Below are 144,179 nucleotides of genomic sequence, written 5' to 3'. Positions count from 1 at the left end.
ACGCACCTAAAACGGCAATGAATTGCAGGTGAAGAAGACTGCGTATACAGACGCAGAACCCTCAAAGACTCAGAAGCCTGACATTCGTGAGCAGCTTACTTTGAACATGCCCGTCATTGTGGATGATCGACATGTTCATGCTTTGTTTAATGCTGGCGCTGATTATTCTATTTTGAGCAGCTAGTTTGCCGCAGTTCTCAAGCGGGTTCTGACTCCGTGGGTTGGCACACATTCGCACTGCGGGTGGTCATCTGATTACTCCTCTGGGCATGGGCACGGACAGAGTTCAAATTCAAAAGTCAACACTTGTGGTAACCTTCCTTGTTCTGAAAAGCTGTTCGAGTGACCTGATTCTAGACGTAGTTTTTCTGCGTGAATATGCCGCAATTATTGACCCTACGATTTTAAGGTCTCGTTTTCTACCGAGAAAGCAGTGTCCCTCAGCAGTGCAAAACAACCACACAATCTGCTTCGAGTTTATGCGGACAGTGTCACGCTGCCACCCCGAACCAGCACCTTTGTTACTGTCAATGCAATGCCCTTCACAATGGCCACGCAATAGCCAAAATCAACGCCTGGTTACTTTTTACGCAAAGAGTCTGTGTAGGCTCCAGTCTGATCCATCTTCACCGTGGTCAGTCCAAGGTACTTGTGACCAATTTTTCACACGAGTATCGGCACCTCCTTTTTCGTGACACTTCCGTAGCTTTCGCCGAACGCATCTCTGATATTTCCCAGTGCTTGTCCACAGAAATTGTGCCACCGTCCACATCCCTCGATAATCTCGATGTAAGCTCAGAGCTATCGATCAGCCAGCGTGACCAGCTGTTTTCATTGTTACTCTAATTGAGAGAGTGTTTTGCATCGTCGTCAATAGTGAATCAAATTCCTATCGCCAAGCACCAGGTCGTGACGTTCGCTGATGTGCGCCTAATCCGCCAGCACCCCTACCGCGTTTCTTCGACCGACCGCGAAGATATTAAGTCGCAAGTTAAGGAAATGCTCAAAGATGATGTTAACCAGCCTTCCAATAGCCCGTGGGCCTCCTCGGTTTTTCTAGTTATAATGAAAGATGGCACATTACGTTGTAGCGTCGATTACCGCGAACTGAATGCTGTAACCAGAAGGATGTCTACCCTTTGCCGCTGATTTACGACTTTCTCCACCGCCTTCGGCGTGCAAAGTATTTCACGTCTATCGATCTAAAAACTGGCTACTGACAGATTGAGGTAGATGAGCGAGATCGTTAGAAGACGGCCTTAGTTACACCCGAAGGCCTTTGCGGATTTAAAGTTCTACCTTTCGGACTGTGTTCCGCGCCGGCCACATTTCAGCGGGTGATGGACACTGTCCTCACCGGCCTTAAATGACAGTGTTGCCTACCCAAGCAGCAAGCATCAATGGACCGCCACTGGTCCACTATTGGGTTATAGCGGTCCCAATAATGGTCAATACTGGCGTCTTATTGGGGCGCAGAAAGATCCAAGATATAAGCTGATCAATTTGATTGGCTTCCCTATCAATAGTATTATTGGCATACTACCTTGTTTACTTGCATTCAAGCGGCACTTACTGGCTACCCAATATCTTCCACCCAAGCTGGTTTGTATATCACGGCCATCCCGCCAAGCTCGCTGGCAATCCAGTACCTTGTATACATACATGCTTATTCACTGAATATTCACTACTGGTATCCAGCCAGATTTATAGGCTACCCAATATTTCCAATCCAATCTTGCCTACTGGCACTGCATTATTGGCATTATTGGCAGGCAACTTTCTTTTTTGGTTTGCTCAGGTTGAAATAAGCTGCTCAATGAGGCCGGCCATATTAACTTGGTTACATTGGTTGCGACATCTGGCAGTGTACGGCTTCTTATGTGGATGTGTTGTAGACGCTGGAAACAAAACAAAATAATATTTGCCATTACCCATTCATTAAACGGTAGTCAGTGCTTGCCCCCTTCTACTTGTAGTGCCTTTGTGATCAAACACCTGTAGAAGAAAGACGTCGTTATAACTGCATGCTTCAAATCAATACTTTTCCTTTGAATAGTTTTCGTTAGGATAGAATGCCGCAAGAACTAAAGTGAAACTACAAAGGAAAAAAGGCACCAAAAATGTCAGTCGCACTCCGACCACGGCTGCTAAAATTAGTGTACACTGCATCATTACTGCAACCAGAACGTTTTAAAAGACATCAAAGCTGCATTTAAAACAACGTCCGGCACATATGTTTTGCGGTTTGTATACAGATACGCTCAAATTGAAAAAAGAAAAAAGAAATCCGGAGCTTAGCATACACGTTTGTTGTGGGAACAATTTTGCCGTGTGATAAAGTAATAACTACGGTAGCTAACTCTAAATAAGAATCCCCTTTTCAGAAATTTCTTCATACAGTTCTTCGCGCGGACAGTAAAAGGTTTTGCACGTAGAAGACAAAGTAACATGTTTCAGTCAAGTTCCTTTTTTCTGCGTGATATAACATTCCATAATTGTGGATAAGTGCACGTTCCGCAAATAATCAAATTTAGCGGCAAAAATGTGCGTCGGCAGATCTTCATTCGGGACGCTTTTAGTTTTCTACAACTCATTGTAAAACTGCCCTCGTTGGCTATTTTATCACACTTCTACTACTGGGGATTAGCGCAAGAGAAAGATCAAGCACTTTAATAAGCTATGCGTCGTTATGTTATGTACACAGTCTGCAAAACCTCTTGACCGGACTGACTGTCTGACTAAGCTTTCCTAGTCTGCACTCAATATGGCTATTCATCAGCGCAAGTAAAAAATTGTACTACACATTTCTGGAATACAAACCAAGCAATTACTTGCGAAACCAACATCTTAAAAAAATATCGATACATGTATATAGCGAAGAGGAATGACGACAATGGAAAACCTTGTCGCACTGAGCGTTGTACCGGTATCCTCTAAGTGCATTATTCACGGTTAGTCTTGTGCAGCCCATCTTGTACGCCATACTTACGCCCTCCACCAGAACCTATCTGATGTACATGTATTCTAGTATCGTAAAAGCACAGATTTGGCTGCACGGGTTAAGGCAGTTCTACAGCGACTGATTGCGCCCCCTGGTTTACACAGAGTCATAGTCCTGACGGCAACACTACTAGTTTATCCACGTTTCATAGCATCTTCGTCCGCATGCCCTTAATAAAAGACCATCTACACTATCACTGATTTTTACCGGATCATCATCGCATGTGACGCCCCGGAGCACCACCTCACTTACAGTTTCCGTGGCCCTTGAAGGACATAAAAGCAGCTTCCCAGCAGCGACGAGACATTTAACAGCAGGGGTTACGGCAATGCCGTGCTTGGAATTGTCGTGTCTGGGGAAAAGGGGATCCTGGTGGTTGAGCCGAGGCTGAGGTTTTGGGCCTTTAAGACCCCTCGGCGGAGGCAAGACACCACTTTGGCCCACGCTTCCCATAGACGGCACATCCGAGATGATTCACCCGGGGGAAATCGACAGTGGCCTTTTTCTGTCCTCCTTTCCATCTTTTACTTTCCTATCTTCTTTCTTATAACTTTCCTGTCTCCTCCTCTCTTGGATTTTTTCTTTCGCAGGCGGTGAGGGTTAACCTTGTGGGGCTAACCCCCCTGCGTTACGCCATATTCGGTTATAGTCAGGGTGTACGGCTGGCGTTGGAAGGACTGCATTGCGAGTTCCTGTCACGTCCCCCTGTTGGGCTCCATGGTGGGCGATCCCCACCCGGGCCGAACAAGACAATTACTTTAATAGCTACTAACTCATCGAAAACTGATCGCCCTGACAAACAGAGGAGCACCAAAGTGACTGCACATTTGCTTAGAAAACCAAAAACCAACTGTGCAGAATTTCACGTAATTCCCTCCGAAGTTGAATAAAAACCAGCCTGAACCGTCTCACCGTTACTAGTGTCCATATACTTAAAATTGCCCTAGGCTCAAAGTATAAACAGAGCAAAATAGTAAATGGTGACCTGCTTCTCGAGCTCAGCCGTGCAGAGCAACAAGAGAAACTCGCCAACATCAAATCTCACCATAACTGGACATAGATCTTTCAGCACCATTTGAGGTAATATCAGACTATGACTTCCTGCGTCTCACTGAAACATAAATGCTAGAAGGCCTCACTGACCAAAATGTAGTTAACGTCCACAGAATTAAAGGACAACAGAGAAATCGCTACAAAGCATCTAATATTGACTTACATTGCCAGTACACTGCCAGAGACAATACAAGTGGGATACCTAAAATCGAAGTCCTTCCACACATACCAAATCCCTAAAGATGCTTCAACTGCCAGAAATATGGTCGTGGGTTCCAGAGCTACTGAGGACACAAAACTTGTGCAAAATATGCTTCTAAGGAACACACTGCTGAAAACTATGATGTTCCCGTGCCCCACTGCGGCAACTGTGAAGGAGAACATTCATCATATTATAGATCTTGTCCAACCTGGAAGAAAGAAAAAAAAATTATCACAATCAAGACAAAAGAAAACATATCGTACACTGAGACAAGAAACGGCTGGCAAAAAGCAATAAATTTGCCTTCACCGCAAAAACACAATACGCGGATATGGCGCGCAGGGGCGAAGCGCCAGACCACAATTGGAACCTACCAAGGAGCCTTCGGTCTCCGTAGCAGGGCCATTCAAGCCACCCCAGGCAGGGGCAGCCAAGGCTGCAATGCCAGCTCCAAAAGAAGGTTTACCAACCTCTGAGTCGGCAACTCACGAGGTTTCCCCTTCCAGAGGGAGGCCTGTAGCTCGTTCGTCCGTGGCATCACCGCAGACTTCCAACGCCTCCAATGAGGCGATGGACGTCACTCCCAACACAACTGCGTTGCAGGGGCGGCGAAATTCGTTAGAAAAAAGAAGCGAAAAAACAAGGATAACTCCACCCGAAACTAAACTTCAAATCCCCAATACACCGCAATATGGCTTAAATGTGCGATGTCAGTGAACGTTAAAGAACCCCAGGTGGTCGAAATTTCCGGAGTCCGCCACTACGGCGTCTCTCATAGCCTGAGTCGCTTTGGGATGTTAAACCCCACAAACAAACCAAACCAAATATTACCATTGAATTGTAGACCTTTACTTAAATTATACAGACATTACAGATATACTTAAATCAATTGCACCGACAGCGTTATGCCTCCAGGAAACTAACATTGGTGCACAGAAGCAAATATCATTAAGATAAAATCTTCGGAAGAGACCGAGAACAGGCTAACAGACTCTGAGGAGACGTCGCAATCATAACAGAAAGTGAGGTCCATGAAGCAAGTTCCTGATGAACGAAGTTTGAAGCAGTGGTCATTAACATAATCAGCCATAAAACAATTACAATATGTATTGTATACCTATCACCACACCAAACCCAAGTAGCACGCCTTCAATGGACCGCCATCATCCCAATATTGGGGGAAACCGGCCCAATATATTGGGATCAAGAATGATGTTTTATTGGGGCGCTACCCGTGCCAAGATTTAATCCAATCTAGCAGACTGGCTTTCCAGCAATGGCCACCAATGGCAGACTACGTTATTTATTGGCATGCAGCCTCACTCAACGGCTACCCAATATCTTCCACCCAAGCATACCCACTGCCTTCTATGTAACATACAACCAGCCACTATCACTGGCTATCCAATACTTACAACCAAACTTACTCACTGGCTTTAAATAACTGCTATCCAGCTACGCTCATCGGCTGCCCAACATTGCCCACCCAAGCTTGTCCACTGGCTTTGCATAAATGGCATCCAGCCAATCCCATTATTGTTTAATGTTGCTTTTTGAGACTATTTTTTTATTTGATGGGTGTTACAGCAAAGAGGCAGCTAAGGCCGTCATGCGCCAAACACAGGGTTGTTTGTTTTTGTACAGGTATTTTACATGCAGCTAATAATATATATACAACATCCTGAAAGTATACATGCATTACCACAAAAAAGCCAGAATTGTTCGTTTCATGGATATTTATTAGGTGCGCATGTGGTACATAGTGAAAGAAAAGCTATAAGCAGAATTCTTTCAGACTTCCAGGACCTCACCTCTGGTTAGGTTCATTGACAAGGTGTCGGCAGATCCCAGGTTCTAGGAAGACTCCAAGGCAGCTTCAGGTGTCTGCCAAGCCAGGATCTCTAGCATGCGCCTTTTGCTCACGGTTATAAGGATAGCAGCTTTCAGCAGCCCTTCCCACTCCAGCAGCTTGGATGTCACCATCTTCCTTTCGTACACACATCTGCAAGCGAAAACAAAAATAAGAGACAATACTATGGAGAATTGTTTTTTTTAGTACAGCTTGGGAAAACTTTTCATGAGCGGTAAAATTTGCCACAGCTAGAAAATTAATTTGTCCAAGTCAGTGTGCTGAAATTAGAATTTATGGAGAATGCATATTTTCTGTTTGGTTCAATAGAGTTCAAGCATAGGCTTTTCTTACTCTTACATAAACAGCGGATAAGCACATTCTGTTATTCCTAATTATCAGATATCAATGACTGACAAGATGATTAATTTCCAGTTAGTACGCCGCACTGTATAAAAACGGATATCTTACCGCCCCTCCAACACAGCCTTGCATGCAGCGTCAACAGAAGCAGCCTAAGAGGAAATTGGCACGCGAAGGTCCGTCCTAGTGATCCCGAGTCTTTACTCCTGCAGGGAATTGTAGCAACATGGGAGGCAAATAAAGCAACACAGGCTCCCAAAAACGTACTCCGTTACGAGCATATATTTTGAAATAAAGGGTCAGTGGTACATACATTGAGCTGCAGGCTGTTCCGCGAGACGGGACGAGGCATGTCGTGGTTCTATTGTTTATTTTCCGAATGCGAGCGGAGCTGCAGCAGACAACGCGCGATGCGCGCACCTGCGCTGCGAGAGCGGAGGGGAAGGTCGAAGAGAGAGAGCGCGCCGGCGCCAGTCGTGCTAGCGCGCCAGGGCTATCCGCATGGTTTCTAGAAACCGCAAGTTGGAATACCGCCGGGGTTCAATAGACGCTGCTCAGGCGTAGGAAAGAAGAATGCGTACGCTGCCATGGTGAAGGGTGGCGCCGCTGCGTCGCAAATAGCCGCCTGTCTAACTTTCCTAGAAAGAACGTACCGTCTTTGCCAAAAGTAACCAGGCTGCCCGATTTGCTCCTTCGCCCTGTGGTTAAGCGTTTTAAAGGACATGTCAAATTATTATTTACCTGTGCGGCAAGAAAGCCAATCACTCTTATTTCTAAATACCATTTTTTGTCTTTTGAAATACTGGCTCCAAACACAGTTGAATGGGAAACCTAGCAGCTAGGTTACTTTGGCTGCTAAACTGATACTAAACTATTAGAGCGAACGAACGTAATTTCTAGACTGAAATAGCCTCGGTCTGGTTGCAATGTGTTTTGATAATATTGCAACAAAGCATAGATAATCTTTCCAAAATACTGCATACGAACAAGAATTTAAACCCGTGATGTTAAGCCGACATTGAAAAAATATTCGAAGGCAGGCCATGAGAGTTAAACACGCGCTTATACAGCTTTCGGACAAAAATAATTTCCTTGACGAGCAGCATGACCAGGCAACAATAATTTTTGTGAGAAATGTTTCGGTGATGAGCACGCATTCTTGTTTTTTTTGTTTCTGTAAAACAAAAAAAAATTCACACACACTTATTTCCAGTCTCCAATTGTGGGGATTCTATGCTTCAAGCTTCTTCAATATTTTCTCTTTTAACTGTTTACAGGAAATGTAAGTGCGAACTGGTTAACAGCTGCCATAGCAAGTACACAACATGTAGTAAAAAGTTGGCTGCGTGCAATGCTATTGAATTGATATACACTTTATTCCAGAACATATGAGAAAGCTAGATTTTTTTCTCTGCAAGGCGAGGATAGAGAATGTATAGAAAATAATGGTTTTATTTTTTTATGTGGGGGATCTACCTTTTGACTATAAGCTATGCTGCATCAACAGCCTAAAGGGTTTGTTCATCATTCATCTCTAGCTCAAGCACTCAAAGCAGAGCATGCCAGCTTATAAGAATCAAGTGCAAGTTTATGGCTGATGTATATATTACAACACAAAATATACTGCAGCTAGCCCGTATTCTGTGCTTACAAGGTCATCTACGGCGGAATACAGTCGGTGCTGGCGCCTCGTTGTGGAGTCAGCCAGCGTACATGACGAAACGGGGCAGCATTTTCCTTCACTAGCACAATCTCTTCGATCTGTGTATTACAGCATTTGATCTTTTCTTTCATCACGCAAATAAAATAGTGCATAAATAAAGCATTTATGTGCATATTTCCAGTCATGGACGAAAGGGTTTAGGATGTGGATGTAAAACCTCATCGCTACGAATTAAGCTGGCCTGGCAGGCGGTATATGTGGTTTTGAGGGTGCTATGTCTTACTGACCTACTGCAGATTGCAGAAGTGTATATGTTTAAATACTGCGCCGCATTGTGATTCTATACATAGGCAGCGACCATTGTCAGCCTAAAAAAAGTATTCGTCTGTTTTGTTGCGATTTTATCGAGGAGAGCGAGGAAGTAATCTTAACATTTTGAAATATCAGTGGCCTCACGCATCACGCTGAAGACGTATAGAAGCAATGGTAAGGCCTGTAAATGCGGCGCGTTTTACCTCCGTTCTAAACTCCTTCACAGTTGAGAACCGCGAAAACAGTCGGGCATTTCTAAGCAGTTCATAGACGGCAGAAGCCACGCGTCCGACTCGACGGCAACATTGCACGAAGCATGCCCTGCTTGCATGCGTAGTGCCACCCAATCATTCATTGCGGGGCTTTCTAAATGTTTTGGCTAACGAATCTCTGCCTTTATCTCAGGCATGGGCTTGTCAAGAAAATGAAGCCTTACGCCGGCAGGGGTTATGCCACTGCAGCAATAGGGGAGGACCCTATACCAAGTATGCCCTTACGCCTAAGCCATATTTCTTGAATAAAAGTTCTCTACTACTGTTACTATATCTTTGACAATGTATAAAACATACTTGAAAGCCATCGCGAAGGACACGAAAGTATTGTTCGGGACGTTAAAAATATATCAGAATATACAGGTTGAGAATGGATCTTAATATCTGCAAGTTAATTCTGGCCAACACATGTCATGTTATGTTCAATATTTTTCCAGCCTTCAAAAATCAGTGGACAATATCAACCACTGTAGCCCAGTCATATTCATTGTTGTAAAGTCCTCGAAACTGGCGGGACCACGTCGACCACTGTATGCCAAAATGTATTCAATGTAGATAAGCCAGCTACACTAACAGGATCATATCAATCAATGCATACAATGATGCGTGCAATGTTGACGAGCCGCCGTAGCTGCCCTTAAAATATTGACCACCATACCCCATGATGGACACAATTTTGGAAACCGTCTCAACTAGTAGTAAAATATTGACCACCGTATGGCAGTAAATATTTCGGGTTGACAGGCCATCAATGATGGCAAGAGAATAGTGATTAACCTATGTAAAGATATATGGTATTTTGGCAAGCCATTACACTTCATCAGGCACAGCGACCACTGTAATTGCAGATATACACTGCTGGGAAGCCCAGACGACTGGCGGGAGGATATTGACCAATGTATGCCAAAATAAATTCGATGCTGACAAGCAATCAATACTGGCATTCAATATTCACCAATGTATGCCATGATAGGTGCAATCCCGGCCAGTCGCCACAGCTCTTCGGCAATATTGCCCACTAGAACCAACAAGTATACATTGTTTGGAACCCACTTAGACCAGTGGAATAACAATAACCAATTTATGCCAAAATAGAATAAATGTCAACAAGCCAGCTATACTGGCAGGACAGTATTCACCATTGTATTTCATCGTCGTCGACCATTTTATCTGCAAATATGCACAATGCTGGAAAGCCATCATGGTTGGCAGGGGGAAATTGACCAATGTATGCCAAGATATATTCGATGTTAACAAGCCGCTAATACTGGCTGGACAATATTTACCAATGCATGCCATGATATGTTCAATGTAGGCCAGTGGCCACCACTCATTGGACAATATCGGCCACTGGAACTAAAGATGCATACAATGTTGGCAAGCCACTAAGTCTGGCAGGTTGATATTGAGCAATGAATGCCAAGCTATATTCAAAGTCAACAAGCCATATACCATCAGCTACAGCAGCAGCAGCAGCAGCAGCAGCCTGATTATACCCACTGCAGGGCGAAGGCCTCTCCCATATTTCTCCACTTAACCCGGTTCTGTGCTAGCTGCATCCACTTGACCCCTGCGAACTTAATCTCATTCGCCCACCTAACTTTCTGCCGCCCCCTGCTACGCTTTCCTTCCCTTGGAACCCAGTTTGTTACCCTCAGCGACCATCGGTTATCCTCTCTTCGCACTACATGTCCTGCCCATGTTCATTTCTTCTTGATTTCCACTAGAATGTTGGTAACTTGAGTTATTTCTCTGACCGACTCTGCACACTTTCTATCTCTTAATGTTACCCCTACCATTTTTCGTTCCATAGACCTCTGGGTTGTCCTCAACTTAAGTAGAACTCTCTTGGTTAGCCTCCACGTTTCAGCCCCATAGGTGAGTACAGGCAAGATGCAACTGTTGTATACTTTCAACTTGAGCGATACCAGTAAGCTGCTAGTCATAATCTGCGAGTGCTTGCCAAATGCGCACCATCCCAATGTTATTCTTCTTGTTATTTCTTTTTCATGGTCCGGATCTGCGGTTACTACTTGTCCTAAGTAGACATATTAGCCTACTACTTCCAGTATTTCACTACCTAATGTAAACTGCTGTTCCTTCCCGAGGCTGTTGAACATTACCTTAGTCCTCTGCATATTCATTTTCAAGCCTACCTTTCTACTTTTTCTGTCTATGTCATCAATCTTTATTTGCAGTTCATCCCCCGAGTTGCTTAGCAAGGCAATGTGATCAGCAAATCGCAGATTACTGAGGTATTCTCCACCTACCCTTATCCCTAACTGCTCCCAATCCAAGTCTCTGAATATTTCCTCTAAACAAGCTGTGAATAGTACTGGGGAGATTGTGTCTCCTTGCCTAACACCTTTCTCTATGGGAATTTTGTTACTTTGTTTATGCAGAACTATGGTTGCTGTGCAGCCACTATATATACCTTCCAGCACTTTCACGTACGGCTCATCTACCCCCTGATTTCGCAATGCCTGCATCACCGCCGAGGTTTCATTTGAGTCAAATGCTATTTCGTAATCAGTGAATGCTATGTATAAGGGCTGGTTATATGCCGAGCATATTTCTATCACCTGATTGATGGTATGGATATGATCGATAGTAGAGTACCGTTTCCGATACCCTGCTTGATCCTTTGCTTGATTGCTGTCTAAGGTTGTCCTGATTCTATTAGCGATTACCTTAGTAAATACCTTATATGTAACAGACAGTAAGCCGATTGGTCTGTAATTTTTAAGGTCCTTAGAGTCCCCTTTCTTGTGAATGAGGATAATGTTTGCATTCTTCCATGATTCCGGTACCGTCGATGACATCAGGCACTGTGTATACAGGGTGGCCAGTTTCTCTAGCACGATATCCTCCCCCCCCCCGTCCTTTAGTAAATCTGTAGTTATCTGATCCTCTCCAGCTGATTTCCCCCTTTTCATAGTTTCGAATGCTTCTTGACCTCGTCCTTCATCACTGGTGGAACGCCTGACTGTTTTCCCTACCGCCAATCTCATTATGGTCCTGACTACTCTGGCTACTGTAGAGATCTGTATAGAACTCCTTGGCTACTTTGACTATCTTGTCCATATTAGTGATTACGTTGCCCGCCTTGTCCCTTATCGCTTGCATCTGGTTTTTGCCTATGCCCAATTTCTTCTTTACCGCTTTAAGGCTTCCCCCGTTTTTTACTGCATGCTCAATTTTCTTCATGTTATACTTCCTTATATCGGCCACCTTACGCTTATTGATTAGCTTTGATATCTCGGCCAATTCGATCTGGTCTGTTGGATTGGAAGCTTTCATGCTCTGGCGTTTCTTAATCAAATCTTTCGTTTCTTAATCAAAGCCATATATACTGGCAAGAAAATATTTAACAATGTATGCCGTGATTCGCGAATTATGGACAAGACATTGTCGATGGCTGGGTATTATTGGCCATCATATATCATTGTGTATACAATGTTGGCAAGCAATTCTATACCCAAGGTCATTATTGCCCATTGATAGCCCATGAATGCCAATCATGGAGGGAACATGTAAATCACTCGTCCAAGAGTGGTCGATGTTATCGCTGGCTGTGCCATTATTGGCAGGGCATTGGCAACCCCGTGCCACTGGTGGACCAGACGTCACCAATCAATTTCAAATATCGGGCCGGTCGCACGTGCTACATGGGAACCTTTACAGTCAGTGACTTAGAAAAACTTACTGAACTACCGGAGCCATACGGGGTTGCTGGGCACTTTAACGGGCACTCCTCCATTTGGGGAAATGAACGGATTGATACAACCCAGGCAGCACAAGACAGTGGTCCACTATTGTGAAAGTATTGGTAAACCGGGGCCAATATAGAGGCCCAACTTTGCCATTGTCTGTCAAGCCAGTCCACAACGCATCCAACGATGGACCAAGGTTCACCTGTTCACCCAATGCTGGCGCTACCGTTCTAGAACGTTGGCATGTTGGACCAGTTTATCCGACACTTTCCCGACATTGGTGCAATCGTCTTTAGGAAATGGTTACATTGGACTAATTTGCTTTACGTTCACCCAATATCGGATGTGCCACCTCTAAGAATTGGCTACATTGGGCCCCTTTGTACTGCGTGCTACTATTATGGGCCGTGCCGGTTTTAAAAACTGTCTATATTGAACCACTTTTTCTGGTCAAATTGCAATATCTGCCAAACCGTTCTAAAAAAACAGCCGACAATGGACTACGTTGTCCCTCGATATCTCGATATTGTTTTCACCATGCTTAGGTCTGGCTATACGTAATTTCAAAATAATATCTAGTGTTATTATTCAAATCAAAACAGGGATACTTTAATACATGCGTACTAGAACCAATTCAAAGAAATTTCCCAGAAAGGATTTTATTTGTGATTTGTTGACTTATAGCCTTTTTATTCCCCCATGTGCCGCAGGCCACAGCACACGGTGGTGCATATATATTAACGGAATGTTCGGAGCTGTTTTTAGAGAAACAGATGGCTGATCTCCGCTATTTTCACTGGAAAGTAGTAGCATGGAGAGGTTATATATAATTAAATATGAAGTCATGGATCCATATTTCTATATTTTATTGCGCATATGCTGGAAGCCATCTCATGGAATTTCTGGAAAAAGCCGTTAAGTCAAATTGCATTTAAACGCATTCATAGAATGGCTGTAGAAGCTAAAATTCGCTTTTGCCCGTCCACTCATCTTCTGTACAACTGCTATTCCCATGCACGCTAATATATAGACACTTGAGGCCCCGAGAACGGCGCGTAATTTGTCTTTACACCAAATTGCGAAGGAAGAGAATGTTAAAAAAACATGGAATTATTAAGGTCTGTTTTGAATAGGGGCGGCCAGTGAGGTGTTTTTGAATATAGAAGCCTATTCCCCCGGACTTCATGAAATATAACACCTGACGCGCCTAGTGGTCCATATGCATCTGTATTGCTTACCATGAATAAAAGAATTGACTTTTGCAACATCGTACTGTTCAAGCAATACATATCAACATTGGGTGGGGCATTTGGCGCTCTATTTTGCCCAAGTTACACAGTCAGTCACTTTGCAGTCATTTATGAAACACGCATATAAGCCACGAGACTGGCAATGTTAGTCTCCCCATGCACGCGATAAAATTCCATGTGTCGCGCCATGTTACAACAGATATTCCCGTGTTCTTTGACGAGATATTTCTTCCTTACCTGCCGATGATGATGTAGTAATTTTTTCTTTTCTGCGTAATTAATTGCACTCTTGCGGAATGTTTATCGATTGGCACTGGCATAGGCTTTTGCATCTTTGTAGTGTGTTCTGGCTAGTGAACGTGGTATTTATTGAACAAATGCATCACGAGAAGTTAATAGTTGTATTTGGGATCATTTTTGTTCGTCTTTGTTGTTTCTTGCAGGAAGCTGTAATACATTTGGATTCATTATCTGGTAGAGTGGGCCACCCTATGTGGGTGTAAATTAGTGACGCAATGATGGACAACATAGTAATAAGATACGGCCAACCTGGCAATCTTCTTGCTCAAAAAAGAAAAATCTATGGTTTCTTGGATCTGCGAGAAAAAGAATGGATTGACGATAAGTGTTGGTTGGATGTGTGACATCATAGTTTAGCAAAAAGCCCACATCCGTGTGCATTACTGTTTTGGTTTGTGGGGTTTAACGTCCCAAAGCGACTCAGGCTATGAGAGACGCCGTAGTAGAGGACTCCGGAAATTTCGACCACCTGGGGTTCTTTAACGTGCACTGACATCGCACAGCACACGGACGCCACTCCGTTTCGCCTCCATCGAAACGCAGCCGCCGAGGTCGGGTTCGAACCCGGGTACTCCGACACAGCAGTCGAGCGTCTTACCACTGCACCACCCCGGCGGGGCTGCATTACTGTTTTAATAAGTGTTTTAGATCCGTAGTTTTTTGTGAGCAGCGTTTTTATTCCACCATGAACCAACAGGCCATGCCACACTGCCGCACATTTAACAGTATTTCGAGCTATTTTGGAGAAATAAGTGGCTAAGTTCGTTGTAAAGTCGTTGAGGCAAGAGGTTATTTTATAAAAAAACAGGAAGGAAAATATTCGTGCGAGAGCGTGGGATTCGGGGCTGGTGGAATGAATGAGACAACTAGTAGACACTAAGTGGAAATAAAAGAAGCTGTGGTAGGGTGAAGGAGCAGGTTAGAGGCATAGTAAAATTAATATAAAGTGTGTATATGAGCTCGCGACCCGCGACCGTGTCAGCAATTGCTGTAACCCGCGTAACGCGTTTAGGCCACGCGCTCGCAGCTGGGAAGAAGGAGAGAGGGGGGGGGGGCGCACTCACTCCGCGCACGAAGTTTTGCCAGTGACTGAACAATCATTGAAATGCCATCTCCAACATTCCCTTCCCGGTCGACCCCTTACCCTGTAGATTTCTATGCCCCGCCTTGCAAGGCGCAATTTTTTCTTTGTTTTTTATTCTCACCTCTTCGAACCTGTTTTCTCTCTCGCCCGACTGCATGCTGCTCCATTCAGTCGCCCTCTGTCTCTCCCTCTATTTTTGTGTGGGAGAATAGGGTTTTTTGAGTTGGTCGGGGTGGCTCTTCCAGTGCGCTGCTTCTTAGTCACCTGTATCCCCCCCCCCCCTACTCTTGCGTTGATGTGCGCGGCATGGGGGGCTCTTGATGACCGGCGCTTCGGGACTCATGCACCTACTCGGCAGTGCTCGCTGCTGCGCACCCAACATCCGGTTTCTTCGTCAGTGCCTGGGGGGCTAGAGAGAAAGGGAAATGTACTTGCCCATCGAAACAGGCGCTCTTGGCTCTGAATCCTTCCTTTACACTTGCCTTCTGGACGGGAAAGAAGACGCTCGTGCAGTGTCTCTTGTCGACGACTTTTGTAATTTAAAAGTAAATAGTTTTCATTGTTTGTGTTAATGACCGCGTCTCCGTGTCATCGCTGCATCCTCCAGCAAGACTCACCGTCCCACAATTCAACTCAGCATATTTGGAGATGTTCTTAGACTGCGGAAACGAAAAGCCTCATCTGACATGTTGTGAGAGCGCTTACGGTCTCAGAAGCTCTGTGCGCAAGACCCTACATGTGAGTAACCCCGCATTTTCATCTCTTCATACGTGGGGAAATACTGCGGTAATGGGACAATTTGCACTTTTTTACAGGAATACAGAATGAGAATGCTGGGACAAGTTCTCGACAACTTTATGAGAACTCTCAAGCTGGGCATGTGCGCAAAGCAATGCTGCACGAATGGTGAGAATTTTAATTTTCGTCTTGGTACGGACCATCTTTGTCATGTCGTCTACCATCTGTTGCGACAGAGTGCACGTCGGTCATCCACTGGAAGTAAGAAGCGCTTGCTCTTGCATTGCGGCAGTTCACATGCAAGTGATAGTCAATTTTGTCATAAGCGGCGGCATTCAAGCCGAATATTTCGAAATTAGAACTTTGTAGTTCTGCCGCAACTGCTCATAATAGCTTTTTTTGCAACATAGCGGCAGAAATAGCGAGCGTTTTCATTTGCATTTAATCTTTCTAAGGAAGTGCGTAATGCTTGCGTACTCTTTTTTATATGCCACATTTTAGGCCCACATTAATTGCTCAAGGTGCAAAATTCGGCAAGGTCCTTGCTGGCGTAGATATGTGCTGCTTTATATTACGCTGTACAAACCAAAGCTGCATTGAAATATACGCTTTCTGCGGATTTAACCACCTATGCGAGCGTCTGCATGAAATTACAAAAATAAACTGTTGTAGAAAGGTATACCATTCTACCTTTTCTCTCTTCAGAGCGAATAGGTACCAGGCAACAGCTAGTCTAATTTGTTAATTAGCGTATATGTCTATTCCAAAACAACAAGGAATGTTCACTTTTATATTTCGTATCTATAGCTACAATTTCATTTCCTGTTCTTTTTCCTTTTTCACAACTTTTCCGCCGTTTTGTATGCGGAGATAAATATAACCTTGGTGTAATTAATTATGACGTTATCTGAAATTTTACCGCTGAAAAGAACGAGTGAAAGAGAAGATGCCCTTCAATCGGAGCCGAGCTCCGCCACCATTCGAGTTCATCTCTCGCCAATTGGCTCTGCTGCAGATTTCCAGCCGCCTACAATGCCATCTTGCCATCATTGTTTGGAATGACATGTATGCGCATCCTTTATTGCTTGTGGATTTGAACAGTTAACCGGATTTCTGCGTTGTTCAGTAACGCTTGTTTCGTTTTTTTTTTGCAGATGTCATTGTGAGAGCAAGGAATGGCTGCTTCTGATTCCTAGGATTTTATCTTCAAATGGTTGCCGGAATCGCACGCATCCTCTCCAGATAGCCACTGTTCCTATCCCTGCAGATCTTCTGAACCACTGGGCGCGTCATCAGTTGGCGTAACCTCCCCTCCCTGGATGACCCGAGCGCCCTCCGAAGAGCACTTCCTCCTGGCATTTTATAAATAACGAACAGTCTCCTGTTAGTATTGGGTTGCTTTAAATCGTCAGCAGCTAAACAATGATACGAGAGAGGTATACAATTTTGAATAAATGTACTGTGAATATTGAGATGCTGTTCACATTCGAATAAAACAGCCAGTAGTTGAACATTCCCCTCCCGTGCGTGTTGTGCCAGGAGGCACTGAATGCATGTATCAAAGTGTCAAATAAACTTTTTTTTTCTCAATCGTTTTGCTGCCTGTGTTTGAATGTGTTGCTGTTTCTTGCGAGTAAAAAGATACGTTGCACTGGGTGCCACAGAAAGATCGGAATGAGAGGTTTAAATGTGTGCCCTCCTTACATTTTAAAATAGCAAAATTTAGTTGTTTAATCATGTACGATAAACTGCTCCACGACTTGCAAATGTCTACGAAATGCCCAGGTTTATAGCGGGACATGAATGGGAGAGCCATTTATATAACAATATAAGAAATCCACTGTTTTCCCAACCTTGGAATGCCAATGGATTAGGAAGGCCGTCATAATTGAGCTATGATTGGAAACGCCAGTAGTAAACGCATATTGGTAGTGCCATAGTGGATTAACGCCGGACCAATGATAGCAAAAAACGATGATCCAATGTAGGAAAAAGTAGTAATTTCTTCGTGAGCCAACGTAGGGCTGATATTGAAACACCGGTTTTCCAACATTGGACCACCGATGGTTCAATAGTGGTGTGCTGCTTTGGAAGGTGTCAAATAATAGAGAATTTTATATTATCAACCAACATATGTCTCCTAAGCACAGTAAAGGACATTTACTGCTGCCCCCGCTCGGGCAAAATGACCTGTCTAGATCTATCCCATTCATCACCTTCCATTTTTAATGATTTTAACTGGGATGTTTTAGATGATCCTAGGCGTAGTGACCATTACCTACCATTTTAAAATTATTATCCTCTATACCCATCATCTCAAGAAGGTCACAGCGTTGGAAGCTTAACCTCGCTGATTGGTCAGTTTTTAAAGCAAATGCCACATTGGAAAAGCAGTACTGCGAAAAACTAACAATAGTCAAAATAAATGAAAGTTTTTCTACATGCATTAAATGAGCAGCTCTGGTAGCTATTCCACAAACATCCGAACACTAAAAGGAAAAAGCACAAGGTATGGTGGATGGAGGAGTGCAAAGCAGAAAAAACATACAGAACAAAGCGTGGGGCATCTTCCGTCGATACCCAACTACAGAGAGCTTGATCGCTTTTATGAAGGCAAGAGCCAGAGAGCGGTACGTGCGGCGATATGCCGAGAAAACGTCGTGGAATAATTATATCGCATACATTAACAGCTCAATCCCTGCAAAGAAAATGTGAGAACAGGTCCGAAAGTTCACCTGCAATTACACACCATTTATTTTTCTGATGTTGACGACACCAGGGATACAAACAACACTCGAAGAACAGGCGAACATATTGGGCGAGCATTTCTATAAAGGTTCGAGCTCTTCAGGCTATACAGACGCATTTCAAAAACACAAGGCGATACCAGAGGAACAAAAACTTTTCTTTCCCTTTCATGCAGGCACAAATAAAGAATACAACAGGCCAATCACATTAAAAGAACTGAATACAGTTTTATTAGGCGGTAAAAAATGCAGCATCAGGTCCAGGCAGCATGCATGCGCACCTCTCTGAGGCTGCTATAGAGGCCCTGTTGAAATTTTTAAATAAAATTTGGGAAACTACAATAATACGTGACGCGTGAAAAATAGTAGTAATAGTACCATTATTGAAACCCCGAAAACCCTCTACGAAGCCTGCCAGTTACACACCAATAGCCCTAACTAGCGGTATATAAAATTCTTTTGAAAGTATAATAAACATCCGACTCACTTTTGTTCGCCAGTCCCGGAAACTACTAGATATATATCAGTGCGGGCTTCAAAAATCATCTTCTGCAACTGATCAACTGGTCCGCTTTGAAAGCACAGTCACGGAAGCGTTCATTCCACACAGCATTGTATCGGGGTCTTCTTCGACCTGGAGAAGGCCTAAGATACAACGTGGAGGTTTGGCATCCTGCATGACCTAGTCGAGCTAGCTATCCGCGGAAGAATGCTAGGCTGCTTGAGTGACTTCCTAACCAACCGTACATTCAAAATCCGCTTAGGTTCATTTGTTTTGAACTAGCTTCGTGCAGGAAAATGCCGTTCCCTAGGGCTGTAATAGCACCTTGGGCATGTTGGTTATGCATCTTGAGGTAACAGCGCGGAACGCAGGACTGGAGCACAAGATTAGAGGACGACACAACAAGCGCGGCGCTCGTTGTGTCGTCCTCTAAACTTGTGCTCCCCTCCTGTGTTCCGCGCTGTTACCTCAAGATGCCTAGGGTTATGTCTTAAGCACTACACTCTTTATAGTTAAGATGCATTCCTTAGTAAAAGTGATCCTAAGGTCCATAATGTATTCTCTTTATTAAACGACGTCCAAATATCATATACGCCTTCCAACTTGTCAATCTACGAGAGACAAATACAAATCAATATAAGCAAGATATCCGCGTGGGCAGAAAAAAATAATTCTAAGTTCTCTGTACAAAAAACAATAGCTGTTTTATTCGCGTTGAGACGAGGAATGCAAAGCGACCCTACACTTCACCGTAGCCAAAATCCAATACCCATTAACCAAGAACATATATTTTTAGGTGTCACCTTTGACAAAAAACCTAATCTTTCTTCCACACATAAACAACTTAATGAAAAAAACATCCCAAGCGCTCAATGTGATGAAATTACTCTAAAAAAAAACGCTGGGGGTCCGATAGGGCATGCCTTTTACATATTTACCGTTTTCTAATATGCTCTAAGAGCCAGAGTCACTGCTAACAAGGATTATGAAATCGTTAACACGTCTATACCCTCAAGGCGACTCATAACAGTCTTGTCAAGTTTAGATAAAAACATGTTGCTTACAACTGGGGCCAGGCATGAACCGATACATATCCCGTCCTTCTGAAGGTACATTTTACCTTTCCAGTTAATGAACGTTGATTTTAAATACAATGCTACAAGTTCTAGGAAGCTACCCACTGATATACCCGTCGTGTTTGGGAAGGCAACACACCCAAAATCTTCAATGCACTCCTCAACACAGCAGATCACCTTGTCATTTGGCAACGAGTAATATAAATCCTTAAAGCCAACAGAAAAAGCATTAATATGCCACCAGGCACATCTTGGACAAACTCTATGATTTCGTCGGAATTCTTAACAGCGAAATGATTTACTTTTCTTACAAGACTGTTCTAAACTTGACAAGACTGTTATCAGTCGCCTTGAGGGTATGGACGTGTTGCAAATCTTTGGATTTGTTGACCATTTCTTATCCTTTTTCGCAGTGACTCTGGCTCATTAGAGTCAAAGGCCATAAGCATTTTTAACCATCATGAAGGAATGCTTTAACCCACTATTTTTGACCACTGAATTGACTGCAAATAAATCTATAAGGTTTTTAGATCTTATTTTGACCTTCCACCCTAACCGCATTTGCTGGGCCTACCAGCCTCGTAGTAACAAACCTGTATTGCCCTATCATTACGCACATGCAAAACTCGTAAAAACAGCCATCGTCAACATCTGTTTTCAGAACTCCTTCAACAAATCGTGTACGCACAAGCTGAACGAAAGTTCTAATCAGCAATCCACAAGGTTGACTAAGGCTGGGTACCCTGCAGAGGTCGAGGCATCTGTTGCCGAGAAGCTTCTGAGAAAATTCAATGGTGGTCACCAGCCTCCGCTGCTCGATGAAAGAAAACGTTTTGTTGTAATGCAGTATATGTAAAGAATTTCCCATAATCTAAAGAGAATTGGGCGAAGGGCAAACACAACCGTCGTATTTACGGCTCCGAAAAAACTCGCTTCTTTATGCAAGATTAGCAAAACAAACACTGACGGAGCACGTGCCTGCACGACTCGTCATCAGAAGCCTTTCGTACGTTGCATTGAAAGAGTCGTGTAGCAGATACGTCTATCATGCGGTGGCCACTACATGGGACAAACAGGACGATACCTAAATGACGATTAATGGAGCACGCACGTAACGCAAAGAACGGGAATGGAAGGTCACTTGTGGATAACGTTCCTTCTTGTAAATCGAGAACTTTCAAGCCACACTTTGAGCAAACTTCTGTGCTAGCAAGAAGTTTCAATATGGCCAGACGTGCAATAATTGAAGCGGAGACGATAAATGCTTCCGGAGATATATGTGTTAGCACTCCGTCGATTTGTTTATGTGATAAGGAACTGTCTTTTCTCCGGCAATGATACCGTTAGCACATGTGATATCTTGTCTTTGGCGTATTAATGTGCTGCGTGCGTCTAAAAAAATTTGTGGGAACTTATCGGTCGTGTTGTTCGGTCTTCTCGTGTTTCTTGTCTGTCTTTCGCTACAATATCGCTATGTTATATACAGTACTCGCAATGGCGACACTGTCATTACTGCCCTTCCGTCATCTTTCTTCCCACATAAACAGTAATCTGACTAGATTTTCGCAAAGCAACAATTTGCTACTTCCCAGAGTTAATACTAATTATGGCAAACAAACCATTTTGTTTTCAGCCAAAACTCTATGGAATTGACTTCCCTCGTATATATGTAAAACGGTTCAGGCATATAGGCTCTTCACGAAAAACATCAAAACATTTTTATTAGCAAAATAGAACCACAAGGTTATGTCTTTCTTTTTAATGTATCGCTGTTTTGTTTATGATGGATTTTATCATATTTTAATGTGCAATTTTTGCCATATTTTTGCCTTTGTTTCAAGCATTTTGTCATAGAAGATCCCTCGAACAGCTTCGCTTTGGGACCTCCTTGTGTACCAAAAGAACCATACTAATTTGTGTAATACATTTCTGACAATAAAAAACCTGAAAACCTGAAAAGTCTAGTGAAACCTTGCGAAATTCTTTCTCCTGGTCTTGGAGCATGACTACGACAGCATAGACATTGCACTCGAGAGATGTCACGTTGGTGAAAAGGCGTGTGAAGGCCACTGAGTCGGTAACACAGAGAGCCCGGTGTTGGCGAAGTCCAGGGGCGTACGGTCCGAGCGCGAGAGGGCCACTTCGTCGTCGTCTGCTTCTCTGCCTTGTCTTTATAACACTGGCATCATTTGCTCCCCCGGTGAAGAAGCATCGACCTGATGCTAGAGACAATTCACGGACTCACAAAGAGGGCGTCCTGGCGTGATACGGTTTGAGTCCAACGACGTGGACAATATCTGGGCGTGCGGCATGACTTGATCGTGGCGCCTCGAGAGGAAGAACTTCATAGTTGAGAGCGCCAATGAGGCGCAGAACTCAGTAAGGGCCGAAGTAGCGACGCAAGAGTTTTTCACTAAGTCTGCGTCGTCGAACTGGTGACCAAACCCAGACAAGATCACCTGTCTGATATTCAACCTTGCGGTGCCGCAACTTGTAGTGTCGCGCATCCTGCACCTGCTGCTCACGGATGCGCAGCTTAGCGAGCTGGCGGGGTTCTTCGGCACGTTGCAAAAAGAACGCAACGCCATCATCGGGGTGCTCTTCGACATGGGGTAGCATGGCGTCGAGTGTTGTGGTGACTTGGCGGCCATAAGCAATGCTAAACGGCGTCACTCCCGGCTACTTGAATGTTCGTAGCAATTATTCGACATTTTATGCCAGAATATTGTTACGGACGACAAGGAAGAAGAAGCGGGCAGTGGCGCGGGCAGGAGCGCTCGCGCTAGGCCCGCGAATATTTATTAAACGTCATCTACCATTGCCATCGGTCATGTTCTGTCTCTTGTCTTCATCGGCTTGCCGCTTCGTAACATTTGGTTGAAGGTGCGGCGTACGGCATCCCCATCCTGGGCTTGGAGCATCGACGCCATCTTCAAGCCGGGACCATCACCGAGGGCCCAGGGACATCGCCGAGCAGCTTCGCCCCAGCCCTTCAAGCCCAGACCTGAACGACTACCACCGCCCAGCCCCCAGCCCGGACCTGAAGACAAGAACAGACATACCGATCAGAACCGAGATGAAGGACCCGAATGACCCGAAGGAACCGATGGACACGAACACGCAACCCCCGCCCAAGCTGCCCGACGTGACCTCGAGCCATCGGTCCCATGGACTCTGGTGACGGATGGTTGACAGCTCCAAGGGAGGCGGATCACCCACGCATCAGACATCGTACCGGCAAGCCGTTCTATTCTTCCTTCTTCCTCTTCTTCTTCAAGCATCCAGACACGCTCATCATCATGCCATAAAATCATTAACATCGCTAAACTTCCTCGTCCACGATCGGGACGATCGCTCAGTGGCCCCGGGTCATGTTACGGACGACAAGGAAGAACAAGCGGGCAGTGGCGCGGGCAGGAGCGCTCGCGCTAGGCCCGCGAACATTTATTAAACGTCATCTATCATCGCCATCGGTCATGTTCTGTCTCCTATCTTCATCGGCTTGCCGCTTCGTAACATCTTTAAGTAGGGTTTACAACCTCTTTATTTTATAAACTACATTTGTCAAACAAATTGAACGGTAACCCGAAATATTTTTCAGTGATATACTGTCATCAGTATTTGGTATCAGTATTATGTGCAGGAGTGAGAAAACTAGAGGCTATAGTTTGCATTCATATGCTTCTGTAAAGACTTGGGGAAAATACTTTATGCTTAACGATTCTGTAAAATGATGCAGTAAGACCGTTAGGGCTTGTCGACTTTCCATTCGTCAACTTGTGAATACGCTTGAAGACTTAATTTTAAGTGCTCTACTCGCAGCATATTTTCCTCATTTATTTGCGGCAATTCGAAAGAAGTTCGCTTTTAAACTTCCTGAAGTCAGCCATGTGGCCTGAAAAGCGTTTTCCGCAAAAACTGGAAAAGCTGCTAACATTTCCGCCCGATTGCAAGTATTCCTGCCATTATAATTAATCTCACAGATATTATTTGGCAGGAATATTTTTTCGGTGCTGACAGACCTTTTCGTGGGGGATTCCCCGAGCAAGGTCCAATCCGCCGTTGATTGTACTGAAAACAATCCATATCCAACGTTCCTGATTTGGATTTCACGGCAAATATATCTTCGCTGCATGAGTAACTGCTTCAAAATTATTTTGTAGGAGATTCTACCGTACCCTTTTTCTGTAGGTAATTTCACGTGCTCTGCAGCTGCGTTCATCTTTACACATGTATTTAAACCTTTCCTATTTGGCTTCGAATTTTATTTCTGCTTCTGGTGGAACGCATAGTTATTTTCATGAAATTGCCCAAGCCGCACGGTTGATATATGCCCAATTTCCAATGGGTATTTTAAGCAAACACACCGGAAAACACTTTTAAATAGATCTTGTAGAAATAGTCTTGCATGTACCTGCGTGCCGGTTATTACACTCTACAGGGTGGGGGCAAACCGTATTGAAACCTGTGTACTGCCTACTGTGAAAACATCCTTCTTCATAGCTGCATGTAGGAGTTCTGCCTGCAAAGGCGTGAATGGCAGAGAAGGGAATATTTGTAGCATGGGGTGTGAACTGTATTTTAGGCAGAAAAACGTAGTCTGTTGAACATATTCTTGTAGACTATTGAAAGGAAGTTTTCCTTCGGAATGTCCTATAAGAGACTTTCGACAATGATTTTTCTTTAAGATACCATATAATTAGGCTCTTAGTCGTAGACAGTCATGACGGAATTCCGCGATATGATATGCTAATAGGTTTGCATAACATGTGGAAAAATCGAATGGCTTTTCGCAGCGCCGATCGTCATTTCCCGGCTATTTTAGAGTATTATGGGGATTCTGTCCGACAGATAACAGATATTTGAAAACTCTGTTATGTGAACTTGCGTATAAAGTTTCTTTATTGATCCACGGTGTTTCGATCAAAGTATTGGTACAAGTGACCATTTAGAAGTTCTTATAATTACAGGCAATGCATGTAAACGTCTTGACTTTTGACAGATCAACCAGAGTGCTTTTTTGTGAAATAAAGGCAATAAAGAATGAAACGTCAGCATCGTGTAGTGGTTTACGTGCTTGGGAGAGCAGTAGAAGGATAACGGTTCCATTACTCGCGGTGACAGGTGTTTCTTAACTTTTGTTCGTGCAGACAGATTTTTTTCGGGCGTATTCTTGGCCGACACTCTCTTTCTACAACACTCCAAGTCAGGAAAGAGTTTACCGTTAGTCGTTCTCCCCACCTGGAGTGAACGAAGAATGAGAGTGAAAAAAACATGTACGGCATAAATAATAAACATTTTTACGACCACGCGAAGACACTCGTCAATCTCGGAAATTACAAAATTTTCGATTCAATTTATTTCTACAACAGCGCGCTCTACTCCGGCAATCACACTCAAGGTTCGCAATAAGAAAACTTGCGTGTTTTTAGTGCATAGCACTACTAGCCGCAATCACGGATTTTGCCGATCTCTTTCCAAAGCCGCTCACTTACTTTTCGTGAACTTAAAATTGAGGAAGAGAAGGTGGCGTCACGCGGCTCAGCAGTTAGGAGGCGGAGCGGCCACATAGCTGCAGAAGAAGCCGCTCTTTCTCTCTCTCTCTCTCAGTTCATTTAACACCACTTAGACAAACCTAAGGCCTCTGCGCTGAGAGCTGACGTCACAGCAACGTCACAAGGATGAGGCCGGTGTCGCGACACTGCTCTGCTCCTCTGCCGTGAAAGTCGCGACGGGGCGCGAGAAACCGGTCTGCTCCAAGCATGCCTTCCTTGAATTCCTAGACGGGAATCCAGGAATCCACTGCACGTGGCTCCGGCAGGAGTGATCAGTAGTCTTTCGTGTCCGATGGTGTACTCACGGCTTATTTGGCTGCCGTCTATTTCTTTTGTGCGCGAGTGCTGTGATGACGCTTCGACATTAACGCAAAAATGCCGAACAAATGTTGTGTGCCTCAGTGCCGAGGTAACTATAAAACGGGACCAAAAGTTCATGTGTTTAAGTTCCCGCAAGATAAAGTGCTGCAGCAATCATGGATACGTGCCATTTGACGGAAAAACTTCGTCCCTTCTGAGCATTCCAGGGTAAGAGATGAATAATTTTTTGCATTCGTTCTCTTTTGTAGCTTTGAATTTTAGCACCGCCAAACTTGCAAAACATTTTTGGGTACTTCTAAATGTGTATTTAATATTCGATCATGGGTTCTTATTTGTAGCAGGCTAGCTGTTTCTTATATTAGACAAATATTTCTTTTTTAAGTCTGTGAGCATCACTTCACAGACGACGACATCGTACGAGAGGCGTCATATGTCGACGATGCTACAGGTCGAGTGACGACAGCAGAGTAGTCGCGTCTGCGCCTTCGGTCAGGTGAAATTCCATCATTATTTTTAGGCTGCCCTAGTTACCTATCAAGCACAAAGACTTTAAGAGAGGAGCCAGAGGATAAGCGAACACGCCTGGAAGCTACTTCAATGCAAAGAGCAATTTCTGAGTCAATTCAGACATTACGCAATGCCGAGAAAGCGGACAAACTCACCACCTTAAGGGACCTTGCTAGCGAAGTCAGAAGCCATAAGGCACAGTTCTGGCATGTAATTGAGTCCCGTGGTCTTCTCATGTTGGGGCACATCGTAGAGGACGAAGCTCCGTGGATTAAATATTCAATTGGAATAAAATCAGATCTCAGTATTACACTATTCTTTGGGAAGAAGTCGCTCACAAGGCTGGGCCCTAACTTGCCCATTCCGAGTGCAGCCAGAAGCAAAAGAGAAATAATAGAAATCCTCTAAAACGTTCATAATTGGGACAAGGGTTTATATTCAAATTCTGGCGATGCAAATGGAGACATCGGCGACACTATTCGTCTGCTGCTGAACCAGCCGACGACAAAGCCAAATCAATAGAATTCCTGAGCGAACCTGCTTTTTTTTTAATTTGGAGCGGAGACCGTTGCTCCGTTGAATTCATGGTTTATTGTTGCATTCTTTTTACAGCATCACCGCACGCATATAAGTACATCCGCAGCTATGGATATGTCACCCTGCCCCACCCTATGACCATTCGGTCGATTAGGTATGAACTCAAGACTGAAACATCATGGTCCTACTTTCCTGAATTATGTTACAAAGAGGATCTCCGAACTAGATGATCGCCAGCGCTTTGTTACCTTGATGGTCGATGAAGTCCATAATAAACCATATTTTGATTACAAAGGAGGCAATATAACTGGTGCAGTACTGAATTCATCGGAAGTCGCTACTGGTGTTTTCGTTTTCACGATACAGAGCGTCGCATGCCCTTTCAAGGAAGTGGCCGACATCGTCCCAGTGCACAAAGCCGATGGGGAGTTTCTGCACAATTTACTGAAAGATGTGATATGGGGGCTAGAAAATATTGGCTACAGAGTTTTATGTGTAGTCAGTGACAATCATTCAGTGAACAGAAAGGCAATGTCTCAATTTACAACGCCGACAACAAATGCAATTTTATATCCGCACCCCTCTGACCCATCAAAATCTCTCTTTTTTATAATTGTTCCAGTGCATACACACAAATGCATCTGAAATAATTGGCTCAACCAAAAAACAAAAACGACCAACTATGCTTTTATTTTCCTGACTTCAATGAAAATTCCAATCAGCCCCCACGCATACGCACAGCATCGTTTGCTACAACCATACAAGCTTACAAGCTGGATAGCGATCAGCTCTTGAGGTACGGTTACTCGCTCTTTAGAAAAGCCTTGTACCCGTCTAGCCTTCAGCGGCAGAATGTACAGTTCGCCTTGCAGATTTTTAAGGACTCCCTGCCACCAGCGCTCTTGGAGAAAGACACAACTTTCTCTTTCCCGAAGATGCACCGAGTTTCATTGAAGTTATAGCGCAGTGGTGGAAGGTTGTGAATGTTAAAACCCCATGGAATGGAAAACGACTGAATAACCGATTTCAAGAGCCAGTTTTTCCTTCAGAGGATGACATGAAGGTGGCTTTTCTCTACAATATTTTGGACTGGCTTGATTCTTGGAAAGAGAAGGATCTGGACAGCGGGGTGCTCACAAAGAAAACCCATGCTTCTCTGCATCAAACAACCCACGCACTGGTTGAAGTCAGCAGGTAACGCTTCGATGAGCTGCAGCTTTCATACGTACTGCTCGGCAAGTTCCAGACGGACAGCTTAGAGGACCACTTCGGGACATACAGGCAACTTGTTAGCTCCCAATATCATGTTTCTTTTAGGCAAATCTACGAGAGTGAAACTAAATTACAGCTGCAAAATACCTTGCCCACAATCGCAAGAGCTTGCGGACCGAATAGCTCCTTCGATGAGCAATGGGAAGATCTGCGAAAGCAAATAGAAACACCGCATCCTAATTGTAACGTTGAATTTACGGGATGTGTCTTGTCAAAAATAGAAGACAATATCCCCGTCCTGGTATACGTGGCAGGATATGCAGTCTACGCGACTCTCACGAAATTAAACTGCACGAAATGTCAGGCAGCATTGACCGTCGACAAGACTATCACTGTCTCTGCAGCCCACAAATACTATCACTTGGCGAAAGCTATAGACCGAGGTGGCCTCATTTTCCCAGCGTTGGTTACTGTAAATGCTGTTATCCACAACTATGTTGTTGTTGAACAAATGTCCAAGAAAGCGGCGTCATTGAGGAGCCCGAACCAGCGCCGTCTAGTCACCGAACTCACATTACAGCTGCTTGCAGATCAAAAGTCATCAGATTTTGACACCTGCGAAGATGGGCACACAGTTGAGCTTCTGTTGAAGCATGTGTTGTGGAGCAGTACCCAACATTCTGCACAAAAACTTTTGCCGCAAGCTCAACGATGAAGGAGGGTTTAAATCTGGGTAAGTTGGTACTACATAGTCTTAGAGAATAAAAACCAGCCAAGGGACGAGGATGACGGAAGACGATGTACACACGGAAGCTGGAACTAACAACTGTGCTTTATTGAAATAATAACATTTCCGAAGAAACCTTGCAAGGCATGCGCAGCTCGACGTTGGCCGGTTGGCCAGGTTGGCCGGCTGCTGGCCGCAGGATTCCCAAATGCACTTCTGAACGCTGTGGCGGAATCGCTGCTACAAAGAGTTAAGAGGGGCAATGAAAAAGTGCCCAAGCTTACTGAAGCTGAATGAAGGAAACTTGAGGTGATGCCGTACGTGCATGGAATTTCCCATAATATTGTTACGTGAAAGATTTACAGTCCCAAAGCTGTCCGCGCACAACTAACGTTGATGAGGGCACCGGTTTCACAACACTCAGCGTCGTCGTCTTCTCGGAGTCTGTTTCACTTCTTCATCCTCATCACGAACAGCGAATACAGCTAAGTAACACTACCCCCCCCCCCCCGCGGGAAAAGCACAGTCCCGGTGCGGTCTATGTTAGCGAAATAGAACGTTGATGATAGGGCTTTAGACGGGACACATGCACTATTTCGGAGGTTGGAGCTGTGGACGTGGACTTTGGAACCACAGATTCAACTTCGTAGGTAACGTCGGTCACGGGGCGCAAAACACGGTAAGGGCCAGTGTAACGGGGCAAAAGTTTTTCACACAAGCCCACTCGACGGCACGGGAGCCACAGCAAAACGAGAGACTCAGGAGTGTAGTGGACATCACGGTGGCGGCTATCGTACCGAATCTTTTGAGAGTCTTGGGATGCAGAGAGCCTGGCATGAGCTATCCGGCGGGCATCATGAGCGCTGTTGACGGCATCACTGGTGTAAGTACTGGTGGCGTCTGCCGCGGGTAGAGAGGTGTCGAAGGGTAGTAACGGGTGTCGGCCAAATAATAAATAAAATGGGGAGTATCCAGCGGTAGAATGGACAGATGAATTGTAGGCGAATGTGACAAAGAGGAGATGAACGTCCCAATCTCGATGGTCGTCAGACACATACATGGCCAGCATGTCTGTGAGGGTACGGTTTAGACGTTCCGTGAGGCCGTTGGTCTGGGGATGATATGCGGTGGTGAATTTGTGGCGGACGGAGCACAGACGGAGAATTTCGTCAACCACTCGCGACAGGAAACAGCGGCCACGGTCAGTTAGTAGTTCGCGAGGAGCACCATGATGAAGAATTACGTTGTCTAGAAGGAAGTCAGCGACGTCTGTGGCGCAGCTGGTCGGGATGGTTCGGGTAATAGCGTAACGAGTAGCGTAATCGGTAGGCGACGGCGATCCATTTGTTCCCCGAGGTGGAAACTGGAAAGGGGCCAAGGAGGTCAACGCCTATACGAGAAAAGGGGTCAGTTGGTATGGGTATCGGCTGCATATGACCTGAAGGCAAAATTGTGGGCTTCTTCCGACGCTGACACAGTTCACATGCGGCAATGTACTGCTGGACACAGCGGTAGAGCCCCGGCCAGTAGAAACGTCGGCGCAGGTTGTCGTATGTGCGAGAGACACCCAAGTGGCCAGCCGTGGGAGCATCATGGAACTGTTCAAGGATGGTGGAACGCAGGTGTTGTGAAACGACGAGCAAAAGGTCTGTGCCATCTGGTCGCATATTACGCCGGTATAGGGTGTTCTCGTGGAGCACAAATAAGGCGAGAGATGGGTCAGGGCGGTCGGAGGTAAGACGGTGGATAATAGAATGCAGAGAAGGATCTAGTTGCTGTTCCTTGGCAATGTTGGCAAAGGCGGAGACAGATAAGACATATGCATTATCGTCAGAGTCTGTAGGACTAGGGGAGTCGACAGGATGACGTGACAAACAGTCTGCATCTTGGTGAAGCCGGCCGGACTTGTAGACGACGGAAAAGGTGTATTCTTGTAATCGTAGCGCCCAGCGCCCCAAACGGCCAGTAGGATCTTTGAGAGAGGAAAGCCAGCACAAGGCATGATGGTCTGTTATCACAGTAAAATGGCGGCCAAACCAATAAGGGCGGAATTTCGTAATAGCCCAGACAAGCGCCAGGCACTCTCGCTCTGTAATATAATAATTTTGTTCGGGTGTTGAGAGGAGGCGGCTGGCATACGCAATCACCCTTGTACGGCCGTGTTGTTGCTGAGCGAGAATAGCTCCTATTCCATGGCCACTTGCGTCGGTACGGAGTTCAGTATTGGCGGAAGGGTAGAAGTGGGCCAAGACTGGTGGTGTAGTTAGAGCAGCAATAAGCTCTGAGAAAGCTGCAACTTGTTCAGGCCCCCAATAGAATGAAACGTCTTTCTTGAGGAGTTGGGTGAGCGGGCGAGCAAGGACTGCGAAGTTCGGGACGAATCGTCGGGAATAGGAACAGAGGCCAATAAAGCTTCGGACATCGCTGGATGAACGCGGACTGGGAAAATCTCTGACGGCACGTATCTTATCAGGGTCAGGCTGAACACCGGAAGCATTAACCAAGTGACCAAGCACTTTGATTTCCCGATGGCCGAAACTGCATTTCTTTGAGTTGAGTTGAAGGCCGGCGCGGCGGAATAGCTCGAGAATGGTAGAAAGGCGAGAGAGGTGGCTGTCAAAAGTGGACGAGAAAACAATGACGTAGTCTAAGTAACAAAGACAAGTCGTCCACTTGAAGCCGCGCAGCAATGAGTGCATCATCCGTTCGAAAGTTGCAGGGGCGGTACGTAGGCCAAAAGGCATGACTTTAAATTGATAGAGGCCGTCAGGGGTGATGAACGCTGTCTTTTCACGGTCTCTCTCGTCGACAGAAATCTGCCAGTAGCCGGAACGAAGGTCGATGGATGAAAAGTAGCTGGCTCCGTGCAAACTATCAAGCGCGTCGTCGATGCGCGGAAGAGGATATTCATCTTTTTTGGTTATCTTATTCAAATGACGGTAGTCAAAGCAGAATCTCCAACTGTTATCCTTCTTCTTGACCAACACAACAGGGGATGCCCAGGGGCTACTGGAAGGTTCGATTATGTCGTTCGTTAGCATCTTTTCGACCTCCGTTTTCGACGACACTCAGCGTCGTCGTCTTCTCGGAGTCTGTTTCACTTCTTCATCCTCATCACGAACAGCGAATACAGCTAAGTAACAATATCAAAAAAGTTGCAGCGAGGCAAGGAGTTAAGGTTGCCTTCTCTGCTCCTTGCAAGCTATCAAGTCTTTGTTCTCATGTTGCTCATAGCAGATCTAACTCCCCTGTATGCTCGACGCGACATGATGATTGATATATTCCTTGGGCCACACGTGTTATTTATAAGATCCCTCTAACATGTGAAAAAGTTTACATCGGCCAAACTGGCCGGTGTATTAATGATAGGCAGCGAGAGCATCACAACTCTTTGTCACACATCAGCGGAGCTAAAAAAATTTGTCTCGCCATTGTATGGATTGCGGTGGTTATCCGCTGTTTTCAAATGTCACATTTCTTGGTAGGGGCAAGGATAAGGTAGAGCGCGAAGTTCTTGAAGCTTATTACATAAGTATGCAAGGCGATAATTGTATTAGCACAGCATCCATTTTGTTGATGCAGAAAGCAATAAGTTATTTATCTCAAAGACCCTAGTACCTTGGCTATCTCAGAAGCGTTGCTGTTTGTTTGTCACTTTTATGCTGTGTGTTGGACGTCGAGCTGCGCATGCCTTGCAAGGTTTCTTGGGAAATATTATTATTTCAATAAAGCACAGTTGTTAGTTCCAGCTTCCGTGTGTACATCGTCTTCCTTCGTCCTCGTCCCTTGGCTGGTTTTTATTCTCTAAGTCAACGATGATGTAGCCGATGCGAATGCTAAGGCTAAGAAAAGAAGAGCTGCAATGCTTTCAAGGAAGTGAAAAGTTGCTTGTTTTATGCTAGTGACTTTTAAATGTGTATATTATTCAGGATCAAGAACAGTGCTGCAATATTCGAAATGTAAATAAATGTTTTTTACGCGTAGATCTCTAGACTGATGTCTCAACTTGAGTAAAAACAATATTTTGCAGCCAACTGTGCTGCCGCCTCATATCCTCGCGCTGTAAAAAAGAAACATGCATGTTCTCCTGAAAAAAAAAAACAAACTTTGCGATGGGCTACAAGGCGTTAGTGTATACGTTGACGATGTGTTAGTCTGAGGCAAAACGACGAAAGCGCACAATGACCGGCTGAGACTAGCGCTAGAAGCGGCAGAACGAGCTGGCTTGACTTTAAACCCTACAAATTGCACAATTGGCGTGGGACAAATAGAATTCCTAGGTGACACAGCTTCACTTCCCTACTAATCGTGCCAAAGTGTTGAATTTCGCTTCCGCTGAAGGAACGCAATGCCGCGCAAATGGGCTTCAGCGGTGGCTTTGGTAGAATCTTGTTTAGGACACTGAGGTTAAGAATATTGGCTTGTGAACCGGTGTCAACTGTCATGCAAACCGACAAGTTGCCAACTTCTGCTTGCGCAAGCCAATCGCACTCACGGACAGTGCTTCTGACAGCCACGTTGAGTACATCAAACTCTTCCTCGAAACCAGTGAGCTCACTTATTTGCTACTTTGCTTTACAGGAGACTGCAAAGTTGTTTCTCCACTGGCATTTATAACAAGTACGACCAAAAGTAGGGCAACTCCGTGCTGCGTGCGTTCGTGCGCAGCTTTGGCAAATATAGGCCTGCTGTCTCTCACGATGGGTAGAGGTCGTTTTCTCGACTGGGTCGACCTGATGATGGTCTTGTTCCCATATTTCCTGATGCGCCACGGCTATTTCGGCAGCCTTGCAGATCTGTTCTGCTTTCTGGAGGGCGGGCTTACTATCTCTCAATAACTTCTCGCGTATCTTGTCGTCAGTTATACCAAAAACAATTTGGTTCTTATCACTGAATCGAGTAACGCAGCAAAGTTACAAAGTCGTGCTTCTCTCTTCAAATACCTCAAAAAGCGCTCTGATGGCTCGCCAGGTTCCTGCACTCGCTTCCTGAATAAGTAGCGCTCTGGGTGGCGCAATAGTCGTCAAACTTTTTGATTACCGTCACGTAGTCAATGCTGCATTCATCTTCTGAAAAAGTGAAGGTGTTAAATACCTCAATTGCTTCATCACCTGCAATAGTCAGCATTAGCGAGATTTTCATTGTCTCTGGTCGAGGCTTTGCTGGTTCTGTCGCCGTCAGAAAAAAATGGAACTTCTGCTTGTGCAGCTGTCAATTCTTTGCCATGTCACCTTTCACGTGAAGTGCGTCCAGTGGCCTTAAGAAATCCATTTTGTGGCTTATTTCTTCAATCTGCTCGTCGGCGTTAGCCACTTCTGGCACCATGTATCGAATTCATGGTACACCGAAAGCAATGGGGAAAAGAGCGCAGCTTTATTTGAGCAACGCGTAATTATACAGATGGCTTGGACAGCAGCGTATCGGCTGTTGCGCATCAGTTGTACATTTTGACGCCGCACTGCGCATGCTGTCCCTAACGCATACGATACAGGGCCCTTCCACCACGTCACGTCTGTTGAACGTGTTTGTGTTGCAGGTAGTGTTGCGACTCCTGGATGATTTAGCAGTGTAAACTCCATTTCTGTGTGTGCAGTACGAATTTGATCACCCCTTTTAGAAACCTAATCATATCCCTATACAGTGTGCGGAGCGTTAAAATCTACACCGATTAGTACGCAATTCCAGGGTATGAGTGGCGAACATCCTTAACCCATCCGAGATTAAGTACTCTGTTTCTTGGCCGAGCGTACACGGACACTAATATAAGGTGCGTTTTGTTTGGACGCGTGAGTACAGCAACTACTCCCTGCTGAGTGTAGCCCCACTTGCATAAGTCAAGTGGCGTTTGGGGAATGTTGGCTCTAATATAGACGGCAGGTTTTTCTCGCATTTCGACCTCTGCTCTTGCTCGTTTGTCAGGGTAGAAGGACACTGGTACCCTATAAATCCTGTTATTGAATATAACCTATTGTGTTCCTGTATCAAGAACGCCCGTGAATGCAGCTTGCCGTGCAATAATTTTGTCTTTATTTCCGCAAATTTATTACAGAGCCCTCTGCAGTTCCCTTGTGAAATATGTTGCCACTTGTTTCGGCTACTTCTTTCCATGATGTAAGCTGCTCTGAATAGGGTGTGTCAGTTGCGTACGTGTGTCCAGTACCGCCTCCCATATTGCTGTGTTAGCGCCAGGTTTACAATTCAGAGCTTCCCCTAACCTTGCTGTCATACTGCCTGCAAGCGTTTCTTTCTTTTTCTGAACTCTCCTTTCGACGTTAGGCTATATGCGCTTTCCTTTGTCGCAGCTGTTCGATTTGTGCTGAAAGCATCGCAATTATTTTTTTCTAGTGCATCCTGCTCGCTTGTGCAGTCTTCAAGTTCCGGACATTCATCAGCAGTGAATGCCACTGTGCTCTGTTTTGTGCGTCGTCCATTGTTCAGCGTAGAAGCAAGAGATGGACTGTTCTGTGCAACCACCACAACAGGCTCTTCTTCTTTAGGAGGATTTTCAAACAGCTCTTCGGCCAGAGCTGGAAATTTGTTTTTAACCTCATAGGGGTACACATTGTTTCCGTCGTACAGCCCTTGCTAAATAGAGCTTTCGCTTTTTTGTCGGACACTGAGAGGAAGTGATACCATGGTTATCAGATTTGTATAGGCCGCATTTGAATTTTATCTCTCCCGATTCAGTTATGTATTCGGAGTTAAATCCATATGGACAAACTTTCTGCATATGGCCTCCTCTGTAGCACCTGTAACAGTACACTGGACCAGGTTTATACGTTTTGGGTCGCACTACGCGGCCGTTGTAGTAAAATCTGTCTGGAAGAGTATCCGGTCCCTGTAATGTGATCAAAAAAGTGCCTCTGTTCCCCATACGACGTGCAGCTAACACAGTATGTGTTCCTGATATGAGGTCTCTCGTCACCGTCTCCAGGGATTCTTGCAGGTCTAGTCATAGACAACACATCGCTCAGTGTTCGGACCAGACGCAAATTACGTCTGGATAGGAAGATACTCCTCTGCCGTGATTGGAATCTGTGTTACTGCGCTCATTTTGCTTGCATCCTCAAGTGTGGCAAAATGTAGTGTGACATTTAGATGCCCTGTGGCTTTTAAGCCCTTAGTAATCTGTGGTACCAAGCGCTGCGCCTATCACTCTCGGTATAGATCTGGTGGGTATCTTTGTGATATCAAACTGCAGTGTTGGTCTGATATGCACTCTGAAGGATTTAGTGTTGGATAAGAAGCTAGCTTCTCAGGGGCGGCCCTTACCTTCTTTGCCTGTGGTGCGTTGAGTTTGACCATCCGGGGTGTCCGTTGAGAAGCGTGAGTGACGTGTTCCTAATGCACATCCGTTGCCTGATGTGTATCGTTTAGCTCGGGTAGCTCCCCGAGTGTTGTCCTCGTATTCGAAGTAATGTCCACATTGCTCTGTGGCCAAGTGCTAGCCCCAGGTAACGGCTCGTTACCGCAGCCTGCCGTTGTACTTGCACAAGTCACAGCGACTACCGAAGGGTCCATTGGCGTCCCCATGCTTGACATCTTATCAACGCTGAGGCTGCGCGGAGCCGCAGTAGGCCTAGCAGCAAGGCCGCGTCGGCATTCTGCAGCTACTACCCGGAGGGCTGCGTCCTGTCCATCTCTAGCATCCATTCCATCTCCTTGTCCATTCTCGCAAAGTTAGACAAGCCGGAAATCCAGACTTGCCATGGGACTGCAGTGATCTCTGACAAGTAAACTTCATCAGTAAGAGTGAACCTTTACGTCTTTCTACACGCTGGCTTAAAGCGTTTCGCAGTTGAAACAAGGCTTCTCTGAGTTTTCGCGTATGCAGGACACGACTCGTTTTCAGTTTTGAGCCCCGCGAAAAACGGTAACTCGAACCACCTTTCCAGGCTGAAGTGTTGAGAGAGAGAGAACAACTTTTATTTAAAATGCCTGCAGAATCGGTTAGGCTCCCTCCAAGCAGGGAGGACAAGCTTTTACCGCGACGCGGCCACTACGTCAGTCTCGTACGTTGTGCTCCTTGAGGTCTTGTTACGTCCCTCGCTACTTCCGCGGGTTCGAGAGGGCCGCCGCCCTTTTCTTGGGGGTGCTGCCCCCCCTCTCCTCGGTTTCGCTCGGTCGCTGCCTCTCTAGAGCTGCCGAGACCTGCTGGACGGCCTTGAGTTGTGTCTTTTGATCACAGCTCCTCGTTGCAGCCTCTAGCTGCGGCGGGATCGTCGTCTTCTCGCTGGCTTCGCGCGGATTTACGCTACAGTCCCAAAGGATGTGAGCCGCGGTGGCTCTCTCCTTCGCGCACAGTCTACACATGTCGCTCGCGTGCACACTCGGACACATGTGCTTAGCTAGCACCGGGGTGAGCAGGGACCCCGTCTGTAACTGTCTGTATAACACAGCCTCCTTCCGGGTAAGCCCCGGGTGAGGTGGTGGCATAGTCTGTCTGTTCAGTCTGTACCATTTCACTATTTCGTTGAAGGTGGTCATCTTGTCCTTGGCACTGCGCCGCGACCAAGACTCCGAGTCGGCCGTGCTTGCAGCCGCGGGGTTGGTTAGTCCTCGCGTGGCCGAGTTGGCCGTCTCGTTGTGGTTCACGTTTCCGCGTTCCGACACATCACTGCCCATGTGGGCCGGAAACCACTTGATCACCACAGGACTTTTGCGTCCGATGTCTTCGGCCTTGCGCAGTATGCGCGCGGCCTCACTACATACCCTATCCTTGGCGTAGTTCTTCACTGCCGTTCTAGAGTCACACAACACTGTAGTGCATCCGGGGTCGGAAACGGCCAAGGCGATGGCCACCTCCTCCGCCCGGTGCGCTTCTCGAGTCCGGACGCTCACCGCGGTCTTCGTTGCACCCGTCGATGCCCCGACAACCACCGCCGCGTATGCGTCGGTGTTCCCTCGATACTCCGCCGCGTCCACGTAGGCGGCGCCTTCTTCTCTGGCGTGGAGGTCTACGAGAGCCCTGGCGCTCGCCAACCTCCGCTCCCTGTTGTGCTCGGGGTTCAGATTCTTCGGGATCGGGAAGACCCTGAGCTTTCTGTTGATGCTATCTGGTATAGGTACGTCTTTCTGCTGCTTGCCTTCCCTCGGTTCGAGGCGAAGGTCCCGCAGTATCTGTCTTCCGGTTCTCGTTTCAGAGAGACGCTCGAGTTGCGCCGTTCTCTGTGCTTCGGCTATTTCGTCCAGCGTGTTGTGGACTCCCAGCACCTTGAATTTTTCGGTGCTCGTGCCCCCGAGGAGACCGAGTGCCGCCTTATACGCCTTGCGTATGGTGGCGTCTATCTTGTTACGTTCACTCGGCCTCCAGCTGTGGAAGGCGGCCACGTACGTTATGTGGCTAACTGCCAAGGATTGAACGAGCCTAGTCAGGCTCTCCTCCTTCATCCCCGCTTTTCTGTTGGACACCCTCTTGATGAGTCTCATTGCCGCAGCCGCTTTGCCCGCGAGCTTGTTGACCGTTTCACCGTTGGCTCGGTTTCGCTGGATGAGCAGCCCGAGTACTCGAATCTTCTCGACCTCCGGTATTACTTGTCCTCCCGCCGTCTTGACCGTGATCTTGGGACGCTCGTAATTGACTTCCATATTCTTTCTTTTCCTGCCCGATCCTTTCGGGGGAATCACCAGCAGTTCTGACTTGGCCGGAGAGCAAACGAGTCCAGACCCGTCCAGCTGCTCCTCGATGGCGTTGACCGCTTCTTGCAGCGTTGTCTCGATGTGTCCGTTGCTTCCTCCCGGTACCCATAGCGTAACGTCGTCGGCGTAGATCGTGTGCCGGACTCCCGCTACTCTTTCTAGCCGGGTGGCCACCCCGATCATCACGAGGTTGAAGAGTAGCGGGGAGATTACCGACCCCTGCGGAGTTCCGACGCTGCCCAGCTTCTTCTCTTCGAGCTGCAGGTCTCCCGCACAGATTTCGGTGGTCCGTTCCGTCAGGAAGTCTTTGATGTACTGGTATGTCCTCCTGCCCATGTTTAGCCTGGATACTTGGGCCAGGATAGCCGAGTGCTTCACTTTATCAAAGGCGCTCTGCAAGTCCAGCCCGAGTACGGCTCTGTTGTCCTTGGTGCCCGTCGTATCGTCGATGATCTCGTTCGTCAGTAAGATCATGGCGTCTTGCGTCCCGAGTTTGTTCCGAAACCCGATGATGGAATTTGGGTAAAACTCCGATTCTTTCAGGTAACGCTGCCACCTGTTCATGAGAATGTGCTCGAGGACCTTTCCCACGCACGAAGTGAGCGAGATCGGCCTGAGGTTCTCTATGTTGGGCGGCCTGCCAGGCTTGTGAATGAGGATCGTCTTGGCTGCTTTCCATTGCTTGGGTAGCCTTACTTCTTGCCAGCACTTGTTGTAGAAGTTCGTGAGCGTTTCGATGGCCGCTTCGTAGAGGTTCTTGAGCGCTCTGTTGGTCACTCGATCGGGACCCGCGGCAGACCTTCCATTGAGATCCTGCAGGGCAACTCTGACTTCCCAGGTCTGGATGTCGCGATCTAGCGTCTCGTTCTCTTTGCCTTGGTAATCTGGGTGTCGGCAGGTACTTGGCGTCCAAGCGCCGCTTGACCTCGTCTTCCCCGTGTTCGCAGATTGCCTTGTGTAGGATCCTGGCCAGGTTGTTGTGTTGGTGGCCCTTGGTCTTGGTTTCGTCGAGGAGGTGCCGCAACATGTTTCACGTCTTGCCCTTGTGCATCTGTCCGTCGGCTTCGTTGCAGGCCTCGTTCCACTGTTGGGTGCATAGCACCCTGCAGTGGACCTCGATCTGCCTGTTGAGCTCGGGGATCTTCTTCCTTAGACTTCGGTTGGTTCGTCGCTTCTGCCACCCCGCCTTTATGGACTGCTTGGCTTCTATCAGGTGGGCCAGCCGACTGTCCATCTTGTTTATCCGTTCGTCCGTCTCTAGCTCTTTGGTGGCTCCTTCCGTCGTCTCAACGACGTTGGCCGCCCATTGCTCGATGTCCGTAATCTCCGCTTGCACCGCGGATAGCGCCTTTCGAAAGGCGTCCCAGTCCGTAATGCGATGCTTCCTTATGCCGGTGTTGCCTTGGCCTTCGAGCTGTACGACGACCTCCACGATGTAGTGATCACTGCCCAGCCCAGATCGCTGAAGTGTTCGAAACTATTTTGCCCCAGAAGGAGCGCAGCGGGGTTTGTGGAGCCTCTTCCAAGCACACACCCCTGTGAGAGCCGGGCGCCAGGCCGGCGAACGCTTGTACCCATTTTTACCGGTGCGTGTCCGGCGGCGGGTTTCGAACGAACCACCTTCCGCAGCCGAGACGGACGCCCTAACCACTAGGCCACGACTGCGGTGGTAGAGCCACCTTGAAACCGCAGCCGGTGGCAGTCGTGGTTCATGGCCGACATTTCCGTGTGTTTCCACTTACTATTACCATAATGCTTTATATTTCCCTGTTTTCGTCTATTCTGAACTACTCCTTGCTGGTATGGGCAACAACAACAGCAGAAAACATTACAAAGTTACTACTCCTTCAAAAACGTCCAATAAGAAATATTACTAAAGCTTATTACCTCGAACATAAAGGACGAAAATTTAAGCAGCTAAAAATAGTTAAAGTAACATCTTTGTATAACTTCAGGCTTTTGCGATTATGTAAACAAGGCATCAGCAAAAAGGACAACACACTAACACTCATAGAAGCGCTTTAAGACAACATAAACACATACGACACCCGCAACCCGGAGCATTCGCACGTTACAGCGTGCCGAACGAACTATGGCTGGCAGATGATACGCTTCAGGCTTCCTACCGTATTAAATATATATTTTGCTAATAGTCGTCAAGATTTCTCTCTTCCTTCAATATAAATTAATCCGCGAATTGTTTCTATAAATACATATCTTTAAGTTAGGTGTTCTGTCTTGCGGCGTTTCTGTTTTATTTTCATGTATTTTTCCTGATTTACCTAGTGCTTTTTTGTAGTCTAATTATTTCTCCATTGACTGTTTATTCGCTGTGTTGGCGTGGCTTTCTCTGCTGTGAAAAGCCGTCATATGCAGGGGTAGCCATCCCGTCAAGCTGCTCTTCGAAGCAGCTTTTTAGCGGCTGCTCCTTTCCTTTTCTTGTAGTAAAGGAAAAATAAAGTATTATTATTATTATCCTCATGCCACGTACTGGTTGATTGGCCTTTATGCTCTTCAAGAGTTTGATGGCCGTTATGTGGGCGCGGACTACAGCAATGGTTCGAAATCTTACTGGACACGATGTAGCCACGGCAGTTATTCAAAGGTTTGAGTTTGTGGGGTTTAACGTCCCAAAGCGACTCAGGCTATAAGAGACGCCGTAGGGGAGGACTCCGGAAATTTCGACCACCTGGGGTTCTCTAACGTGTACTGACATTGCTCAGCACACGGATACCTTGCTTTTGGCCTCCATCGAAAAGCGGTCGCCGAGGCCGGGATTCAATCCCGCGTCCTTGGGAACAGTAGTCGAGAGCCGTAACCACTGCGCCACATCGGCGGGGCGCAAATATTCAACAGTGGTAACTTGTAAGTGTAGATATTTCGTGCTCTGCGCATTCTTATGGCTCAGTTCTTTAAAGCCTCCTGTACATGTATACTCCTATGAAGATTTTTATCTGTCATGGTGCCGTCTTCGTAGGTGCTATGTGTTGCGTTAAGGAAATTTGATAGTCTATCAGATGTTCAATGGTCGTTTAATGCAGATTTTTCTTCAAATCGCTTGCGAATGAACTCAAACGCTCAATGTCGTGCCGTCTCCTGCAGAGCTGAAAACAAAAGTAGGATGTCTGCTTGATTTTAGGTTTCTCTTGAAGATGGATGAGGGTGTCCTGTTTGAAACTTTGAACCGTGATATTTTGTGAACACGTTCATGCGTTGTTTTGAAGAAAAGGGGTTAAACTGTTTTCACCCAGAATATCGGCCGCTGAGGGCCATCATGCTGCCCCCTCACATTGTACCCTGGGTGCCTGTAATATTTTTAACCCTTCAATATGCGAGATGATTGTAAATGAACAAAATCAATTTAGCTACAGGAAACTCAATACTTAGGAAAAGGGAAAAAAATGTTTCCGCCAGATAATAAAAGCCTGGGGAGAGGATAACAAGTAACTAACGATGGGAGAAAGGATAACAAATCTCTCAGTAATTTTCTCGACCAATAGAAAATTTGGAAAAAGAGAAGTTGGTACCTCAACCAAATATAAAAACGCATTGCAGTCGTTATGTTCTTAACACTGCGTTTGATCCCTTATCAGTCGTAACTCCTTTACCGCACATGTCGATATGAGACAAAGCTATAAAAGGGGAACAATCATTTCAAGATGTTCCGTTCACTAGTACCAAAAAAAATAACACTCCTTCTAGCAGGAAGCTAGCGCTTCATGACCGGCCTGATGCGCTGCAATTTCATCCGTGCATTTTGCGCCCTCTCTGAGCAGCGGCGGAAAAAATGCCGATGTTTGGATCCCATAGCAACGATATCGCTGACGCCGTGTTCTGATCACGTTGCGGCTATTAGCACGAATGGACAGAAACCTTGCTATAAAGCACGGAGCTAAATATACTCTTAAGTTTCAGGTTGTCATAACAGCTACCGAAATACAGCTCAAAAGCAGTCGAAAAAAGAGCTTTCGATTGCTGTACATGGAGCTCACACTGGAGCGAGACAATAGACAGTGATGGTCCACAGCAGCCGGTATAGCGCGCAAGGTTAAGGTTTTATTGCTCTTCACCTTCTTCTTATAATCTGCCTTCATATGGCACGAAAGCAGCGTATAGCGGGCCAGAGAGGAAACCAACTCACGCGGGGCTACCCCATATTGCCCCTCTGCACTCTTTCTCCTTTATATTCACGTCTCATAATCTGCCTCAGTCCGGAGAGGAAAACTAAGTGGAATTCGCATATTCAGTGCCATAAACCTAATTACTCACACTGTGAAAAAGCGAGCCGCAAAAGAATGTAACTCACCTCCAACCTGACGTACAGAACGTTTTTTTCTTGAACTGCGAATTTCTCGTACATATCCGGAGGCGCTGCTTCACTCAACGTATTCGTGCCTACTGCACATGGGCATGAAGTACAATTTTAGGCTGCGCAAAAAACTCGTCGCTATCATATTAGGCATCAGCATCTTCAATTGACACAAAGTCACCTAACAGCAGGCGCTGAAGAAATCATTCAGCCATGTCTGACGACCGCGGTCAATCAAATGCCTCAGTCGGACCGAGCAAGTAGAGAAGAAATACGACAGTGGTGACGGACCCTGCAGCCGGATTACGACGAATATCTCAAGGCAGTGCTCACACTTGCACCCATATGTCTAAAATTCGATGCCTCAGGGCAGATCTGATATGAACAGTGTTACTGGAGTAGGGGGGGGCTATCTTCCACGCGGAAATTTCTTTTCTTTGTTTTGTTTTCAAATTCATTCCCATTCTCAGGAACTTAGAATTGACGGAGTTTTGCTAGCTCTCTTTGCTGGATTGCCACTGGAAGCAAAGCCGAGCGCACTTTTTCCCGCTTTATATATTGTTTACAGTCTTCCATTTGTATGCCGTGTGAAACCCCAGGGTGGGGCGGACCCCACGGAAGAAACGCGCTCCCAAAAGGAGTAGGTAGATTTCTTTGATTTCTTTTCATTTTTTTTTTTGCAACACAGACATGTTGCGTGCGTGTGTACGGCAAAAGACACAAAAGCGGTCGTAAAATGGCCCGTTGTCACGACCTGACGCTGTTGTAAAGCAGACCTATCCCAGCTTCCCCCGCTGCCTCACACAAGAAGCAAACGCCCGCTTCTCGCACGCGCCGCGCGTGCGGAGATGCCACTTGTTCTAACGCACTGACGACTTCATAGCAGCACACCCTCTTCAGTGGCCTGCAGCCCAGCCAGCCATCTGCAGGCATATACGTCGCCCACCGCAGATCGGTTCCTTGAAAATTGGACAAAAAACGCTTGTGCTTTCAAACAAGCCGAACAAAGCCCGGTGATGGCCGCGAACGGGAACAACAGGAGTAAAATCTCAGAAGAGACAGCCCGTGTCGAGCATTCTAAGGCATAATGGCACCCGCAAAGCGGAGCAAACTTCACATGTGTATTCGCTGTTTTATTTGCATATATTCGTTTGCTTTTCGCATTGTTTTAATTTTCTCTTTACATTCCTAATACGTCATAAGCATTACCGCGGATTAAAAAGTATTTGCAGTCTGGAAATAGTCCGGAACTGCTACGATATCCAACTGGGACTGGCTTCATCTGTTAGCCACGTAAAAGAAAAGGGGTACATATTGGCTTAACCTAGCCCGTCATTCACAGGCCCGAGCCTGGCCTCGCTCCGTCATTTCACAAGCCCGTGCCCAGCCCAGGCTCACTAATAATGTGCTCTACCCGTCCCGCCCAGGCCAGCGGGCCGGGCCAGGTTAGGGCTTTCGGCTGATCCCGAGCCCGTGCAGTGCTCTAAGCCAGAATTCCTTATCCTGCTCGCTAGCATCCGAAAATTTCTAATGATGAGCTCCGCTTTAACGGCATCTATTGATTTCTGTTTCTTTGTGGTGAAGGGGCCGGAAAACGCAATTCGCCAGCCGCACATTGCGCGCTTCCCACCGACCACGCAAAGGCTCCGGCGCTTCGTTCAGGGGCATGGTTGATCAAAAACAGCCTAAAAGTCTATAGGGGCGAAAAGAAAACCAACGATAAAATCTCGCATATGCAAGGAAGATCTAAAATAATAAGCAGAATACATAGGTAATCATCAACAGCCTGGGGAAGGAACAGAACTCTACAACAGCTAGCGAAGCACTGTTGTAAAGCGGTAGGCGGATATCTGTACTTATGACAGAGTCAGCAGATCCGGACCATGAAAGAGAAATAACAAGGAGAATAAGATTGAGATGGAACGCATTTGGCAGTACTCGCAGAATATGTCTAGCAGCTTATCGGCATCGCTCAAGAGCAAAGTATACAATGGTTGTGTCTTACCTGTACTCGCCTATGGGCTGAAATGTGGAGGATAACAAAAACGACTATACTTAGGCTGAGGACAACGCAGAGAGCTCTGGAGCGAAAATGGGTAGGCGTAAGGTTAAAAGATACGAAGCGTGCTTAGTCGGTCAGAGAAACAACTCCAGTTACATAGCGGCATTCTAGAGGAACTCGAGAAGACGTGCGCAGGGGCAGGGTATGTAGTGAGAAGAAAGTAATCGATGGGGCTTAGGGTAAAAGGAAATTGGATTGCAAGTGAAGCAAAGCGTAGCAAGAAGCAGTACGTTATGTGGGCGGATGAAGGTAATAGTTTCGCAGAGATCAAGGGGATGCAGCTTGGAAAGGACAAAGTTAATCGGAGGAATATAGGAAAAGCCTTCAGGCTGCTGTGAGTATAATCTGGCTGATGTTGACGACATAAGGGAGAAAGGCAGGACACGTAAAATTGAGGAAAACATAAGAAGTAGCGCGCGAAGCGCAAATGCTGCCACAACACACGAGCTCCTTGTCAGATAAAAGAATAAAAGGTTTGCTAACGCAGCCGCCTTGCTCTGTCTCGATATGATTGTGCCACTTCCTGTGTGGCCTGCATGTCTTTGTGGACGTACAACACCTTTGCCAGACTTAACAAAGGAGGGTAGTTTGTATTATTTTTTCATCACTTCGCACCTCTGGCAGTGAGTGACAAGACGTGTCATTTCGGCTTGCCAGATTATTTTGGTTTCCTTGCAAATTTTTTTCATGCATGCCCATTTATCTTTCTTCTGTGGTCTTGTCGTTTGTGCGCTGTTTTTCCCAACCATGAACCTACACCAGCTCCCCAATTGAATGTTGTGCATTGCTAGGTTACTGGGCAGAGGTGTATTCCTTCAGGGGTTTATTTTTTGGGCCAGAATTTTCGGCAAATTTACACTCAGGGAGGGTTCAGTTTGATGTGAGCTTTCGAATCCTAATGGCAAACAATGCTTCAAAGGAACCCAAATGTAGCTTGCTCAAAGACACGTTGGGCTTCTCCGCTGGCGGATAAACCGGCCCTGCGCCTAGAATAAAACAGGAAGTAAACGAGAACTATTTGACAGGTTATAGCCACGCCTCCACGCCTGAGCTCCACACTGGGAGGAGGATGGCGCATTTCGCTTGTGGAGGCAGGTTGACAAGAATGAAAGTGAAAACTTGTGAACAGAGGACAGCGAGATAGTATCCCTGCAAAATAGCTTGATTATAATGGCTAGAAATGTGCTCATGAATAATATCGTTATGTGCTTTGTACGCACGGGGGTTTATTCACAGGGATCGGTCCAAACAGGACTGCGGCGAAGTGTACAAACTTCCCTCTGTCCTTGCTCTTCTTTCGTCTTTACCGATCTACCCGACCGTACTTCTTCATCTTCCGTCGACGTTCTAATAAGGCGCGTGACATTTCCCTCCTCGCAGACGAAGGCCGTCGGGCGAGTTACAGAGAACCTCTGGAATGCAATCGCTTGAGGCGGGCTACATGCACCACCTGCGACTGCCGTGACCATCGACCATTCGCCGTTATGCGTGCTTTTACGTAATTCAGGTCACTGATGCGTTCTAATACAACAAACGGTCCGGTGTAGTGTGACAGCAGTTTTTGACAAAGACCACGCTTACGGAGAGGTATCCACAACCACACATAGTCACCAGGAGCATAAGAAACTTATTGGTGTCGGGCGTCGTAGCGGTTCTTAGAACGTTCTTGTGAAGATAAAATTCGAACTCTGACCAGCTGGCGGGCTTCTTCAGCTCTGCAGAGTGTGGTAGCAAGAGAAGGTTCGTCATGAATGAAAAATGGCAGTATGGTGTCGAGGGTACAGCGAGGCGTGCGAGCATAGAGAAGGTAGAAGGGACTGTAGCCTGTTGTCTCATGTTGCGCTGTGTTATATGCATGAGTAATGAACGGTAGAACGCCATCCCAGTCCTTATGGTCTGCAGCGACGTACATAGCCAACACGGTGGTAAGCGTGCTCTTAGTTCGTTCTACCACACCGTTCGTTTGGGGATGATATGGCGTGGAGTGGCGAAAACTGCAGGCGCTGAGGCGAAGAAGTTCTTCAACAATGTCCGCTGTGAATTGGCGTCCACGGTCACTAAGGATGACTGCAGGAGGGCCGTGCCGAAGAATGACGAGTCGAAGTAAGAAATTTGATACTTTAGACGCAGCAGCGGGTGGTATCGCTGCTGTCTCACAGTAGCGGGTTAAATAATCAACGCACACAAGAATCCAGCGGTTTCCTTTAGAGGACCGTGGGAAAGGTCCAAGAAGGTCAATGTCAACTTGCTCAAACGGGGATGTTGGAGGTGTGACTGGCTGCAGTTTTTAATGTGGGCTTGAAGTCGACAGCTTAAAGCGCTGACATTGTACACAGCTGGCTACATATCGCTTGATCGTTGAACGCACCTTCGGCCAGTAAAATCGCTTCTCTGTGCGGTGGAGTGTTCGGGCCACTCCCAGGTGACCAGACGTGGCGTCATCATGCATCATTTTTAGAAGTTTCGGAACGACAAGAAGTATACGTGCGCCCCCAGAGGCGACATTTTTCTTGTAAAGCACTCCTTCGCGAATGCTAAATGTGTTCTTCATAGGATTGTTGGCGGAATCAAACAGAGAAGTTAATGTTTTTTCTTTGCGTTGCTCGGTTCGGAAACCTCAGAGATCGGGGAAGGTTCGTGAAATTGGAGCCAAATATTCATCGAAATCGTCTGAGTCGTTATCAGTCGTTTGAAGCGGCAAACGCGAAAGACAATCAGCACCTGAGTGTTTATGGCCGCTTTTATGCACCACAGTAAAATAAAACTCTTGTAAGCATAAAACCCATCGAGCGAGCCGCCCACAGGGGTCATGAAGACTCACGAGCCAGCAAAGGAATGGTGGTCGGTCACAATCGTGAAAGAATTCCCGTAGATATAAACGAAAGCGCTGTACAGCGAAAACAACGGCGAGACATTCTTGCTCTGTTACCTTGTAATTTCTTTCACATTTACTCAACGAGCAGCTGGCATGAGCTATCACGTACTGATCGCGTCCATGGCGTTGTATAAGTACAGCGCCGATACCGATACCACTTGAGTCAGTATGTACTTCAATTGGAGCTCATCGGCAGAAGTGGCGGAGGATTGGGCCCGAGGTCAAAAGAAACTTCAGATGACGGAAAGCTGAGTCACATTCGCTAGTCCAATTGAATGGGGCATTTTTGTGCACTAGACACGTAAGTGGGTAAGCGATGTCTGCAAACTTTGTTATAATGCGTCGAAAGTATGAGCATAGCCCCAAAAAGCTCTGCAGCTCTTTTACTGATCTGGGCATGGTGAAACTTTTGACAGCTTCAATCTTCTTGTGATCTGGTCGAACACCTTCTTTGTCAACTAAGTGACCGAGGACAATTGTTTTGCGATCAACAAATTGACATTTCTTTGCATTCAGTGCAATACCAGCTCGTTTCATGCAATTAGGTACGATATCCAGACGGCTGTTGTGCTCACTAAATGTTTTGCCAAAAATTACTACGTCGTCCAAGTAGCATAAACAAATTTGCCACTTTAGTTCACATAGAATTGTATCCATGAACCGCTCCAATGTGGCAGGTGCATTACATAATCCAAAAGGCATAACGTTAAATTCATAAAGTCCATCTGGTGTTACGAATGCCGTTTTTTTCTTTATCTGCAATGTGCATGGGAATTTGCCAGTAACCGGATCTCAAGTCAATAGAAGAAAAGTTTGAAGCGGAGTGCAGACAGCCAATTGCGTCATCAATACGTGGAAACGGGTAGACATCTTTCTTCGTGACTGCACTTGAACGGCGGTAGTCAACACAAAACCTCCATGTGCCATCTTTCTAACAAGATTAACTGGAGCTGCCTCTCGAACAGGACTTTTGAATAATGCCGCGCTTTTAGTATGTCTTGAACTTTCTCATCTATTTCCTTTCTCATCAACTTTCTCATCTATTTCCATCTATCTATTTCGTCTAGCTGCAGAGACTCGATAGGGCTTCTGACGTATTGGAGGTACGGACCCAGTGTTGATCGTGTGATGAATACGACTGGAAGGCAGTGGCATTGAGTCATCATTTGCAAATTCGAACACTGTCACGTGTTTCAGTAGTCGTTCCACTGGAATACGACGCTCAGTTGTAGAAAGAGACTTTCTAATCATAGCCGTAACTTGGGTCTCCATGCCTGGTCGCGCATTGAGGGGTCGGTTCTTCAGAGGCGCTGACATAGGAAATATTTCCCCGGCGGCTGGATAGGCTTCTTGATGGAACAGCGCAAAACATCGGGACAAGAGACAAGCCCTGACTTACAACTGGTTTTTTGTAAGTGAGCGCTTGTCTCTTGTCCCGATGTTTTGCGCTGTTCCATCAAGAATGAATAACCAACATGCTCAAGCTGCTGTCCTGGCTGGATAGGGAGCCCTTCACCGTTCTGCCATGAAGGCACGGTCAGATACAAAGAGCCTTTCAGGCAAATCAGCATTCCTGGATCAGCAGTTGAGGTCTCGAATTCGCACGACCAGCTTTCAGCACGTAGGCCCTCCACAGACGGGTAATTCTGAAACTTTTCTCTCTTCCTCGCGAATACGTTATTGTAGTTACGGTAGCTGCTGTACTGAAGTCCTTGGATGCTTTTTCTTACTGAACTATTTTACTTATAATTACATTTATACATTAGTTAGAATTGCGAGAAGAATTTGGTCTTCGATAAATTTATGGATTTCCAATTAAAATAAATTCTGTTCAGAGAACAAGGTACACCTTTCTATATACCCGTGTTTTTCCGTTGTTTTCAATAACGGGTTTATTTGTGACAAACGCTCTCGTGCTGTGTCATTCTACTCCTTGGGCCTCGTGATTTGCGCTACCTACAAAATGAACAAGATTCAACTCGCCCAACTTTCAAATTACCAACCTTTTAGGAGGCAGACAAACAAGCATAAACATATCTGAAGATTGTCAGCCCCACCTCTTCAAGCAGGCCCGCTCCCCAATAGGAAATACACCAATGATTGGGCAGGATGGCTTCAGCTAAAGACAAAAAAAAAGAAACTATTTTAATGTTAGGGCTCTGTAGTCTCTTCGCACCCTGAAAAACTGATAAACACAGGGCTGACCAGCCTTCCTCTTTGTGAATCGAAATACAGGCCTTACTGCATCTAGTAAAAATCAGGTTAATAGTTCAAACAGACAAAAAAGATTTAAGGAAAGAAACATATATACTTGATACTACTTATAGGTCTGCCCGACTTGACCACATAATAAAGGTACTAGAATGATAGTGCTGAATCAATGCATACAAATATTAGTTTTTTCTTAGTACAGTCAGTGATTTGAATGGTTTGCCGGATTAAGATTTGTAACCGCATTTCCCTCTTCATTTGACACTGTTCTTGCTGAGTTTTTGTTCAATTAGATGATATTTGAAGTTTCCGTATCCACTTCTCTGCACTGTTCTTTTTTGCCGGTTTCTGTAGAATTTATATCCACTTTAGGTGAGAATATGTTTTCAGCGTCTTATGATTAATAATTACATATGTTATGTCTTTTTGTTAGGAAATGTACCACCTGTACGACTTTGTAATGTTTTCCCCTACACTAATGCCCCTGTTAGGACGCTGTAGATACCTGCATAAATAAATAATCAGACAAGCGCAGAAAGCATAACACGGACTGCATACATGTCATCGCACATAATTCCGCACTGCAAGCATCGTACAGTTTTTAAATTCAAATTTTAAAGAGACAAAGATCACCTTAGAAAAGGCTGCTTTGAGCTATTGAAACGGCGTCGCGGTGACTGTCAATAATGTAGATTAGCGCGCTAGTTAGGTATGCTGTATTTAATGCCATCATGGTGATATTTTAGATAGCCGGCAGGTGGAAGTGAATCGGTTACAGCGCCTTTACAACAAATCTACTCGAAATAAATCTTTCACAACCGTACACAATCGCCATGGCTTCTTTTTCAATCTGCGAGTATCGCTGCTGGGTTTACGTCAGAGCTTTAGACGCGTATGCGACCGGCTTGGACTCATTATCGTGACGCTGTAACAATGCAGCACCTAAGCCGTTTTGCGATGCATCGTATGAAATGTTACTCTCGTTTGCTGGGTCGAAAAGCGATAGCAGTGGGTGTTTGCTCATGCTGTCGCAAAGCTGGTTCCACTCTTTGGCGTGGTTCGCCGTCCATTCAAACACAGTGCCCTGCCTTAGCAAACCTCGTAGTAGTGCTGTCCTGCGCGCCAACGATGACAGAAAATTGCTAAGGTAGTTTGTTATGCCGATCATCCTTTGCGCTGCTTGTTTGTCCTTCGGCTCAGGCATTTGCGTCATGCATTGTACCAATTTAGGTCTTACTCCCTCACTTCTGATTGTGTCACCTAGGAATTCTATTTGTCCCATGCCAATTGTGCATTTTGTAGGGTTGAAAGTCAAGCCAGCTAGTTCTGCCTTTTCTAGCGCTAGTCTCACCCGGTCATTGTGCTCTTTCATTGATTTGCCCCACATTATTACGTCGTCAACATATACTCTAACGCCTTGTAGCCCATCGAAGATTTTATTCAGAATCTTTTGGAAAAGCTCTGATGCAGATGAAATTCCAAAAGGTAACCTAAGAAAACGTTACCGCCCGAAAGGCGTTGCTACTGTGCATAGTATTCAGGTTTCCTTGTCCAAGGGTATCTGGTGGAACCCGGCGTTTGCATCGAGGCGTGAAAAAACATTTGCCCCGGTCAGCTCAGCCGTTGTCTTCTCGCATTGGCATCTGGTAATGTTCTCTTTTAATACATTCATTAATCTTCCTGGGGTTCATGCATACCCAATAATTTCCATCCCTTTTTCGTACTTTCACAAAGGGCTTACCCAGTCAGTGGGCACCGACACCTTAAAAATGATTCCGCCCTGTTCTATGCGTTGCAGCTCTCCCCGTAGTGGCTCCCGCAAGGCTAGTGGCACTCGTCGCGCTGGCTGTACTACCGGCATGGCGTCATGGCGGAGTACCATAGGGTAGCGACGCTCAACGCAACCTGTGCCGCTGAACAGATGACGGAATTGGTCTACCATTATTTGTGTTGAATCTTGCGAGACGGCGTGCACTTGCCGCGAAAGGAGTCTAAGGCGTTCGCAGGCTTGAAGGCCTAGTATTGCTTGCCCTTTGCGCACAATGAAAAACTGTAGAACGGCTTTGTGACCATTAAGCTTCACTTCCGTACTGATCGTGCCAAAGTGTTGAATTTTGCTTCCGCTGAAGGAACGCATGTCGCGCAACTGGACTTCAAAGGTGGCTTTGGCAGCATCTCGTTTAGGACACTGAGGGGAAGAATATTGCCTTGTGTACCGATGACAACTTTCATGCACACCGACAAGTTGCCAACTTCTGCTTGCGCAAGCCAATCGCACTCATGGACAGTGCTTCTGACAGCCACGTTGAGTACATCGAACTGTTCCTCAAAACCAGTGAGCTCACTTATTTGCTACTTTGCTTTACAGGAGACTGCAAAGTTGTTTCTCCACTGGCATTTATAACAAGTACGACCAAAAGTAGGGCAACTCCGTGGTGCGTGCGTTCGTGCGCAGCTTTGGCAAATATAGGCCTGCTGTCTCTCACGATGGGTAGAGGTCGTTTTCTCAACTGGGTCGACCTGATGATGGTCTCGTTCCAATATTTCCTGATGCGCCGCGGCTACTTCGGCATCCTTGCAGATCTGTTCTGCTTTCTGGAGGGCGGGCTTACTATCTCTCAATAACATCTCGCGTATCTTGTCGTCAGTTATACCAAAAACAATTTGGTCTCTGATCACTGAATCGAGTAACCCAGCAAAGTTACAAAGTCGTGCTTTTCTCTTCAAATACCTCAAAAAGCGCTCTGATGGCTCGACAGGTTCCTGCACTCGCCCCCTGAATAAGTAGTGCTCCCGGCGGCGCAATAGTCGTCAAACTTTTTGATTACCGTCGCGTAGTCACTGCTGCATTCATCTTCCGAAAAAGTGAAGGTGTTAAATACCTCAATTGCTTCATCACCTGCAATAGTCAGCATTAGCGCGGTTTTCAGTGGCTCTGGTCCAGGCTTTGCTGGTTCTGTTGCCGTCAGGAAAAGCTGGAACTTCTGCTTGAGCAGCTGCCAATTCTTTGCGATTTCCCCTTTCCGGTGAAGTGCGCCCGGTGGCCTTAGGAAATCCATTTTGTGGATTATTTCTTCGGTCTGCTCGTCGACGTTAGCCACTTCTGGTACGCGTTAGCCACTTCTGGCATCATTTATCGAATTCATGGTACACCGAAAGCCAAGGGGGAAAAGAGCGCAGCTTTATTTGAGCAACGCGTAATTATACAGATGGCTTGGACAGCAGCGTATCGGCTGTTGCGTATCAGTTATACATTTTGACGCCGCACTGCGCATGCTGTCCCTAACACATATGATACAGGGCCTTTCCGCCACGTCACGTCTGTTGAACGTGTTTGGGTCGCAGGTAGTGTTGCGACTCCTGGATAATTTAGCAGTGTAAACTCCATTTCTGTGAATGCAGTACGAACTTGATCACCCCTTTTAGAAACCTAACCATATCCCCATACAGTTTGCGGAGCGTTAAAATCTCCACCGATTAGTATCGTAATTCCAGGGTATGAAAGGCGAACATGCTTAACCCATCCAAGATTAAGTACTCTGTTTCTTGGCCGAGCGTACATGGACACTAATATAAGGGGCGTTTTGTTTGGACGCGTGAGTACAGCAACTACTCCTTGCTGAGTGTTGCCCCACTTGCTCAAGTCAAGTGGCGTTTGAGGAATGTTGGCTCTAATATAGACGGCAGGTTTTCCTGGCGTTTCGACCTCTGCTCTTGTTCATTTATCAGGGATAGAAGGACACTGGTACCATTTATATCCTGTTATTGAATATAACCTATTGTGTCCCTGTATCAAGAACGCCCATGAATGCAGCTTGCCGTACGATAGTTTTGTCTTGATTTCCCCAAATATATTACAGAGCCCTCTGCAGTTCCACTGTGAAATCTGTTACCAATTGTTTCGGCTACTTCTATCCATTATATAAACTGCTCTGAATAGGGTGTGTCAGTTGCGTAAGTATGTGCAGTACCGCCTCCAATATTGGTGTGTTAGCGGCAGGCTTACAATTCAGAGCATCCCCTAACCTTGCTGTCACCCTGCCTGCAAGCGTTTCTTTGTTTTCCTGAACTCTCCTTTCGACGTTGGGCTATACGCGCTTTCTTTTGTCGCAGCTGTGCGATTTGTGCTTAAAGCATCTCAATTTCTTCTTCTATTGCATCCTGCTGGCTTGTGCAGTCTTCAAGTTCCGCACATTCATCAGCAGTGAATGCCACTGTGCTCCGTTTTGTGCGTCGTCCCTTCCTCAGCGTAGAAGCAAAAGATGCACTGTTCTGTGCAACACCCTGTGGAAAACCAGTTTCCTCCCCCTTCGCCGCGACCGACCACCACCACCCCAACGAGCTTCATGGCAGCGCCGGCTGGGAGAGGAGGTAAACCCCTAACCTTGGGGGAAGGAGACCAGCGATGGGTGCGCCGCCAAGACGTCTACGCGGGTTCCCGCGAGAAGACGAGAGAGAGATTCTGGATCCAGCCGGCAACGAGAGCGGTCGTCTCCCGCCGCCTCTCCCGGCAAATGCCTAGGGATAGCGGGCACGGAGCACGCTGCGCACACGGGAGGACCCGTCGTGCACGACCGCCCATCTTCTGGTTCCCAACGGCGAAGCGACCGGTAAATACCGCACGCTCTCGCCGCCTCCCGCGGCAAACGGCGTGGTATGGCTTCGTCCGAAGAATGCGGCGCGCACGGGAGATCACGGCCGCCATATTCACGGCGCGTTCAAATGTCCGCCGCCGAAGTCGCACCCCCATTCCCCAGCCGGTGAGTCAAAAGTCCTTCTTACGTAGCCTTGCCCCTTCCAAGGAAAACCTTGTTGATGTATAGCTAGCCGGCATGCTCTGTATTATTTGCAAGTGCAATAAATAGCATTGGAGTATTAACTATGTGCCGTCCTCGTCCTTTGTCCCTTTGTTCCCTCCGCGGGTCGCCAGCTAGGACGCAGCACCTGCGGAGTAGGAGCGGGACGGAATACCGTTCCCCCTTTAAACTTCACAATGGCGCCCAACGTGGGGCTCGTGAGATGATCGCCAGTCTGCGTGAAGAGGCGGACCAATCGACACCGCTGGTCGAAAGGCGCCCAGAATCCGCGGAGAACGCGGTAGGCGCGAGCTCTAGTGCAGCTGGTATTGCTGCGAGTGAGCTGGAGAGCTTCCTGTTGGATGCTGATGGAGCTTTGCTGAAATACGTGCCTGGCAAAGAAGACTCAAACGAGTGCTTTAAAGCCGTCATCCCCAGCCAACTGAGGCATGCTGCTTTGCAGCACTACCACGACGCAGACGGTCACGGAAGCGCACCAAAGACATGGAAGAAACTATGTCGGCTCGCTACCTGGCCAGGAATGAAGGCTGATGTATGTAAGTACGTACGGACCTGCCACGTCTGCCAAGAAAGAAAGTCGCGAGGTGGAAAACCGCCTGGCCAGCTCCAACCGATCGTGAGCACAAAGCCATGGGAAACTGTGGCGTGCGATATGATCGGACCGCTGCCGCGCAGCAAAAGAGGGCACAAATTTGTGTTAGTGGTGACATGTCACTTCAGCGGAATCGCTGAACTCTATCCGCTGCGAAACGCCACAACGAAGGAGATCCTGACGAAGCTCTCAGGATTGTTCTGTCGCTACGGGTTTCCGGAGAGGCTGATCACTGACAACGCCTCGTATTTCACGGCGAAAGTTTTTCGTGATACGTGTGCCGCCATGGGCGTACGGCAGCAGCGAACGACGTGTTATCATCCGCAGTCAAATGTCACCGAACGCCGCAATCGCGATGTGAAGCCACTACTCGGGGCATACGCCCGGACGCACAACGACTGGGATGAGCACCTCGACGCGATCACCTTTGCACTGCGAACAAGCGAGAATCGCTCCACAGGTTTCACGCCTGCCTTCCTGATGTTCGGGAGGGAACTAAATACGCCAACTGACACTATTTTGACCAAAAGGCAGGATGCTTCATCAGGCGAAACGGCAATAGCCGACTACGCGCGGCGCATGCGTGATCGCTTGCAAAAAGCAGTGAGCGAGGCCAGCCAAAATCGCGCTAAAGCAAGGGCTAGCCAGAAGGCTGCATATGATCGCGCGCATCGGAACGTAGAATTTCAAGTGGGAGACTTCGTTCTAAAGCGTAGCCATGTGCAGAGCGATGCGAGCACGGGGTTCGCAGCTGGCCTTGCGCCTAAATGGATTGGGCCGTTCATAGTTGCTGAGAAGCTCTCGCAGTTGAACTACAGGCTGAAAGATCCGAACACGGGTCGACTCGGCAAGCCGATCCACGTCGGGGAGCTAAAGCAGTACTTCCAACGGGAAGTGGCTGGCAGGGCGGTAGCGCCGATTTCGCGAAGACGCGAGAAAAGGTCAGTGCCCCCAACTACCCCCAAGGCTCGCCCATACAACACCCGCTCTAGGCGAAAACGACCTTGACGGTGTGACGGGCCTGACAACAACGCGTCGACCGCTCAGAAGAGCGGTCAGGTAGGCAACCGGTTGTGAGGAAGCGAGCTGGCTACGGGAGGGTCGTATCTAGCAGTACTGTTGGTATGTCCCCTCGTCCCAAACAAAGGGGGGGAGGAAAGGAAAAGCGGGCGGTGGCGAAGATGCTACCAAGCTCTCCCCCCTCTCCACTCGCTGCCGTAGGGACCTGGCCAAATGGCAGGCAACTATTGGCTAGGAGCGCCAAAGGAAAACTAGTCGGAAATCCGAAAGGGGTCTCCCAGAAGGCGCTGCGAAGACAGGCGTCGTCTCCCAGCGAACTCGCTGACGCAGTCGACATCACAAGCATCGGATAGTCAGCAGCAACAAAGCCTTGGGTGCCAGCGACGGTCGCAGCTCTAGCCGCCACAACAGAAGCGCGCACTCCCTCGAGACCAGCCGTGCCACAACCCAAGTCGCCGCCGCCCAGCCGTCAGGAAGCAGCGCGCCCGGCGACGGTTCTGCACGGCTGTAGGAGCAGCAGCTGCCGGCTGCAGTGCTGCCTCTCGAGCGCCGGATCGCCATGGAGGGACACTTCTCGAGATAAGCGCTTCGGATATCGCCGCCGTGTTTCCAGCAAGTGGCGTGTGTGCGTGCGTGCGCGCGTGTGGGTGTGACCGCGGTCGTCGCAGCTGTGTGACAGCATTTCTGTGCGGTCGGCGTACCGACGAGCGGTGCCATGTGATCATCGCGAGCTTCGAGGCAAGGGACTTAATTCGTGCTTCACGGCAGACAAAGTAGCTGTGGAGCAGCGAACGGAAAGATTACGGCGCAACCAACCCTCCAGGCACTGGACGTCGCGAAACCGCCGTGGCGGCGCTTACACCTGCGCAGTGAAGAAGTGTACGGAAGCCCGGACTACCCGACCATCCCAACTAGCCACCCGGACAGCGGCGTTAGAGCGTTGGATGCAAGACAAGGCGGCAAGGAAGTCGTTGCCGGCCTACCGTCGCCTGAATTCAGGTGATGTTCGGTCTTTAGGGAGGAGGAGTGTAGCGATCGTGGAGAACCACGCATCCTTCCGAAACGCCGCGCGCCGCGGAGGATGAAGGGGACAAAAGTATTCCTTCTCTTCCGGGGTTGAGTAACCCAAACGGGTTGCTCGATAGCGCCGCGTTTCCCTCTTCTCTCGCCGGGCGCAGGAGCGCACCGCTAGGCGTCGCAGACGCGACGCTCATTGGCCGAAAAAGGACAAAGGGCAAGATGCGCCGAGATCGGCGGGAACCGGCTACCGCCGAGGAGAGACGACAGCGAGCCGCGATAACGGAAGGACGCAAGGTAAATACCTCCCCGCTATACTTCTTTGTTGTCGCCATCTTGCCCTTCGAAGTGTCAGGCCCCATCCAAAAGGATAGGGTCTCCAGCAAGACCTTCACCAGCGTTCTTTTTGGGAAGACCCAATAAACATCTGGTTCCGGGCAAAGTCCTGTTCTGTGTTGTGTCGTACTTCGCTTTACCACTGTGCGGCCGTGAGAACGGCTGCCCGTGGTGTGTGATCGCGGGAGCTCTGTGTTTGCGGTCTAGACCTCAGAAGAGGCTCGACGGCTTAATAAGCCCCCCCCCCCCCCCCCACAATGGCGCCTCAACGTGGTTCTCTCGTGCAGAAGCACTTGAGCTAGTTACCCCTCCCTAGCGAAAAAGGACGATAGTCAGTTCGCGGCGTGGAGTGCCAGCCCGGACTTTTAACATTAGGCCTGACCCGACATCGCTATGCTAGCAAGGATAATATGCTTTCTTGACGGCGAGGTGGGAGGAGTTGCAGCGAGAACAAATGGTCGTGCATGTATTTGTGTGTGTGTGGAGCATTTTTATTTGTGTGTGTGTGTTTGTGTGTGTACCGAGACCTTAGAGAGGTCCAGTCACGAGGTCCGTACATGGAGCACGAGACCGAGCCGTCCACGGAGAACAGCACGCCGGAAGCGAGTGAGTGCCTCAGCCGGGACGGTGGCCCTACTTTTCTTGTATATAGTTGTAAATATTTCCTCTTCTGTCTCTTTGGCTCTGGGAGCCAGGTGCCGCAATCGGCTGACTGGTATTGCAGCCGTGATTGCCGGAAAGGGCGCTCCGACACCGCTGGACGCGGTGGGCGCCGTTCGCTCAGATGTTGCCTTTGGATGGCAGCGAGCGAGTAGGGTCACGATTGGTTCCTTGGCGGAGATGCACATCCTCGCGGCGCTGCGTTCTAGCTATTGTCCTTAGCCCTAGAGCGAATAGGCTTAAGGCTCTTTTTGGGAGCTGCCTATCGCACGTCGGAGGACAGTCTAACCATGGCATACAGCATGCGCAAATGCGTTTTGCTTGTTATATATTAACCTCGCTGTAGCCGAACATCTCGCTGAATTAGAGAAAGCTAACTTCGTTCAAATGAATTTGGTATGTTTGGGCTGAGACGGCGAATCGGAAATTTCGTGGAACCAGATTTTTATGCCGGCAAACGAGCCGCGGATGCCCGCTTCGTTCGGATTAACGGAACGCAGTGCGGTGCCGGATAAAATTGTTTGGCACTCGCATTGGCCCGCATTTTACCAAATAGTCATTTTGCTCAATTTAGTCAACCTTTTTGGAGATCCGGAGGGTTGTGCAGATATCAAGTGAAGCCGCCTGGACCTGCCGCCATTGTTTACGTTCCTGCCTGCTGCCCTGCGGCCGTGAATCACCGAAGCTCGGAGTCTCACGGAACCAGTCCGGCTTAACGGGACGGGAGGCCAACCCCCTGCCTGCCAACAAAGGTGCGTCAGCGGGAGCAACACCCTCCCGTCACGCTGGCTTCTGGGACCTGCCGATAAACAGCGGGGGCCCCTTCACCTTTCTGCTCGTCGGATGACGCCAACGTTTGGATCGCCCTGCTAAGCCTGGTGTTTACCTTGCGGATGGCGTCCAAGGAGCAGCTCTCGACAACCATAGGTGAACATTTAAGGAGGGTAGTTTAACAAAACTTGAAGTTGGGCTAGATGGTGCATTGTAATTTGACTGAAGATGAAGCGCACGGGAAGACGCACACAAGAGAAGAAGACACAGGGAGGACACAGCGCGTGTCCTGTGTCTTCTTCTCTTGTGTGCGTCTTCCCGTGCGCTTCATCTTCAGTCAAATTTAAGGAGGGAGGGATGTGGAAAACCAGTTTCCTCCCCCTTCGCCGTGACCGACCACCACCACACCAACGAGCTTCATGGCAGCGCCGGCTGGGAGAGGAGGTAAATACCTCCCCTTGGGGGAAGGAGACCAGCGATGGGTGCGCCGCCAAGACGTCTACGCGGGTTCCCGCGAGAAGACGAGAGAGAGATTCTGGATCCAGCCGGCAGCGAGAGCGGTCGTCTCCCGCCGCCTTTCCCGGCAAATGCCGGGGCATAGCGGGCACGGAGCACGCTGCGCACACGGGAGGACCCGTCGTGCACGGCCGCCCATCTTCTCGTTCCCAACGGCGAAGCGACCGGTAAATACCGCACGCTCTCGCCGCCTCCCGCGGCAAACGCCGTGGTATGGCTTCGTCCGAAGAATGCGGCGCGCACGGGAGATCACGGCCGCCATATTCACGGCGCGTTCAAATGACCGCCGCCGAAGTCGCACCCTCATTCCCCAGCCGGTGAGTCAAAAGTCCTTCTTACTTAGCCTTGCCCCTTCCAAGGAAAACCTTGTTGACGTATAGCTAGCCGGCATGCTCTGTATTATTTGCAAGTGCAATAAATAGCATTGTAGTATTAACTATGTGTCGTCCTCGTCCTTTGTCCCTTTGTTCCCTCCGCGTGTCGCCAGCGAGGACGCAGCACCTGCGGAGTAGGAGCGGGGCAGAATACCGTTCCCCCTTTAAACTTCACAACCCGCAACAGGCTCTTCTTCTTCAGGAGGATTTTCAAACAGCTCTTCGGCCAGAGCTGCAAATTTGGTGTTAACAATAACAATGCACATTGCTTCCGTAGTCCAGCCCTTGCTAACTCGAGCTTTCGCTCTTTTGGCGGACACTGAGAGGAAGTGATATCATGATTTTCAGATTTGTATAGGCCGCATTTGAATTTCACCTCTCCCGATTAAGTTATGTATTCGGAGTTAACTCCATATGTACAAACTTTCTGCATATGCCCTTCTCTGTAGCACCTGTACCAGTGCACTGGTCAAGGTTTGTACGTTTTGTGTCGCACTATGCGGCCGTTGTAGTAAAATCTCTCTGGAAGAGTATCTGGTTCCTGTTATATGATTAGAAAAGTGCCTCTGTTCTTCATACGACGTGCGGCTAACACAGTATGTGTTACTGATATGAGGTGTCTGGCCACCGTCTGCGGGGATTCCTGCAGGTCTAGGTCATAGACGACACATCGCTGAGTGTTCGCACCAGACGCAAACTACGTTTGGATGGGAAGATACTCCTCTGCCGTAATTGGAATCAGTGTTACTGTGCTCATTTTGCGTGCATCCTCAAGTGTGGCTAAATGTACTGCGACAGTATTAGATACCCTGTGGCTTATAAGCCCCTGGTAACCTGTGGTACCAAGCACTGCGCCTATCATTCTCGGTATAGATATGGTGGGTATCTTTGTGATATCAAACTGCAGTGTTGGTCTGATATGCACTCTGAAGGATTGCTGCAAGGGTAGTGTTGGATAAGAAGAAGCTAGCTTATCAGAGGCGGGCCTTACCTTCTTTGCCGGTGGTGCGTTGACTGCGGTGTTGCGTTGAGTTTGACCAGCCGGGGTGTTCGTTGAGAAGCGTTAGTGACGTGTTCCTGTTGTACATCCATAGCCTGATGTGTATCGTTTAGCTAGGGTAGCTGCCCAGGTGTTGTGCTCGAATTCGAAGCAATTCGGCAACCAGGTAACGGCTCGTTACCGCAGCCTGTCGTTGTACTTGCAGAAGTCACAGCGACTACTGAAGGGTCCATTGGCGTCCCGATGCTTGACATCTTATCAACGCTCCTAGCAGCAAGGCCGCGTCGGCATTCTGCAGCTATTACCCGGCGGGCTGCGTCCTTGTCCATCTTCTTGCCACGCGCGGGTTGATTGGCCTTTATGCTCTTCTTCAAGAGTTTGATGGCCGTATGTGGGCGTGGACTACGGCAGTGGTTCGAAACCTTACTGGACACGATGTAGCCACGGCAGTTATTCAAGGGTTTGGGTTTATAGGGTTTAGCGTCCCAAAGCGACTCAGGCTATGAGAGACGCCGTAGTGGAGGACTCCGGAAATTTCGACTACCTGGGGTTTTTTAACGTGCACTGACGTCGCACAGCACACGGGCACCTTTTCGCCTCCATCAAAAAGCGGTCGCTGAGGCCGGGATTCGATCCAGCGTCCTTGGGAACAGTAGTCGAGCGCCGTAACCACTGCGCCACTTCGGTGGGGCGCAGTTATTCAACAGTGGTGACTTCTAAGTGTAGATGTTTCGTCATCTGCGCACTCTTATGGCTCAGTTCTTGAAAGCCTCCTGCATACGTATACTCCTATGAAGATTTTTATCTGCCATGGTGTCGTCTTGGTAGGTGCTATGTGTTGCGCTTAGGAAATTTGATAGCCTATCAGATGTTCAATGGTCGATTAATGCAGATTTTTCTTCAAATCGCCTGCGAATGAACTCAAACGGTCAATGTCGTGCCGTTTCCTCCAGAGCTGAAAACGAAAGTAAGATGTCTGCTTGGATTTATTTTAGGTTTCGCTTGAAGATGGATGAGGGTGTCCTTTTCAAAACTTTGAACCGTTATATTTCATGAACACCTTCATGCGTTGATTTAAAGAAAAGGGATTAAACTGCTTTCACCCAGAATATCTGCGACTGAAGGCCAACATGCTGCCCCCTGACGTTGTACCCTGGGTGCCTGTAATATTTTTATCCCTTCAATATGCGAGATGATTGTAAATGAACAAAACCAAATTAGCTCCAGGAAACTCAATGGTTAGAAAAGGGAAAAAAAAAATTCCGCCAGCTAATCAAAGCTTGGGGAGAGGATAACAAGTAAGCAACGATGGGAAAAAGGATAAGAAATTTCTCAGCAATTTCCTCGACCAATAGAACATTTGGAAAAAGACAAGTTGGTACCTCAAGCAAATATATAAACCGCATTGCAGTCGTTATGTTCTTAACACAGCATTTTATCCCTTATCAGTCGTAACTCCTTTAGCGCACATGTCGATACGAGAGAAAGGTATAAAAGGGAAACAATCATTTCAAGAGGTTCCGTTCACTACTACCAAAAAATAACACTCCTTACTAGCAGGAAGCTGGCGCTTCATGACCGGCCTAATGCGCTGCAATTTCATCCGTGCATTTTGCGCCGTCTCTGAGCAGCGGCGGAAATATTGCCGATGTTTGTATCCGATAGCGACGATATCGCTGACGCCGTGTTCTGATCACGTTGCGGCTATTAGCACGAATGAACAGAAACCTTGCAATAAAGCACGGAGCTAAATTTACTGTTAAGTTTCAGGTTGTCATAACAGCTACCGGAATACAGCCCAAAAGCAGTCGAAAAAGATTTTTCGATTGCTGTACACGGAACTCACACTTGAGCGAGACAATAGACAGTGTTGGTCCAGAGCAGCCGGTATGGGGCGGAAGGTTAAGGTTTTATTGCTCTTCATCTTCTGCTTAAATATACGTTCATATGGCACGAAAGCAGCGTAAAGTAGCGGCCAGAGAGGAAAACAACTCACGCGGAGACTAGCCATAATGCACCTCTGCACTATTTCGCCTTTATGTTCACATCTCATAATCTGCTTCAGTCCGGACAGGAAAACTAAGTGAAATTGGCATACTCAGCGCCATAAACCTAATTACACTGCGAAAAAGCGAGCCGCAAAAGAATGTAACTCACCTCGAACCTGACGCACAGAATGCTTTTTTCTTGATCTGCGAATTTCTCGTACACATCCGGGGGCGCTGCTTCACTGAACGTATTCTTGCCTACTGCACAAGGGCATGAAGTACAGTTTTAGACTGCGCAAAAAAATCGTCGCTTTCATATTAGGCATCAACATCTTCAATTGTCACAGTCACCTAACAGCAGGCGCTGAAGAAATCATTCAGCCATGTCCGACGACCGCGGTGAATCAAACGCCTCAGTCGGACCGAGCAAGTAGAGAAGAAAAACGACAGTGTTGACGGACCCTGCAGCCGGATTCCGACGAATCTCTCAAGGCCTTGCTCCCATATGTTTGGAATTCGGTGCCCCAGTGCAGATCTGATATGAACAGTGTTACTGAAGTAGGTGGGCTATCTTCCGCGCGGAAATTTCTGTTCTTTGTTTTTTTTTCAAATCCATTCCCATTCTCAGCAACTTAGAATTGAGGGAGTTTCGCTAGCTCTCATCGGTGCATTGCCACTGGAAGCAAAGCCGAGCGCATCTTTTCCCGCTTCATATATTGTTTACAGCCTTCCATTTGTATGCCGTGTGAAACTGTTCAAATGAAGCGCTCGTGCATGGAGGGTGAGGCGAGACCCCACGGAAGAAACGCGCTCCCAGAAGGAGTAGGTGGATTTCTTTGATTTCTTTTCAGCTTTTTTTAGCAACACACATATGTTGCGTGTGTGTGTACGGCAAAAGACAAAAGCGGTCGTAAAATGGGTCGTTGTCACGACCTGAGGCTCTTGTAAAGCAGACCTATCCCAGCTTTCCCCGCTGCCTCACACGAGAAGCAAACGCCCGCTTCTCGCACGCGCCACGCGTGCGGAGATGCCACTTGTTCTGACGCACTGGTGACTTCATAGCAGCACACCCTCTTCAGTGGCCTGTAGCCCAGCCAGCCATCTGCAGACACATACGTCGCCCGCCGCAGATCGGTTCCTTAAAAATTGGACAACGAACGCTTGTGCTTTCGAATAAGCCGAACAAAGCTCGCTGATGGCCGCGAACGGCAACAACAGGAGTAAAATTTCAGACGAGACAGCCCGTGTCGAGCATTCTAGGACCGAATGGCACCCGCAGAGCGGAGCAAACTTTCCATGTCTACTTGCTGTTTTATTTGCATATATTCGTTTGCTTTTCGCATTGTTTTAATTTTCTCTTTACAACCCTAATACGTCAAAAGAACTACCGCGTCATAAGTCCTGAACTGCTACGATATCAAACTGGGACTGGCTTCATCTGTTAACGACGTAAAAGAAAAGGGGTAGGTATTGGCTTAACCTAGCACGTCATTTGCAGGCCCGCGCCCTGCGGAGGCCCGCGGCTGTAAAGCTATAAAGTTAAAGTTAAAGTTAAAAGGCTGTAAAGTTAAAAGATATGAAGGGTGCTTAGTTTGTCAGAGAAACAACTTCAGGTAATAACATTCTAGAGGAACTCGAGAAGACGTGGCCAGGGTCATTGCATGTAGTGCGAAGAAAGTAACCGATGGTGCTTAGGTTAAGAGGAAATTGGATTGCAAGTGAAGGAAAGCGCAACAAGAAGCAGAAAGTATGTGAGCGGATGAAGGTAAGAGCTTCGCAGAGATCAAGGGGATGTAGCTTGGAAAGGACAAAGCTAATTGGAGGAATATAGGAAAGGCCTTTAGCCTGCATTGAGTATAAACGGGCTGATGTTGACCTCATAAGGAACAGAGGCAGGACACTTAAAAATGAGAAAAACATAAGAAGTTGCGCGTGAAGCACAAATGCTGCCACAAAACGCGAGCTCATTGTCAGATAAAAGAATATAAGGTTTGCTAACGCAGCCGCCTTGCTCTGTCTCGATATGATAGTGCCACTTCCCGTGTGGCCTGAATGTCTTTGTGGTCGTACAACACCTTTGCATTCATCTTTCTCATCACTTCGCACCTCTGGCAGTGAGTGACAGGACGTGTCATTTCGGTTTGCCAGATTATTTTGGTGTCCTTGCAAATGCTTTTCATGCATGCCCAAATATGTTTCTTCTATGGTCTTGTCTTTTGGGCGCTGGTTTTCCCAACTATGAATCTACACCAACTCCCCCAACTGAATGTTGTGCAATGCTAGGCTACTGGGCAGAGATGTATTCCTGCAGGGGTTTATTTTTTTGGGCCAGGATTGTCATCAAATGAACACTCAGGGAGGGTTCAGTTTGATGGGACCTTTCGAATCTCGAAGGCAAACAATGCGTCAAAGGAACCCAAATGCAGCTTGCTCAGCGACAGGCTGGGCTTCTCCGCTGGTGGAGACACCAGGCCCTGCGCTTAGAATAAAACAGGAAAACGAGAACTATTTGACAGGTTATGGCCACGCCTCTACGCCTGAGCTCCACACTGGGCGGAGGATGGCGCATTTCTCTTGTGGAGGCAGGTTGACAAGGAATGAAAGTGAAAACCTTTGAACAGAGGACAGCGAGATTGTATTCCTGCAAAATGGGTTGAATAAAATGGCTAGAAATGTGCTCATGAATAATATGTTAAAAATTTTGTGGTCGCGCATTGAGGGGACGGTTCCTCAGGGGCGCTGACATAGGAAATATTTCCCGCGGCGGCTGGCTAGTGAGCTCTACACCGTTCTGCCATGAGGGTACAGTTCAGTTCAGTCGTGTCCGACTCTTCGTGACCCTATGGACCATGTCACGCCACGCTTTCCGGTCTCTCACTATATTCCTAACATCACATAACTTCCCCTGCAGCGCTTAGAGGATGCCCTGTAACCATCGCGTTCGCTGCCTACCTCTTCTCAGGTGACCCTCAACCTTTCCGAACATGAAATCTTTCTCCAGCGACTCCTCTCTTCTCATCAGATGACCAAAGAAGGTGAGCTTTATCTTTAGAATTTGACCCTCCAATGAGCAGTCAGGGTTTATGGTCGACAATATTGACTGATTTGATCTTCTGCCCGTCCAAGGAACTGTCAAGAGTCTCCGCCAGCACCACAATTCAAGCGCGTCAATTCTTCGGCGGTCAGCCTTCTTCACAGTCCAACTCTCGCATCCATACATCAAAACTGGAAAGACCATAGCACGAGTTATACGGACCTTGGTTGGCAATGTAATGTCTCTGCTCTTTACTAGGCGGTCAAGGCAAGCCATGGCTCTCTTTCCCAGAAGCAGGCTTCTCTTAATTTCATGGCTGCAGTCTCCTTCCAGTGTAATCTTGTAACCCAAGAAGAGAAAATCTGTCACAGCTTCCACTTCTTGTCCCTTGATGTTCCAGGACTTGATAGGGCAAGACGCCATGGTCTTTGTCTTTTTAATGTTCTGTTTAAGCTCTAACTTTGTTTAGGAACCCTAAAATGTGAGAAATTTCCACAACTGAATCTTCTCCTAAAAGCAGTCTGGGGTAAAACGTCTGTCTTCTGTTCTGTCTTTCAGTTCTGTCCTAATTTCTCTAGTTTGTTGCATGAGAGTAGAATGTGATTTGTTGTTAGTTCACCTCCGTACCCTTCACGTAAAGTTCGCTCTTCTTTTTTAAGGATGAAGCCATGTGTTAGGTGCGTGTGCCCGATTCGAAGCCGACATAAAATGACTTCAACCGAACGTTTTTGGTGACTGCATGATGCCTATTTTTCAATGACTGGTTTAACAAAGTGTAATTTATTGTTTGTTTCATTGTTACATGAAACTTGCCATTTTGATCTCAGTTTTTCCTTTATCAGCTTCATAACATCTCTATGTGGCATGCTGACTAGTTGCACTTCTTCATTACAGGCTGCTGCGGCACATGTGTCAGCTCTCTCGTTGCCACGGATTCTAACATGGCTTCGTAACCAGCAAAACTTAATTGACTGCCCCTGTGTTTCTACATTTACTATATTGTGTTTTATGTGTCCAATTAAAGGTTCCGTAGCATTTCTGTGATGCAGTGCTGTGATTACACTCAGAGAATCTGTATAAATAATGCTGTTTCCAATACGTTTCTGTAATATTTCTTTACAGCCACAGAAATGGCATGACACTCAGGTGTAAAAACCAATGAACACTCAGGCAACCGTACTACTGTACTACTTTCTCCCTTTACCTTGTATTACAGCGCTTCTAGTGCAATGCGCTGTCTTAGAACCATCTGTATAGAATTCTGTATAACCTTTGCATCCTTCATTTGGTGCCAAAACCTCTTGCACTATGTGTTCGTGCGGTGTTTGTTTCTTTGGAAAGTTGCTTAATGTGAAGTCGCACACAGAGGGAAAATGGTACCAAGGTGGCAGTGGACATGGTTTCCGGGAAATGTTTGGAAGTGAATCCATTATGTTTAATTCCTGGCATTCCTGTTCAATACGAAGGATTAATGGTTTGATTGCCCGGGGTTTGTTGTTAAACAGGGTTCTAGATGGGGAGCTTGTGACTATCGGGTGACATAGGTGTTTCGGCAAGGATATTATTTTCAGTACATAGGCACAAGTAAGCATTGTTTTTCTGTCTGTAAGGGGTGGCTCATTTGTTTCAGCATAAAGGCTTTTTAGTGGAGATGTCCTACATTCGGCAGTTGAGAGGCGTAATCCCGTGTTGTGTACTGAATCCAAGCGTTTGAGATACGATGGTCTCGCTGAACCATACACAGTGCTTCCATAATTTAGGGTAGAGCGTATTATAGACCAATAAATATGTAGAAGGCACGTCCTGTCGGAATCCCAGTAGTTTCTTGACTATACTTCAAGTATTTTTAATGATTGAGAAGCTTTCTTCTTGAGGGCAATTATGTTGGGTAAAATGTCAACTTTTTATCAAAGGTTATTTCCTGAAATTTATGTTCATTTTTTAATGGTAGTACGGTTTTCTTTAAGTGTAAGGTTGGGGCAGTATGCAAGCCTCCTTTTAGGGTGAACAGAACAGCTACTGAGTGGTGTGGAGAGAATTGGAACCCATTTTTATCTGCCCATGTAGCTATTCTATTTATGGTTAGTTGTATTTGTCGCTTACACGTGGTTATGTTGCATGACGTACATGCAATCTGCAGATCATCCGCATAAAGCAAGTACATAATGAATTTTGGGATTTCTCTGGTTATTGAATTAAGTTTTACAACAAACAAAGTAGTACTTAAAATGCACCCTTGGGGAACTCCGTTCTCTTGAATAAAGCTCCTCGAAAGGGCTGAGCCTAGGCCTACTTTAAATGAACGGTTTGATGGGAAATCATTTAGACAGTTTATTATCCAGCCTCAAATACCTAGATATTCTAGGTCACGTAAAATGCCAAATGTCCAGGTTGTGTCATGCTTTTTCCATGTCGAAAAAGACGGCCAGATGGTGTTGTTCATGTATAAATGCTTATCAGACAGCATTTCCAAGTCTGAGAAAATGGTCTGTCGTTGAGCACGCTCTTTTAAACCCACACTGATGAAAGTTTAGAAGTTTACGTGATTCTAAAATAAAGGTTAACCGAATGTTCAAAACACTTTCGAAAGATTTAGCAAGGAAACTCGTGAGGGCTATAGGCCGATAGCTATTAGGGTACTTTGACGGCTTTCTGGGTTTGAGAGATGGGACTATAGCAGCATAGCTGTTTTCCAAGCTTCTGGTAGTTTTCCTGACATTAATATTTTGTGAAAGAAATTTAAAACTGCATGTACAGCAGGATCGGAAAGATGGGCCAGCATTTCATATTGTATTCTGTCGGGCCCTGGACCAGTTTGTTTTCCGGCAGACAGTACTCTATTGATTTCATGGGCAGTAATTTGGCTGTTATAAGGTTCATTTGTGCCACTAGTTATTGGAAGTCTGTATTTTTCAGCAATGTTTTTGTGTTTTAGAAATGACTGCGTGTAGTGGGAAGAACTACAAACTGCTGCAAAGTGTTCGCCTAATATGTTTGCTTGTTCCTGTAGGGTTGTTTGCGCACCTGGTGCTGTTAAAAGTGGAAATGTGAATGGTGAGAAGCTGCCATTTAGCTTCTGCACCTGTCCCCACATTTTTTTGATGTAGCTATATAGATGACACATAACTTTTCCATGGGTCTCTCTCGGCATTTCGTTGGATGTATCGTGCTTTTGCCTTTGCTTTGCTTTTACCTTCCGGTCTGCTCTGGGGCACCCCAAGGAAGCGTGCTGGGGCCATTATTGTTTTTATTATATATTAATGATCTTACATGTGACCTTGATCGCAACGTGCATATCAGGCAGTTTGCCGATGATTGTATGCGTTTTCAAGAAATAATTTCTAATAATGACCAAATCCATCTTAACTCCTCTCTGGCTCAGATTCATGAATGTTGTAAAACGTTGGACTTGAAAGTTAACACTGATAAGACCGTCGTTCTTGGCTTCGCTCGCAGAAAACCTCCGCTATCTTTTATCTACACGTTAGGTTCTTCACCATTGCTGGAAGAGGCCAAGTACAAGTATTTAGTTGTCACGTTTACTAACACTTTGTCATGGAACTTACATATAGATAACATCTGCTCTTCCGCTTTACGTAAACTATACTTTTTAAGACACAAGCTTAAAACTTCTCCCTCAAGCGTAAAACTACTTGCTTACAATTCACTAATTAGACCGAAACTTGAATATGCTTGCGTTGTTTAGGGCCCGTTTAGAAAAGGTACAAAGAAAAGCTGTGAGATTCATTTACTCTAAATTTTGTTCGTATGACTCACCTTCTGAATTAATGCAGGTTAATGGTATTGAATGTCTTGAACAACGAAGAAAAAATTTACGCTTGCAATTTCTTTCCGCGCATTGGAATCGAGACCTAGCTATTACCCCTTCACCATATCTGTCGCTTTTATCATCGAGGCATACGTGCCACATCATCCTAACTCCCTGACGCCGTATTTCGCACAAACTGATTTATTCAAGTTTTCATTTTTTCCTCGCACAGCAACCGACTATAATGATTCACTATTGCCTTTCTCCACACTTTGATGTTTATTACTTTTGTTATTATTGTTTTGTTGCCATGTTACCACCCTGCTTGGACCTGTACAAGGTTCGCAGTATTGAATAAAGAAAATGTATTACGTTTTCAAAGTTCGGTACCTCCTGAAAATTCCCCACGCTTTATTTTGATTCTTTTTTGCTTCCCCTGCATTCATTGTACCAAACTTTGTTGTTGCACCTTACAATACCGGAAGACTTTGGAATGACAATTTGTGTTGCAGCAAGAATAAAATTTTTGAATTTCTCGTTCAGTTCACCAACACCAAGAGCCTCTGAATATATTTCATGCAAATTAGCTTTTTCTTTAAAAGTTTCCCAATCTGACAAATGCAGCTGCCAACATTGATGTTTCGTTGGTATTACAGCAGGTGATGATGATAGATTTATAAAAACTGGCAAGTGATCACTCCCGTATGGGTTATCTAAAACACTCCATGTAAAATCGGGAAAAAGAGAAGGTGAACCGAATGACAGGTCTAAAACGCTCATTTTCCCAGATGATGCAGAGCAGTATGTGGATTTACCAGAATTCAGCAAACAAATGTTACTGGAAAGCATGAATTCCTCTAAAATATCACCTCTGCTGTCCGTTGTTTCACTAACCCAAATATGTGAATGTGCGTTAAAATCACCAACTACCAAGCTCTGGTAAATGGCTTAAGAGGTCTTCTAATTCTTGCAAAGTTATTGTGTGGGGTGCTGGTATATATATAGTGCATACTGTAATAATCTTGTATGAAAGGAGGGTGGCTGCTAGAGGTTCGAAATTCGTTTTTAGATTAACTTCACGCGCAGCGATGCTTCTTTGCACAACGATAGCTACTCCTCTTGAGAGCCTGTTTGTCTGCTCTCGGTCGTGGCTGAAAGACGTAATTTTTCAGTAAACTAGTACGCCTCGGGTCTAAGCTCGTTTTCTGCGAGCACGGGGCTGCAGGGGAAAACGATGCTAAAACTTCTTGAATTTCGGGTAAACTTTTTAACATTCCTCTGCAGTTCCAATGAATTAGGAATGCCATTTTTGAATGAAAAGACAAATCAGGTTACGTCAGGCCCTGTAATTGGGGCCTTGTCTTTTTTTTTTGCGCGATCCAAGGAGTTTTGTCGTCCCTGCATTGGGTTATGTCCATTGCGTCGTCAGAGACGCTGGACGTGCGTCCATGCTGCACGTGGACATTTTCATTTGACCTCGCCTCTAGGGCAGACGTCTTGGGGCCCGCAGACCCTGAAGGCCGCGTGGGCTGCTTTGAGGGTAGTGACGCAGCAAGAGCTGCTTCCACTTGAGGCGAGGATGGCTCTGCTACAGCTCCCCTGTCTGTGGTCTGAGCAGGTACTGAAGGCTGGTGTGATGCATCGCCCCGTATCAGCACACCAGCAGTCTATTTTCGGGTTTAGAGAGAACGTCTTTGCAGTTTCAATGCTTGTTCTAGCTTCTTAGAAAGATATGTTTTCTGTTGTCGATAATGTAATTATTTCTTTCTCTTTCTTTTATGATGGACAGGACCTAGAGTAAGCAGGGTGTTCCCCTCTACAGTTCGTGCAGCATGATGCCTCTGTACATAACTCAGAATCGTGTTTTTTGCAGAGCATTTCGCACAGGTTTCCTGACCGCAACAACTTTGGGATCCGTGGCCAAATCTTGGCACTTAAAGCAACGGCGAGGGTTCGGGATATATGGACGCACTGTTATTTTTGTATATCCCACAGAAATAGATTCAGGGAGCGTGGAATAGGCGAATGTCAGGACAGGATGCTAGGTTGGTATTTCTTTGTTTTCTTTTCTTATTTTGATCCTCTGGACTTTTATCTCGTTTTGGTCGGCAAGTCCATCCTGCATTTCTTCTTCGATGAGTTCCATGAAATCAATATCAGTGATCCCTCCGCGAGCTGTATTTAGTGACCTATGGGGTCTAATAGATACTTGAATGTCCCCAAAGGACGATGTTTCGAAGTTTCAACACTTGGTTTTTGTCATTGAGCTCTAGGAGCAAGTCACCGCTAGCAAATTTTGTGGCCTTATAACAGGGGCCAATAACATGTTTGAGGCACTTTGTGAATATTATTGGGGAAATTTTTCTTCCTTGTTATTCATGCACTTCAGTGTGAACAATGTGGTATTTCGGGAATACCTCTTTCTTTTTGGAGTAAAACTCGGCAGTCACATCGGTCCGCCCTCGTTTCGAAGGGCGATCATGTTTAGAAAACAAAGGAGCCATAAAACGAAATATTCTGTTCGGCCACGGTAGCAGCCACCCACCACGGAGCCCAACTAGGGGACGAGGCAAGAACTTCGATATGCCATGCCTACGGCAGCCGTGCCCCGCGACAATAACCATATATGGCAGAACTCGGGGTAGTTTTGCCACACGAGGTTAACCCTTGCCGCCAAGAAGAAGGAAAAACCAAGAAGAAAGGAGAAGACAGGAGAGTTTTAAGAAAAGAGATACGAAAGTAAAGGACGGAGGGGAGGACAGGAAAAGGCGACTGCCGGTTTCCCCCGAATGGGTCAGCCCAGAGATGCCGTCTACGTGAAGCTGAGGCCAAAGTGGTTTGTTGCCTACGTCGAGGGGCCTTAAAGGTGCGAACACTCGGCATCGCCTCAACCACCAGGATCCCCTTTTTTCCGGGCACAGCGTTGCCACGCACGACTAAGCGTTAGTGCTCGGGGTCCGTGTTGTTGCACAAAACGCACGAACACCTGCTTTAACAGGTGCCCCCTGCGGGGTGGGAAGGAAGGATTTAATGAAAGAATTGGTGGAGCCGAGCAAACGCTGTATGCTTAAAGAGTTAAATAAACTTCAAGATGATCGTACCGAAGCTTGTAGGAGGTTTTCTCAAAGTGCTGGAAAGTTTAAGTACAGTTTGTGAAAAAGACAAATAGAAATTTTCCTGCGGAAAGCTAATGATCTGAGACCGAGAGATGATTTCAAGACTGTGATGCTGAGCTGCGATTTATATTGTGAGGTGATGAAGCGCGCTGCCCGATTCTGGATGGCTTCGAGTGAATCTATCAAGTAGGTCTGATGAGGATTCCATGTTGAAGCGTATTCTAGTTTTGTCCGAATGTACGTTTCATATGTTAGCTGTCTGTGGCTGCGGTTAACATGGAAGGTGATCTGATGAATCCGAGTGATTTGGAAGCACTGGCACATAGTTTGGTGATGTGGTCAGCCCAAGTTAGGTTGTTTGTTATCTCGATGCTGAGGTACCTGTACGAATTTGTTTGAGGAACTACGAGAAATGAATGGAACGTTTACGTGAGATTTGCATGAATTTACATTTCCAGACATTGAGCTGCATTAGCCAGTCGGAACACACTTTCTGAGTTCGGGTTAGGTCATCCTGTAAAATTTCCTGATCTCTGCTATTGATGATGCGGCGATAAATGACGAGTCATCCACAAAGAGACGGACAGATAATAAAATACCAGATGGCAAATCTTTAATGAAAATCAGGAAGAGTAACGGAGCAAGAGCCGATCCTTGGGGGACCCTGGAGATTACTCTAGTAGTTTCAGATGCATGATTGGCGATGACAGGGAATTGCAAGCGGTTAGTTGAGAAACAGTGGATCCAGGATAAGACAAGAGGGTCAAGTCACGGACCTGAGAGTTTGGAAAAGAAACGCTGGTGAGGGGCTCGATCGAATGCCTTGGCGAAGTCTAATTAAGTAATATCGGTTTGGAAAGAAGCGTCTAGATTTAAGTGAAGATTAGTTGCAAGTTCGAATAGTTGAGTTTCGCAAGAAAAACCTGTCCTGAAACCATGCTGATTGGGAAAGAAAAAACAGTTGAAGTCAAGGTGAGACGCGATATGGGAGTATATTAGATGTTCGAAAATTTTACAAGAGATACATGTCAGTGAAATTGGTCGATAATTTGAGGAGTCGGAGCAATCTGCAGCTTTGAAGACTGGTATAACCTTGCCTAATTTCCAGTCGTCTGGAACCTGACTAGTATCAAGAGACTGGGAGAAAATGAGTTGCATGATTTGGCTCGTGAAATATTTAGTTGCTTGGAAAATCTTAGCAGGGATGTTGTCTGGTCGAGGGGAAATTGATGCCTTTAGTTTATCAACGAAGTTTGAAATTCCCTCTGTTGAGATTTTGATAGGTGGCATAGGTGCATGATTTAGACTTGGAACGGAAAAAGTGCTTACTGTGGGTTCGTAGGTAAACACGGAGCTGAAATAGGAGTTCATTACATCGGAACGTCGGAGCCGTCTTGTGCGCTCAGGGAAAAATTGTGCGAACTGTTTTATTGGGCGTGAGTAAGTTCTAAAATTTCTTAGGATTTACCCGCATTATCTCTATGAGATCCTGACAGTAGAATTTTCGTTTTGAAGATCGTACGTAATAAGGGCGTGTATTCGTGCAGGCTTGCAATGTATTTGTCCCACTTCGCAGCACATCCTGACTTCTCGGAATTGCGAAATAGGCGTTTTTTCTTTCGCGACAGCTTCCTCAGTGCATTCGAGTACCAAGGCTTATCGACATCCCTTCGAATGCAGATAAGCGAGCCGTAAGCTTCTGTAAGCGATCAAATTTTCTCTTTAAACAGACACCAGTTGTCATTCACGGATCTGGCATGTATAGAAATTCTAAAGGTATGAAAACATTCTTCAAGATGGGAGTTAATGCTTGTGAAATCGGCCTTGTAATAATTATGGATGTATTTAACAGACGATTGGCGTATAGGAAGTTCATTTGAAAGGTTGAAAGGTATGATACAGTGATCACTTAGACCACTAGTACACGAAAGCGATTGAACTAATTCTGGATTGGATACTAGGACGAGATCTAGCACATTTGAGCCTCGAGTTGGGCAACACACTTTTTGAGTAAGGTTAAAGGTAAGAACCAATGCTAAGAATTATTTTGATGGAAGAGATAATGCAGTCAAGTTATCCCAGTCGGTGTCGGGAAAATTGAAGTTGCCGCAGAGTACGAAGTTGGGATAAGAGAAGCGAGACTGCAAGTCCTCAAGAACAGAGTGAAGGTCATTAAAGAAAGAAGCATCCGTGTCGGGGGCTCGATAGCACGCAATTAGAATGTTGGTGTAAGAGGGGAAACAAAATTTAATATACAATATTTCGCCTAATATCAACTCGAGTAGAAGAAAGGCTAGTTTTCACCAGAACAAGAATGCCGCCTCCTCGATGACCCATTCTGTCTCGCCGGTAGGAGTGAAATGACTTAATGTCATGCAAAAGTTCGATATCATCTATATCGGATGTCAACCAGGATTCGGTGAATACTGCGATGTCAGTGCCGTGGTCGTCGAGAAGCGCCTCAACAGATTCTTTTTTCGTCAGGTAACTTCGAATATTTTTCAGCAAAAAAGAAATATTATTGCAGGCGTCGATTGAGCGAGAGCGCTGCGAAAGATTGGAATGAGGCGATTGTGGGGACCTAGGTGATTTCAGTAATCGCTATGGCTTTATTTCGACAACGGAATCCGTATCTGTATTATAAGTGAAAACCTTTTTCCGATGAGCAGCTTGTCAAAACGAATCTTGAAAGAGGCGTTGTTCTGTTGATCATAACTGAAAAGTTTCTTTCTAGCAACGCGAACCTTGGCTGAAAAATCTTCGCGGATAGAAAACGATAAGAACCGGTGGGCGAGTTGGGCTGACATATCTGGTGAAGCCGCGCAACGGCCAGAGGAAGAGAGGGACAAACACAGCGCTGACTTCAGCGCTGTGTTTGTCCGTCTCTTCCTCTGGCCTTGTGCCATTGCGCTGCTTCACCAGATAGAAAACGATGTGTTCTTCAGCTTCGGACTAGTAAGCAATATCCATGATTTATCTTTGAAATGCGTTAGCTTCACAATTATTGGGCGATTTTTGCCTACCTCGAATCGACCCAAGCGATGCGCACGTTCGATTTGTTGATTTTCAATTGCAATGTCAAGCTTGTCTAAGCAAAGATAAACACGTTTCTCGATTACGGCCAGGATTCACCGAGTTCGTCTGTGATTCCAAAGAATAAGTTCGAGTGGCGCAAGCGATTTTCGGCTTCATCGTACTTGTACGTCAGCAGTTTGACATCAAAAGAAAGTTTGGTCAATTCGGTGGTGGTTTCAGATGCGGCACCATTTTCAGGGTTGTTTTCAACAATTTTTTCAAGTACTTCGACGCGTGAGGAAAGTCGACGCACAGTCTCTTCAATGCTAGTTTGTGTATACCTGATCAAAGCAAGCTCTGAAAGTATGGTGTTCTGGCTCAATTCAATCCGTAATACGGCCTCTGAGATGAATTCAAGGGACGGAAGGGCGTTGTTTTCAGAAGCGCCTGGGTTTAGTTCGATTTATCAGGATAGAATGAGCAAAAAAGAAACAAAATGGGCGTTTAGGCAAAAGGAGGAGGCAATACATAAGAATATTTGGCAAAGGTCAATGGCATCTTTGGGGCACGACATTGCTAGCAGGAAGCGGTCACTAGAGCGGATACATGTGGCACAGGGCAGATAATTAACCTGCAGTAGGAGAAAAGCTCTCTGCATGACCGGCTAATTTGCGGTGGCGTGCCCACCGCAAATCCAACGGCTCAGCGGCTTATGTAGTCGGGGAATTTCCGTGCTGGTACTGGCATCATGTTGCCAGACGGGGGTACTCTTCACCGCCGGAAGCTATGGATGCAGATGAAGTTCGTCGTCTGCGTGCCAGCTCGTAGTCTCAGCAGCCAGCCAGGCGGATTCTTAGGCGCTGCACACAACCGGGGGGCCTGAACGGTAAACATTGAAAGCTGTGATGGGGATTGTCCTGGATTACATAGCGGCAAACAAAAGCAAAATATAGGTTTCTCTTTATCGAATCATTCTAATTTCATATCTCATTGTGCCCTGTCACACGCCCAAATATATTAAATGTAAATATCAAAACTAGGTGTCTTTACATTATGAAGCTTAATTTTTATCCCATATACATATGGCATTTTTTACCTTCTTTAAATTCTTTTTCTAAGTCATTGCAAATGCGCCAGCACATAGGTTTTTACATAAGCTGAACGCATTACTTTTAGAGAAGCTTTATTTTCTAAAGCATAAATAAAGCTAAGCAGCATACCTACATCTCGGCGCAGGCTGTACCAGGGGAAAAGACATTAAGCAAACATCGGCAGAATTACCTGAATCCAGAAATTGCAAACCTGAACTACTTCATTCGCGCCAAAAAGTCGGCATGCATTTTTTAAGACTATTTCACATGGAAATCAACACTCTTGCCACATCTGGCGCTAGTTCGCAAAAAATATTCAATGTGTATTGCAGCGGATCGAGCAGAAGAACTACGAGATTGCAACAATTTGAAATATTTTGCCGTATCGATGGCGGTTATGGCGAAAATTTCTTAATTGCCTGTGAACTAGACTTTAATTACTTGCTACATATCAAGTGGAGGCGCTTGTGACTTCTCTCGTGAGCGAGCCGTAGGTGGCCAGTGTTCCCTAACGCAACAAATGGCAGACGACATGGAAAAAGGGGTCAGACTATGCAAGATCAATATTACCAAAGACGAAAGATGAAATTATCACCATTCGGTCAGCGGTGCATTGTGTGTGACGGCTACGAACCCTTCCCCAGGCTACGATAGCTTCATATATTCTGAGTTGAATCGTGCGACCACAAAATATTAAAAGTTTCACTGACGGCACGGAGACGCACTCGCTAACACAAATAGACTAAATTTTGAGTTACAAAAGGAGCAGTTGGCCCAAGACACGACTCGCACGTCTTTTCTATTGAAAACCCAAGTGTTCAAGGACTCAGGAGCCAGGAAGGGTTCGGCATTTCGGCGGGAGAGTCCATTTCACTTTCGGGTCAGCAGCAGGAGCAGTGACTTGATTCCCGTTTAGATTCCCAACGTCTCCGCAAGGCACGAAAAAAATATAGAAAAAAAGAAGTTGTGGTGTGGGATGGAGCCAGCCTGACACAGAAGTCACGAGCCTCACTCTTTGCCTCTCCACCTCCTCACAGCAAAAATAAAAGATGAGAATACAAAACGTAGGGGGAGATACTCCTTAGGAGGGTGAACGCGCGGCCCGGTTGTCTGCTGGGCAAGGGAGAAAACAGTTTTGGGGCAGGTCGGTATGTCAACTTACAAAGCAAAATCTAGCTGCGATTTAGCTCTGGTTAACCCTAGTTGTATTGCGTTAGCAACGGCGGAAGCTTCTTTTGCCTGCTACATTGTTCCCCTATCAGGCCCTATCAGTGTAAAGTGCTACATTATTGTGAACACTTACACAGAAAGTTGAGCTAGTTGGTACATACTTTTAAGGAATAACAGCGCGGAGGCGGTGTTGTCTTCTTCCTTGTCCTTCTTCTCCGCGCTGTTATTCCTTAAAAATGTGAACACTTACGCTCATCTTAGGAGTTTGACGCGGCATTGTAAGCTACCAGCCCACATATAAATGAGAAGTGTGCAATGCTGCTGTACCGAATGTGCAGAGAAAGCATTAGCTGCCGGTGACCCAGCGTTCTTCTTTTTCTTCTTCTTCGGTTGCTAGGCAACAGCGCACCACCTGCTCGGCTGCTGGGCTCAACCACGGCTACGTCCGGTGCTACGCGACGAGGCGAAACCTGGAGTAGTATTGGTACCGCAATAAAAACGTGCCTCGCAAAGTGGAAGCTAGCATCTCTCTTTGTAAGTCGACCGGGAAGAAAGATGGAGGAGGAGACGGCATTATTTTGGCAGAGGCAGCGCGTCCGCTGCGGGCGCCTCGTTCTCGTTGGCACTTCTTATATCTTCACGGGAGCGGCTGGAAAACTCCGATGCCGTGCTCTTGAGGCCTACTCGCATGACGAGCTGTGCAGTATACTGAGGCAATCGCGCGCGCGGGTCGCGCTGACGAGCTCGCTTTATTATTTTTTCAGTTTTACTCGAACCTACACCCTGAACTCTGTCCCTGTCACTCCTCTCTTATTTCCTCTCACTGTCCACTCGCTCACTGTTTCTGCCAGCCGCGGATCTCATGTTTAAGACCGCGGCTCGCACAAGTCATTTCCTTCCTCCTTGCCTTATTTTAATTATATAATTCCTTGCGGGATAATACGTCCTAGTGAAAAACGCGCAGCTAAGCCAACTTTTTCTCCAAAACAACTGCAAACAGTCGCGTAATATGGTCAGCCGTGTAGTGTGAACTGTTGATTTATGGTGAAATAAAAAAGGCTACTCAGAGATAACAACAAATCAGAACAGTGACTAAACCAAATTCAGATGCATCGCACACTTAAATGACATATCATGAATCTATTATGTTTTAGTTAAGTGGAAGAAATTTTACCGTTCTTTACCGAAGAAGTTTGGCAAGTCGATCGGTCGAATTGATGACTATATCGACGGTCCATTAGGGTAGCTAGAAATAAGGCGAAGTGCTGTGCAAATCACTTATTCCAAACCTGCTGCAACTTCACGGAAGTATAAGCCAAAAGGAAAAATGATAAAAATTACAACTGTTAGCCACTTCACATTGTTTCGTAAATCTACAAGTAAAAACCATAAAAAAACAAATATTTTCAAGAGCATATAGTTACGATACGGCAAGCCGATGAAGACAGGAGACAGAACATGACCGATGGCGATGGCAGAGGACGTTTATTGAATGTTCGCGGGCCTAGCGGGAGCGCTCCTGCCCGCGCCACTGCCCGTTTCTTCTTCCTTGTCGTCCGTAACAATATCAATAAAAATCCTGCAAAAGTGCAGTGATTTACGCTGAAAATATTTACATTACCATTGGCAAGGAAGGGAGAAAATAAATCATCAAAGAATGCAGAAATATGCGTTGTTACATCTTCAGACTAATGCGCACGCAGTCTTGACCGTTTTCACTTTACTGATCCGATTCGCTATTCGCGCTGCGTCTACGCGTATTACATGCAAGGCGGCAGTAAGAAAGACTGCTTCTCTAGCTTGAGCAACATAGAACGCCGATATCAGTTGCTCTATCACCCGACCGACTGTTGATGTTGTGTATTGCGTACGCAATACGCTTTGTTCCAAACGTCAACTAATTTAATAATGATAGATTATTAAGACAAATAGACCGCTAGAAGCGCCAAGGTGCTATTCAACATGTATTTCAGTTCGGGTTCAAACTCTTATAGATCTAAAAGTTGTAATATTAATTTCGCTGCCCACCAGTATGCAAACAACACGTTAATAATAAAATGTTAAGCATGAATGCGCGATTTACTATGAGGACGGCTCATGTGCTTTACTTAGGAACCAAACTGTAATATATTAAGAAAACTTATGAATACGGCTCTACAACAAATTAGCGGATGGCTGAACCGAAGCTCGGCGGTTACAACGATGCTTTGAACGCGTTTGATTGTGATTCACGTCAAATGCTATTGTCAGAAATGCTGGGAAATGGCTTCTAGATACGTTTTAAAATACAGAAATGTGGAAATCTGTTTTGATTTGAATAACGTACGTAGGGCAGTTTTTCTCTTGTTACTGCATTATTTTCACGTAACTGCCACTGCCGTTGCTGCCACTGCGTCGCGGAAGCCTCTGTGTGTTGATTTATTTATTTATTTACATTACCCCTCAAGGCCAGAGGCATTACAGAGGGGGAGTGGCAAATACACAAAAGTGAAGAGAGTACAGTATGTACATGAATGTCAAATAGCACCTGAGTATACAATGTTAGCTAGAGCTACGCGGAACTGCTCATAGTTAGTAATGCCGACAATTTCTGCGGGAAGGTGGTTCCAGTCTTGTGAGGTTCGCGGCAGGAAAGATTGCGAGAAGCATTTCGTGTTACATGATAAAATTACAACTTTGTGTTGATGGTCAATGCGATGAGATACATAAATTGGACGGGGAATGAGGCGATCACGAAAAGCGGGATGATGGTACAACTTGTGGAACAGGGTTATGCGGAAAACCTTTCTGCGCGATGTCAGTAGAGGGAGACACAAATTAGTCTTCATGGCTGTTATACTGGCTGTTCGGTTGTAGTTAGCAAGAATAAAATGTACAGAGTTATTTTGGAGCATCTCGAAATCAGTAATTAAGTTCACATGAGTAGGGTACCATACCGGTGAAGCATACTCGAGTTTCGATCTTATTAATGTTTTGTATAGTAACAGTTTCAAGTGAAAAGGAACATTATAAAAGTTGCGACGTAAGTAGCCTAGCATGCGATTAGCATTTTTAATAATGTTCTCGGTATGGAGGGACCGGTCGAGGTTACTAGTAATGTGGACGTCGAGGTATTTGTATGACGGAACTGATTCCAAGGAAATGTTATCGAGGTAGTAGTGGGGTGGGGAGGAAGTTTTTCTAGATACGCGCATGACTTTGCATTTGTTAATATTTAGCTGCATTAGCCAATCCTTGCACCATTTACCAATAGCAGAAAGGTCTGACTGAAGTAAGATAATGTCGTTAGCATTGCTTATTTCTCTCTAAATGCCACAATAATCGGCGAAGAGGTGATTATGAGAATTTACAAGAGATGCAAGATCGTTAATGTAAATCAGAAACAAAAGAGGACCAAGAACGGAACCTTGTGGAACTCCAGAACACATTTCTGTAAAGCTAGAGTTATAACCATTAGCAGAGACAAATTGTGAGCGATTAAGTAAAAAACATTCAATCCATTTCAATAACTTGCAGTCAATGTTCAGATTTGATAGTTTGTGAAGTAGTAGTTTGTGACAGATCTTGTCGAAAGCTTTCGAAAAATCTAAGAATATGCATTCAGCTAGTGATAAGATGTCTAGAATGTGATGCAGAGCATGTGTAAATGATATTAACTGTGTTTCACACGAGTAAGATTTCCGAAAACCATGTTGCGCTGATGTAAAAAACGAGTTCGATTCCAGGAAATTAACAAGGTTAGTGAATATTATATGTTCGAGCATTTTGCAACAGGTACTAGTGAGGGATATGGACGATAATTACGAGGGGATGCTTTACTGCCGGCTTTGTAGACTGGAACCACTGTTCCGATTTTCCACTCATTAGGAAGTGTTGAATGATCAAGTGATTGCTGGAAAAGTTTTGATAACGTTATAGAAGAATAAGCCGAAGTGTTTTTTAAGAACTTTGAATTGATACAGTCATATCCCGGAGCAGAGTGAAAACTGAGACCATCATTAAGCTTGTTGACTCCTGGCATATCAATGGTTATTGGGGGCATGATAAAATAGCTTGAATAGTGTATTTGTGCCTAGGTACATCAGATATGGTTGTAAAGCTGTCAGTAAATGCGCGGTTCAGAACCGTAGCACAAACGTCAGAAGGAACGGGTTCACCTGATGGGTAAGTTAGGGCGATGCTATCATCAGTGGAAGGAGTAATGACACGCCAGAATTTTTTCACATTCTTGGTTAGCATAGAGGGCAGTACTCGTGAGTAAAATTTCATTTTAGCTTCTTTCAGCGCATGCACGTACGTATGGGACGCAACTGTATATGAAGCCCATCGCTCGCTAGTTGGGGAAAGCTTCGCAATACGGTAGAGGCGTTCTTTTTGTTAGATAGACGCTTGGTGTGATTATCATACCAGGGAGCGTTTGAGAGATCGGTTACCGTGCGAAGGGGAATGAACTGTTCAGTTAGTTGGGTCACTACAGCTGTGAACATGCTCCAGTTAGTTTGCACACTATGGTTGTCAAAGTTATCAAGGAAAACATTGATAAAAGAAGATAGCTCGGTCTTTATCGCCTCAAAGTTTGCTCTGTTGTAGTCACGTATAACTTTTTCTTTTTAAGGTTATTCGTAGGAGATAGGTTAATGTCAAGGTGCAGCAGCAAGTGGTAGCTGATGCCCGGAAGTTATGTTATAGGTGATACTACGTCAGATCGATTTGTTAAGACTAAATCTTGTATATTCGCTGCGTTTGCTGTTATTCTAGTTGCTTGTGTGCACAATTGTACTAAAGAGAATGTTGTGCATACATCTATGAACTCGCGACCTTAAGAAGAGAACGGGGACATTGAAGGGGGGTCCGAGATCCATGTTATGTTCGGAAAATTAAAATCACCAAATAAGAAAAGCGGACATGAAGGAAAACGTGTAGTGACCATATTAATAGCATCATAAAGTTCTTCACTAAACCTAGGCAACGAGGAAGGTGGACGGTAGCAAACCCTTATCACTACTCGCTGGTGATTAAGGATGATCGCGGACCAAACTCTTTCCAGGTTAGTCTGGATGTGTATGCATGATGAAGGAATGTTATTGGAAATAGCTAGGAGCACTCCGCCGCATGAAAAATGTTCAGCGTTTAAAAAGATTTCACTGTCGCGAATATGTGCAGTGAGCCATGTTTCTGTTAAGGCGATTATTGTAGCGGAACAAGTGTCGATAGCTGATGTTAGATCCATATACTTGTTCAAAACGCTTCTGACATTAGTGAAAAGAACAGATACTGAAGCTGCGATTGCCCGACCACTACCCCTCCCACGTACCTAGGATGTGTTATCCGAGACAGAGGCAGAACCAACATGAGCGCTGCATGTATCAATGTTATTGACTGTGTCAGTGTTAGTGTCGTACATGTAACAGTACTTGTTCATAATTACCTTATTGTAGCGCAGCTTGTGGGTGGGGGAACCAGGTTGGCTCTTAGCAAACTCGATAAGCTTTTTTCGTGCCAGACGTGTTGCCACCGAAAAATCCTCAGTAAGGGAGACCTGTTTATCTTTCAGGCTGTAACGCTTGGTTGGGATTAAGTCTTTTGTTTTGAAATTTAAGAATTTCGCAATGACAGGACGATATTTGTTGGTTTTGAAAGTCCCTAATCGGTGGGCGCGTTCTATTGCGTTGGGGGCAAGGGAGCTAGGGAGGCTGTCGGTAAGAATAGCGGTTAGTTTTTCTTCAGATTGCTGCCAGGTTTCATCGGAATCTGGAATGCCGAGGAAAATTAAATTATTGCCCCGGGATCTATCATCAAGCTCATCCTGCCGTGAGTTTAACGAGTTGACTAACTCTGAAAGTTCGTCTGTTTGAGTGTGAATGTCGGAAATTTCCACGCTCAATTCATCTATTTTTTTACAGGTGTCTTCAAGCACATCTAAGCGGGCCGGAATGGCAGTGATTTGCAACCTGCTCTAATTCAGCAACCTGTGGAGATAAGTAAAGCCTTAGCTGCTCTCACCGCAAATGTGGATGACCTCTCATCCTTATAACAAACTGTAACCAGCATTGAAATATTTATCAAACACATGTCGGACACATATGATCAGCTGCTTCAAACAGAGAGGCATGAAAACGAGATCGATGCTAGTCGCACGCCCCGCCGGGGTGGCGCAGTGGTTACGACGCTCGACTACTGTTCCCAAGGACGCGGGATCGAATCCCGGCCTCGGCGGCAGCTTTTCGATGGAGGCGAAAAGCAAGACGTCCGTGTGCTGTGCGATGTCAGCGCACGTTAAAGAACCCCAGGTGGTCGAAATTCCGGAGTCCTCCACTACGGCGTCTCTCATAGCCTGAGTTGCTTTGGGACGTTAAACCCCACAAACCAACCAGCTAGTCGCAATAGGGTCGATGAAATTGAAAACAAACACGACAGAGAAGAAATCGTAAAGTTTCAGCTTGAAAAGAACGATATGGAACGGTACAGACGCTGCCAGAACATGGAAATTCGCTGATTATCCCGGTCAGCAAGTGAAAACCTGCTCGTAAAAGTGAATGGCACTGCGAATCAGCTCAATGTACCATGCCTCACAGAGAATGACATTGAAGGCCTACATCATCTGCCTGCTCGAGCAAACACTGTTCCAGCTGTGCTTATCAGGTTTGCGAAACGAGCGACGAAAACAAAGTGGATGGCTAAGCGTTAAGGCCTTAGGGACGGGGTCTACTTTGTTGACGACTTGACTGCTTTAAATAAGCTGTTGTGGCTTGCTAAATCCGCAGCCAAAGAAAAGGGGTATGAATTTGTCTGGAAAAAGGAAGGGAAGGTGTATGTTCGAAAAGAAGCAGGTGTTAATGCCATCAGGATTGGGTGCGAGGCAGATTTGAACAAACTTGTGTAGTCTGGCCTCGTATACAAGTTTCATACGAGGATCAACCTTTTTTTGTTTTACCATATGTTATTTCAATACCACAACATTTAACGACTTACTCAGAACTGCTAGCTGCTCTTAAGACAAGTCTTTATCTATTTATCATTTAAATTCTCCAAAGTTTGAAAAACCAAATCGAACGCATTGAAGGTGAAATTGAATCACTAGTGCACGAATTTGAATTTTTGGCATTTACGGAAAAGTGGTTGAGCTGTCCGGAAGATGTTATGCCAATCGGAGGTTATGAAGACGTATCACAGTTCAGGGTAAACAAACGCGGAGGGGGAGTACCTCCGTTCATAAAGAACCGCCTACGTTTTGACAGAATAAACAATTATTCACTTCTGTCTGACCATTTTGAAGTTGTTGATATCCTCTATCATAATGCAGCTATCATGGTAGTGCATCGTCCTCCTCATAGCGACGTGTCTGTGTTTTTTCAGTTTGTTGAGTCTTTTTCGGAATATACCAGTCAACACAAAATGCATGTAGTACTACTTGGTGGCCTGAGTATCTATAATATGAGTGTTAACCAAACACAAATAAGGTTATTGGAAATAATGTTATCTTTTGGTTGCGAAAATATTCTTGATATGCCTACTCCAATAGGCCTTCAGACGGAAACCCTACTCGATGTATGTTCTACAAATGTTCTACCTAACAACACCATGTCTGGTGTTTTCTCTTCGGGAATAAGCGATCATCATTCCTATTTTGCACTTTTTTCGAATATGAAGGCAGTGGATGCTCCTGTTTACATACGTAAAACCTGCGACTAAAAGAACATCGCTAAATTTTGTTTACTTATGTCTAAAATTAGCTGGGTTGAAGTATTCAAAACGGAGAGCTCATCTGCCGCTTACAACATATTTATAGAGAAAACACTAGTTGCGTTTAACAAGACGTTTCCAATTGAAGAAGTTAAGAAATGCAGGAAGCAAGTAAAGAGTTATTTGCACGATTTCTTGGAACATCTAATCAAGAACATTTGTTAGAGTTTAAGAAGTTTCGGAACAAATTAAATCAGCATCTAAAAAAGGCCAAAATCGCTTTTTTATCGCCTTAAGTTTTCATCTATACGCATCAATAAACTTATTGGAAGAAAGCGACATGTTCTTCCTTCGGAAATGCAAATCGATGGAGTTCTTTATAGCGGTGCCTGACTAGCTAATAAACTTAATGCTTATTTTTTAAATGCAGAAAATTCCACTTCTTATACTCTTCCCCCAGCTGTAACATCTCTCGATTCCTTTTTGTTCCCGGCATTTCAGAGTTCAATATTCTTATCTCCTACATCAGAAGAAGAAATTCTCTCAATTATAAACTCAATATGCAATACATGCTCTCCTGGCCCAGACGGCATTACTGCACTAGCCGTAAAAGCTGCAGCTACATTTATTACCTTTCCTCTCGTGCTTCTTACAGGTGAATTCCCAGAAAAATGAAATTTTCTGAAAATGAAAGTAATTTTCAAAGGAGGCAATAAAAATGACCCCAGTAACTATCGTCCTATTTCCGTACTGCCTTTGTTTTCGAAAGTTGCAGAGCGAGTTATCTTTAGGAGGGTATACAAATTCCTGAATTCTAATTATATAGTTTGTAAGGAGCGGTATGGATTTCAGCCTGGAAAATCCACGCAGGCAGCTCTGCTCGAAATCAAAAATAGTTTGACTAATAATATTGAACATAAGCTTTTCACTGTCGGTGTGTTTCTTGACTTTTACAAAGCCTTCGATTCGGTTAAGCACGACATTCTACTTCATAAATTACAGAGATATGGTATTTGTGGAACGCCTCACAGGTTACTGCAAAGCTACTTGTCCAATCGCACTCAGTACACACGACTAAACAATGCCGTATCTCAATCAGAAATAATAAACTTCGGTGTTCCGCAGGGATCCATACTGGGGCCCCTTCTTTTTATATTATGTATCAATGTCATAGTAAAAATTTCAACTTATCTTTATATTGTTTTATACGCAGATGACGCGAAGTAGAGCGTCGCACCAACTCCTGGCTACAGAAACTGATGCTTTGGTAGCTGTGAATTAATTGAAATTTAATGTTAAGAAAACTAAATTTCTAATATTCCGACCTAAAAATAAGCCTATAGATTATCCCATTCAACTCCAGTTTAACGATACCCTGATTGAATCTGTAACCTCCTGCAAATTCCTGGGCGTGTTTTTCCGTAGTGACCTAGGCTGGTGTGGCCATGTAAATCATGCTCGCCTTCAGGTAGCTCAATCGCTTGGTGTGATCAATCGTATCAGACACATATGGCCCTTGCAGGTAAAAAACAGTTGTATTTGCCCTAATATATTCTCAACTGGTGTACTGTAATCTAATCTAGGGGATTTGCAACAAAACTTGTTCAGGCAGATTATTTTCTTTGCAAAAAAGAGCTTTACGCGCTTGTTCCGAAAACCCTTCAACCGGCAGCCACTCATTCACGCCCTACATATTCCTCTATTCCCTGTGTGTCATAAGTATTCTGTTGCTGTACATACCTTTCATAAAATTAAACAAGATATCACATCATTTAGAATTACATATCTGAACAGAAATACCGGCTACAGTCTGCGTGTTGCCTCTCCTGTTTCCACTCGCGCCCGGACTAATTACGGCACCCTACAGATAACCAAATTAGTATAGTATGCGATGCCTATCCTTCAATAATTGATGATGCTATAAACAGTACAACTATTTTTCAATATAAAACAAAAATGAAGTTGCTGTTTTCTACATCTTAGGAATGCACCAAATCTGTGACTTGTAGTGCTTGTCTTACGTTATTTTGTTTGCATTTTGTGTCGCAGCGTTACTGATGTAATTTCCTTTTTTACGATGCCATGGTTCTTATCTAATTTCTTACAATGCCAAATATAATCTATGAGAGTTTCTTTTTTTTCATTGGTTATGCTTTGTTTTGTTTTGTCTTGGCGAAACTGACCTGGAACTTATTCATCTTTCTGCTTTGAAGTGTGACCCAAGGTGAGGCCTCGTCAGGAAGAATGCCATCTTTTGTCTCTTCCCGTGGGCATGTTCTGTATACATATTTCATGTCGGAATAAACTTTATTATTATTATTATTATTATTATTATTATTATTATTATTATTATTATTATTATTATTATTATTATTATTATTATTATTATTATTATTATTATTATTATTATTATTATTATTATTATTATTATTATTATTATTATTAAAAAGATTGTGTGTGGTGACATTGAAGACAACTCGGGACCATTTGTCGAGGAAATGCTTCAGAAGCTAGTGTGTGGCCAAACAGGCATACAAGGAGATATTGCTGATTTGATGACTCGCCTTGAAACCACAGAATTTGTATTGAGGTTATATTGGCCATTCTGGAGCGGAAATCTGAAAATATTCTTAATGACAGCAGCAGCGATTCTGATATCCATTCGATCATTTATAAAATGAAAAGGCTCAGCAGGTAGAACAAACTAGTTGGCTTGGGAAAACCGTAGCCGGAAGCCAAACCTTATTGTTTTCGGCCTTGAAGAGAGTTTCGATGAATCGGAATAATCTGTGCGCGCTAAGGTTGTGAAATAAATATATTAAGATAAGCTCAACGTAAAATGCACGCCCGTTGGCCCAATCCAGAGATTTAGAAAGCCTGCACATAGAAGACCGATATTGCGCGCTTTGAAGATTACAGAGAAAAAGATGCTATTCAACGCAATGCTAGGAAGCTTCAAATGGCCATTGCACAGAGACGCCCCAAAAGCAAAAGCTTCCCTGGGAAAGAGCCAAGAGCAAAAAAAGATGAAGGGAAGAAAGTGAACTCATTACGTCTGCAAGCAATATTTCACCATTTCAAAAAGGAAGAGCACTCGTCAGCCTAAAATTTCGTTTCTCAGTCTATCATCAACGCTTCAATTTCGGCACCAGGGACAACCTACGCCCAAGCGTAGCCCGACACACTAGCACCTTCATTACCGCGTCAATACGCCATATATATCGCGCATTAACACCCCCTCCCCCATCCATGGCCGCGGCTTTAGTCTCATGTGGTGCTCCGCATATTGAAGAACACGTGTTTCCTCTCAGTTGAGTTTTTTTTTTTCGTTTCTCTAGCATTTTTATCCTTGCCTGAATATCGGTTGCTAATATTTTATTTATAAATTTAATTATTACTTTTGTGTTAATATTTTAGGGCACTGCTGTTTTAAAATGATCCCATCACCCCTTATTGTCTTTATGTTCTTCGTGTGCATCTCAGGTTCTCTTTAAGGCCTGTTATTTGTCTCAGTAGTGATAGGTTGGCAATTATGCTCTTGATTGTTCTTGTAACATTCCACAAGATAATATCCCTCTTCTTGGCCTTCGAGCTGCAGTATTCTGTATATAAAGTAAAAACAAGAACTGTCGAGACTGATTTTTTTTTAATTTTTTAAAATATTCAAGTTCCTCTAAACCAGTAAGAGTTAAATACGACGTTTTACCTAGTCCCCACCAGGGAGACATAAACCTCGCATTAAGCGCCTGATGGCTGCAGCTGCCAATGTGGAGCCCAACAAAAATCTAACCCTACTGACGTCCTCGGGGAAGCATGGTTGAAGCTTGATTGGTGCTTTTTAATAAATCTCAAATGCGATTGCCTTCGACGCCGGTCAGCGGCTACAAGTCATGCAGTTTTTTACGAATTCCTTTTGTTCGCTTCAGGTTACCCTGCATTTCAAAACCGCATCTTTCGTTTCATACTGGAATGCCTTTAAGGAAGGCAGACCTAGAAGAAAAGGCGTGAAGTTTATCCGAATGGGCAGTGTTCAATGCAGAAAAAATCATTTCCAGAATTAGAATTACAACGCATGCAGCCGGTTGTACTTAAATAGGTGTACCAAGCAAAAATTGCACAAGCCGTCTTTAGAATCTATTAACGCAAGGTAAAAAGGACACTGCCCGAATATTTTTTTCTGTTTCTGCATGCTCAGTGCTATACAGACGCGGCTTTACGACGTGTTTTGTAATATACGCCGAGATATATCTCGAATGAAAACCGCCACGCGCGACAGTTTTCACATTTGTTTCAGGTATTGACAGTTACCTTTGGCAGGGTCATCTCTAAGTTTAATTGTCAGATTTAAATTCAGCACAGTCGGGTGCAGCAGCCATCCAGTAGCTCGATGACTATCGAGCACATAGCTGCCATCATAGCAATAGAGATGCTTACTTACCTGTAGGCGCAGGACTGCCCAAAATAAGTTCATTAATTTTGCTTCAGTTGTTCAGGTAACCTATAGTTAGCAAAATGGCTCCTTACACAAGAATCTATTCTGAACCGCCTCATAGGCATTGAGTTATTTGGTTGCGCTTCGTGGAGAAAAGGGCGCTCCTCGATTGTTGCGCAATCTCTACTTCACGAATACTCTCCCTGTAGTAGACATTTCTGCTCTCATGTTTTCTTTTTTTATAACACTTGCGACAGCTTCACCGACAACATAGCGTGCTGCACGCTAATTTCCCTACACTGGCTCAGTGCGTCATGCTGAACGTCATACATTTTTTATTTCATGTGATACCATCGCTTCAAAGTCGATTGCAAGGACCCCATATTTATAACCGAGGATTAGATTCATTGGTCCACGTGTGCCGTATCAGAATGTCATTTTTTTTAGCAACGAGTAGTGTGCCCGCCACAACGTAATAATACCCTTCAGCCACAAAAAGCAAATGCCGTGTCTAGCTGAGCAGCACCTGTCCATCATCAAATCCCCAGGAAACTTCAAAAAATGCTACTGGTGGATCAGTTCATAGGCAGAGCCCTCGGGAGTCACAGTAGCTTGCTTTCCTGGAAGAGCGAGGCCGTAGTTCCGGCAATGGAGCATTCCGTTACTCCTTATCTAACATCATTTAAGAAATTTGGAATCTTTATTTCAGCACCTTGTTCTTGTAAAGGCGTGACATTTCTGTCTAGCACATTCCGCATTGTCCTCTGTTTCGCACGGCTCTTGTTGTGGACAGCCGTTCTCGCAGGCCCCAATATAATCGTGCACTTTCCGTTAGTGCACATTGTCAAGCCCACACGCCATTCAGAGGCGCCATCCTACTATGATATGGTGCACTGGTCTCTGATTATCCGAGCATGCATTGCCATCTGGTCTACTACGTTGTATTCGCGCTCTTTGATATCGTTTGTCGAGGACGGGAAGAGGTTCGAAGGAACACACTTGACTGCCGGCGACAAGCTTCCATCCAGTAAACACCGGTCATGGTTGGCCCTCGTTCGACTTGGGGCTTCACTTGTCTTGTCAGCATTTCTTGTGTATTCGTGCATCATCAATATCCTTCGTGTGCCGCGTGGAACTCATAGTTTTGCAATCGAGAGCGCATTGCTGATATCGGAGACATTATCTAGGCTCTTACCTTGCCTTTTGATCTTCCAGCATGAGCAAATGCTTGGAGCAGCTATGGTAGTCCTCACCAGCTACGCAGACATGCAGCTTCGGGCTGCAAGAGCCATCGTGGGACGTTCTGCCGTTAGCGTTTGTCGCTGGCAGTGCTGCGAAAGGTTGCGTCGAGATCTGGTTACGATCCGCCGGCTTCAACAAAACTTAAATCACGCTTTTCAGTGGCCCGTTGTAGCCCTTTGTGCTAGTACGTTACTCCTGGTCTGCACAGGCAGCAAGCAGCTTGTGGAGCTTAGAGGCCAGGGTGCGCTCTCTGCGCAGTTGTGGGTCATTGCGCTCATCTACCTCCCATACGTCTGCAGCGGAGTTGTTGACGTTGCTTCCATGAGCCATGCCTTAGCTGGAAAGGTAGGTCTCACACCAGGATACCGTTCCTTAATGTGAATGTATTCTTTGCATTCATTTTACGTCATACAGTACATGTTTGAAGCGAGGTATTTGTGCTTTCGATGATTTAGTTCTCAAAATCAAGGCTGAAACATGGGGCACAAAAAAATCAAAAAATAATGTGCTCATGTTTTAATCTATCAAAATTAACTTTGTATTGTAATCCAATAATTTCGTTTTGGTCATCGACTGCTCGTGAGAGAAAAGCAACACTTTACTCAGTCCCAGAAGAGGGCGAATAAAGGTTGGTTGGCACATTTTTTCTTGTATTCAAAAAATGGTGCAAGTGTTTTTCTTAAGTGTCCCATCTTCGCTAGCACTGTTTCAATATTTGCATGAGAGGTAGAATTGTCTATATCGACGAAGGACGCTTTTTGGCTGCATATTTGTACGCAAAATATCTTTATTCATGTGTGCGTGGGTGCTTGGTAAATTGTCTTGAGCATACCGGCCCGCTAGGCGCGGTCACGAACCGGTTTCAAATGGGACCGCATAATCAACAGCAAGTCAGTGTCTTGGATGGCCTTTCTTTCTTTAAGTAGAAAGCCTTATAGTATGCCCGCTAGCAACGGAACTTGGCGGTGGTGGGCAGAGAACGTGGTCTGTAATATAGGCGCGATTTGTCGCAAATCACCTAGTCCCAGCAGTCCCATAAAATGTCGTTGCAGTAGGCACACATAGCAACACCTAATTCACCGTAATTTACATTTTATATTATTTCATATACCTTAATGTATTTCATCATTCATCTCAGGCCTTTGCATTCTTTTTAAGCAATCTTAAGTGCCCAGCTATATTTGTCCCTGCCTGATGACTAGAACAAACAGGTATTTTTCTTAACAGAACATGTTCATAAGCAAAAATATATTTTGAAAAATGTGTACTCCCCCACTTACACCCTCTGATGTTCCTTCTAGGGTTACATGCGTATATTGGTATATAAAAGATGGCCTGAAATTTCATACAAGTTACTGTTGCTGCCATGAAGCGAATTCAGTAATTTATAAGGTGCATACATAGTAGTTGTTTTCTGCACTAGAAGAAAGTTTTGACGGGGAAGCTACTTACCTAACAAAAAACATAGCCACACCCGACTATATCAAGCTCGCAAGTGATTAGGAAGTAGCGCAATATGTCTAGGGTGCGACGTATAAACAATGACGATAGATCAACTTAATCAGTGAAAGGCTTTCCTAGCCTAACTTTGATCGAATCCCAGTAGCAAAGAGTATTTCCATGAAACAAGACAATGTATATCAGGTTCCTAACCCTATCACTATTTTTATGAACAGAACAACCAATCAGGGTGTAATGTATAGCTGGTTTCAGCAGTGGCTTCGCTAACGAAGGGAGCGAACAATGCCATGCAAGGGCCGCCGTTATTCTTTAATTTCTTAGATTGGCTTCACGGCATGGCAGCTATGCGACAAGAAAATAATTAAAGCGAACTGAAAATCACATTTAAGCGCCCCGCCCCTTTTCAACTAAAGCGATACACATGCATTAAGGAGGGATGCATGCCTATCATTTTATTTGGCTTCACGGCACTAGAACTGTTGGCTGGTGCCCAGGAGTCATATTCAGCGCGCAAAGCTGGCTAAGAGTTGCCAGAAAATGTGCTTCTGTGGCCGTCTGTCAGATATGTTGAATTACAGGAGAAATTGAAGTCGTCTGCACTGGTTGACTCATTAGTGTTGTGGGAGGAGCCTTTCTTTGGACTCCATCTTATCTTATGTACTGTTCGACTAAGCTCGCTATACCAAGTGGCAAGGGCAGAGGCATGTCATTTTCCATTAATTTTGGTAACCTACCATAATATATGTGCTATTCGACTCTGTTGTACTTTAACCATGATTGCGAAGAGCGTATGTTTCTTATATTGTCCTTAATTCGAATGCTGTGGGTTCAGTAGGGCCGGTGCCGATTGTAGACCAATCCGAAGCGTTAAACTACCGCTCGGTTCAGCACAAAGTGTTTATAAAACTCGTCGGAACACTACCTCTCGTTATATGACATATTTGTCAAACATCACGAAATCGGGAAATTGCACCACTGTCATTATCGGGGATCTATACGTCCTTATCACTTTTAAAGCTTTAGTTATCACACCTAGCAGTTATAAGCTCCTTACGGGCAGTGTGTGTGTGTTTTCTGCATTATCGCTAGGAAGTCTGGAAGATATTATTTTCGTTCGCTTGTTTTCCTGCATCATGGCTTTAACTTGGCAAAATTAAAGCCTCCATATTTGATTAGGAGAGGACCAGATGTCTCTAAGAGTATAATTGAAAACCTAAAAGGAGTGTAAGCTCATACTATGCAAGTACGAGACCCCCCCAAAAAAATTTTTGAGCAGTGAATAAACAAAATAATCATTCACAATGCGTTTTCTGTACAGTTCAGTTGCTTAGCTTACGAAAATCTGAAATTTAAAGAAATGTTTCTTCCAGTGGGAGTTCATCATTCGTGACTAAACTGAATGGCTAGTTATCCTAACCACAAACTGTATAGTGCCTCTTGATCATATTCAGCAAATAGGAGTGATTGGAATGGGCCCCATTTTAGTAGTCTTCTTTACAAGCGTTCGTTCTCCCATTGACCTGCTAGAGGATGACCGGCGCTATCACGTTGGGCGAAACGCATATTGCGCCTTGTAATTTCGGAGCTTTTTATAGTATACAAATTCCGCTCCTCCTCATCTCACACAATGGTGGCGCGGTAGTTGGTGTCAGCCGAGAGTTCTGCATTTTCGTTAGTATGAAGACTGTAAATAGAAGTTTGCTTGCTGCAGGCTTGTTAGTGTTCATGTGTAAACCAGCCGAACGGTGGCACAAATTCAGTCTATTGCTGAATGATACTTCGATAAAAGCAGCCTCTGCCGTTGATTGTCAAATATCACGTTTCTATATCGGAATATCTGCAAGGTGATGAAACAACGCAGTGAACGGGACACCGCGACACGAGAAAGCACAAATACGTGTAGCTGTGTCCCATCCCCTGCGCTGTTCCATCACTATGAAAAACCAACTAGCCCGCCACCTCGCTCTTATCTTGTAAGGGAAGGCCATTGGGGTAATCGGCTGTGGCTATTTCCCTGTTTGACATGGACCCTGACGTGGGTTTGAATTTTATTTTCAGAAAGATTTGGATTTATTTATTTAAGCTACAAGATCTTCATAATTGATGTTTTATTGTAACGTATACCTTTTACGTCCAGGAAGAACCGCACGGGTTTGGAGGAAGTATTAAAAGTTATCGTTATAATAATCAGCGTAATACTGCACTTTCTATCCCATGCAGAGAATATTTAGGTGCATTTTTGATTTGCACCAGGTGTTCGCAGTACGATACCGTATAGAAAGGGAATCAGCGAATACAGACGCAAGACAAGAACGAAGAAGGCACACACCACAACGCTTGCTGCGTGTGTTCGTCACAGCAAAGACACATAAGCCTGGCAACCCTTTCAGGACGATCGTCACGGAAGAAGGTTCGTGGCAGAAAGTGTTTCAATCTACCTGCAGCATTCCCTCGAGGGACTGGTGCCTGCGGATCCTTTTGTTGTGCAGGGTTCAATGAGCCTGGTGGAGTGCCTCAATCGCGGTTTCCCCGGCGCTAATGCAGCCTTTTCGGTAGACATTGTGGACTTGTTTTATTCTGTGCCCCATGACGAACTCTTTATTGCTGTGCGCCAATTAATTGAAAGATCTTGGACAATTGCCTTCCAGAACAAGGGTGGCATCACTTTCGAATCCTTCCTCGAACTTTTAAAAATGTGATTGAATTATACGATTGGCGCAGCATGAAGATGATTATGTTGTGCAAAAACACGGAATTCGTATTGGCTCCTGTGTTGCACCGGTGCTGTGCAATATATTTTTAGCATATTTTTACTCGATGCTACAAGGCTGCCTAAGCGACACACGTGTTGCAAAGGTTTTTAGATGTGTTGACGATTTTTTAGTAATTTTGAACTTACCCGAAACTGACCAACTTACCCTTCTGGCAGACCAGATTTTAAATGTTTTTAGCACCTGTATAAGAACTTGATTTTTACGAATGAGATTCCTCCTGACAAGACCATTAGGTTCCTGGATTTAGAATTGACTTTTTTACCCAATCAACACGTTTGCTGTAAATATACGCCCAGGTCTAAGAAGGCCCTTTCGCCATATGATTCGGCCCATTCTAAGTTAGCGAAGCGCAGCATTGCAAACTTGTGTTTTTTGAATGCCTTAAGGAAGAGTTGCCCTCATGTGATGCAGCAAACTCTGGCGGAGCAGGTTGAATGGCTACAATGTTCCGGGTTTCCTCCCTCAGCTTTCCTGGCGGTGGAGGAATCCTTGGGGAAAAAACTGAAGCTATATTCAAAGGCTGCCAGGCCTGTAGAAGTGGAATTAAGAAAGTTGGAAGCCATTTCTTACTTCCACAAGACTTCTCATGGTCTGAAAAAAGTGGCTCAGAAGTTTGGTGTCACTATGGCATTTTCTGCTCCCTGCAAACTGTCCGGTTTGTGAGCCCAAATCTCTGCTGACCTGCGCAGAACTGATGTTTGCAAGACGACACACCAGACAATGTTCACCACATGCGCAGTGGGCGTGGTGCATTCAATGCCGTTGTCATGCGGGAAAATCTACATTGGCCAAACCGGAGCATGGTTGAACGAGCGCCTGAGGCAACATCGCACAACTTCGGGCACAGGCAGGACTGCAAATGCTCTCCTAGTTTTCACACTGCCAGCATTATCGGTCGGGGAAATCTAAACGAGAGCTATTGGAAGCTTTCCTCATCAGAAAGAATACGCAGAAATGCGTCAGTGAACCGTCCGTGACTATCACTTAAAAGGAGTGGGAGTTTTTATCTTTATAGTAGCTATTTCGCCCTGTGGTGCGCATAGTGTAATTAATGTCTGTAGGGTGTGTGCGCCGGCAGGAAGTTATTTTAAAATGAGCAATTATTCATCTTAGCAAATCAGTTGTAAGTCCAGCGTTGTGGTGTGTGCCTTCTTTGTTCTTGTCTTGCGTCTGTATTCGCTGGTTCCCTTTCTATGCAATATGAACCAACTAGCGCAGCAGTTTGCACTCCTGAACTAAGATACCGTACTCGTGTGCTCTCGCATGATTATGCTTTCACAAGTGCTGACTGGAGGTAATTTCGCCATGTTCTATTGCACTTGCAGTTTGTGGCCATAAGAAAGGTTCTTCGGTCGGCGGGACTCTGCGACATGTCTGCTGCGCTTGCCACCCAAGTAAGCAATACATTCAAGTATGCAGTATAAAGGAGTTTTGGTGGTTGTGGGGTTTAACGTCGCAAAGCTGCTCTGGCCACGATAGGCGCCATAGTGGAATTTGCCGGAAATGTCGACTAGCTAGGATGCAGAGGCACATTGCAGCACATGGACGCCTTGCTTTTCGCCTCCATAGAAAAGGGGCCGGGATTCCATCACAAATCCTTGGGCACCGCAGTTGGGCTTCGTAACCACACCAACGCGGCTTTGCCCCGAATAAAGAAGTGATGGCATATTTCACAGCGAAGTTACTGTGTCACTAAAACAGCACAGTGATTGCACCACACCGTTCATAATGCTGCAAACATGCGAGTACCGCCTATTATCTTACCTGGCAGTTACGCAGGGAATGACGCCAACCAGGACGTGGACATGCTAGTATGAGTGCAATTGCGCCATGGTATAAAGCGCGAGCCTTTTAGCTTCGCAGCTGCAGCAGTGAATGCAATCATGCAGGAAGCCTTTGACTGCACAATCTGAACAAGATTTTCTCAAATTCAAATTTTATTCGGCAAAGAAAAGTTTACATGGAAAGCAGGAAAAAATCTGCCAGAACAGCTTGAGGAGCCCTGACTCCCAACCACACGGGCAGCAGAGGAGCGTGCGGCTGAGGTAAAACAGTATAATAACGAAAGCATACAGGATTCATAGAACATCGTTTAAAAAAGGAATGTTATAAAGCAAAGAAAGTGAAGTCGCTATGTTACATTATTGTTCAAATATTGAGCGCAGTTCTCGTGGCGATATACGATAGATGTCAGTGTCAGTTTCTTGAATTATTCAATTTAGAAATGTGGGTAATTGGAATTTCAACATCTGATGCCCAAATTTGTTCTACATTTGGCTACACGCCACTTTTCAGGATGGCGTAAATTATAAACACAGAAGTTTGCTGTTAGCTGTGCGAGGCATCATATTTTAATAAACCAAGTTTATACATGTGGCATAGCTTGTAATCATACATTGATGAAACAGGAATTATGTTGTGACTTTTAAATAGACCTGCAGTGCGAAAACGGTATGAAACTTTACACGCTAGGCGTAAAGCTTTTTTTTGTAAGACAGCTAGATTGTAGCAAGAAGCAAGTAGCGCCAGCCTGTGCATCTTTTTCTCTGTGTCGTCTTTTAGCGCTGCAAATCTTTTTAGTAACTATGAACCAACAAGCCCAGCTTGGAGTCCAAGTAGCGCCGTCCTGTGCATCTTTTTCTCTGCGTCGTCTTTTAGCGCTGCAAATCTTTTTAGTAACAGCTAGATTGCTATTGTTTCCCGCTGCTGTTGTTGACCGCACCAGAAATGCGTGACCCAACAAAGAAGAGAATAAAGAATTGTATATGAGAATGTTAACAGAGGTAGGGAAGAAGTAGCAGTGGCGGCGCATAATGCCGATGAGCACCGGACGCGATATTCGGAGGTCGTGGGTTCGGTTCGCACCATCGGCACGTTGTTTTTTCTTCTACTTTGTGTTTAATTATCGTTCCCCTATACAGATTACATTACTAATTTCTGTGATTATTTAAGTATACATAAAAAAAGACATAAAGTACCATCCCCAACGCTTTCCTTGGCCACGCCGGCTGTTGGCTTCTTTCATTCATGTATTATAACGAGCACCCTCATTTCCCCTTAATTGATCTGCTTACGTATATATATATATATATATATATATATATATATATATATATATATATATATATATATATATATAGCGAGAGAGAGAGAGAGCGGGGGGGGGGGGGGGGGGAGCTCCAGATGCACCTGTGACAATATGTAATATACCGTGCATGGTCTGAACGATGGAAGCAGCCTAAAAGCGGCTAGGGATAATACAATCGAAATGCACGCGCATGGAGAAAAGGAGAGCGATGTCATTATCAATATTACTAATGCGTAAAAGAGCCGAAAAGGAGGAAAATAAAAATGAGCCGACTGAAACCAATATAGTGCATAACACAGAAACCACTTTGGTACGCTGAGCTTCAAATTGGAAATTGTCAGGGAACCTGACTGACGGGTTGGCTGTTAGAAATTGTCCCGGTCTTTAGTGCTCATTCATCCTTAAGTCGGTAAATAAATTGTAGCCCATTACAGGTTTCTTCGTCTTCTCTGGTATGTCCTCCTTCGCTGCAGCAGTGTAGCTTGTTTATTTATCCTTTCTGAGCACAGCTATTATGAAGAGGCTGGGCGGCCCATGTCTTTGCTTCAACCGTATGACGGTCTTGAAGCGGTCATGTTTGTATATTTGTACAGTTCATCGTTTTACTCTTGACTTGGCTTGACTCTTGACTACAGAAGAATGCTCTCCCAAATTCAGGTGAGCGTAACATCGACTCTCGTTTGTTGTCGTCCGCAGATCCGCTTCGCACTGGACAGCATCGACCCGAACAGCGTGTGCATCACCGGTGCGGGCCTCTTCACGGTCAATCTGCAGCTGCTGGTGTCTGTGAGTTGCACTGACGCGTCCTCCTAATACCGGTGTACCGCAACGTTGGGAACAACGTACTTATGCTGAATTCTTACCTAGATGTGACACGATGAGAATAATTACATTTCAAATATATGTTACGCGGCGCCCGCTCATGCAGCCTCTACGAGTACGCATCGATCGACATTCAGATTGAGCTCAAGATAAAGGTTGGCTCTCGTCTCAGTGCCTAGGTAAAGGATTTGTGTAGAGATGTGCCTCAAGATAAATGCAAACAAGAGTTTCAGGTACGAGGGAAAAAGTAAGGGTGGTATAAAAACATGTTTCGTAACGCTGTGTTGTGAGGAGTTTTTATTTTGTTATTTACGTATGCCAAACTTAAAATGAGGCAAGATACGAGTGATTATAACGATGCTGAAAGCATAAAAGAAAGCAAAGTTGCGGAATTAAAATTTCGTCACAAAGCAGCGGGTAACTAAACGCAGCGAGCAGCGCATGCGCGCAGAAAAGAAAAAGATGTGGTATGCCAGTAATATAATGCTGCGACCATTATTCACCAGACCACATTGCGCGCCCAAGATGAACCCAAAGCGATAATTACGAGATTAAATCATACACACCGCGATGTTTGTTTTTAGAAAGCAGGTACTGTAGCAATCAGAGTCTTAAAAGAGTAATTTACAGCTGTCTTTTGGTATAGTTAACTTGCCATGCAGTATAGCGGCTTTCGTACGTCTTGAAAAACCCAAGGCCAAAATGACAGTCTCATCTTAGTAAATTGCTGCGGAAAGGTTTGCTGTCTGCGTGAAGCAAGAGCTGACACTAAGATGAAAGGGACGCTATTTGTGTGAGTGTTAAACGATCTGTACCAATACCTGTGGCAAATGTCTAATCTTTGTGGTGCTCGGCCGGCACGGCCTTTCGACGGAGCTGAAACAGCGAGGCGTCCTTGTGCTGTGCGATATCAATGCTCGTTAATGATCCCCAGGTGGTCGAAATAACTATGTAGCCCTCCACTAGGTACTGCCTTTCCATTTTCACTCCCACATTTCTCTCTCCCCTTAAGCGTAGTTCGGTTTTCCACAAGACAGTTGTGACAGACACTGTGCCTGTACATTCCTGCGAACACATTATTATTATTTTTAGTGCTCGTATGTCTTACAGTGTCAGCGTACGCCAGTGGGTATCTGATGTAAGTTATGTGCCCAAATTTTTGTATCGAGTGTTTATTTCACATTTTGCTTGGTGGTAACGTGGATTTCGAACACCACGATAACCCTGATCAAAGACTTCTAATACAATGTTTGCCTTATTATTTTTGCGATACGTAAATATTAGTCTCGGTGTGTTACGTGATTGCTTATTTATTGTTAGCATGAATATGTTCTCCATTTTTGTGTTCTTTGTTTATTTTCGCGGCCGAATATTCAAACCTTATACACTGAGCTTATATTTGTATGCCTTGTCAGCTCTTCTAATAATCCAGAAAGTGATTGAGAGCATTTTAGAATAAATAAGTAACCTCGGCAATCTGGTCATTCTGTCATCGGAGACACAATTATGCCGCATATACGGAGCTTTTTATTAGCCGTAAAACTTCTCTTAATTAAATATATATTGTAGCATGTGCTGATGACGAGGAAGCGCAGAAGTGTGCAACGAAAAGAAGTGCGCTAGCGTAGTTAGAAAAGACATATTCACAATCACGACTATCAGATACCATTAGCACTTGGTATATTTTCTATGGATATTGCCGCTAAAGGGATCTCGTCTGGATACAGTCAGATAGAGGGACCGCGAGAAGACGGCTTTCGTTACACATGGTGGGCTCTACGAATTCAAGTCATGCTCTTCGGCCTTTGCTCCGCGCCTGCAACCTTTGAGAGACTCATGGACAGTGTTCTTTTAGATCTGAAGTGGACAACGCGTCTTGTATACTTGGATGGCATAATTGTATTTTCCCCAAATTTCGAGGAGCATCTTCGTCGCCTAGACGCAGTACTAGAAGCCATCCGATCGTCGGGCCTCACTCTGAAAGCCGAAAAATGTCATTTCGGTTACGAAGAGCTGAAGGTTTTACTTGATGTCATGAACCAGGTGGGAGTTCTGGCAGATCCTGAAAACATTGTTGCCATAGCCAATTTGTCGACACCATGGGACCCCAGAAAATTTGGATGCTTTGTTTTAGTTATGTGCTTTACCAACTTTTTGTGAAAACCTTCTCCAAAATAGCCTCCCCCCATACACTTCTTACTGAGGCTGATAAACTGTTCACGTGGAGAGAACGACAAATTCAAGTATTTCAAGAGCTTCAACTCGCCTGCAATCTCCTCCAGTTCTAGCCCATTTTGATGAATCCGCACACACCGAACTGCACAGCATGCAAGCAATGTCGGTTTGGGCGCTGTCCTAGTTCAGATACAGAACAGTCAACAAGGTGTGATTGCCTACGCTAGTCAGGCTTTGTCTAAGGCCGATGCAAACTACTCTGCCACTTAAGCGGTTGCTTTGCCATCGTGTGGCCTATTTCGAAGTTTTGACCATACCTATACGGCAGACCATTTAAAGTGGTGACCAACCATCACGCACTTTATTCGCTGACAACCCTCAAAGACCCTTCTGTCCGTCTTGAAAGATGAAGCCCACAACGTAAAGAATATGACATCACTGTAACCTAGAAGTCAGGTCGTTTGCATTTAGACGCGGTTTGCCTGGTTCGTGCTCCTGTGCAACCAGCTTCGTACGCAAGTGGTGATGATGACGTATTTTTGAATGCAATCAGTGCAGCTAACTTTGTCGATAACCAACGCATCGATCTCAAGCTTCGCCAGGTAATCGACGTTCTTCAAGGTGCCGGCAGCATGATCCCTAAATATGTTTGTTGCACTTTGTCCTCTGTTTCTACATGACGGCGTTCTCTTCAAGAAGAATTTTACCGCCAACAATTTCCAATACCTACTTGTTGTACCAGCGAGCTTACGAGACGAAATAATACACGACTGCCACAACGAGCCCACATCCAGCCACCTGGGTGTCACTTGGACGCTATACAGAATTAGGTACTACTGGCTTCGTTTTTCAAGCGATGCGAGTATTTTGTTTAACTTTCTGTGACTGTCAGCACCGAAATATTCCGCCTCGGAAGCCAGCCGGTATTTTAAAGCCCTTTACACCACCGTTCAGACTATTCCAGCTAATAGGGACTTGCTCGGACCGTTCTCAACTTCCACCAGTGGGAACTGGTGCATTACAGTACCTACTGACTACCTGACCCACTACGCGTGAACCACTGCTCTTCCTTGAGCTACCGCCTTTGAATTTGCGAAATTTTTCGTTCTTCAAATTATTCTGAGACACGGCGCACCATAGATAGAGGAGCTGCATTTTCTGTACAGCTCATTCAGCATATCCTGATTCTTAGTGGCACGAACCATCGCCAGACGACTCCATACCACCCCCAAACAGTCTCACTGAACGTCTGAACAAGACTATTGTCGAGATGTTGTCGATGTATGGGGACGTCCATCACCTGAACTGGGACAAAGTACTACCTTACGTGGCATTTGCATATAATACCACCATTCAAGAAACGACCAACGTGACTCCGTTCAACCTAGTTTACGGACGAGAAGTTACGACCACTCTCGACGCCATGCTGCTCCATATACACGAAAGTCCAAATGACGATGTCGCTTCTTTTCTACAGCGCGCCGAATAGGCCCACCAACCTGTAGAGAGAGAGAGAGAAAAAAAAACTTTATTTCAAAAAGAAAAAATAACAAAATAAAAAGGGGGGGGGGCAGTTAGTGGAGTCTTCATTTCAAGACCCCAGTGGCCTGGGCTTCACGCCAACTTGCATGGGCGTAAATCCAGCAGCAGCAAGGCCCAGATGCAGAACGCTACAATCTGGGGCGGCGGACTGAAGAATATCGCCCAGGTGACTTTTGGTTTGATAAACTATTCGACGACTCGGACTCAGAGAAAAACTCTCGCGTCGTTAATTCGGTCCCTACCGCGTTTTACGTCGCGTTCGTGACCAGTACTATGAAGCGGTCCCTCATGACTCAGAGCCCTGACGTCCCAAGTGTTCTGAAGAGTTCGACGTGGTCCGCCTGAAGCGTTTGCATGCCAGATAACTTACTACTAATCAGCCCCACTTTGTCATCGGGCTGATGCTTCCCGAATTGGAGGGAAGGGGGGGGGAGAGGTGCTAACGCAGCATGCACTGACGACGAAAATGCGGTCAAGAAAACGAAATGCGCTAGCTTCGAGACTGAGCTCGAACGCTGCTTCTTGAACCGGAGCCTCAGACGCAACTGCGAGAAGTCGTTTATGCAACAAAATGACTTGGCGGTGGGGAGGGGGGGATGTGGGGATACTTTTGGTACTGACTGATGTAAGATGACAGTATACATCAGTTGCATCTTACCGGTACTCACCTATTGGGACTAAAACTTGGAGGCCAACGAAAAGGGCTCCATATAAGTTGAGGACAACGCAGAGGTATATGGAAATAAAAACTGTAGGTGTAACTTTAAGATATAGAAAATGTGCAGAGTGGATCTGAAAAATACTCGAGTTAATGACATTCTGGTGGAAGGCAAGAAGAAATGGGCATGGTATAGAGCATGTGGTACATATATAGGAGACAACCGATGGTCGCTTAGTGTTACAAATTGTATTCCAAGTGACGGAAAGCGTAGCAGGGGGCGGCAGAAAGTTAGGTGGGAGGGTGAGGTTAAGTTCGCAGGTGTCAAGTGGATGCAGCTAGCACCGAAACGGGTTAATTGAGGAATATGGGAGAGACCTTCGGCCTGCAGTGGGTATGGTATGGCTCATGATGATGATGCTATTGCATTTGCGCAGTTTGTACTCATTGGCAGCGTAATACAGTAGTCTTGCAATTATTCAGTCCATAAAAAAAATGCCAAATAACTTCGCATTCGTGAAACACTCTATTTCTCAGAAATATCGTGCGTGAATGCCAAAAAAGAAACGACACTTTATCAGGCGAATTGCGGGATTATGTACAGACAATCCAAGATTGCTACGAGGCTTTTATCGCGGCACTGGTGGCAATGTCACTACAGTTGGGCTCTATGCATGCAGGCAGGATGCATTGCTTTAATTTCTTTTCATACTTTATGTAATAGGTTCTGAATAGATACACAATTTAATTGCTGGCTCCTCTATTGTCAGCTCCGCCCTGTGCAGCAGAGAAAAATAACAAAATTTTTCTACTCGCATAGGAAGTAACATGTTATGTCGGTATAGCCGGGTAGGTATGTGATCACTGCTTTTTGCTGAGTAGCAAGTAAAATAGCTCTTCAGCGCACTGTTTACTTCCGGCTACTGTTCTCTGTAATGCACTAGCGCTGAACACAGACTAGGTCGTGTCGTGTCTCCACAGTGCTCTGAACTGATGCACATTACTAAACTGGGTTAGCTCTTCGGATCAGTCCTGTTCATTAGCTTACTGTCCCATAGCGCTTCTGTAAGAGACCACGGAGTAGGGTCTAGATATTTTACAGAAAAACGAGCAGGGCTTCGATCAGGGCACCGAGAATGCCCTATAGCAATGAACAACCGAGAAGCAGGAGCAATTCTAATCAAATCCCCCTCCCGCCTCCTTTCGTAGAGCGAGACTAGAGCTCAGCACGAGCCATAATTATCAGCCCGGGCCCGGCCCGTACCCCGTTGCCTTTTGAGTTACCCACCCGAGCCCGGCCCGGCATTCTCCGGCACAAGCCAGGACCCGGCCCTAGCGCGTGGAAACTATGACCTGCACGGCACGGCCCGACCCTCCAAGTGGGCAGGACCAGTCGAGGCCCGAAAAACACATTTATGAGCTAAACGTGGTTCAGATACAGATTTCCTTATTATTTTCTATTTCCATGAAAAGAGGCCCTTGTTTCTATAAGTGTGGCGTGAATTCCTAGTTCTGGCGGTGTCCCTTATAATGTTTGTTTGTCCGAAGAAAGCACAGGGGCTTGGATTCTATGAATGCGAATTTCCCGAACTTAATACTATCATAAAATGATTTTAGTTCTGGTACTGCTGGGTACAAATTGTAAAAGAATATGTAAAACTACTAGAGTTCAAAATTGGTTCGCTCCTAGAGGTCACGCGATCGCGTGATCAAAGATTCCTACGAAGCCGCTCCTCCCTCAGACGTCTGCTCGGTGGATTTCGGTGTGTATTTTGGGGGGGAAGGGGGCGCGGCGCTGCTGGAAGTCCTCGTTTTTATTCATAACTTAGTGAAAAGCAAAGAAATTACTAAGGGCAATTACATTCCAGTTCAAGTCTCACGTGGGATCCGGTAAAAATTCTAAAAATATAATGCATTCCTCACATCTATGCGCCTCTAGTTGCTGCGGAAGTCCCCTGTTATTGTGATATGGGCTTCAGTTTTTCTGTGAGTCAGCAACAGTTATCACAAGCACAACCTCGTTGATTTCTCGCTGTTAATGCGGTTTCCTACTGTGAAAATATTAAATATGAAGAATCTCAGTGTCACGCCATGAGCATGAACACCAATTCTCAGAAACTTTATATACACATCTCCACTGATCAACAACAAAGCAGCAGTACATAAGAATAATGTATTCAAAGGGCAGTTATTCAGCTGGGGTAACTTGTAAGTATAGAGGTTTCGTGCTCTGGGATGCATTGTTATGGCTCAGTTCTTTAAAGCCTCCTGTACACGTATACTCCTATGAAGATTTTTATCTGTCATGGTGTCGTCTTCGTAGGTTCTATGTGTTGCGTTAAGGAAATTGGATAGCCTATCAGAGGTTTAACGGTCCATTAATGCAGATTTTTCTTCAAATCGCTTGCGAATGAACTCAAACGCTCAATGTCGTGCCGTCTCCTGCAGAGCTGAAAACAAAAGTAGGATGTCTGCTTGATTTTAGGTTTCTCTTGAAGATGGATGAGGGTGTCCTGTTTGAAACTTTGAACCGTGATATTTTGTGAACACGTTCATGCGTTGTTTTGAAGAAAAGGGGTTAAACTGTTTTCACCCAGAATATCTGCCGCTGAGGGCCATCATGCTGCCCCCTGACATTGTACTCAGGGTGGCTGCAAAATTTTTAGCCCTTCAATATGCGAGATGATTGCAAATGAACGGAACCAAATAAGCTTCAGGAAACTCACTGGTTAGGAAAAGGAAAAAATATGTTTCCGCCAGTTAATCAAAGCCTGGGGAAGGATAAGAAGTAACCAATGATGAGAGAAAGGATAAAAAATCTCTCAGCAATTTACTCGACTAATAGAAAATTTGGAAACAGAGAAGTTGGGACCTCAACCAAATATACAAACCGCATATACTTCGTTTTGTTCTTAACAACTGCCTTTTATCCCATATCTGTCGTAACTTCTTTTCCGCACATGTCGATACGAGACAAAGGGATAAAATGGGAACAATCATTTCGAGATGTTATGTTCACCAGTACTAAAAAAAATAAGACTCCTTACTAGCAGGAAGCTAGCGCTCCATGACCGGCCTGATGCGCTGCAATTTCATCCGTGCATTTTGCGCCGTCTCGGAGCAGCGGCGGAAAAAATTCCGATGTTTGGATCCGATAGCGACGACATCGCTGACGCCGTGTTCTGATCACGTTGCGGCTATTAGCACGAATGGACAGAAACCTTGCAATAAAGCACGGAGCTAAATTTACTGTTAAGTTTCAGGTTGTCATAACAGCTACCGAAATACAGCCCAAAAGCAGTCGAAAAAGATTTTTCGATTGCTGTACAGGGAACTCACACTGGAGCGAGACAATAGACAGTGATGGTCCAGAGCAGCCGGTATAGGGCGCAAGGTTAAGGTTTTATTGCTCTTCACCTCATGCTTAAATCCGCGTTCATATGGCACGAAAGCAGCGTAAAGTAGCGGGCCAGAGAAGAAAACTCACGCGGGGACTAGCCATATTGCCCCTCTGCACTATTTCTCATTTATGTTCACATCTCATAATCTGCTTCAGTCAGGAGAGGAAAACTAAGTGGAATTCGCATATGCAGCGCCATAAGCCTAATTACTCACACTGTGAAAAAGCGAGCCGCAAAAGAATGTAACTCACCTCCAACCTGATGTACAGAACGCTTTTTTCTTGAACTGCGAATTTCTCGTACATATCCGGGGACGCTGCTTCACTGAACGTATTCGTGCCTACTGCACGTGGGCATGAAGTACAATTTTAGACTGCGCAAAAAACTTGCCGCTTTCAAATTGCAACAACGTCTTCAATTGTGACAAATTCACCTACCAGCAGGCGCTGAAGGAATCGTTCATCCATGTCTGACGACAGCGGTCAATCAAACGCCTCAGTCGGACCGAGCAAGCAGGGAAGAAAAACGACAGTGGTGACGGACCCTGGAGCCGGATTCCGACTTACTTAAGTAGGTGGGCTACCTTCCGAGCGGAAATTTCTTTTCTTTGTTTTTTTTTTATTTCAAATTCATTCTCATTCTCAGCAACCTAGAATTGAGGGAGTCTTGCTAGCTCTCATCGGTGCATTGCCACTGGAAGCAAACCCAAGCGCACTCTTTCCCGCTTTATATTTTGTTTACAGTCTTCCATTTGTATGCCGTTTAAAACTCTTCAAATGAAGCGCTCGTGCGTGGAGATTGGGGCGGACCCCACGGTAGAAACGCGCTCCCACTAGGAGTAGGTGGATTTCTTTTATTTCTTTTCAGCTTTTTTTTTGCAACACACACGTGTTGCGTGCGTGTGTACGGCAAAAGACACAAAAGCGGCCGTAAAATGGCCCGTTGTCATGCCCTGAAGCTGTTGTAAAGCAAACCAAACCGATCTTCCTCCGCTGCCTCCCACGAGAAGCGAACGCCCGCTTCTCGCATGCGCCGCGCGTGCGGAGATGCCACTTGTTCTGACGCACTGGCGACTTCATAGCAGCACACCCACTTCAGTGGCCTGTAGCCCAGCCAGCCATCTGCAGGCACATACGTCGCCCACCGCAGATCGGCTCCTTGAAAATGGACGGCGAACGCATGTGCTTTCGAACAATCCCGAACAAAGCTCGGGGATGGCCGCGAACAGGAACAGTAGTAAAATATCAGGAGAGACAGTCCATGTCGAGCATTCTAGGACCGAATGGCACCCGCAAAGGGGAGCAAAGTTCACATGTCTATTTGCTGTTTTATTTGCTTATATTCGTTTGCTTTTCGCATTGTTTTAATTTTCTCTTTACATCCCTAATATGTCATAAGCATTACCGCGGATTAAGAAGTATTTGCAGTCTGGAAATAGTTCTGAACTGCTACGATATCAAATTGGCACTGCCTTCATCTGTTAACCACGTAAAAGAAAAGCGCTAGGTATTCGCTTAAACTAGCCGGTCATTCGCAGGCCAGAGCCCGGCCTAGACCCATCCTTTCGCAGGCCCGCGCCCGGCCCAGGCCCGCTGCTGTAAAGCCTGCGCCAGCCCAGGCCCGCCAATAAAGTGCTCTACCCGGCCCGGCCCGGCCAGCGGACCGGGCCAGCCCGGGCTTTCGGGTGAGCCCGAGCCAATGCAGTGGTCTAAGCCAGAATTCCACATCCTGCTCGCTAGCATCCAAAAATTCGCAATGATGAGCTCCGCTTTGACGGCATCTATTGGTTTCTCTTTCTTTGTGGTGAAGAGGCCTGGAAAACTCAATTCGCCAGCTGCACTTTGCGCGCTTCCGACTGACCACGTGAAGGCTCCGGCGCTTTGTTCAGGTTCATGGTTGATCAAAAACAGCTTAAAAAGTCTATAGGGACGAAAAGAAAGACAAAGATAAAATCTGGAATATGCATGGAAGAGCTAAAATAATACGCAGAAGACATAGGTAATCTTCAACAGCCTGGGAAAGGAACAGAGCTTTACAACAGCTATCGAAGCAATGTTGTAAAGTGGTATGCGGATATCTGTACTTACGACAGTTAGTGACAGTAGATCCGGCCCATGAAAGGGAAATAAGAAGGAGAATAAGAATGGGATGAGGGCATTTGGCAGTACTCGCAGAATATGACTAGCAGCTTACCGGTACCGCTCAAGAGGAAAGTATACAATGGTTGCTTCTTACCTGTACTCGCCTATGGGGCTGAAGTGTGGAGGCTAACAAAAAGGATTATACTTAGGCTGAGGACAACGCAGAGGGCTCTGGAGCGAAAAAGGGTAGGTGTAAAGTTAAGAGATATGAAGCGTGCTTAGTTGGTCCGAGAAACAACTCCAGGTACATAATGACATTCTAGAGGAACACAAAACGACGTGGGCATAGACAGGGCATGTAGTGCGAAAAAAGTAAACGATGGTGCTTAGGGTAAAGCAAATTTTATTGCAAGGGAAGGAGAGCGTAGCAAGATGCAGAACGCTATGTGGGCGGATGAGGTTAAGAGCTTCGCAGAGATCAAGGGGATGCAGCTTGGAAAGGTCAAAGCTAATTGGAGGAATATAGGAAAGGCCTTTAGCCTGCATTGAGTATAAACCGGCTGATGTTGATGGCATAAGGAAGAGAGGCAGGACACGTAAAAATGAGGAAAAGATAAGAAGTTGCGCGCGAAGCGCAAATGCTGCCACAAAACACGAGCTCCTTGTCAGATAAAAGAATAGAAGGTTTGCTAACGCAGCCGCCTTGCTCTGTCTCGATATGATAGTGCCACTTTCCGTGTGGCCTGCATGTCTTTGTGGACGTACAACACCTTTTCCAGACTTAGAAATGGAGGGTAATTTGTATTCATCTTTCATCACTTCGCACCTCTAGCAGTGAGTGACAAGACGTGTCATTTCGGTTTGCAAGATTATTTTGGTGTCCTTTCAATTGCTTTTCCAGCATGCCCATTTATCTTTCTTCTGTGGTCTTGTCTTTTGTGCGCTGTTTTTCCCAACCATGAACCTACACCAACTCGCCCAATTGAGTGTTGTGCAATGCTAGGTTACTGGGCAGAGGTGTATTCCTGCAGGGGTTTATTTTTTGGGCCAGGGTTCTCGTCAGATGAACACTAAGGGAGAGTTCAATTTGATGTGAGCTTTCGAAACCCAATGGCAAAGAATGCGTCAAAGAAACCCAAATGTAGCTTGATCCGCGACACGCTGGGCTTCTCCGCATGCGGATAAACCGGCCCTGCGCCTAGAATAGAACAGGAAGTAAACGAGAACTATTTGGCAGGGCATGGCCACGCCTGAGCCACACTCGGAGGAGGAAGGCGCATTTCACTTGTGGAGGCTGATTGATAAGGCGCGAGAACGAAAACTTGTGAATAGAGGACAGCGAGATAGTATCCCTGCAAAATAGATTGATTAAAATGGCTATAAATGTGCTCATGAATAATATGTTAAAATGTTTGCGGTCGCGCATAGGCGACGGTTCGTCATAGGCGCTGACGTAGGAAATATTTTCCCCCGGCGGCTGGCTATTGGTCCTTCAGCGTTCTGCCATGAAGGTAAGGTGAGATACAAAGAGCCTTTGAGGCTAATCGGCAATCCTGGACCAGCAGTAGGTCTCGAATTCGCACGACCAGCTTGCAGCATGTAGGCCCTACTCAGACTGGTAATTCTGAAACTTTTCTCTCTTCCTCTCGAAGACGTTATGGTAGCTGCTGTACTGAATTCCATTATTGCTTTTCCTTATTGAACTTTTTTGCTTATATTAATTACATTTTTACATTAGTTAGAATTGCGAAAAGATTTTGGTCTTCGATAAATTTATGGATTTCCAATGAAATTAAATCTTGTTCAGAGAACAAGGTACACCTTTCTAAGTACCTGTGTTTTTTCGTTTTGAATAAAAGGTTGCTTTGCGAAAAAAGCGCTCGTGCTGTGTCCTTCTACTCCTTGGTCCTGGTGATTTGCGCTACCTACAAAATGAACAAGATTCAACTCGCCCACCTTTCAAATTACCACCTTTTTAGGAGGCCGACAAACAAGCATAGACGTACGTGAAGATTGTCAGCCCCCCCCCCCCCCCCCCCCCTCTTCAAGCAAGCCTGCTCCCCAAGAGGAAATACACCAATGATTGGGCACGATGGCTTCCACTAAAGACAAAAAGAAAAGAAACATATTAATTTCAGGGCTCTGTAGTCTCTACGCACCCTAATGAACTGATAAACACAGGGCTGATCTGCCTTCTTAGTGAATCGAAATACAGGCCTTACTGCACCTAGTAGAAATCAGGTTGATTGTTCAAACAGGCAAAAACGATTTAAAGAAAGCAACTTGTATACTTGATCCTACTTACAGATTTGCCCGACTTGATTACATAATAAAGTGACGACAATGATACTTCCGAATCTATGCAAAAATACATTCGTTTTTTTCCTAGTACAGTCCGCGATTTGAACGGTTTACCGGAGAAGATTGTTACCGCATTTCCCTCTTCATTTGACAGTGCTCTTGCTGAGTTTTTGTTTAATTAGATGTTTAATGAAGTTTCCGTATGTACCTTACTGCACTGTTCGTTTTGCCGGTTTCAGTAGAATTTATATCCACTTTTGGTGAGAATATGTTTTCAGTGTCTTATGATTAATAATTACATACGTTTTGTCTTTTTGTTAAGAACTGTACGACCTGAACGACTTTGCAATGTTTTCCTCTAAACTAATGCCACTGTTAAGACGCTGTAGATACCTGCATTATTAAATAATCAGACAAGCTCAGAAAGCAAAACACGAACTGCATACGTGTCATTGCAGTTAATCACGCACTGCAAACATCGTACAGTAATCAAATACAAATTTTAAAAAGTCAAAGATCACCTTATAACAGGCTGCCTCGAGCTATTGATATGGTGTCGCGGTGACTGTCAATAATGTAGATTATTGCGCTAGTCAGTTATGCTGTACTTAATGGCGTCATGGTGACATTTTAGGTGGGCGGCAGGTTGAAGTCAATCGGCTACAGCGCCTTTACAACAGATATACTCGAATGGTTTGAAGACTTCTTTTCCGTTCGAAGGCTATCTGCTCTTTCACAGGTAATCTCAATCCACCCGTAAAATCTCAGATAACTAACTGGACAATTATTTACACTAATGCTAGATTTACCACACCTTACACAAAATAATGGCAAAACAGTTGCAGCAAAACATATGAAATGTTATAACAGTGAATATTTCTTAGCATTTTTGAATCCAAACTTACGACAAAAGCAACATATAGGTTCCTCTTTATCGAAGCATTCTAATTTCATATCTCAATGTGCCCTGTCATACGCCCAAATATATTAAACGTAAATGTCACCACTATGTGTTTTTACATATTAAGCTTAACTTTTTTATCCCATATAGATATGAGATTTTTTACCTTCTTTGAATTCTTTTTCTAAGTCCTTGCAAATGCGCTAGCACATCGGTTTTTACATAAGCTGAACGCATTATATTAGAGATGCTCTGTTTTCTAAAGCAAAAATGAAGCTAAGCAGCATACCTACATCTCTGCGCAGGCTGTACCAGGGAAAAAGACACTAAGGAAACATCGGCAGAATTACCTGAATCAAGAAATTGCAAACCTGAACTAATTCATGTGCGCCAAAAAGTCGGCATGCATTTTTTAAGACTATTTCACATGGAAATCAACACTCTCGCCACTTCTGGCCCTAGTTCGCAAAAAATATTCCATGTGATTGCAGCGGATCGAGCAGAAGAACTACGAGATTCCAACAATTTCAAATATTTTGCCGTATCGATGCCGGTTGTGGCGAAATTTTCTTAATTGCCTGTGAACTAGACGTTAATTACTTGGTGCATATCAAGAGGAGGCGCTTGTGACTTCTCTCCGGAGCGAACCGTAGGTGACCAGTGTTCCCTAACGCAACAAATGGCAGACTACATGGAAAAAGGGGTCAGACTATGCAAGATCAATATTACCAAAAACGAAAGATGGAATTATTGTCATTCGGTGAGTGCTGCATTGCGTGTGATAGCTACGAAGCCTTCCTCAGGCTAAGAACAGTTTCATATATTCTGAGTTGAATCGTGAGACCATAAAATATGAGAAGTTGCACTGACGGCACGGAGACGCACTCGCTAACACAAAGAGACAAACTTCTGAATTACAAAAGGAGCAGTTGGCCGAAGACACGAATCGCACGTCGTCTTTTCTATTGAGAAGCCAAGTGTTCAAGGACTAGGGTTCGGCATTTCTGCGGGAGAGTCCATTTAACTCCCGGGTCAGCGGCATGAGCAGATACTTGATTCCCATTTAGCTTCCCAACGGCTCCTCAAGGCACGCAAAAAATATAGAAAAAAAGAAGGTGTGGGTGGGGGGGGGGGGGGGGGGGGGGGCAGAGGTGGAGCCAGCCTGACACAGAATTCACAAGCCGTACTCTTCGCCTCTCCACCTACTCATAACAAAAATAAAAGATGAGAATGCAAAACGTAGGGGGAGATACACGCAGGAGGGTGAACGCGCAGCGCGGCTGTCTGCTGGGCAAGAGAGAAAATAGTTTTGGGGGAGGGTGGCATGTCAACTTACAAAGCAAAATCTAGCTGCGATTTAGCTCTGGTTAACCCTAGTTGTATTGCGATAGCAACGGCGGAAGCTTCTTTTGCCTGCTACATTGTTTCCCTATCAGGCCCTATCAGTTACTACATTATTGGGGACACTTAAGCTCACCCTTTAAGAGTATGACGCGAGATTGTAAGCTACCAGCCCACATATAAATGAGAAGCGTTCATTGCTGCTGAACTGAATGTACAGTGAGAGCATTAGGTGCCGGTGACCCAGCGTTCTCCTTTTTATTCTTCGGTTGCTAGGCAACGGCGCACCACCTGCTCGGCTGCTGGGCTCAACCGCGGCTACGTCCGGTGCTACGCGACGAGGCGAAACCAGGAGTAGTATTGGTAACGTAATAAAAACGTGCCTCGCAAAGTGGAAGCTAGCACCTTTCTTTCTAAGGAGACCGGGAAGAAAGATAGAGGAGGATACGGGATTGTTCTGTCAGAGGCAGCGCGTGCGCTGCGGGGGCCTCGTTCTCTTTGGCGTTTCTTATATCTTCACGAGAGTGGCTGGAAAACTCCGATGCCGTGCCCTTGAGGCCTACTCGCATGACGAGCTGTGCAGTACTGAGGCAATTGCGGGCGCGGGTCGCGCTGATGTGCACGCTTTTTTATTTTTTTAGTTTTACTCGAACCTACACCCTGAACTCTGCCCCTATCACTCCTCTCTTATTTCCTCTCACTGTCCACTCGCTCACTGTTTCTGCCAGCCGCGGCTCTCATGCTTTAAGGCCGTGGCTCGCACAAATCTTTTCTTTCCTCCTTGCCTTATTTTAATTATATAATTCCTTGCGGGATAATACGTCCTAGTGGAAAGCGCGCAGCTAAGCCACCTTTTTCTCGAAAACAACTGCAAACAGTCGCGTAATATGTGCAGCCGTGAAGTGCGAACTGTTGATTTATGGTGAAATAAAAAAGGCTACTCAGAGATAACAACCGATCAAAACAGTGACTAAAATAATTCAGATGCAGGCTCTTTGATAACATAGGACATCGCACACTTAAATGAAATATCATGAATCGATTATTTTTTTTAAGTGGAACAAATTTTACAGTTCCTTACCGAAGGAGTTTGGCAAGTCAATCGAATTGATGACTGTATGGACGGTCCATTAGGGTAGCTAGAAATAAGGCGAAGTGCTGTGCAAATCACTTATTCCAAACCTGCTGCAAATTCACGGAAGTATAAGCCAAAACGAAAAATGAAAAATTACAACTGTTAGCCACTTAACATTGTTTCGTAAATCTACAAGTAAAAACCATAAAAAAAATATTTTCAAGAGCATATCACTAAAAATTCTGCAAAAGTGCAGTGATTTAAGCTGAAAACATTTACATTACCATCGGCAGGGAAGGGAGAAAATAAGTCTATCAAAGAATGCAGAAATATGCGTTGTTACATCTTGCGAGGAATGCGCACGCAGTCTTGAACGTTTTCACGTTACTGATCCGATTCGCTATTCGCGCTGCGTCTACGCGTATTGCATAAAAGGCGGCAGTAAGAAAAACTGCTTCTCTAGCTTGAGCAACATAGAACGCCTATATCAGTTGCTCTATGACCCGACCGACTGCTGATGTCATGCACTTCGTGCGCAATACGCTTTGTTCCAAACTTCAACTCATTTATTAGTGATAAATTTTTAAGACAAATAGACCACTAGGAGCGCCAAGTTGCAATTTAATTTGTAGTTCAGTTCGGGTTCTGCTGCGAACTGCTAAATGCTTCGTCAGCGCCACGTGTGCCCGCCTCCGCTCTGCTCGTCATCACCAAGCGTCACGGAAGCCTCTGCTTGCAGCTTTCCTTTCGTTCTTCTTTTTCTTTGGCTTGGTATAAAAACCCAAGCCACACAATAAACCCAGTTCTTTCTGCCCCAGCCATCAGTCTCGTTGGGCTCTAACGGGTTCGCCGCCGCCGACCCGTTGGCAGGCGAACGCCGGCCGCTGGCGTTTGCAACAGTGGCGACGAGGATTCCCATAACACAAGTGTCTGTCGATAGTATCCAGGCCTCGGACCTTCCTGCAGCCATTTGCCACCACTTGCCTGAGTTCGACGACGTGAAAGATAAGTGGCAATCGTACCTCGTCAAAGTTGAAGCCTATTTCGAATCTAACCAAGTAACTGACGATGCCAAGAAAAGAGCCTTGCTAGTCGCCGCGCTTGGGTCAAGAACCATTGATATTCTTTGCGGACAAGTCGCCCCACAGAAGCAAAACTCTTTGAGCTATCAGTCAGTAGTAGACGAGATAAGCAAGTACTACGACCCTACGCCGAACGAGATTTCCGAAAGCTTCAAGTTCTTTCACCAGCAACAGCACGAAGGGGAGTCAGTACAAGATTTCAGAACTGCAACTTTGCAACAATGCTCGACAGGATGTTGAGAGACCGCATCGTATGTGGCGTCCGTTCGAAGAACTTGCAAAAACAATTGCTAGCAAAAAAAGATCTTACCTTAGCTGAAGCGACAGCACTTGCGATAGCATCCGAGCATGCAGAGCTTGATTCGCAGAAGATAAGCCACGAAGAAGCCTCCTCTGACTTGCTAGCATTAAAGATGCCGCGGCGTTGGCTCGCGAAGCGGAACGCGAGTGACAAGCAGTGCGAGCGTTGTGGAAACAGCGGTCATGATAATGCCGCCTGCTCGATGCGTCACCGACGCTGTTACAGTTGTGGCACACAAGGCCACTTGGCTCGAATGTGCCGAAAGGAAAGAAACCATTCGGTGAACGTCACAGCGCATACAGAGAGCGATAGCGAAACTAGTGCAGCCCAGCTATGGTCAGTGACTACAAACGAACTGTTGGTGCCACCAATTAGAAAAACTTTCAGCTGGAATGGCATCAAGCTGTTAATGGATGTAGATACCGGATCGCCAGTGTGTGTCATTCCTAGGACAACCTACGAAGCACACAGTAATCAATGGCCAGAGTTGCAGAAACCGACGATTAAATTGTCTTGCTATCAGGGGAGACTGCCGGTACTCGGAGTGTTGCCTATGCGGGTGCGCTATAAGACTGCAGCTGTCGATTGCAACCTCATCGTCTTAGATTACGAACGACCCCTACTTTGTGGCCGGGATTTGCTGCAGAAACTCGAAACCAAACAAGCAGCTGTGCTACATGTTCTGCGTTCGCCACAGGACCGCAGCTTGACCCCTGCTGTACAGACTGCCGTTCTGGAGGACTACGCAGACTTATTCACGGAGGCCCTGGGAAGCATGACAGGTCCACCAGTGCACCTGCAGGTCAAGCCACAAGCACAGCCGAAGTTCTGCAAGGCAAGAAAAATACCTTACGCTCTACGCGATAAAGTTTCAGAGGAATTGGACAGGCTTGTGGCAGCTGGCATAATATCACCGGTCACTCACGCAGAATGGGCCACACCTATTGTACCAGTTCTCAAGAAAGATGGGCGAGTGCGCATATGTGGAGATTTTAAGGTTACGCTGAACTTAGTGTGTGCAATGGAACAGTACCTGCTGCCAGTTATAGATGATATTTTTGCTCAGTTGGGAGGAGGGCAGCGATTCAGCGTATTGGACTTGAGGGATGCCTACAATCAGATTGAGCTAGACGAAGAATCCCGCCAGTTGGCCGTAATCAACACGCACAAAGGGTTGTTTTGTTTCAATCGCTTGCCTTTTGGAATTGCTTCTGCACCGGCCATATTCCAGAGGCGTATCGAAACTGTTCTGCAAGGCTTGCCCGGGGTACAAGCATACCTCGATGACGTTCTGATTGCGGAAAACCACGATGGCGAAAGCAATCACCTCAGGGCGGTTCTTCAGTGCTTTCGTGAGCATCGCATCAAGCTTCGTGCTGACAAGTGTCGATTTCACGAGACGTCTGTCACTTATCTCGGTCACCGTATTGATGCGGACGGACTGCATCCGACTGAAAAAGCTGTTGATGCCATCAAATCAGCGCCCTCCCCCCAAAATGTGAGCGAGCTGCGCTCGTTTCTGGGCATGGTAACGTTCTACAAGTTTTTGCCTGACATGGCTACGTTGCTAGCCCCCCTGTACCGGTTGCTCGAAAAGGGTGTTAAGTGGGTGTGGAGTTCTAAGGAAGAAGATGCATTTTCCTTAGCGAAGGAGGCGCTGTCCACGGCCCCGGTGCTCACGCACTTCGACCCGAAACAAGAGCTATTTTTAGAATGCGATGCATCACCCTATGGTGTTGGGGCCACGCTTTCCCATCGCATAGATGGCGAACATCGTCCTATCGGATTTCGCTAGCGCTCGTTAAACGCCGCTGAAAGGAATTATTCTCACATTGAGCGGGAGGCCCTGGCTCTAGTTTTCGGTGTGCAGCGTTTTCGAGACTATCTACTCGGGCGGGAGTTCACGCTCATTACAGACCATAAGCCCTTGTTGGGTCTCCTAAAGCATGACAGGCAAACGTCCGTCATGGCAGCTGCTCGAATACAGAGATGGGCCATTCTGCTTGGCGCATACAAGTATAAGTTACAGTACAAGCCTGGTAAGCACATGTTCGTCGCGGATGCCTTAAGCCGCCTACCGTTACCATCTCAGCAGGTTCCCGAGGATTCGGAGGACGAGGCAGAGTACGTGTTGAGCTTGGACGCCTGGGACCAGCCTGACGTGCCCCTAAAGGAGTTGCAAGTGCTCACGCAAGCAGACGCAGTGCTCTCGAAGGTCTGTAGGTGTGTCTTGGAGGGTTGGCCGAGGCACTTGGTTATGGAAGGGAGGGAGATGACGGAATACTCGAAAAGGCGACACGAGCTGTCCGTTAGTCAAAACCTGCTCTACTAGGGCCACCGTGTTTTGATTCCGGTAGCAGCCAGAGGAAGATTTTTGAAGTTATTACACGCAGCACACCAAGGGGCTTCTTCCATGAAGACCGTTGCGTGGTCTACTTTCTGGTGGCCCAGTCTCGACACAGATATTAAACGGGTGGCTGCTGGGTGTCAAACCTGCGTTCAAGCGCTTCCAATGCCGCCTACCCACGCACCTGTTAGCTGGCCAGAGACGCAGGAAAGATGGTCGCGGTTGCACATTGATTTTGCGGGACCTATTCAAAACAAGATGATCCTGGTCATCGTAGACTCGCATAGCAAGTGGATTGAGGCCATACCCCTATCCAACGCCACTTCCTGCACCACAGTCAAGGCCCTCCGGACAATTTTCAGTCAGTTTGGTCTACCCCGCACAGTTGTCTCTGACAATGGGACGCCTTTTATCGGTTGGGAATTTGCCCAATTTATGGAGCGGAACGGCGTGACACACATTCGAACACCGCCGTATCACCCACAAAGCAATGGTTTGGCTGAACGCGCTGTACGAACCATTAAAGAAGGACTTGAAAGGTGCTCAGAAGGGGATATAACGAAGGCCCTGGCAAGAATATTGTGCAGCTATAGAAGCACGCCGCTACGCTCAGGGCGCTCGCCATACGAAATGTTGCTCGGGTACAGATTGCGCACGTGACTAGATATGTGCTTCCCGCCCAGGTGCAAGACAGTCGACCAGGCCCAGTCACGGGAAGACGCCGGCTAGAGCTTTGCCCCAGGAGATCCGGTATACATCCGCAACTATAGCAGCGGCGAGAAATGGACGCCGGGCAAGGTCAAGGAAACCACGGGCTCGCGTGTCGTGAAAGTGGAGACAGACCACGGGGTTGTTCACCGTCACATGGACCAGCTCCGCAGAAGAAGCACCGATGCACCCATTGCTGCTTCAACTCCCCCTGCTTGCCCTGGAGTACCTGCGGATCACTCAGACGTGGAGCTGGAGAGAACGGAGGCTCCCACAGCCAGCGACATCGAGGGTCCGGTGCTGCGGCGGTCAACACGTGTCAGGAGGCCCGTAGTAAGATATGGATTCCAAGAAAAGGGGGATGCTGCGAACTGCTAAATGCTTCGTCAGCGCCACGTGTGCCCGCCTCCGCTCTGCTCGTCATCACCAAGCGTCACGGAAGCCTCTGCTTGCAGCTTTCCTTTCGTTCTTCTTTTTCTTTGGCTTGGTATAAAAACCCAAGCCACACAATAAACCCAGTTCTTTCTGCCCCAGCCATCAGTCTCGTTGGGCTCTAACGGGTTCGCCGCCGCCGACCCGTTGGCAGGCGAACGCCGGCCGCTGGCGTTTGCAACAGGTTCAAACTTTTGTGATCTAAAAGTTGTAATATTAATTTCGCTGTCCACCAGTATGCAAACAACACGTTAATAATAACATGTTAAGCATGAATCTGCGCGATTCACTATGAGGACGGCTCGTGTGCTTTATTTAGGAACCAAATTGTAATATATTAAGGAAACATATGAATACGGCTCTACAACAAATTAGCGGACGGCTGAACTGAAGCTCGGCGGCTGCAACGATGATTGTAATGCGTTCGATTGTGATTCATGTCAAATGCCATTGTCAGAAATGCCGGGAAATGGCTTCTAGATACGTTTTAAAATACAAAAATGGGGAAATCTGTTTTGATTTGAATAATGTTTGCTTGATGTTTATTTCGCAACCATTTATATCCAAGTTTTTAATTTGCACTTAAAATATCGGAAGATCGTTGGAGAGCTTGATTCCTTTTGTCGGCGGAGTTTTAACACGGAATGGCCGGTATCAGAAGCATGCGAAGCAAACTGTTGCAATGTAACCAGTTCTTAGAAATAACTCCACCGATATCGGGAGGACTAGGTAGACTGGTCCATTGTAGGTCTCGATGGCCAATATCGAAGCAACATGAGACACGTTGGTCTAATGTTACTAACTTCTTAAAATTGTTCTTCTGATATCGGGAGGACAGAGGACAAATTGAGGCAATGATGCCAGTTTATAAAAGAGATTACTCCAATACCGAGAGGACGCAAGGGAAACTGGTCCAAAGTTGGTCGTAAACAGTCCATCATTGAGCATGTTGTGTACTGGCAAGCATATGATAGTAAATCGTAGGTAATGCTGGACTATCGTTGACAGTGTATTTCGAATAGTAAACCATTGTCTATTGCGCCCTGGAAGAATTGCGATTATGAGTGCTTCAGGTGTATTGCTGTATAGTGTTTGTGTCCCCTTTCTCATATTCTTGTAACTATTGTCCCATTTTTCCGCAGGTCGCTGGAGCGTCAATAACGTACACGGTGATCCTGGTGCAGACGAGCGCCTAGCTTCCAGGGGAATGCGGACGTGCTTTCCCTGGACTGGCAAGGGTCTTTATCGAATGAGGATGTAGTCAGCAGACAGAGTGAAGCGCCCGATATGCGGAGTTATTACGTGCTGTGTTTAGGTTTTAAACGGCCCATTCTTTCTCACAATGAATGTGCAACTGGTCACGCACTGTCTTTTTTTTTCAGCCGTGGTCAAAAGCACTTGAAAATTTAGTAAAGCGAGAAATTGAGGGAATGTGAGAAAAAGCTTCGTCCTCAGCTAATCAGTTGATCTTCAATGGGGCTTTCTAGATATCATTATTCTCTGAAGCTTTGTATCATTTATAACAATCATAGCCTATTTCTCAATCTAGTGCATCATCATCGACACATTTTGACAGAGGATATGTATTTTGCCCATTCTACTTATTCGTTTCAAGTTACCCGGCTTTTTTATTTTGTTTTTAACAAGCTGCATTTTGTAATAAAAAATTTGCTGCCGAAGTTTACTGGACATAATAAAAAAATGCTACGCGTCGTCTTCATCTTCCGCCACACATGCCCCCACCAAGGAAAAGACGTCTGCCATATTCATCCACTTAATCCGGTTTTGATCTATCTGCATCCTTACGACGCCTTCGAACGCCTTAACCTCATCCGCCGACCTTATTTTCTTCCACCAGATAATACGTTTTCCTTTCCTTGACATCCAATTCGCTGCCTTTTTCTACTATTGATTATCCTCTCTTTGCACTAAATGCAATGCCAAGGCTCAATGCCGCTTCTAAATTTCCACAGCAATATCCTCACTCGAGTTCATCTGACCCACTCCCTTAACAACAAACCAAGCCTTCTCATTAACCTTCATGTTTTAGCCTCATAGATTTGAGGTAAGATTAAACTAGCATGCTTTCCTCTTGCGTGATTAGGGCAAGTTGTTGGTCCTAACCTCATCCGTCCACCTAACTTTCTGCCGCCCCCTGCTACGCTTTCCTTCCCTTGGAATCCAGTTTGTTACCATAAGCAAGTAACGGTGATAGTTGGATGCAAAATTTGCATTGAAAAGCACGTCGTCACGTAAGCAGAAAGAGGATAAAGCGCGCCGGTAGGCTGTAGGAACTCTGCCTCCAGCATTTTGCAGATAATTATTGTTCAATAGTTGGTAGTCAACAGAATACCGTAACGTTCCGTCTTCTTGACAAGGACGACAAGTGGCCCCTAGGGGCTCTGAGATGGTCGAATAACATTGTGATCAAGCATTTCCTTACGTGAGTGGTAATTGCGGCCAGTTCATTAGATGAGGCACGATAGGGTGACTGTCTGAGCGGTTGCACTGTATTGTCCGTAATAATACGATACTTTACAAGGTGTGTTTGACCGACTTGTGGCAGCGACGTGATCGCAGTCCTGTAACGTTTGAGGTGGTTCCTCAGGATGTCTTACTCCTTCTGCGGTAAGGCCGGGTTGATGTAATTTAAGAAGGCGAGTTCCTCTTGTTCCTTTACAGAATAGCAAGTTAGACTGTGCGCCCACGTAGGTTCAGCGATAAACATCAGTTGTTCCCTTATTTATATACCGGTAGTCATTGCTGAAATTGTAGAGCAGTGAGTCGACTTTGCCATCTTCGAGAGAAACAACAGCCCGAGCAAGAGCAATGCCGCGGTCGAAAAGCAAAGACAGTTTTCTCTTGGCGACACCTTAAACTTCCCGGAGGGTGTACGCACCCACCGTCACCATTACACTGGAGTGGGGAGTAGCAGCCACGTACTCGTCGAAAATGTGGAGTGGCGCCGGCAAAACACAGCTCTAGCTTCGAGGGCATTGTATGTCGAAAACTGAAAATTATGTTACATGTGCCACCCGTGTGTTTTCAAAGACTCCGCTGACCTGTGAAACAGTTTACATCGGCCAAACAGGCCGGTGTATGAGTGAAAGCCTGCGCGAGCACCACAACTCTCTCAGCTCTACTGACGATGAAAACCTGACTAGTCATTGCCGGGAATGTGGCTGCTACCCGCTGCTTTATAATTTTAGTATTGTTGGAAGGCGAGGGAAAGCCGGAGGGCGAAATTCTTGAAGCGTATCTCATCAGTGTGCAAGCGGGTAATTTTATCAGCACCACTCCCATTTCCTTGATGCAGAAGGAACATTGCTTTCTTTCGCAGGGTCGTTAGATTGCTAGCTTATCTCCAGAACTTGGTGTGTTTGTCTTTAGGGATGAGCGGCGCATGTCCTGTTACCTTTCCTGGGAGACTGATTTTATTTCAGTAAAGCACAATAGTTAGTCCAGTCGATGTGTGTGCCTCGTCTTCTCTGTGTCCTTCGTCTTTTTACTGTTTTTTTCGCAAAAATGTACTAACTGACTCAGATGCAACTCTGTTGTTACTGAACGAACAGCTCGGTTACTGAGCTCGGTACAGCTGATTTTAAAGGTCCACGGAAACGGCCCCCAAGAAACCACTGATAAACGTGTTCAGTGTGTAGAACACATCCTTTTGACCATTAACGCAAAGTATAACACGTTGGAACAAAGCCAGCGATTTATCATTAATTTTTAAAAACAGCGTTTTTTGAAATTCGCGGGCAGAGGGAATGTCGTTTGGCGGTGTCGCATGGAACTATTTCCTAATCCCGTGACGTCACGGGTAGGTTGACTGGCAAGTCTTGCTAGAAGCTGCCATTCGCTGCGGTCACTGCAACCATGACGTCATGAACACACTTCCGGTGCTGCGAAAGTCGTCTGCTCGTGCGCTGCTCGAACTCTGTGCGGGCTGTTACAGCTCGCCGCCCTTATCGGTTAGGTGTCCATTGCCCATTAAGTGCAACAACCGAAGCGACGCAGGGATCGGCAGAACGAAGCTGCATTTACAAATATCTTGTTTATATAACGTGGTTTCAGGAGTATCGGAGTGTCGTCCGACGAGGCGTCAACAGCACGGTCAAACACCGCACAATGGCAGCACCTCCCTGACCGCCGTAAACACCGCCGCTGTGGCCCCTCCTCCCGCATACCGTTCGCGAACGACACGGCGGATCGTTAGCACCGATGTCCGAAATAAAGCGTGCTAAAATTTGTTGGCGTCTGGAATATTGAGCCGAATATCAAGTATGAAGCCCTCCTGAGGATCGCTGACCAGCAGCAAATTGCTGGTAAGAGCGATAGCCGTGATACAAGCTAGTTTCTGCTCAAGCCAGATGCCGCTGGTGCATTTCGGCTGATCCGATCTGCTCGTACTAGCTCTGCGATTAATGCGTCGGCAGAGTTAATCCTATAATTATTTTACTATGGCAGGATAGGGATCACTATAAGACAGTTTCATAAGTAGACGATTTACGACAGCGTTGATCATGTTCCAAAGCGTCGACCGCCGCGGCTTCAAAGCGAAACAAAAGGCCTAGCGACGACTAGGGACGGTCACGCACGGCGCCGGCGTTCGCCGCACTCGCACGTTCCAGCCCCGCGGTAATTGTGTAACGTACCTCAGCCTGCTCGCGGCATCCCGTGCTGCAAGCGTTGCAAACTCGTGTACTTTCATAGCTAAGGCCGCGTATTTTTTGGCGTTCTGCTCAGCAACAAGCCGTTCAAACGATACTGTAGGCACGACAAGGCTTCAGTACGCATTCGCTGCGCTGTCGGCCGTAATCGAAGACGTCGGGCGGCACCATAATCTATACATCGATCTTTAAACGTGATACAGTGGGCAAATGAATAACTTTGTGAAGCAGACCCGCTCGTACATTTCGCGCACTCGGGCGTCGACGAGTAGCTTCCGTCAACAGACGCCGGCATAACCTCGGTTAACGACGCAAACCGAGGTCGTCAAGCTCGGTTTGCGGTAACCGCGGTTAGTGGTGCAACCATGGTTTGGTCCGCCGTGTAACATAGGATAACCACGGGTTCGCGGTTACACTAACCGTCGCTGCGCGAACTGGCGAACTCCTCAGGCGTGTGCGAGCGAGAACGGGTTGGCGCGAGTACGCCAGCGAGCGAGCGCGCGGCAACCGGAATTTCGTCGAAGTGACGTATGTCTGGGCGGAGTTTTGAACTTGCTTGTATTCTTTGTTTTTTTATGGCTCCCTTCGGCGTACGAGTTGAGAGGGAAAATTGGAAGGGTCATTTTTATTCGCCGATATCTCTGGTGTTGCAGATGCTAGATCGAAAATTTTTGCGGGAGAATGATGGGTGGTTCAATAACTATCAGTGTTATGGCGTTGTTTACCCTTCTTTGTGACCCCTTTCAGTGGACCTTTAAGTCCATTGCAGGTCGATGATGACGCCGTTTTCCTTCAAGACGTCCATACTCAGTATAACGTCTCTGGCGCAATCCGTTAGCACAATAGACGTTGCCAGGAAGGTTCGCCCTTGCATCGTGACTCGCGCTGTGCACGTTCCTCTCATCATCATCATCATCAGCCTGACTATACCCACTGCAGGACGAAGGCCTCTCTCATATTTCTCCAGTTAACCCCTGTTCTGTGCTAGCTGCATCCACTTGGCCCCTGCGAACTTCTTAACCTCATCCGCCCACCTAACGTTCTGCCTGCCCCTGCTACGCTTTCCTTTCCGTGGAATCCATTTATATACCTAAGCGACCATCGGTTATCCTCTCCTCGCACTACATGTCCTGCCCATGTCCATTTCTTCTTAATTTCTGCTAGAATGTCGGTAACGAGTTGTTTCTCTGGACTACTCTGCACGCTTGCTATCTCTTAACGTTACCCCTACCATTTTTCTTTCCATAGACCCCTGGGTTGTCCACAGATTACGTAGAACCCTCTTGGTTATACTCCACGTTTCAGCCCCATAGGTGAGTATAGGTAAGATGCAACTGTTGCATACTTCCCTTTTGAGCGATACTGGTAAGCTGGTAGTCATAGTCTGAGAGTGCTTGCCAAATGCGCTCCATCCCTATGGTATTCTTCTTATTATTTCCTTTTCATGGTCTAGATCTGCGGTTACTACCTGTCCTAAGCAGACATATTCGCCTACTACTTCCAGTGCTTCGCTACCTAACGTAAATTGCTGTTCCTTCCCGAGGCTGTTGAACGTTACCTTAGCCTTCTCCATGTTGATATTTAAGCCTACCTTTCTACTTTTCCTGTCTAGGTAGTCAATCATTTTTTGCAGTTCATCCCGCGAGTTATTTAGCAAGGCAATGCCATCAGCAAATCGCAGATTACTGGGGTATTCTCCATCTACCCTTATCCCTAACTGCTCCCATTCCAAGTCTCTGAATACTTCCTCTAAGCAAGCTGTGAATAGTACTGGGGAGATCGTGTATCCTTGCCTAACACCTTTTTTTATGTGAATTTTGTTACTTTCTTTATGCAGAACTATGGTTGCTGGACAGCCACTATGTATATCTTCCAGCACTTTCACGTACGGCTCGTCTACACCCTGATTTTGCAGTGTCTGCATCACTGCCGAAGTTTCAACTGAGTCAAATGCTTTTTCGTAATCAATGAATGCTATCTATATTGCTGGTTATATTCCGAGCATTTTTCTATCACCTGGTTGCTGATATGGATATGATCGATAGTAGAGTACCGTTTCCGAAAACCTGCTTGCCCTTTGCTTGATTGCAGTCTAAGGTTGTCCTGATTCTACTAGCGATTACCTTAGTAAATACCGAATACGTAACAGACAGTAAGCTGGTTGGCCTGTAATTTTTAAGGTTTTTTTAAGGTCCTTAGAGTCCGCTTTCTTATGAATGAGGTTAATGTTTGCATTCTTCCATGGTTCCGGTACCATCGATGACACCAGGCACTGCGTATACAGGGTGGCCAGTTTTTCTAGCACGATATCCCCCCATCCTTTAACAAATCTGTAGTTATCTGATCTTCTCCAGCTGGTTTCCCCCAGTTTCTAATGCTTTCTTTACCTCGTCCTTCGCCACATGGTGGATCGTCTGGCTGTTTTTCCCTACCGCCAATCTCATTACGGTCCTGACTACTTTGGCTACTCTAGAGATCTGTTATAGAACTCCTCGGCTACTTTGACTATCTTGTCCATATTCGTGATGACGTTGCCCGCCTTGTCCCTTATCACATACATCATGTTTTTGCCGATGCCCAATTTTTTTCTTTACTGCTTTAAGGCTTCTCTCGTTCTTTACAGCATTCTCAAGTTTCTCCATGTTATACTTTTTTATATCGGCCACCTTGCGCTTATTGATTAGCTTTGATATCTAGGCCAATTCTATCTGGTCTGTTGGATTGGAAGGTTTCATACTCTGGCCTTTTTTAATCAAATCTTTCGTCTCCTCATGCAGCGTACCAATATCCTCTCTAACTATCTCACCGCCTACTTTCACAGCGCACTCAGTAATGATATCTCTGACATTATTGTTCATTGCTTCTAGGGTAATGTCGCCATCCTCGGTTAGAGCTGAATATCAATTTTGTAGCGAGATCCTGAGCTCTTCTGACCTCCCCCTCACCGCTAATTCATTGATGGGTTTCTTTCTTACTAATCTGTTGCGTTCCTTCTTCAGATTTAGGCTAATTTGTGAACTCACCATCCTGTGGTCACGGCATCGCACTTTCCCGATTACCTCTACATCTTGCATAATGGCGGGGGCTGAACTCAGTATGAAGTCAATTTCATTTTTAGTCTATCCGTTAAGACGTTTCCATGTCCATTTCTGGTTCTTCCGTTTGCACGTTCCTCTAGGTGTAATCAAATGTCCTCCAGTGGTAAATACTTGTGGGCTGTCCCAAGCTTTAGTAACCTTTTTGAGTGTGGCGGAAAATAATCCACTGAGTATGGAATAATCTGCCCCGGAATACACCAAAGAGGTCATGGCTATGCCATCAACTGAAAGCTCTAAATTGGCCGGCGGTGGCGTCTCGCTGTGGCCATGTGGAAGTGTCTGGTCTCGGCAGCGGTGCGTCGAAGAGGTGTGATGCTGTAGAGAGGCAGTCGGGCTTCGAAAATGTTGGTCAGGTTGTCGGCTTGCCATTAATTTGTACAGCTCGGTAAACGTCGTAGTCTCTGTGTCGTTCAGCATCGGCTAAGTGGCTTTCTCGTTGAAGGGTATTGTAGTTTTCGTCGTACAGCAGCCACACCTCAAGAGGCTGCTGGTTTTAGTTTCCCCTGCTGGGATTGCTAGACCGGTCTCACGGCTTGGAGAAATCGTAACGACGGGTAGAAGGTGATCGGTGGCGCTGGAATAAGTCCGGGTAGAAAAAAAAGGTAATCGGCAATCTCTCGGGGGCGCTCTCCTGGCAGCGCACAGCCAGCACCCAAGCGGACGCCACGGAGACCCATCTCTTTCTGCGGGCATCTCTTTCTACTGGAAGTGACGCTACACATTTCTAGCTTCCCCACAATGGTAGCACAGCGGCCGGTAGTGCGCAGTTCACCAGATGTGAGTTCGGTGGCGCCTGGGTCTTTGGACAAACGTAGACATGGAAGGTGGAATTCGGGGAGCGGCTGGCACAGGTGCTTCGTAACGTGATGTTCGAGGCGGTAGAAAACGGCTTATGACTGCAGCGTAACTCAGGTGCAAAAGGCGACGAGGCCGACGCTTGTTGAACTTTTTCACGACCAACATCTGTGACCGATGCAACTTGCGGCTGTGCAGGCGTAGGCAAGAGTTTCGCCAGCTCGTTACGCAAATTGGCTCGAATGGACTCATGCTGTGGATCTCCTAATGACACGGTAGATTCCTCAGTACATGTAGACCGTATCGACACAGCCGTGCGCTCGTAGTGCCGGACCCGCATGTCAAGCGCTCTCTCAAAGAAAGTAGCTTTCTTGACGAGAGCATCCACGCCAACTGGAGGACTGCGAACCTGGCCAGCAAAGAGATTTAACTTCACGTCTCTCATAAATAATCCCATTTTCCTTTCTTGCGGCATGTTTGGATCTGCGCGGCGAAACAAAAGCTTCGTCTCCTCCGCGTACACCATCACACTGTCGTTCAGATGCTGGGTGCGATTCTGCACTAGAGGATTGGCCTCTTCTTTTTGAAATGTGCTAATAAATGCCTGCAGAAATTCTGCTTTGAATGTGTCTCATATTTGCAGGTGAGATTCATGGTTGATGTATCAGGTCCATGTGCAGTCCTCCAGGGCAAAGCAGACATAGCTAACAAGCGTTGAAGTGCCGGCTAGTTGGTAATACATTTTGGAATAACAGCGTGAAGGACGAGGATGAAGATCAGAAGGACACAAACACAGCGCTGACTGACAACTGATTTTATTTCCAGAAGTTGGCAAGTGCATATACATGGCTTGAAGCGTGACAGAAAAAAAACAGATAAAACAGATGCAATGCGCATGCCCAAATCAAAGCACATTATCTCTTCTTACGCACTGCCAAGAATGCAAGCTCTTTGTCCGATAACGCAAGGGAAGGAGTGCTAATGCATCGGTCCGGAAGCTCCAGAATTCTTTCGGTTTCAATAATTTCTCTTTTGGTGCGGTCTTTATTTTTCTGGTAATTGAATTTATCGAAAAGGGGTTTGCATTCTGTTTTACGTTCCTTAGTGCATGTGAGGCAGTGAAGAGGCAGGTTGGTTCTTGGAATTTTCCATATCCTTTTTATGTTCCCTTAATCTTTCATTAAGGCATCGCCACGTTTGCCAACATAAACGTTCCCACATGATAGAGGAATCTCGTAGACTAGTTCCTCAGTGCAGTGAACAAATCTGTTCTTATGTTTAGTTTTCAAGCCCCAGTTTCCTAAGTCACGGGATGACTGACGCGGCTAAGCATTGACAGCTTACACGGAGCTGAGAAGGCTACTCGTACCTGAGAACGTTGTGCGATCTTTTTTAGATTATGCGACAGGGTATAAATGTACGGGATTACAACTATCTTTTTCTGCTTGTTCGAGCTATCAGCTCGTTGGTTATTTTCTTTTTTCCGCTCCTGCCATAGCAAGCCTCGAGCAACGCAAACAAACATATGGACCGTGTAGCCAACGGCCGCTAATCTAGATGACTGCTAGGTGAAACTGAAGTCAGTTAGGTGCTCACAGGATTTTGTTAGGCCATTCTTAGAACAAGCAGTAACTACGGCTGTTTTTACCAGCTTAGAAAGCGCCGAATGAACCTGCAGTAGTGGCTTCTTGGAACGGGGTTCATACGCCCAACACACATGATTATCAGAAAATATATTTTTGAAGTCTAAAAACCGAATTGCCCCACCTTTTGAAAGTTCGTGAGTCAAAGTTAATGTATTAAGACAAGAAAAATTGTGAGTTTAATAAAAACGTGATGCTCGTAAAATCCAGATCTGATGTCTAAAACCAGTAAAACGTCGTCTAGGAATCTAATAACTAAAAATGCTATATCCCTCTAGACTGTCTTGAGTAAAGTTCAGTTCAGTCGTTCAGTCGTGTCCGCCTCTTCGTGACCTTATGGGCCATATCACGTCAAGCTTTCCGGTCTCTCACTATCTTCCTAACATCACATAATTTCACCTGCAGCACCTCAAGGATGCCATCTAACCATCGCGTTCGCTGCCTCCCCCTTCTGTGCTGACCCTCAACCTTTCCCAACATCAAATCTTTCTCCAGCGACTCCTCTCTTCTCATCAGATGAAGGCACTTGCTGAGCTTTAACTTTAGAATTTGGCCCTCCAATGAGCAGTAAGGGTTTATGGTCAACTATATCGACTGATTTCATCTTCTGGCCGTCAAAGGAATTCTCAAGAGTCTCCTTCAGCACTACAATTCAAACGCGTCAATGCTTTGGCGGTCAGCCTTCATCACAGTCCAACTCTCGTATCCATACATCACAACTGGAAAGACCATAGCACGAGTTATACGGATCATGGTTGGCAGTGTACTGTCTCTGCTCTTTACTAGGCGATCAAGGCTAGCCGTGACTCTTTCCCAGAAGCAGGCGTTTCCTAATTTCATGGCTGCAGTCTCCTTCTGGGGTAATCTTAGAACTAAAGAGAAAATCTGTCACAGCTTCCACTTCCTTTCCCTTGATGCTCCAGGACTTGATAGGGCAAGACGTCATGATCTTTGTCTTTTTAAACGTCTCTCTTTTCTTGTCGACGTAGCAGAAGTCTCTTGAGTTCCACTTCACTTTCTGCCATTAAAGTGGTATCATCCGCATATCTAAGGATGTTGATACTTTTCCCAGCAATCTTCACTCCAGCTAAAGACTCGTTCAGACCGGCCTTCCTCATGAGCACTCGGCATATAGGTTAAATAGGCAGGGCGACAGTGTGCAGCCTTGTATCACTCCTTTCTCAATCGGAAACCAATCATTAATACCATGCCCAGATCTGACTGTGGTCGCTTGCCCTTCATACAGGTTCCTGAGGAGACAGATGAGGTGAATTGGAACTCCCATCTCTTGGAGAGCTTGCCACAATCTGCTGTGGTCGCTTTCGCATAATGAATGTCTTGCAGTAGCCGGTCATAGTTAGCTAATAGTAAGTCGCTAAGAATTGGAGCTGTGCATGAGCCAGTACATATGCTGTCTTTTTGAAGGTAAAAATTGTCTTTCCATTTAGCAAAAGTTGAATTAAGATAAAGAGTTAAAGGTTCTAAAAATCCGCTATAGCGTTATTACTGCGGAATTTTGAAAGGCCACCACTACAAGTTCATCGATACATTCCTCGACGCATTCTAAAAGCTTATCTTGAGGCAGGAAGTAGTACAAATCCTTGATGTCAATTGACATATTGCAATGAGACTGTTCTTATGACAGGCGTTTAGAAAGTTAACAGCCTCGGACTTCTTCACCAGGAAAGGGTCTTTTACCCGCAAAAGGACCAGTTTAGCTTGCAAAAAATGGGCTATTGATTTCTGCCAGGATCCATTTTCTGAGATGATAACACGCAAAGGGCTTCCAGGCTTGTGTGTTTTTGCGGAGAAGAACAAATCTAAATGGCTTTTGCTGCTCTCGTTAATAGACTTTGCCAGGTATTGCAGGTTCAATCTGTCACATAGTTTCTTTGCTTTAGCTTCGAGCTTGAACAAGTTAGTATCATCACGGAGTTGAAAAGCTTTCCAAATGGCGTCATCCGCTTTGGAGTTAAACAAACCAAAATATGAAACAGTGAACCCACCCGCTTTGTCAGCGGGCATAACATATAAGAAATGTTCCTTGAGAAAGTCCACGACACGTCGAACAGGGGTTTGTGACATACCAGGCTTACACTTGGCCACAACGTCGACGGCTCCTTTTCTTCTTCCGGAACTTTACTTAAAACCTGTCTGAAAAGTGACAGGAGCTCAGACATAGCGCATCTTTACGTTAGCGTCCCAGGTATTGAAGGTGGCCACCCGGTCGGACTAGTCAAGCCAGTCATCTGCGTCTTCACGGGGAACACCTTAAAAACGAGAGGGTCTCGCTGGTGAAGGAGGACATTGACACCTATCTCTTAAGTTCGTAGCTACAGTGTGCGTGCTTGTAGACCGTAGATTAAGATTAGGAAGCGGGGCGAATTCAGAAGATAGGCCACATAGCCGCCGGCTGCCTTGGTGAACAGGCGTTTCTACCTTCAGAGATTGTCCTTGCCTGCAGTCGCGGCTTGAAGTGGGCGTCCGGTACATGGAAGATATATCCAGCACGTCTCCACTAGATTGTACAGCTACTAGCCCGACAGCTTGTCCTCTTGAAGCTTGTCCTCTCCACCATATGTCACGTTGGCAAAAAGATGTGTGATGGCCGCTGAGCTGTCGACAGAAAGAGCCGGTGTTGGCGTAGTCCAGAGGCGTCAGATCTCAGCGCAGGCGAGATACTTTGTCGTCTTCTGCTCTTCTCATTGTCTTCTTAACACTGGCATCACTATTCCGAGCAATATTCTATCTCCTTGTTGGAAGAGTGGATATTGTGGATGGTAGAGTACCCTCCCTGAAAACTGCTTGATCGTTTGGTGGATTAAACCTTAGGTTGACCTTACGCTTTTTGCGATCACCTTAGCAAATGCCTTGTATATGAGGAATAGTAAGCTGATTGGTGGTAAATGTTTAATTCATTTCTTTTATCTTGTTTTTGATGAATTAAGACGGCAGTAGGGTCCAAGACGGGCAGTAGGGTCTTTGAGTGTGGATAGCCAACACAATGCGTGGTGGTCAGTGACTACTGTGAATGGCCGCCCATACAAGTAAGAGCGGAACTTCGTAATGGCCCAAACTAGGGCTAAGCACTCACGTTCCGTGATGGAATAATTCTGTTCGGCCGCAAAGAGGATTCGGCTGGCATAGGCGATGACGCGAGGGAAACCGAGCTGACGTTTTGCGAGAGCGGCACCAATTCCATGACCACTTCCGTTGGTGCGTACTTCTGCGGGCGCTGACGGATTAAAGTGAGGCAACACCGGTGGACCGGTGAGGTGGACAATAAGAGCGCGACGAGGAGGCTGATTGTTCGTGGCCCCAGGAAAAGACCTATTTTTTTTAAAGCTTGTGGGGCTCCGCAGCCCTTTTATGTGTTTTAAACCGCGCGCGCGGCGTCCTATTTGTATTGCATTTGTACGGGCAGCGCGAGTGCTCGTGAGCAAACAGATAACCTTGGGGGGCGTGATGTTAGCGGCGACAGTTGAGGGTAAATAAGCGCGTCGGAAGCAAGGCGCGGGGCTTTTCTTGACCCGGCGGAGAGGCCGGCGGGGGCAACCGGCGAGCGTCATGGGCCAGCAGCGTGTGCACGGACCACTAAAAGAAGATCGCCGGCACGAAGATGGAAGCAGTGCCTGCGGGCACTGCCTAGGCGTATTCGTGTGAGTTGCTGTCACGCGAGGAGCATTGTTTCTTGTGCCGCCGTTAGCGCTTTGGCCGTATTGCTCGGTTTATTCGCTCCGGAATGTGTTTTGTTTCGCCGCGGTAAAGCCCTGACATTCTTCCTGCTTCCGTTGGTGTTATATTGTCGCGCGCATGAACAGCCTGTTCTCAGCGCAGTAGCGCCTTATGTTTCCTTGTTTTGCATTTTCGCTTATCCGGAATAAACTGGTATTTTTAAGAGATTGGATTCGTCACTCGTCGGGTGAGACCATGGCTCGCGGACTCGTTTTTTGAAGGCGAGGCCTTCATCTGGCGCCCAATGCGATTTTTGCTCGAGCTTTGGTTTGCCCCGCGAGTGTCGCAACTTAAGTGAGAACATTGCATGTTTTTATGCGTAGCTAAGGCGAATAATCTCAACTTACCTGGCGCAAGCGCCCAGTTGAAAGCTGAATTTCCACCTCCCACCCATGCGGGTTCTTTGCATGAGCAATTAGGAGACCGGAAAAGCGACCCGTTGGATTTTCAAAGCGGAAATATTGGCCTATTGTCCCAGCTACTTGCATCAAAGGCACAATTCAGAGAAATGATTGGAAGCGAGCCAGATTCGTTAACGCCCACTCCCTGGTATCGCGATAACCATCTGCAGCTAAATTTACCCCTGCCGTGGTTTGAAGGATACGCCGACAAGAAATCTGTTTGCGATTTTCTGCATGAACTCGATGACTACCAGATGGAAATGGCAATTTCGGACAACGCTCTGGTCACACGTGTGATTCCGGTAGCTTTTGTAGATTGCGCAGCAACCTGGATGCGTAGCAAGCGGCTATTCACAACAAAACAGGACTTTGTACATCATTTTTGGTATGAGGTTTTGCCCCCTGGGACTACGTCATCCGCATCAAGGATGAGCTTTGTGCCAGGACACATGGGAACACGAGCATTTGCTCGAGTGTTTGCGCAGTTTGCAATAGCTGCATGAGCGCGCAGATCCTGGAGCTCCGGAACCAGAGAAGCTGGCTCAGCCATACATCAGAGCCATCCGAGGTACCAGCATACCTCCGGCGCCACCAGTGCATGGACTTCGATGACATGGCCAGGAAAGCCTCCCGCATCGAGGCATCTTTTCTGGCGGAGCTCTACTACAAGCCACCTCCCCCAGCGGAGACCTGCCTCGAGCCGTCCTGTGCATAGCACAGGTCATTGGCAGCCCACAGCGGGATGACCCCCAGCTGCTGTATGGGAGCAAGCGACTTCCACGAGGTCGCAGTCCCTGGTGCGTCTCCTCCTGAACCGAGCCGACTGCAGGGGGCGGCAGGCCGGACCGGGCCTCCTCCGGTGACTGGCCGACTTCCGGGAGTGGCAGGCCAGACCAGGCCTCCTCTGCTGACTGGCCGACTTCCGGGAGTGACAGGCCAGACCGGGCCTCCTCTACTGACTAGCCGACTTCTGGGGGTGGCAGGCTGGACCGGCCTCCTCCGCTGACTGACCGACTGCAGGGGGTGGCAGGCCGGACCGGACCACCTCCGCTGACTGGCCGACTGCAGGGGGTGGCAGGCTGGGCTTGACCTCCTCCGCTGACTGGCCGACTGCTGGGGGCGGCAGGCCGGACCGGGCCTCCTCCGCTGAATGACCGACTGCAGGGGGTGGCAGGCCGGACCGGACCTCCTCCGCTGACTGGCCTACTGCTGGGGGTGGCAGGCCGGAGCGGGCCTCCTCCGCTGACTGGCCGACTGCAGGGGGGGGGCAGGCCGGACCGGGCCTTTTCTGCTGACTGGCCAACTGCAGGGTGTGGCAGGCCGGACCGGGCCTCCTCCGGTGAGTGGCCGAGCGCAAGGGGTGGCAGCCGGACCGGGCCTCTTCCGGTGACTGGCCGAGCGCAAGGTGTGGCAGGCCGGGCCGGGCCTCCTCCGGTCACTGGCCGAGACCAAGGGGTGGCAGGCCAGGCCGGGCCTCCTCCGGTGACTGGCCGGGCGCAAGGTGTGGCAGGCCGGACCGGGCCTCCTCCGGCTGCCGCCTGCTACAATGCGGGCGAAGGAACGTGGCCAGCACGGAGCCTGGTGTTTTGGTCATCTCATCACCCGGCGGCCAGGGTATAGGGCTGCTGCAGACGTCTGCTTAAGCGACGTAAGACTTGGAAAGACGTCGTCTCCTATGGCCCATACAGCCCCGGTACCAGATGTGATTGGCGGCCCCTTGGAGCGTGAATCACGGCCCTAGAGCATCAAGGACCAAACGGAAAGCGATTTGGCGTCCACTTTCCGCCTCCAAGATGCCCGCCCTGATAATTCACTGTTGGTGGCTGTCAAAATAGCGGGAATAGAAGTGCCCGCTCTACTGGACACGGGTTCCGCTGTTTCTGTTTTTGGCGATGAGGTCAAGCGAGCCTGCGATGCAAGACGTTTGCCGTTACGAGACGTGACCATAAAGCTTCAGATGGCATCGCCACAGATAGCGTCGGCAACCTCTGCGGCACGACTGACAGTTACCGTTGATGGTCGCAAAATAAGTGGCGCTTTCTGAATCTTCGCGGACTCTCTGGTCCGGTAAATTTGGGCCGCAACTTCATTTCGAAGGCAGGAATCATTGCCGACCTACATTCAGGCGACTACCGATACGGCATTACTGCAGAACCACTCAAGCTCATTCGAAACATAACAGAGCGTCACTCAAATCTTCTGGTCGCAGACCCCCCTCAGCCGGAGTGGCAGAAAGTGGTGTTCTCACTGTCCTGCAGTCTTTCACAGGGTCACAAACGGAAAGATCCAGAATACAGGCGACACTTGAGCCCTTCGCTACCATGTTCACGGATGCTCCTGAAATAGCTAATGTGCTGACGCATAGGATTGACAGCGGCAGCTCCCCCCCGGTCCATTTCAACCCCTTGCCGTTGAGCGTCCACAAGGAGGACTCCTCGATGCCGCTCTGGATGAAATGGTGGCTACCGGTGCAGTAAGGCCCTCAAAGAGCCCTTGGGCTTTTCCCGTTGTTCTTGCGGCTAAGAAAGACGGCACAGCACGCTTGTGTGTCGACTATCGGCGGCTGAACGCTGTAACAGTCAGAGATTTGTACCCTTTACAGTCAGTTGAATATGTTATGAATATGCTTGGATCAGCAAAATTCTTCACTACTCTGGACTGTAGCAGGGGTTTTCTGGAGATACCGATTTACCAGAATGACATCGAAAAAACTGCATTCACTTGCCATCGGGAATTATTCGAGTTTGTTCGACTGCCTTTCGGATTACGCAATTCACCGGCTACCTTTAAGCGCGTGATGGATATAGTGCTAGGAGACGCGAAATTCATGGATACATACATGATTGATGTCGTGGTGTTTTCAGAAAGCCTAGATGAACATCTGGTCCATTTAACCACTGCTTTGCAACTAATGTAGAACGCAGGAATCACCATTAACCCATGCAAAGTGCTGTTAGTTTCACGCAGAACCAAGCAGTTTGGTTACATTGTTGAACAGGGCACAGTCCGGTCTGACGAGGAGAAACTGCATGCCATCCTGCAGCTGCCATCACCAACAAACGTCAAGAGCCTGCAGCGATTCTTGGGCATTGTCGGTTTCTACCGTCAGTTCAATACCAACTGTGCGGACCTGGCAAGACCCATTCATCAGCTTCTCCGGAAAGGTGCCCGTTGGTCCTGGACAGACACGGAGCAGGAATCGTCTTGGAAAGCAAAACAGCGCACTTCAAAACACAAACACAGGAAGGGAACGACAACACAGCGCAGACTTCAACTGGTTTTTTATTACAGAGTGACACAATACATATGTACGAAAAGTGGGCGCGAAAGAATTGATAACAACTGCTGAGTTTCCACGTGGCGTAACACATCGAACACAAAGTTAAAAGGCGCACGATAACAATATAGGTCATATCAAGGCAGAACGGCAGGGCTATGAAAAATAAAGTAGCGAAAAAGGGGGAGGCCAATAGATAAAAACAGTTAAAGATGGCACGATCCATGATACGTAAACTAAAATCGAAAAAACTAAAAGGGGCATTAAGAGCGGCAAAAGCCAAAGGGGGCATTAAGAGCGATAAAAAACAAAAAAGGGGCATTAAGAGCGTTAAAAGAACCAAAAGGACAATTAAGAGCATTACAAGACCAAAAGGGCATTAAAAAAAGGGCATTAAACCAGTTGAAGTCAGCGCTGTGTTGTCGTTCCCTTCCTGTGTCTGTGTTTTGAAGTGCGCTAATTTGCTTTCCAAGATGATTTACCAACAAGCCCGTTCTTCCACCCTTGCAGGAATTGTTTCGGGCAGTTAAATATGGCACGATCCGAAGATACGTAAACTAAAATCGAAAAAAACAAACAAAAGTGGCATCAAGAGCGATAAAAGCCAAAGGGGGCATTAAGAGCGATAAAAAACACAAAAGGGGGATTAAGAGCGATAAAAAACACAAAAGCGATAAAAGAACCAAAAGGACAATTAAGAGCATTACAAGACAAAAAGGGCATTAAAAACCGAATATCTATAACAACCAAGGCCGATCCGCTAGAGGCTAAGGAGTACGTGTACCCGGAATCTGAACATTAATACTACTGTGCGTCTGGTTCAAATATTCTAGCTCGCGTTTAGTCAGGGCAATAAGGGTGTGCTAACACAATTCTGACCTAGCTTTGGAATGTGAGCGGCTTCTATGATTTCGCGTGTGAAACTAATGGAACATATTCTCTATTCTAACATATTCAACTTCCTGGAATCAAACTCATTTTTTACTTCGGCCCAGCATGGTTTCCGGCGAACTTATTCTTGTGAAACGCAACTCCTTCTCTTCTCACATTCCCTGCATGTAATTATCGATAAAAATTCACAGGCCGACTGCATATTTCTAGATTTTTCAAAGGCATTTGATAAGGTGAACCACAAACTACTCATGCTTAAGCTTTCTGCTCTAAACCTAGATCATAATCTTTTAGCCTGGCTTGAATGTTTTCTTGCTAATCGTTCACAATATGTAACGCTTAATGACTACGATTCCGCTTTAACTGAAGTAACATCAGGTGTCCCCCAAGGTTCTGTACTAGGCCCACTTCTTTTTTTGATATACATCAATGACTTGCCTAATTGCGTTTCTTCTAGTGTTTTATATCGTGAAATTTGCACCGAAGACGACCTTCAGACTGATCTCGATAACATTTCTCTTTGGTGTAAAAAATGGCAAATGCAACTAAACCCTCGCAAGTGTGGTTTAATGAGAGTTTCCAGACAAAATACTACTACCTCCGCTTACGCTTTGGATAATATTCAGATTGCACCTGTAACATCATACCGGTACTTGGGTGTTATCATCAGTTTGTCATTATCCTGGAAACCGCATATCGAACTAATTATTAGCAGCGCTAACCGCATGCTAGGGTATTTACGTCGTAACTTCATCAAAGCACCTGTCTCCTTAAAATTACTTCTTTATAAAACACTTGGTCTTCCTAAATTAGAATATGCCGCACCCCTTTGGGACCCTCATCATGTCTCGCTTTGTACTTCACTGGAACTTGTTCAGAATAATGCAGTTCGTTTTATACTTTCTAATTTTAACCGGACCGCGAGTGTCACAGCTATGAAATCTAACCTTTCCTTACCATCTCTCGCACAACGTAGAAAATTTTTACGCCTATGCTTTTTTCATAAAATTTATCATCACCAGTTACTGCACTCTCGTTTTATCACTACGCCCCCCTATCGCTCTTCTCGTGTCGACCATCAACATAAGACTGGATCTATTTTTTGCCGTACTGACACTTTTTTGCATTCTTTCATTCCTCGCACATCGAAAGAGTGGAACCACCTTCCCGCTGCCGTGGCTTGTTACAGGATTATGCTGCTTATCGTCAATCTCTGATGACGATTCTTTTATCTGATGCGAATAGTTAGTTTCTTTGTTGCTTTGTTATTTTCTTCGTTCTTTATTATTTTTTTCTGCTATGTTTGTTCAGTTTCTTGCGTTGCATTTGTTACAGTTGTTGTTTCTGTACTTTTGTTTTTGACTGCTTCGAATACTGTGTGTTGCTACATTTTAACTACGTTGTTGTGCCGCCTTTAACAAAAAATAATTTTTTTCTTGCGTTGTTTGCTTGCCCACCCCCTCTGTAATGCATCGGCGCTTCAGGGTATCGAAAATAAATAAATAAATAAATAAATAAATAAACTGATGTGCATTTCTTGCAATGACAGTGCATTTATGAAGGGATGGCTCACAGGACTGAGAGGAACATTTTAGGCAGTGAACACCTAGGTTTCTTTTTGTAGTATTGTAAACATTGTTTGAGTGTTCCATAAGTCGTTCGTTTAGGCAACGCCCGGTTTGCCCCACGTAGGCCTTACCACAGCTCAGGGCAATCTTATAGACGACACTAACTTGGCAGGGAACGAAAGGTGCGTGGTGCCTAACAGGGCAGGCTGGCTTTCGCACAGCCGGGGCATTGACTCTGCGACAAAGCTTGGAAAGCTTGTCAGGCGCCGAGAACACAACATGGACGCCTGCCTTTCGCCCAATCCGTTTGAGCCTGTGGGAAATAGTATGAAGGTAGGGCACCACAGCAGCCTTGTGTTGATGCTCAGGAGCAGCTCTCAATTGACCCCTTTAAGCTTTTGCAAGAGGGAGCCTGCTACTGAGGTCAGCAAATGCTCAGGGCAGCCAGCATTTATCAGCCGCTGAGTTTGCTCTTCGATGTTCTGGCCCATAGAGTGTACACAAGACTTCATTAGGGCACTTGTGAAACAAAGGTCACAATGCCCCTCTTAACAATCTTAGAATGGGCTGAACTGTAGGGCAACAAGGACTTGCCCCCTCTCGGCTGGTACCACCAGCACAGGTGGTCATCTGCCCTGGATAGCCTTAAATCAAGAAAGCGTAAAGCTCCCTTATCCGGTACCTCATGGGTCAGAACAATGAGAGAGAAGCACTGTTCAAAGCGAGAAAGGACTTCTGAAACTGAGCTCTGAAAAGTACATTCGTTACTAGCCAAAAGCATTAAGTAATCATCGACGAATCTGAAAATCTTCACAGCAGCTGACGATAGCTGCTGTTCTAACAGTCGGTCATGATGGGCGAGATATATATCACTTAATATTGGAGCAATGCAGGAGCAAATGCACACTCCGCGCTTTTGAATAAAAATGCTTTCATCCCATGAAACGAAAGTTGAGCTAAGGTAAACTGTCAAAAGTTTCAAGAAGCCGCTCACCGAGATGCCATAAGAATTCTGGAAGGTAACGGATCCGAACGCATCTATACAACTTTCAACACACAAAAGAAGCTAGTCGTGTGGAAGTGAATCGTAAACATCCTTAATGTCGACTGAAAAAGGCATTAGAACATCAGTGGTGTCCTTTAAGAAATGAAAAACCTGTCTCGAATCTTTCAGAAGGAAAGGATCATCTACTGTCAGCACTTTGAGTTTTGTTTGGAGGCATAACCCCAGGGATTTCTGCCAAGTGCCTTTCTCGGTGACAATTGCCCTCAAACTTTGTGTGTCTTCAAACAGTCAACTTTGTGTGTCTTCGCAGCGAAAAATACGTCCAAGCTTTTCTTGTCTGCAGCAACTATGCTAGCAATCAGTCGGTCAAGATTTAGGCGCTTGCAAACTTGCTTAGCTTTTGATTTTACCCTGGAAAGGGAAACCTTATCGCGCCGTATGAAAACAGAAGCTAGAGCTGCACTGCCTTTTCACCAAACAAACCTTTGGGCAGGACAACAAAGCCATCTTCTTTGTCTGCCACCAATAACGAAAGATGTCCTCTTAAAAATCAAGCGACATAATTGAAGGACCTAGTTTTGTCACTTAACATGTAACGCGACAACACTTGAACACCTTCAGACAAACAGCTAGAGAATTCAGAGTCCGGAGCATGGTTTGCCACACGTCTCACCATGCTGAGTAAATCCGGGGGTGACTTCTTGGGTTCGACGGCGTATTTCGGGTCCAGGCTGAGAACACGAGTAACTTTGTCTGGCAGCACCACATTCCCAAGCGTGTGCACCTTGTTGTTGAGGCTTGAGTGCTGTTTCGGCGTGTTGGCACAAAGGCAGCAGAGCTCATGCTGCCATAGGGCTTCTGCAGTTCTGTCAGCGAGCGCAGAAAGCTCACGCCATTTCATCTTCGTTCTTCGCGAGTTGTCGAGGCGGTGAAGGTGCAAGTACAGAGCCTCACGGTAGAAACGTGCTTGTTGTTGCCACTCGGACCGAAGTATCTTCATGATTCTTGAGCCATGATGAAGGGATGGTTGAAAGCCTCCTAGGAGAGCCTTAATTCCGTGAGGAAACGACTTGACACGAATGCAATAAGCCAGAGAACGTGCACGGCAAACAGCAGCTGCCAAGAGAGCAACGAGGCGAGATTGGTCGGAAGAGAGACACATAAAAGGGCCCGAGGAACTAGAAATGTAACTTGCAAGGCTGGAAGAACAGGTTAGTTGGTAAATCATCTTGGAAAACAAAATAGCGCACTTCAAAACACAGACACAGGAAGGGAACGACAATACAGTGCTGACTTCAACTGGTTTTTTATTAGAGTGACACAATATATATGTACGAAAAGTGGGCGCGAAAGAATTGATAACAACTGCTTAGTTTGCACGTGGCGTAAAACACCGAACGCAAAGTTAAAAGACGCACGATAACATTATAGGTCAAAGCAAGGCAGAACGGCAGGGCTATGAAAAATAAAAAGGAAGCGAAAAAGGGGGAGGCCAATAGGTAAAAACAGTTAAAGAATGCACGATCCGAAGATACGTAAACTAAAATCGAAAAAAAAACCCAAAAGGGGCATTAAGAGCGATAAAAGCCAAAGGGGGCATTTGGAACGATAAAAAACACAAAAGGGGGATTAACAGCGATAAAAGAACCAAAAGGACAATTAAGAGCATTACAAGACCAAAAGGGCAATAAAAAAAGGGCATTAAACCAGTTGAAGTCAGCGCTGTGTTGTCGTTCCCTTCCTGTGTCTGTGTTTTGAAGTGCGCTATTTTGTTTTCCAAGAAGATTTACCAACTAGCCCGTTCTTCCACTCTTGCAGGAATCGTTTCGGGTGCTGTCAACAGCTATCGCCAATACTGCTCGTCTGCGGCTGCCGGACCTAAACAGGCACTTTACAGTGCAGACAGGTGTGAGCGAGTATGGAATAGGTGCTGTTTTGCTTCAGGATCACGAAGGGGAGCTTTGACCCTTGGAATTTGCAAGTCGCACTCTCTCAGCGCCGGAGCGAAACTACACAGTAACAGAGAAAGAGTGCTTGGCAATTGTATTTGCGCTTAAAAAGTTTGACATGAATTTGGATGGGGCTGAGTTTACAATTTAGACCGATCATCAGGCACTGTCTTGGTTGTCAATGCTGCAAAACCCAGCCGGCCGTCTAGCCCGCTGGGCGCTCGCTCTTATGAAATATAATTACAGGGTGGAGTACAAGAAAGGCACCTTCAACAAGGCAGCCGACGCCCCTCCCGAGCTCCGTTACCTGCAGATGGCGAGCAAGCACCGCACGTCCTTGCGATCGCAGAAGCCGCTGATGTCTGGGGAATGCTGGTTTTCCGTCAGCAGCTGCTCGAAGCTGAGCTAAGCGATCCTCAGTGCATCCAAATACGAATGGGCTTGGACAGCGCCAACCCTGCAGGAAGCACAGCGCCTACCGGCAGCTATGACTGCTACCTGGAAGCAGAGGATGGACTTCTCCTGAGATATATACCCGCTGCCAACACAGATAGTTGTGAGTCCCCGTTTCGTGTTGTAGGACCAAAGAGCCTCCGCAAGATCTTTTTGGAGTATTTTCACGACACACGCCTTGCAGGCCACAGTGATGGCAAGAAAACATATGAAAAGTTGGGTCGCATCGTGACATGGCCCCGCATGAAAAAGGATGTCGTGACATACGTCCGTACTTGTATTACATGCTATGCAGCGAAGGCAAGTCGAGGTAAAACACCGGCCTTCTTGCAACCTGTGGAGAACAGTTATCCGTAGGAAATTGTTGCCTGCGACGTAATGGGCCTTTATCCTAGATCTGTGAAAGGAAATCGCCACTTGCTAGTGGTCACTGATCCTTTTTCTAAATGGGTTGAATTATACCCGCTGCGTAAACTGCAA

At 46.1% G+C, this 144,179-nt stretch overlaps 1 pseudogene; it reads left to right on the top strand.

Moving 5' to 3' along the window:
• The first annotated feature begins 26,055 nt into the window (after positions 1-26,055).
• Positions 26,056-121,409, top strand: LOC146175219 (uncharacterized; annotated as a pseudogene).
• Positions 121,410-144,179: the final 22,770 nt, after the last annotated feature.

Source organism: Amblyomma maculatum, chromosome 11 (assembly GCF_055883805.1).
Source record: "Amblyomma maculatum isolate TAMU_Amacu chromosome 11, ASM5588380v1, whole genome shotgun sequence".
Taxonomy (NCBI): Eukaryota; Metazoa; Arthropoda; class Arachnida; order Ixodida; family Ixodidae; genus Amblyomma; species Amblyomma maculatum.
The sequence above is the reverse complement of the archived record's forward strand: the minus strand, read 5'-3'. Positions and strand labels throughout refer to the sequence as shown.